Genomic DNA, 133693 nt, shown 5'->3' with positions numbered 1-133693 from the left:
GAACAAGTGGGACACAATCATGAAGTGGAACGAAATTTATTGGATATTTCAAACTTCGTTAACAAATAAAAAACTGAAAATTGGGCGTGCAAAATTATTCAGCCCCTTTACTTTCAGTGCAGCAAACTCTCTCCAGAAGTTCAGTGAGGATCTCTGAATGATCCAATAATGACCTAAACGACTAATAATGATAAATAGAATCCACCTGTGTGTAATCAAGTCTCCATATAAATGCACCTGCACTGTGATAGTCTCAGAAGTCCGTTTAAAGCGCAGAGAGCATCATGAAGAACAAGGAACACACCAGGCAGGTCCGAGATACTGTTGTGGAGAAGTTTAAAGACGGATTTGGATACAAAAAGATTTCCCAAGCTTTAAACATCCCAAAGAGCACTGTGCAAGCAATAATATTGAAATGGAAGGAGTATCAGACCACTGCAAATCTACGAAGACCTGGCCGTCCCTCTAAACTTTCAGCTCCTACAAGGAGAAGACTGATCAGAGATGTAGTCAAGAGGCCCATGATCACTCTGGATGAACTGCAGAGATCTACAGCTGAGGTGGGAGACTCTGTCCATAGGACAACAATCAGTCGTATACTGCACAAATCTAGCCTTTATGGAAGAGTGGCAAGAAGAAAGCCATTTCTTAAAGATATCCATGAAAAGTGTCGTTTAAAGTTTGCCACAAGCCACCTGGGAGACCCATTTTTGGCAACAGTGCAAAACGTTATGTTTGGCATAAAAGCAACACAGCTCATCACCCTGAACACACCATCCCCACTGTCAAACATGGTGGTGGCAGCATCATGGTTTTGGGCCTGCTTTTCTTCAGCAGGGACAGGGAAGATGGTTAAAATTGATGGGAAGATGGATGGAGCCAAATACAGGACCATTCTACAGGACCATTCTGGAAGAAAACCTGATGGAGTCTGCAAAAGACCTGAGACTGGGACGGAGATTTGTCTTCCAACAAGACAATGATCCAAAACGTAAAGCAAAATCTACAATGGAATGGTTCACAAATAAACATATCCAGGTGTTAGAATGGCCAAGTCAAAGTCCAGACCTGAATCCAATCGAGAATCTGTGGAAAGAACTGAAAACTGCTGTTCACAAACGCTCTCCATCCAACCTCACTGAGCTTGAGCTGTTTTGCAAGGAGGAATGGCCAAAAATATCAGTGTCTCGATGTGCAAAACTGATAGAGACATACCCCAAGCGACTTACAGCTGTAATCGCAGCAAAAGGTGGCGCTACAAAGTATTAACTTAAGGTGGCTAAATAATTTTGCACTGCCAATTTTTCAGTTATTTATTTGTTAAAAAATTTGAAATATCCAATAAATTTCGTTCCACGTCATGATTGTGTCCCACTTGTTGATTCTTCACAAAAAATTACAGTTTTATATCTTTATGTTTGAAGCCTGAAATGTGGCAAAGGGTCTAAAAGTTCAAGGGGGCCGAATACTTTCGCAAGGCACTGTAAGTCAAAATGTCCAAAGTGGGCCCAATTAGCTATTTCCCCTCCTCTGTGTCATGTGACTTTAGTGTTACAAGGTCCCAGGTATGAATGGGGAGCAGGGGTGTTACATTTGGTGTTATTGCTCTCATTCTCTCATACTGGTCACTGGAATTTTCTACTTTTTCTTATAAAAAATATCCAATAAACAAAATTTTTGTCATACATTTAGGCCATAATGTATTTAGCTACATGTCTTTGATAAAAAAAAAAATCTCAATAAGCGTTTTTTTATTGGTTTTCGCAAAAGTTATAGCGTCTACAAACTATGGTGTATATAATGGGTTTTATGCAGCTTTTACTTTGACTACCTATCTCATTTGTTGAAGTGCTTAAACGGCAAGGCAATACAAAACCCTCCCAAAGTGACCCCTTTTTGGAATGTAAACACCCCAAGGAAATTTCTGAGAGGCATGTTGAGCCCATTGAATATTTAATTTTTTTGTCAAAAGTGTTTAAAAAATGAAAAAAATAAAATGTTTTTGTCATTGAAATGATATATTGCTCACACATACCATGGGTATATGTGGAATTACACCCCAAAGTACATTCTGCTGCTTCTCCTGAGTATGGGGATACCCCATGTGTGAGACTTTTTGGCAGCCCAGCTGCATACAGGACCCTGAAAAGCAATCACTGCCTTCAGGCTTTCTAAGGGCATAAATTGTTGATGTCACTCCTCACTACCTATCAGTTTCGGAGGCCATGAAATGTCAAGATAGCACAACCCCCCCAATGACCCCTTTTTGGAAAGTAGACACCCTAAGCTATTTGCTGAGAGGCTTTTTAAAGTATTTTGCACACAAAGTTTTGAAATTTGAAAAAAGAAAAACATTTTTCCTTTTTTATTTCTTCATTTTCCAAAACAAATGAGAGCTGCAAAATACCATGGCTCTTTTCAAATACCTTGGGGTGTCTACTTTCCGAAAAGGAGTCATTTGGGGGGTTTTGTGCTATCTTGGCATTTCATGGCCTCCGAAACTGTGTTGGTGAGAGGTAGTGAGGAGTGAAATCAACAATTTACGCCCTTAGAAAGCCTGTATACTTTGCAAAATGGGTTATTTGGGGGTTTTGTGCTGTCTTGACATTTCAGGGCCTCTGAAAAAAATGTATGCCCCCGAAAAACTGTACAGGACCCCGAAATCAATCACTGCCTTCAGGCTTTCTAAGGGCATACATTTTTTGGGAGGTCCTGAAATGTCAAGATAGCACAAAACCCCCCAAATAATCCCATTTTGAAAAGTAGACACTCATAGAATATTTTATATTTTGCTACAAGTTTCGGGGAAAATGCCAAAAATGTGTTTTTGTTTTTTTACACAAAGAAGAAAAAAATTGTAATTTTCCCGAACCTTGTGGCAAATTATAAAATATTCCATGGACACAACATGCCTCTCAGCAAAAGGCTTGGGGTGTCTAATTTCTAAAAAGGGGTCATTTGGGGGATATTTGAACTGTCCTGGCATTTTATGCCCAATATTAGAAGCTTATGCCACAAATTACCCACTCTTTTTTTTTTTATTATTCTTTATTGAGGTATAGAGGCATACAATACAGTCAGGGACAATTATGTAGAACAAAACCACATGTTGAGATGAACAGAGACATTAAAGTACACATGTGAAATACATAAATAGCCATGCAAACATTTATGCTGATGACACCCAAATCTACCTCTCTACCCCTCAGCTCACCCCATCAGTCTCCTCCCGCATCACTGATCTACTAACAGACATATCAACCTGGATGTCTCACCACTTCCTCAAACTGAATCTATCTAAAACCGAGCTCATAATATTTCCTCCTCTACGTGCCCCTTCCCCGGAATTCTCTGTCAAGATCAATGGAATAACTATTAGTCCTTCCACACATGCCAGGGTGCTAGGGGTAACCCTGGACTCTGCACTGTCCTTTCAGACTCACATCCAATCCCTGTCCAAATCATGCCGCCTTAACCTCCGCAACATCGCTAGAATACAGCCCTTTTTATCCAATGACACCACCAAGCTTTTAATTCACGCCCTGGTTATCTCTCGCCTCGACTATTGCAACTCCCTCCTCATTGGATTACCCTTACATAGGTTATCCCCCCTTCAATCCATAATGAATGCTGCTGCAAGACTTATCCACCTTACCAACCGTTCAGTGTCCTCCAACCCTCTCTGCCAATCCCTTCATTGGCTTCCACTCACCCAACGAATAAAATTCAAAGTGCTAACAATAGTTTACACAACTCTGCCCCCAGCTACATCACTAACCTGATCTCAAAATATCAACTTAGCCGCTCTCTTCGGTCCTCCCAAGACCTGCTCTCTAGCTCCCCTGTCACCTCTTCCCATGCTCGCCTCCAGGATTTCTCCAGAGCTTCTCCCATTCTTTGGAACTCTCTACCCCAATCTGTCCGACTGTCCCCTAATCTATCCATCTTTAGACGATCCCTGAAAACCCTTCTCTTTAAAGAAGCCTACCCGGCTACTAACTAATAACGCTGTTTCACTTGCTCCATCAGCTCATCCCCCACAACTATTGCCTTTTGTATCAATTGACCCTCCCTTTTAGATTGTAAGCTCTAACGAGCAGGGCCCTCTGATTCCTTTTGTTCCAAATTGTAGTGTAACTGTAATGTCTGCCCTCATTTTGTTAAGCGCTGCGCAAACTGTTGGCGCTATATAAATCCTGTATAATAATAATAATAATCTGATCATGTGAATAATCCGCAATCTAGATTAACAGACACCGCGGATATGAGTTGATCATGCTACCGTTTCTAGAGCCAACTGTGTCATGGAACATAAGAAATGCTGACAGAGTGGTACATCTCTGGGGCAATTCACATCCCCACTGGCATCTGTCATATGGCTGGTATACGGGAACGAAGAAGTGCAACCCAGGTGGCTGGTAACCACAGCAGCTTCCAGATGGTATCGCAACTGCAAGCATGCCCAGAGGGGAAAGGGGGTAATGTTCATGCCTGGGAGATGCCCTTAACTGAGAGAAAAAGTAAGAAAGAAAAGTGTAGCTTAGAAAGAAAAGGTAGGATTAAGAGGGGGGGGGCGAAGGGGAAAGGGCAGGGAAGGGGTAGAGATGGCTGACCAGCCGGACCAAGTCCTTTAGGCCACTAGGTCTTTATATTCAACGGAAAACGTGGACTCGTGCCAATAATGCCATTGCTCGAGGAACCCATCTCTCGTGCCCCGCTCGGCGGCCACAAGGTCTTTCATCTCATTATTGTATGCTACTTTACATAGCCACTGTGGGGGGGCTTGGACTGCTTCCAGAGCAGAGGAATGCAGCTTCTGGCCGCTGTAAGCAGAAGCGGCAAGATCGATTTCCAATAGGACGCCCTCGGGAACTCATGATGATGCAGAAGGAAAAGGACCGGGTCTAGGGTAAGGATGTGATCCGTAAATTTTTGAGTAATGCGTAATATTGTTAATCAAAAAGACTGTAAATGGCTGCAGAACCAAAAGATATGGAGAAGGGAGCCCACCTCCTCCCCACATCTCTAGCAAAGGGCAGAGCAGGAGGGGAATATTTTACGAAGTTTGGCTGGGGTATAGTGCCATCTAGACGGGAATTTCTGGTACTTAGAGCAGTTAGAGGTTTTGTATTCGAAAAATAAGAGATGATCCACCTGGTGATCTGAAAAAGATACGCCGAAATCGCGTAAAGGAAATGAGCAAGTTGTATCTTTTATAAGTATAAAAGGTAAATTATTCAGTGCTATAATCATATGCGGTGAAAAACAGCTGGACACTGGGATAGGTCAAACCTAACAACACCTATCCAGAAATCCAGTAGGACTCCCTGAGTCTTAACTTACGCACAAAATTGCCACCCCGCCAGTGATGTGCTGTTTTTTTCCAAACCCCAGAATTTTAATCCTGTAGGGTCACGCTGATGACATTTCTTAAAATGTCTAGGGAACCAAACTAATAAGAAGCAATGGCGGCCGGCCGATAGGGGGCGCAGGGGCTCCACCCCCCACAAAAAAAAAGAAAAAAAAAGATTTAAAAAAAAATTGTCTAATTTCTGTCCACTAGGGGCGGCGGACCTAGTGGTGGGTATTGGAGGTGGGTTTTTTTACCCCATCTGCTTCGGGCAGAGGCGCCGATTGGCGGCCTTCTGGGGGTCATCAGGGCGCAGAGCAATGCGCCCGACACCCCCACTTTGCTGATGTCCGGGCTGTGATTGGTCCAGACTCCAGCCTGGACCAATCACAGGAGGAGATGGACCTGGTGACGTGACGCGTGGGGGCGGTGCACCGTCCTGGCATCACATTCACCTTCAGTTCCCGCGCGCTGGAGAGGAGACAGGAGAGCCGCTGCCGCGCGTGAGGAAGAAGAAGAGAGTGTGACTGTCCAGTTCGTCTCCACACCGTCACCACCGCACCACCAGTCGAGTCTCCGGTCTCTCCACAGTCCGCATCTCCACTTCCACAATCTGCAGACAGTGTAGTCCTGCCGCCGCCCCAGGCCGACTCAGAGCTGCACGCCGTCCGTGACTAGTGAGGTAAGTGTTCTGACACTGTCTGCTTTGAAGGGGGCACGCACGCTTATCTCTGCATTGGGGACATGTACACTGGTCACTGCATTGGAGGCATGCACGCTGATCTCTGCATTGGGGACATGTACACTGGTCACTGCATTGGGGACATGTACACTGGTCAGTGCATAGGGTACATGTACACTGGTTACTGCATTGGGGACATGTACACTGGTCACTGCATTGGAGGCACGCACGCTGATCTCTGCATTGGGGACATGTACGCTGGTCACTGCATTGGGGACATGTACACTGGTCACTGCATTGGGGACATGTACACTGGTCAGTGCATTGGGGACATGTACACTGGTCACTGCATTGGGGACATGTACACTGGTCACTGCATTGGAGGCACACACGCTGATCTCTGCATTGGGGACATGTACACTGGTCACTGCATTGGAGACATGTACACTGGTCAGTGCATTGGGGACATGTACACTGGTCACTGCATTGGGGACATGTACACTGGTCAGTGGAAAAGAGAAATGAACAGAGGGTGCACCAGCCTAGCGCATTATCTTTAAAACAATTTATTGTAATAGACATGTATACACATTATACTCACAAAACGATTATGAAACACGGGCAATAAGCAATGAGGGACCATCAGGGGTCTCCACTGGGCATCCTCAGCTGCCTCAGGCCGTGGAAGGATGTAGACCTCCAAAAAACCGCTTACGCGTTTCGGGGTGTTCCCCCTTCATCGGAGCTCTGAGACAGCTGAGGATGCCCAGTGGAGACCCCTGGTGGTCCCTCATTGCTTATTGCCCGTGTTTCATAATCGTTTTGTGAGTATAATGTGTATACATGTCTATTACAATAAATTGTTTTAAAGATAATGCGCTAGGCTGGTGCGCCCTCTGTCCATTTCTCTTTTCCAGTATCTTCTTTGGGTTACCACGACCCGTTGAGAGTGGCAGCACAGCCTGAATTTACTACAATTTGACCTGAATCGCATTTTCCGGATACCAGCCGCAAGGCCACCTCTTAAGCGCAGGAGTCATTTGCTCTTTGTACACTGGTCAGTGCATTGGGGACATGTACACTGGCCACTGCATTGGGGACATGTACGCCGGTCACTGCATTGGGGACATGTACGCTGGTCACTGCATTGGAGACATGTACACTGGTCACTGCATTGGGGACATGTACGCTGGTCACTGCATTGGGGACATGTACGCTGGTCACTGCATTGGGGACATGTACGCTGGTCACTGCATTGGGGGCATGTATGCTGGTCATTGCATTGGGGGCATGTATGCTGGTCATTGCATTGGGGGCATGTATGCTGGTCACTGCATTGAAGGGGGCACGCACGCTGATCTCTGCATTGGGGGCATGTATGCTGATCACTGCATTGGGGGCATGTAAGCTGGTCACTACATTGAAAGGGGCATGTATACTGGTCGCTACATTGAAAGGGGGTATGTATACTGGTCACCACATTGAAAAGGGGCATGTATACTGGTCATTACATTGAAAGGAGGCATGTATACTGGTCACTACATTGAAAGAGGCATGTATACTGGTCACTACATTGAAAGGGGGCATGTATACTGGTCACTGCATTGAAAGGGGGCATGTATACTGGTCACTACATTGAAAGGGGGCATATATACTGGTCACTACATTGAAAGGGGCATGTACTCTGGACACTGCATTGAAAGGGGGCCTGTACTGTGGGATTAGTGCTAGGGGGTCTGTACTGTGGGGTTTGTGCTAGGGGGCCTGTACTGTGGGGTTTGTGCTAGGGGGCCTGTACTGTGGGGTTTGTGCTAGGGGGCCTGTACTGTGGGGTTTGTGCTAGGGGGCCTGTACTGTGGGATTAGTGCTAGGGGGTCTGTACTATGGGATTAGTGCTAGAGGGTCTGTACTGTGGGGTTTGTGCTAGGGGGTCTGTATTGTGGGGTTTGTGCTAGGGGGCCTGTACTGTGGGGTTTGTGCTAGGGGGTCTGTACTGTGGGATTAGTGCTAGGGGGCCTGTACTGTGGGATTAGTGCTAGGGGGTCTGTGCTGTGGGGTGTGTACTAGGGGGCCTGTACTGTGGGATTAGTGCTAGGGGGTCTGTACTTTGGGGTTTGTGCTAGGGGGCCTGTACTGTGGGATTAGTGCTAGGGGGCCTGTACTGTGAGATTAGTGCTAGGGGGTCTGTACTGTGGGGTTTGTGCTAGGGGGCCTGTACTGTGGGATTAGTGCTAGGGGGCCTGTACTGTGGGGTTTGTGCTAGGGGGCCTGTACTGTGGGATTAGTGCTAGGGGGTCTGTACTGTGGGATTAGTGCTAGGGGGTCTGTACTGTGGGATTACTGCTAAGGGGCCTGTACTGTGGGGTTTGTGCTAGGGGGCCTGTACTGTGGGATTAGTGCTAGGGGGCCTGTACTGTGAGATTAGTGCTAGGGGGTCTGTACTGTGGGGTTTGTGCTAGGGGGCCTGTACTGTGGGGTTTGTGCTAGGGGGCCTGTACTGTGGGATTAGTGCTAGGGGGTCTGTACTGTGGGATTAGTGCTAGGGGGTCTGTACTGTGGGATTAGTGCTAGGGGGTCTGTACTGTGGGATTACTGCTAAGGGGCCTGTACTGTGGGGTTTGTGCTAGGGGGCCTGTACTGTGGGGTTTGTGCTAGGGGGCCTGTACTGTAGGGTTTGTGCTAGGGGGTTTGTGCGGGGTTTGTGCTTGAGGGTTTTGTGCTAGGGGGTCTGTATTGTGGGGTTTGTGCCACTCTCTGTCAGTGTATCCCATAATAGGGTGTCTCTCACAGTATATCCCATAATAGGGCCACTGCTCCCTATTATGGGATATACTAGTACTGATGGACCCCTTAATATGTGATATATTGGGAGAATTTGTTCACGCAAGCAAAATACAGGGGGCAAAATGGGTGGAGTATATAAGGGGTGGGGCTTGGGTCAAAATGGAAGGGCGGGGTCTTGCGCCCCACCATCTTAAAACTTCACCAGCCGCCACTGATAAGAAGTGATGTGCCAGATACAAATAAATGCACAATAGTGATGTGAAAAGAAAAAAGCAAAGTAGGTGTATAATTAGTGACAAGTGCTATACAACCCGTGAGAAATAATGATAATTGTCCATAAAGTGTCCATAAATGGTGCGAGAAAATCCAAAGGGAAATCCAATAAAACACCACAGTGTGTGAATCCCTTCACCAAGTGAAATGGTCTCTCACCTCAACTTTAGACCCACAACAGGTCAGTAATCGCATTAGTCAGCAGTAGAGACACGGACCAGGGGGACTCTCTCCAGCCTCTCACCTCTCAGCTTAAGACCCACAGCGGGTCAATACAGCATTAGCCAGCAGTAGAGACACAAACCAGGGGGGCTCTCTCCAGCCCCTCACCTCAGGATTGAAAATGGGCATATGCAGGGGGACAAAAAAAGGACAAATATAGTGCTCTCAGTATGTTTTCCCACAATTTTATTAACGTATAGTGGTTGTACTCACATTAAAAGGCACTCAGCGGTGCTCGCTTGTATGGCAGACAAACAGTCAATCGGAACAGGAAGAAGCACGGCGTCGGGTACGCAGGCTCCGCCCCCTAGGAAGAAGTGCGGCGTCGGGTACGCAGGCCCCGTCCCCTACTCCAGAATTTGAATCCTGTAGGGTCACACTGATGACATTTCTTAAAATGTCTAGGGACACTATGGTTAACCTTGCCCTGCCTAATCTTGCTAATATGCTCTACCACGCGCACATGAAGTGCTCTGGTAGTTCTCCCGACGTATTGTAACCCGCACCCACACACGAGCATATAAACTACGCCCCGTGTGGTGCAGGTTATGAAATCTTTAATCGGGTGAACCTCTCGTGTGGCAGTGGCGGTAAATTCCCTTCTCTTTTTTAGATTAAACTTGGAGTTCTTGCATGCATGACCCTACAGGATTAAAATTCTGGGGTTAGGAAAAAACAGCACATCGCTGGAGGGGTGGCAATTTTGTGCGTAAGTTAAGTCGCAGGGAGTCCTACTGGATTTACCGCACAAATGTATTGGCACCTGGGGGACTGAATGTAGATTTTGATTTAAATTGTTTTATTTCCAATAGGTAATTTCAATTCTCCCTTCTTTTTTGTTAATTTTTGTTAATTTATGTGAGCCTTCGGTGTTTGTGTCATTTATCTCTATTTTGCTTATTTTATTGTTTTATTTCATTGTCTAATTCGGAATGCCGCAGTGTACATCATACTCTGTTTTTATATGTGCCTTACATTAATTATTTCCTGAATAATATGAGGGTATTTTGCTAATTAATTGAGGATGTCCTGCTTCTGGTAAGCGATAGTATATACAAATTATGTAGCAATCCTCTCATTAAGGCATAGATTTTAATATATATATTTTTATATATTTTTATTCCTTTTTATATGTTCCTCTGGTGGTAATCCGTGCATATATCCCCTTTTATATATAATAGCAGGCCTGTTTGTTTTCTTCCGGTGTCCGCAGGAAGCTGGGCGGTTTCCCGGCAGTGAGGAGGGGCAATGTTATTGTTCCTTCTCTTCCTGGTATGCGAACACAGCGTCCGGTTGCTAGGAGACGGTCTATATAGAGAGCGGGTGCGATGTGTCTCCTTACCCCGCTGATGAAGTCACGCCCACTGACGTAACGCTTACGGGGGGAGGAGTCTGACGTCACCCGCGGCATCCCGATGTCCGGACTATTCCCTTCATGCCTGCATTTGAGCACTGTGTCAGTGCCTTTTATGTGAGTGATATTTTATGTCCTTTACAATAAATATGTTTTGACAGAGAGCATTAGACCCTGTTCTTTATATTTTTTTCGGATGATATATCTGCCTGGGTCTGAGATTCTAAAGTCCTGAGAAGATTGCTGTTCCCATTGGCTGTCCACAGTGATTGTATAAGGCGTAGTGACCCCTAGTGGTCGAATGTTGGAGGTGAGAGGCTGTAATACTCTTTGGTGAAGGAATCACAGTTGCAGTGGTGTCTTATACCTACCTTTCTTGCACAGGAGACTTGCCAATTGTTGTGGACTTTATGGACTCTTAATATATATCATACCTATTTGCACTTAATATATATCGCACTTATATGCACTTTATCTATTTTATTGCTGCACCTTTTGTATTTCTTTGCTTAAGTTGTATCTTTTGCCAGAACGACAGTGCATCAAAGGAGCAATCGGAACAGTCAGCCTTGAAACCCACTGCCCTTGACGTATAAAATGCCTAAAAAGTCTGGGTTTTCGATCACCGGGAGCAGGGGGAATGGCCGGGTAGTGAGCTGGCTGTCTTGGCAAGTCCTCCGACCAATGGACAGAGTGGCGCCAATCGTCAGATGAGTCGACAGCAGTTTCGGCAGGGGGGATGAGCTCCACAGAAGAGATTCCAGGAGAGATTCCCCAAACAATCATTAGATTTGTACCCATTAGGGTACATTTTAGGGGCCCGTATCTGTACCAGTCCAGGATCCTAGACAGATGACAAGCCGCATAATAAAGCGCCGCATCTGGGAAGGCCATGCTTTCACTCAGTTTGGGCATTCCTAAGATCTTCAGCGCCAGACGGGGGGGCCTCTAATCCAAAGGAATTCCCAAAAAGTTCCATTCACCCTTCTGAGAAGCAGGGGGGACGACGACAGGGAGAGCCTGGAGCACATAAAGAAGACGGGGCATTACGTTCATCTTGATAATATTATAACGTCCAAACCACGAGAACATACCTCTCCGCCACCCCTCCAAGTCCTTTTGGATTTTTTAGCGAGAAGAGGAGGAAAGTTACAATCAAAGATCCGATTGGGGCAGCTCGGGAGAGAGATTCCAAGATATTTGATATGAGAGGAGTTCCACAGTGATGTGTGCTCGAAGCGAGTCCACCGGGAACTCGCCCCCCAGTCTCGCCGTATTGTACGCGAAGAGGAAGTATGGAGAGAGGGTGTCTTCAACACATTTGGAGTACAAAAGAGAATAGCCGTCAGGGCCTGGGGCCTTACCCCTTTTCGTCTCAGCCAACGCCCTGGATAGTTCGGCGGGTTGAAGCGGCTCGTCCAGTTGCTCGAGGGCATCCATGGGAAGACCTGGAAGGCCCAAGGCACAAATAAAGTCCCGAATAGCAGAACAGGAATCACTGCGGGTAGCAGATGAGGTGTCAGAGGCTAGATTGTACAAAGAGGTATAGTATCGGCGGAAAACCTCTGCTATCTCCTCTGTTGTCTGAACCTTCTGCAGTATTTCAGGGAAAAACAACTGCGCTCTCTGTTGACGAAGTGCCTTTGCCAGAATCTTGCCGCATTTATCCCCATGCTCATGGAAGGCACACCTACATTTAGCCAGCGTGGCTTTCGCCTTGAATAGGGTCATGGAGCGAAGTTGTTTGTGGAGGACAGTAAGCTCCTGGAGGACGGTCTGTGCCTGGGAGCGTTTATGGGTAGTCTCCAATGACCTAATATGTAAGAGAAGTTCATGCCACTGATGCATACTTTCCTTTTTACGCCTGGAACGGATTTTGATCAGAATCCCCCAAATATAGCTTTTATGTGCCTCCCAGGGGGGGGGCTCTCCGGAAGAGCATTGGAGGCAAAGAACTGCCTTAACTCCGATTGTATCTCCTCCAGGACTTTCGGGTCCTGAAGGAGGCTGTCATTAAGTCGCCACTGCCTCAGCTCTGGGGTCCTCAGGTCCAGCTCGAGCACCACCGGAGAGTGGTCTGAGACCGTGATGGAGCCTATAGACCCTGAGACAACCCAACTCAGCAGGGTTTGCAGAACCATGAAAAATTCTGTACGTGTATAGGAGCCATGCGGCGGGGAATAAAAAGTATAGTCCCTGGTCGTCGGATGAAGGACACGCCAGGTGTCTACAAGCCGGAAGGCCTGAAAGTTCTTCTTGATTCGCTTCAAAGCTGCATAAGAAATGTGGGAGGCGTACATGGCAGTGTCCAGGACCAGATTAAAATCGCCTCCAAGGAGGATCGAGCCCTCCGCCAGTTTTGAGAATAGCGACTCAAGGAACGTCACTTGGTTCGAGTTAGGGAAGTAGAGATTCCCAATGGTGACCTGCACCGAGCCCAACCGTCCCTTCACAAACAGAGCATGGCCAAAATCATCACTCCACGAGTCTGAGAATGACCACGGAGAATGGTTACTAATCATTATGCTCACTCCCCTGGACCTGGAATCAGAAGAACAGCCCTGATAAACCATAGGGAATCGTCTATTTACCAACTTAGGGAGCTTATCTCGCTTGAAATTAGTCTCTTGCAGAAAGCCAACATGGGCACAGAGGCAGTGCAGGTCAGTCAGTACGATGGAGCATTTTTCTGGAGTGTTGAGCCCCTTGACATTGAGCGGAACCAAGCGGATCAAATACACTCGGGAGGCGACCATCTCTACCCAGGGGGCCAGGGAGGGGAAAAGAAGAAAGGGAAGAAGGAAGGAAGGGGGAAAGAGAAAAGAGGGGAGAGGGAGAAGGGAGTGGAGGGACTGGAGAAAAAAAAAGAAAAAAAAGGGGGGGAGGGAAGGATTAAGAAAGAGACAAGAAGTAGAAAGATAGATAGAGTTAGAACTGAAAGAGGTAATGAGAGTGGGAGATGAGGGAGGAAAGGTGAGACAAGAAAAGACAAGAGGATCACACCGAACATGTGAAAGAGGGAGTTTTACACTATTGCGCCAGGTGCACAAGTGAGACCAAGTCTCCAATAACCCAGAGGTCCAATCCCCACCACCCAAAAATCAGGGTAGAACGGAGGGGACCCCAAGGAAAAAACCTATGGGGGGGGGGGGAACGAGGAAGGTCACCACAGGAGAAGGAGGGTGACCGCTCCCTGCCAACCCTGAAACAGCATGATATATAGAAATCAGAAAGCGTCAACACCAAATATAAACAGTAGTAATATTGTGTGGAAGAGAACACATGTGGAAACATGAAACATTAGCATTGGAGAAAACAGCATCAATGTGCAACCATTTCACAACCCAAAATGAGCAAATTTAGGTCATTAGTGGAGTCAAGAGGGCACCCAACAATTGGAAACCCATATGGAGGTATCCATGTAGTGAAAAAGAGGGGTCTGGTCGAGAGGGAGCCCCAAAAAAGGGGGGGAGAAGGAAAGGGAGGGGGGTAAGGGAGGGGGAGGGAAAAGGGGGAAGGGAAAGCGAAGTGGAGGAGAGGGGAAAGGGGGGAGGAGAGAAGAGAAGGAGGGGGGTGAGAGTGGGAGAGAGGAGGGGAGGGAGGACCCCAACAGTGTTCCCCGCATCAATTCATCAAAAACAATGAGAAGTAATATGATAAACAACGCAGCACAATACATTGCAAAATAGAGCAGGTTCCTAAAATTGAAGAGATACCGTGCTGCCACCCGAGGTAGAGATTAAGAAGAAGTAACAACCTCGGGAGGAGAGGGAGAGGAAACAATGCTCCTCCCAGTATCACCCATATCATCGGACATCTCGCGGAGGCCATCACCAGGTACACAGTAGGGAGGGAGGGGGAAGCGAGGAGTGGCAGGAGCGAAACAGGAGAAGAGGGAAAAAGGGACAAAGGGAGGAAGGGCGAGAGAGAGGCGGGACAAAAAAAGGGGAGAGGGGAAAAAAGGAACAGGGAAAAGCCGTGAAAAGAAGAGGTGGGAGGAGAGAAGTCCAGGGGGAGGCGTGTGAAAAGTAACAGATACAGGGAGGAGGGAAGGGGAACAAAAAAGAGGGAGGAGGGACCATATACCTGGCGGGACACCGAACCCAGGAGAGCACATGGAAAAGCAATTGCTGTATGGGACCGGGTGGCGTGGCGCGGCCATAACAGCAGGCACCAGGCCCCCCACTGTTCACAGATATCCAAAACATTCCCCAGTCAATGAGACACAATGTAAAATGCAGTGCCCGTCCCCACCCGAGACCCCCAACCATGCCCAGAGTACATCAGGCCCCCCTACTGCAAACGATTATAGTTAGGAGATAATAAAGAGATGGCATCACAGATGAGGTATCACAGATGGTAGGGGCCTCGGGGGGTCACGTCCAACTATGCGACCCGCAGCAAAGGGCCTGCAAGGGACGGCATGATGCGGGCAGACCAAAGTCCCGGTCTCAGTTTCCGTATAGTAGGTACAGTATCTGAACAGAATGGCAGAGTCACCGGGGTCAGGGAATGAGGTACAGTCCGGGGCGAACTAATGTAGGCTTGTTAGGGACATTAGGCACTCGAGGAGAGTAGTTGTCAAATCTGAGGTCGCGAAGTGAGCATACGGACGGGAGGAACACAACAGGGGACCAGGTAGGTATAGTCAAGGACAGGAAGGTAACAAAAATCCAGGAGGGGGCTATACTCACGGACCAGAACCAGAAGTCAAGTTTCAGGGGCCGCAACCGCCAGGCCTCGAGACCGAGACTCTGAGCTCCACCTCATCCAACGTTGTAGCCTTGGCAATGGCCGAGTGGATCTGCGATTGTTTTGGTGGGGGTCTCGATCCGGAAGCCTAGCTAGCCAGTCCGGGAGTGGCACCGGATTGATGCCCAAGAAACCAAATAAGGCAGGTAGATCAGCATGCCTGCGTAGGAGTAGGACATATGGGGATCCGTTTCTCCGGACGGTCAGCTGCAGGGGGAATCCCCATCTATATGTCTCTGGTGACCGAAGTTTCTCCAGCAGGGGTTTCAACATGGCTGTACATTGTAGGGTCCCCCGGGCCACGTCGGGGAAGATCTGCACAGTGGCACCATCAAAGTCAATTGGACCTTTTGCCCATGCCTCTCGGAGAACTCTCTCTTTCACTGTGTATCTATGGAGGCGACAGATAACGTCTCTTGGCCTGGTGGGATCAGTCGGCCGGGCACCCAGGGATCTATGGACCCTGTCAAAATCAAAAGTGACCGAGGGATCAGGTGGCATCACACGAGATAGTATAGCCCAGACAGTCACCGTCAGGTCCTCTGGTCCAGTAGTTTCAGGGATACCCCGGAGCCTCAGGTTGTTCAATGTCCTCCATTCAGAGTTGGTGGTCTGCGAGAGACTCTCCATGGGCGGTCTGGGTCTGCTCAAGAAAGGTACATATACACAACGTTCGACCTGCGCCAGTGAAAGAATCAAGTACATTCGATCTTATGAAAACAGTTTCAACTGTGGCTGTAGGTAGTCTGTTTAGGAGGTATGCAGGATAGTTCAATCCCTGGGGTTAGTGGAGATGGATGGTGGAGGTGGCTGCAGGCTTCATACAGAGCTAGAGGGACTCTGCAACAGACCAAAAGGGGTAGGGGAAAAAAGCAGCGCCACCTCAGTGTAGATTAAAAGGTTATTTATTACATAAAAACAACGTAGTAACTCACACAGAGGAAATAGTTGATCATCAAATGGTTATGGTTCATCTGCAACACTGCAGGGATGTTAGGGAAGTACACTGTGGCGGCTGTGGTCCTGGCTGTGCCGGTGGAGTCCGACACTTCCTGTGTTTCTGGCAGCGTTCAGTATCCAGGCTTACATCCAATAGTGGCAGGGGGGTGCTCGCGTTCGGAGCATGCATGCTCTTTCCTCAGGCAATCTCCTACTTTAGATTTACAGAGGAGGTCTACTGCAAGAATTATTGCCCTCGATCTGACGTTTGCAGCGATACCTCACATGTATGGCGCAATTGCTGTTTACATATGACACCAGGCCGATGCTTGCATTTGCCTTTGCGCGCAAACGTTGGGGGAAGGGTGCTTTTTTATTATAACACCTTATAGTGACTGTTACTCGTTTTTTTTTTTAAATTGCAGGTCTATTGGACTCTAGATCTCTTCTCTGCCCTTAAAGCATCTGACCACACCAAGAATGGTGTGATAAGATGCTTTCCCAATGGCGCTGTTTATACCTGGCGAAACCAAAGTCATGAAATGCTCGTAGCTTCCGGTATCTTAGGCCATAGAGATTATTAGAGCCATTCTGTTCTCCAATCAGCTCTATGGTTAGCTGACAGAACCACCAGCTGCAGTCTCGGGTTACCCAGTAGGACAGGAGAGCCCGAGAAACCGTGGAAGATTGCATGAGGGGGGGAGGCGAGTCCCCTCCCACTGCTTGTAAAAGCAGTCTAGCGGCTAATTACCTGCTAGGATTGCTTTTACATGAAATCTGACTTCTGGCTGTAATTGTTATGTCAACTTTGTATTTTCATGACAACCCCACTTTTTCTGTATACATTTCATGTATCTGTTCTTGTGTATCGTACATATTATGTATGTTTTCTATTTAAACTTTAATAAACATTTCTTATGGATAAAAAAAAAAAAAAAAACGATACCACAAAGTGTGTGGTATGCCCACCATTAGACCTCCCAGCATCCACCCACTTCTAATGATGGGCATACATGCAATGTTCTTTTATTTCGTTCAGCCTATGAAGAAATTTCTGCCAAGAAAAGTGTTAAAAAAATATAAGACAAAGCACAGGGGAGATCTGCCCTCTGTATCCACCCCATACACCATGCTTTGCCATATATGCTCTTTTTTTAATTACGGTGGTGAAATCACCTCCTGCAGCGCTACAATTGTTGATTACGTATATGGTGAGAGCAAACACTGTTTCTGTCAGAATGAACAAATCAGTGCTGCAACACATTGGCGTACCTGCAAAGCAAACAATGGTTAACAATAAAACACAGTAACAATAAAACATTACAGTATATTAATATAGAACAGAAAATTAACTCAATAAAACGACAACTGTTTTTGGCTTTTTTATTTTTAAAATTTCTTTTTTTGTAACTTTATCTTTACACTTTTTTTTGTAACTGTAAAAAAACGGTTCCAGGCTAGGGTCTCTCAAAATGCGATAGCCAACATCTTTCGAGACCCTATGTGAAAAAGTGTGCCCTAGACTGTGCTGTGCTGTACCCTATACTAATACTCTACTAGTGTGTGGTAGCGACGGAAACAGTCCCAGATGCAGAAACCAGGTTGTCCAGGATAGGAGGGACAAAAATAACGGGTATCACACCTAAATCAGTGTTTCCTACAGACAAAACATCTTCTTTTGGGGGTGCTCTTTGGGTAGGGGCAGGCCCGGATTGGCTAATCGGGAGCACCGGGACTTTTCCCGGTGGGCCGGTTGGTGCGAGGGCCATACTGATTCCTGTTAGTAATTCACAGCATAGTCTTTTAAGGCTGGAGGGGCGGAATTCATATGTCCTAGGAAGGCGGAGCTGGAGCGCAGAAGGCTGGAGGAAGCTGGAGGGGCGGAATCCATATTTGCTGGGGAGCCGGGAGACGGAGTTCCGATCAGTTGCCTTAGATTTAAAAATGGCGCCGCCCGGCGCCAACATGTCAACGTGCATGCGCCACCGCCGCCGCTCGGGAAAGGCCATATATGTTCGGCTATTCCCGGGAATAGCCGAACGCATACAAGCTTTCCTGAGTGGCGGCGGCGCATGCGCAATGACGTGTTGGCGCCGGGCGGCGCTATTTTTTAAATCTATGACACCTCTGGAACAGATAAGTGAGACTCCTCCACAGCCGGACTACCTGCCATTATGCGGAACTGCAGGTATACTACAAGAGATGCAGTGCTGCGGGCATGGTACACCTGTTGGTTAGGCTGCAGTGCCACACGTATTAGCATTGGCGGCCGTCGGGCCAGTTGTATTAAGTGTGATCGGCGGCCTGCGGTCTGTCCGCATGTCCTCACCGGCTGTTATCATCATACCGGAAGGTAGCAGTGTGACTGCTTTATGGGGGTGCCAGACTGACTTGCCTCCTGGACCCTGCCCTCCGGCCCAATTCTCCCCATAGGACTGGCACTATACTAAAAGTGTAACGCAGGCCCTTTTCATGCGGGAGCCAGGAGGAAGTTGTTTTTCCTGCTGGGTGCAGCTTTTTTGCTGCCCCCCCTGCAAAGTGCTGCCCTAGGCCTGGGCCTTGTTGGCCTAGGCCAAGATACAGCACTGGCAGTGGCGTATTTAGGTTTTGTGCTGCCCTAAGCCGGACTAAACTCGTGCACCCCCTAATTTACCTACGACCCACCCCTTCCTGTCAAGGCCACACCCCTTCCTGTTTCAGACCCGCCCTATCATCTGTAAACCACACCCCTTCCTCTTAAAGCTCCACCTCTTCCTCTATGTACATTAAAAGTGGGTACAAAGTGCCTACTTGTATATTTTGTTGTTTTGTATGGGTACGTTGGCTCGTGGGAGCTCTCCTGGGGGCCCCCACTAGGCAGCGGGGATGCCAATCCCTGGGGCCAGCGGCCGCAATTTCCGCCGGGCACCCGCAATCGCTCCCCGCTGAGAGAGAACGACGACCTGCTGTTGTAAATACAGCTGACCATTGTTCTCCCTGAAATGATCACAGAGCGCCTGTGATCCTTCTATATAGGAACACAGGTCTCTATGGTCATTTCACAAGCCCCTCCCCTATACAGTTAGAAAGCACCACCCAGGCTCACACTTAACCCTTTGATCACCCCCGGGTTAACCCCCTTCCCTCCCAGTGTAATTATTACAGTAACAGGGCATATTTGTAGCACTGATTACCGTAGTAATGTCACTGGTCCCCCCAAAAGTGTCAAAAATGTCAGTTAGGGGTCCAATCTGTCTGCCGCAATGTCGCAGTCCCGCTAAAAATCGCAGATTGACTTTATTACTAGTAAAAAAAAATAAATAAAAAAATTACATAAATCTTTCCCCTAGTTTGTAGACACAATAACTTTTGCACAAACCAATCAATATACACTTATTGGGATTTTTTTTTTACCAAAAATATGTAGCAGAATACAAGTTGGCCTAAAAGGATGACAAAATTTGATTTTTAATTTTTTATGGGGGAATGTTATATAGCAGAATGTGAAAAACAAAATTTTTTTTTCCGAATTGTTGCTCTTTTTTTGTTTATAACGCAATTAATAAAAATCACACAGGTTATCAAATACCAACAAAAGAAAGTTCTATTTGTGGGAAATAAAGGACATTCATTTTTTAGGGTACAGTTTTGCACAACCGTGCAATTGTCCTTTAAAGTAATGCAGTCCTGAATCGCAAAAAATGGCCTGGTCATTAAGGGGGAAAATCTTCCAGAGCTGCGGGCATAGTGCAGGGGCTGCAGACATGGTACAGGAGATGCAGGGGTTGCTGGCATGGTGCAGGGGCTGCGGACATGGTACAGGAGATGCAGGGGTTGCGGGCATAGTGCAGGGGCTGCAGACATGGTACAGGAGATGCAGGCATGGTGCAGGGGCTGCGGACATGGTACAGGAGATGCAGTAGTTGCGCGCATAGTGCAGGGGCTGCAGACATGGAGATGTGGTGCTGCGGCCAGGGTACAGGCATGGTACAGGAGATGCAGGGCTGTGGGCAGCATGGTACAGGAGAGGTAGGGTTGTGGGCACTGGGCAGCATGGTACAGGAGATGCAGGGCTGTGGGCACTGAGCAGCATGGTACAGGAGATGCAGGGCTGTGGGCACTGGGCAGCATGCTCCAGGAGATGCAGGGCTGTGGGCACTGGGCAGCATGGTACAGGAGATGCAGGGCTGTGGGCACTGGGCAGCATAATACAGGAGATGCAGGGCTGTGGGCACTAAGCAGCATAATACAGAAGATGCAGGGCTGTGAGCAGCATAGTACAGCCGATGCAAGTGCTGCGGGCATGGAACAGGGAAATCTCCTGTACCATGCCCGCAGCACCGGCATCTGCTGCAGAGGAGTCTGAGTCTCACTGCCCAGCGCCATTATGTCACAGCGCAAACGCGCCGCCAGCCCGGGAATAGCCGGGCAAGTTCGATTTTCCCGAGCGGGGGCGGCACATGCGCAATGCGCATGTCGGGCCGGCCGCGGCCATTTTTTTTCCTTTCAGGTTTTAGCAGTGGATCGGGGGGTTTTTCATACAGGGGGGCTGCTTTTTCTGTTCAAACGGTTTTTATTAAGGCAGAAGGAATGTAGTACAAAACAATACCAATAGGTAACAGTGGTGCATAACAGATGAATACACGTCAAAATGACATCATGAACAGCAAGTAGTAGCATAACAATCAGGTTAAGGAATAGGAAAGGGGCAAGCTGGGCGCCCGGAATACAGGTACAAGGGATAAACACAGTGCACAGGGGCGGCTGGGGGTAGGGCAAAAAAGGGAGGCCGTAGTGCAGCAAAAGTTTGTGGTCCAGCCACAATAGGGAAACAAATTAGGTAGCGGCCAACTCGAGGCAACAAGGGGGGGGGGAGAAAAAGAAGGGAGTAAGAGGGGCAAGAAGGACGGGGGGGAGAGGAAGGGCAAAACAGTGGGGGGGGGGGGTTATGCGGGAGAGGAAGGGTGCCCGGAGGGAGTCCCGGGCCACTGATGTGGTTCAGATCGACAAAGCCATCAGGGAGTCGGTAACCACAGGTCAAGCTAGTACAAGAGATTCATCAAAGCCTATCGGAAGACAGTTGTCAATCCATGGTTTCCAGAGCTTTTCGTAAGGTAAGGGGGGCTGCTTTTTTGCCACCCCCCCCCACAAAGTGTCAGCCTAGGCCTAAATACAGCAGTGTGTACCATGCCCACAGCCCCTGCATCTCCTTACCATGCCCACAGCCTCTGACATGTCCTCCTGTACCATGCCCGCAGCCTCTGACATCTCCTGTACCATGCCCACACAGCCTATGACCACTTCCTGTACCACATCCATTATCACTTTTAACCAGAATTTGCTCTTATATATACAGTATCTCACAAAACTGAGTACACCCCTCACATTTTTGTAAATATTTTATTACATCTTTTCATGGGACAACACTGAAGAAATTACACTTTGCTACAATGTAAAGTAGTGAGTGTGCAGCTTGTATAACAGTGTAAATTAGCTGTCCCCTCAAAATAACTCAACACACAGCCATTAATGTTTAAACCACTGGCATCAAAAGTTAGTATACCCCTAAGTAAAAATTTCAAATTGGGCCCAAAGTGTCAATATTTTGTGTGGCCACCATTATTTTCCAGCACTGCCTTATCCCTCTTGGGCATGGAGTTCACCAGAGCTTCAAAGGTTGCCACTGGAGTCCTCTTCCACTCCTCCATGACGACATCACGGAGCTGATGGATGTTAGAGACCTTGTGCTCCTCCACCTTCCATTTGAGGATGCCCCACAGATGCTCAATAGGGTTTAGGTCTAGAGACATGCTTGGCCAGTCCATCACCTTTACCCTCAGCTTCTTTAGTAAGGCAGTGGTCATCTTGGAGGTGTGTTTGGGGTTTTTATCATAGAATACTGCCCTACGGCCCAGTGAGGGGGATCATGCTCTGCTTCAGTATGTCACAGTACAAGTTGGCAATAATGGTTCCCTCAATGAACTGTAGCTCCCCAGTGCCGGCAGCACTCATGCAGCCCCAGACCATGACACTCCCACCACCATGCTTGACTGTAGGCAAGACACACTTGTCTTTGTACTCCTCATCTGGTTGCCGCCACACACGCTTGACACCATCTGAACCAAGTAAGTTAATCTTGGTCTCATCAGAACACAGGAAATTGTTCCATTAATCCATATCCTTAGTCCGCTTGTCTTCAGCAAACTGCGGACTTTCTTGTGCATCACCTTTAGAAGAGGCTTTCTTTTGGGATGACAGCCATGCAGACCAATTTAAGGCCGTGTGCGGCGTATGGTCTGAGCACTAACAGGTATTTGTAAATCGCTATCATATCCCCTCTCACGCATCTCTTCTTCAGCCAGAATAAATGTAGTGCTTGTAGACATTCTTTGTAATTGAGGTCCTCCAATCCCGTATAAATTTAATTGCCCTTATCTGGACTCTCTCTAGCCCCAGCACATCCCTTCTGAGGACCGGTGACTAGAACTGGATGGAATACTCCAGATGTGGCCGTAACAGAGTTTTATAAAGTAGCAGGATTATAGTTTTATCCCTGGAGTACATCCCCTTTTTTTTGCATGCTAATATTCTGCCGGCTTTATTAGCTGCAGCTTGACATTGCATGCTATTGCTCAGTCTTTCTTCTACTAGGACCCCTAAATCTTTCTCCATCCTTGATTCCCCCAGAGATTCTCCCCCTAGTGAGTAGTTTACGTTTATGTTTTTAGCCCCAAAGTGCATTACTTTACATTTCTCCACATTAAACCAAATTTGCCATGTAATTGCCCACTGCGTTATTTTGCTGAGGTCTTTCTGTAAAATTTCAATATCCTGCTGTGAAGTTATTGCTCTTCTTATTTTTGTGTTGTCATATATTGTAAGGCCTTTAGCTAAGTCTGGTCTGAGATGTTGTGACATAGTGCCATATCCCATTTATTCAAGGATGGTGTTCTGAGAGGGTGAATTTCAGGTACCAGGATTTTATTTTAGGAATGTTTACCTTCACTGCATTGCATTATTGTAGCCAATAGAAAACAATACCACCTAAAAAATCTTATTTGGAACAATGTTATTTTATAATTTACATGATGCTTCCTGTCCTATATGAGAGCATTTGGAATTGTTCTTAAAAAAAAAAATGAATGTACAATATACACCAAATATAGTTTACATGTCATGTATGAATAGAGGTGTATATATTTGCAGACATATCAAGTTTATTACAAAAAAAATTCATAACATTACACAGCACCAACTTTACAGCTTTTGTACATCATTACTATTCATAATTCATTGCACACACTAATATAGCTGAACAACAGGCAAAAACTATATACACTAGTAAAAATACATCTAAGGTCTGTTTTACCTGCCAAAAGCGTTTCCTTATTTTAAAATTTAGTCATGAGATTGGCACATCACCTCTATGGGTTTGGCTCTGGCTGATGTGGTATAGAGATGTATATGGTGGTTAGGAGTTCTGCCTAATAGAAAGCCTACTGGACCATGAGAAGGGGGGGGGGGGAGGGTGCCTTAACCACAATGCCCATCTTGCATCAGCTTGCTTGATGTTGGGCATCGACAGGTGTTGCTGTGATAAAATGTTTTTAATGTATAGTTGTCAAAAGCAGGGGACTCTGCTGCTACAATCAGGTCATACAGCTATACAATCTCTTTTAGATTTACCCATACTTTATAATCTGACAAAAAAACCTAAACAATCTATACAAAAATAGTATCACATCAGGCAGGCAAATGCATTACATAGTTGATGTTAGATCTAAAGGAGATTGTACATCCAGACTGTATAGTGCCTAAAGCTTGAGGGACTCACTGTACTATAGGGAAAAAAGTTTAGGGGACTTACTTTACTAGATGAGAATCATACTGTATAATTATACTGTCTTTATAAAATACTATGGAGCGTCTAAAAGGAAAAAAAAGGTTTAGTTTTGGTTGTAATAATTGTTTTACACTTTCCATCTCTTTATGATTTTATGCTCCATGCCGCCCCTCCCCCTTCCTTTTTTTTTTTTTTTCAAAATGAAGCAACCAACTCATCCTTCCTCCACCCAGCTGAAAAAATGTAAAAGAGAACAATGCATTGCATGCAATGTACTTGATTGGTTACTTCTACTGACCCCCCTTCACCTAGTCTGAGTGTTAATGTTCAAAAGTCAGTAAAATGGACGGGTCATCCAGTGACATGGTGGTGTGTAAACCCTAACAATGAATGCCTCTTATGTGCTCCCTTTTGGTATATAATATACCAAACATAAATTCTATATACCATTGAAAGTGTTGTGTTATATCTGTTTGATAAATGCAAAAAAAATACCTTTTGAATTTGCTTGTGAGTTAATAACTTTCTGTGCTATCTGCCTGTGCACAAAGAAGGGTTATGGAGAAGAATAAGTGGAGAGGCATTGAGGGGATGTCTGTTTTCTTTGTAATTCATCAGAAATTAAATAGGCAGGGCTGACAACATGTGCTTTGGAAGAGCTGTGTTGTCAGGAAAGTACTATATTTCTGGGTTTTTTTCTGTCCTTGCAGTTTATTTAAAGGTATAAAACATGAGGAAACAAGCATGTATTCTAGGGATGTACTAAATATATTTTTTATTTTGCTATGACATGCACTTTATATTAACATTTTCCAAATGATATAACCATTGTAACTCTAAAAGGTAAAAGCATTAGTCACAAGGACTAATGGCATAAGGTCCATATTTGGCTATATTGCCACAAGATAAATACCTACAGCCTGGATGAAAGAAGGGAAAGGGGAGACATGATTGAAACCTTTAAATACATCAGAGGGGTGAATAAAGTTCAGGTGGGCAGTACTTTCAATGTGAAGCCAAGATCAAGAACATGGAGGACGTAACCATAGACTAGCAGGAGGAAAGTTCAAAACTAATCTTATATTATTATTATTTTACCAAAAGAGTACTTGATTACTTGGAATAGACTTCCAGCAAAGGTAGTGACTCAGTCAACAGCTAGTGGGTTCAAACATGCCTGGGACAAACAAACATGGATTTACACTCAATAACAAAATAGTAAAAAAAATATATATATATACAAATTATAATTTATAAAAAAAAAAAAGAAGCAGACTCGATGGACCACTTAGCCTTTTTTCTGCCTTCATTCTTCTATTATTCTATGTTTCTAAGATGCAAATGTACAAAAAGTACATACAGTCTCAAAAGCAAAAGACCTAATTTGCACTATCTTGGTCATGGCCCCTTCTTGCCATTAAAATAATTTGTAATGTGTAAAACAAAACAGTCTTGCAATTGGGTCATTTCCTTTTTGGTTAGGTCATTCTGTTTCCAAAGGGCGAATTTTGATGACAGTTGATTTCAGTGGGTAATGCCTTCCTTTCCAAGTCTTCCAAAAGATTCCCTGCTTTTTGTCACGTCGCTGACGTGGTATTGAGTGGAAATATTTACCATTTAGGTTAGACTTGCCACATGTGCTAAACCACCAGCCTCCTGGAACAAAGAACAAAGAATAATTTACATAGTTTTACATAATTTCTCTTCAACAAATTAAATAAAAGTCACCCACACCCTACAGTTAAGATTAAAATAGTTTCTCAGACTCTTGGGCGAAATTTAAAATTTAAATTTATAGCATTTCCTATGATACATTTACTCTCAAATGTAAGTTTAAGCTTTTAGTTATAACCTAAATATTTTAATATTTTTAGAAAACCATGCCACAAGCAAATGTTTTGTGTAAATTATCTTATTAGTCATGCTTCAGTATATCTGCGGGGAGAAACTTCTAACTTGCATCGCTAGTTGCTGTCAAAGTAAAGGATTGACATAATTAATTACCCATACAAACACACTAATGGCCAGTTCAGTTTCAAAGATGATATCTGATATGTTTAAGACAATGACTTTACTTCTATTCCAGTTTTCATAAATCAGCCTCTGTGTATCTTTTTATCAAACCAGTATAGTCACAATACATGACTGGGTTAAGATATGTAATGATATGATTCAGCATTTTCCAAAGTTTATTGTATACCAAAATTCTGTCCATTTTTCAAATACATGAAAGGTTTCTGGGAAAATATATCTAAAGTGTAGCACAACCAAATGCATATATACTACCCCATAAATACATAAAACACATTTAATTTCCTTATTTACATAAATAAATATAAATAACCAATACAGTGACCACAAAAACTTAAAGACAGTGTCCCAATTCTTATTTATTAAGATTAAATATAAAAGTCCACAAATACTGTGTGATTTCCCTAATAAATAGTGATGCTTTTAGCATGTGTGCTTCAACAGAAAGAACGTGCAATAAAGTGCTCCACCGCTGTGTCCCACCACCTGTCACTGCTGCCTCACCTCAAAAAAAACCCCACACAATAGTAAGGTCAAACACAGCTCAGAACATTGCAGCAATCCTCCCAGAACATAAAAGACAGGTCTTGTCACATATATCTTATATATGTGATAAACTGTATATGGGGGATTCTTTTCTTATCATATGTATTTGCTCATGAATTCTAAGAATGCATTGAAATAATTTTTTTGAAAAACAGCAGAAAGAGGGTGCCTGGTAAAAACAAGTAACACTTTATTTAGATACACTTACATCAAAGTATCTTGCAAGCTGCACACAGGGTGGATGTGGATCACCAATCAAGCAGTCAGCAGTCAGCCATCATAAGGGATGAGAAGACCGATGTGGGGATAAGCTCAGACCTGCCATATGGAGGTGTATAACTGGCATCATCTCCAGCTCTCACACCTGCTCTCACAGAGCTAGCAACAGACCAAATCAGGACGGAGGTGGGCCTCAACGTGTTTCTGAGGTGCCACCTCCTTCTGCAAGCAAACCCGCTTGAAGAAACATTATATTGTTTGGACAGAATTAAAAAAAGAGGATTTTCAAAATGATAGAGTATTCAACCGGGGCGATGCAGAGATGTAGGATGAGACAGGTGCTTATGGCAGGTTACCAGAATTCATTACCCAGCCATGTGCATCCCCCATGTTGGGTGGTTTGTTAGTCCGCACCCCACCTCTCTTCCCAGTGGAGAAGACCGCAAAAAGAAAAGAAAGAGAAGAGGCAGACGAGGTGGGAAGCGTAAACAAAAAGCACCACAGGAGACGACCTCAGATACCATAAAAATATTTCATTTATCATCCCACATTTTATCCATAGAGGAAACCTCTATCCTTAAAAAGGTTTGAATTTTGCTCCATCTAGTTCTCCCAATCCCTTTGTGCTCTTTGGAGATTTAAGTAGTTTTATTCATAAATTAACCCTAAAATGATTCTTTTACATAAAAGATTCTTCTTCCTCCTCTTCAGATACCCCTGCACCTCCTTCTCCCACCACTGGTTCTGGAGTGTGGAATGAGAAGGATATCAAAATCCTCCAGACTCTCGAAGAACTTCAGGCGGAACAAATATGTGAGGAATGTTCCCCCTACATACCCATGTCATATGCCCCGATTGCACATACGACTTCCAAACCACCTTCTACTTTTTATCCTTCACTTGTGAAAGGTTCTTTTATAGATGCATTTTATCATTTAACTTTTGCTGAGCTAAATCAGTTGTGTGATTCTACCAAGACAAATAGGTTTACACACCATAACCTCAATCCCATAGAGAGATTGGTCCTAGAAGCTTTAGCCAACAATCATGATCTTATTGTAAAACAGGCAGATAAGGGGGGAGGATTAGTTATTCAAAATAGATCTGACTACATCAAAGAGGCCCGAAAGATTGTTGTCAGATACTAAAACTTATATTAGGCTTCCTAAGGACCCTCTGCATACTTTTTAATCAAATTAAAATCCCTAGTAGACCAGGCATATAGAGATAAGGTCATCAATTCAGGAGAATATCAATTATTGTATAAGGAACTATATAAACATCTGTATTTCTATCATATGACAAAGGTTCACAAGGATCCCATCTGTCCACCTGGGAGGCCAATTATTGCAGCTATGGACAGAATTTTGAGTAGTCTGTCCAAATATGTAGATTGCCTTTTGCAACCTATAGTTCAGTCCCTACCATCTTATGTCCATGATTCCACCCATCTGTTGGATTCCCTGTCGCACTACACATAGGGAGAGTTCCTATACTTGGCTCTCTCTCGATGGGACTTCCTTGTACACAAATCCCAGATGAAGCTGGACTCACAGCATTAGGGCATTTTTTTTAGCACAGTAACCTAACCTACATCACCTACAGGCCCAGTTTACCTTGGATTGCAAGCAATTCTGCTTGGAGCACAACAATTTTAAGTATCTTGGGGTTACTATCTCCAGGTGCATGGCACTGCCATGGGTGCTTCCTTTGCACCTTGTTATGCCAATCTCACTATGGGTTGGGGGAAAGAGTCATGCATCTGGAGAAGTAACCCCCTTGCATTTCAGATTGTCTTCTACGGAAAATACATTCATGACGTGATTGTCATATGGGATAGTCCTCCCTCTTCCATTTCCCCTTTTGTCCAGTACTGTAACAACAATAACATGGGCATCTTGTTCACTCATGTACATGATCCTCAATCCCTAACATTTTTGGACCTCAAATTATCCCCATGCAGAGGGCCGGATTGTGTCTAAGAACCATTTCAAGCCCTCTGCGGGAAATTCATATCTCCATTTTGGGGAGCTGCCACCACCCCAAATGGAAGCAGAATATCCCAAAGGACAATTTTGTAGAATGAGAAAGAACTGCACACTAGATAGTGACTACAAGGCACAAGGGCAACTCTTAATAAATACATTTATGAACAAAGGATATGATTCTGACATAGTTCAAAAAACGCTTTTGGAGTGCCAAGCCCCCATCACCAATCAGGACAAGCTGACAAATTCTGTAACTAGGTCCGAAGTCAAGTTTATTACCAAGTATCATAATCAACAAAAAGATGGAACACATCATTAGACGCCACTGGGGTATTCTTTTACAGGACCCGAATTTAGGTCTGGTTTTGCCTGAGAGACCAAGGGTCATCTATCGCAAAGCTAGAAGTGTGAAAAATATGGTAGCCCCAGGTATTATTCCTCACTGTACTACTTCAGTAAGGACAATAACCACCTTTTGCAATCTGACAGGTATGTTTCAGTGTAAACAAATGTGATGTAAAATGTGCCGATTCATCCAGCATCGCCAGAAGAGTTTAAAAGATAATTCGGGTGGGAGTGGCCGGGATGTGAAGCTGAGCGGTCGCACTGTGCTCGAGCTTCAATCCCACGCTGATTTCATCCTTTCTTCCAGCTCTTTTTCTCCACCTCCGCACCCCTTTACCTCAACCCTGGGTTCCAGAAGACAGGGCACCACCCTGCGGGCCCCTCCACTCTCTCCAGGGAAGCTGCGATCCGCCAAGAAGTCCGGTGTCCCGGGCCCTTCCCCGAGTCCGGCTGCGGCCATCTTGCCCACGAGGCCTACTACCTCCACGATTTCCGAGGGCACTCAGACAGCGCACTGCTCTGGGAACTTCAAGGATCCGTCCCCATCCGACATCCTGGAGGCCATCAAAGCCTGCAAGGATACACTTACCGTGAAAATGGATTACTTGGCGACAGATATCAGCCTCATTCGTTCCGGTCCAGGATGTCGGAGGCGGAGGGTCGAATCTCTCAGCTGGAAGACTCGACGCAGGTGGATTCCAGAGATCTTCGTGCACTTCAATTGCAGGTCCGGGCTCTTCAGGATCGGGCGATCCACACCGAGAACCGGCTTCGGCGGAACAACATCCGCATCCTGGGCCTCCCGGAGTGGGCGGAGGGCTCCCGGCCTGCGGAATTCGCAGTGTCGTTCCTAACCTCCTTGCTGGACTTGCAGGATGTGCCCCCCACATTTGTGGTAGAAAGAGCGCACAGGGTCCCCCCGGCACCTCCGATCCCAGGAGCTCCACACCGCCCATCCTGCGCTGGCTCCTCAACTACCGGGACTGCGACCGCATCCGTTCTGCCGCAAAAACAAAGCAAGACTTCTATTTTGAAAATGCCAGGATCATGCTGTTCCCTGACTATTCCCCGGAGGTCCATCAGAAGCGACGCCTCTTCACCGAAATCCGCAAGTGGCTGCGAGAGAAAGGCATTAAATTCAGCCTTCTTTACCCCAGCAGGCTGCGGCTGATAGACGGAGACTGTACCCGCTTCTTTGAGGACCCTGAGGCGGCGGCGGCCTGGCTTGACATCCACTAGGCCCTCCAAGGTTGCCCGATGATACCGGATCCACTTCCCGATCTCCGTGCAACGTTCCAGTGACGAGCCGTTCCGGATCCTTTAGATTCATATTCTCCTGCTCCTCTGCCCAGAAGGTATGGCTTTTCCCCCCCTGGCCGTTGGCATCCTGACTTGGGACTGTGCCTCCGGTCTCCCCCTTCCTACTCCCGCTACGGGCCGTTGGTTCCCCGTTGGCCTAGATTTTTATAGCTGATCCACTTCCCCTGGAACTGCTCTGGCCCCCTGTTGTCCCCTTCTCCAACTCCCCTTGGGTCGGTGCCGACCATACCTCCATCCATGCTGGCTTTTCATCCGGATCGGAGCTGAGCCCCAGATTGCCAGAACTGTCGCCCCTGGACCCCACACTGTGTACTGGACCTAGACTCTTGTGTGCAGATTATTCTTTTTGTTTTTTTTTTTGTGTACTGAACTGTTGCAGTGACGGTCCTTACGTAGTTCTGGCCAAGGCTCCCGCCACGGACCTAGCTCCCAAGATAGGCCCCCATACGTTTTTGGGGGTGTGATGGGGTATGGTAGGGTAGGCACTATGTGTCTGGGGTGTTGCGCTCTCTCACGCGGAGAGCTCATGTTGTCTGTATGTGTTAATGTTAGGTGCATGGGTTTGCTCTGCCTTGCTGCTCCCCAGGTGACTGGGACTACATATGGTTCTACTGGGTTGACTATTCTCCTAACCTTCCATGATGGCATCACGTAAACCACCTACATTTTCCGTGTTATCATGGAACGTGCGGTGCCTGAATTCTAAATTTAAACGGGCACTTCTCTTGCAATATGTGCAGCGTTACAGCCCATCCATACTGATTCTGCAAGAAACCCACCTGGTGGGCAGCAAGCTCCTGTCTTTGTGAAAACCGTGGGTGCAGAGGTCCTTCCATGCCTCTTACTCCACTTATGCCAGAGGTGTCTCTATACTGATCCAAAAGTCACTGCCCTGCGTGATGGAGGCGGTTCATACTGACCCCTCTGGCAGATATGTCGTGCTGGTGCTCTCCATGTGGCAGCAGAGGTATGTGGTGGCGGGCATCTATGTTCCCCCGCCGTTTAAGGCTGAGGTCCTATATACCATCCTAGAGAGGATCTCCGCTTACTGTCCTGCCAAATTAATTCTCCTGGGGGATTTCAACGCCATCCTCTCCCCGGACCTAGATAGGCCCACACCTCCCAAGGCCTTTTCCGGGGACCTTCTCCACTGGTCCACGGCTGCCGGGCTCCAGGAGGTGTGGCGTTGGAAACACACCGAGGAGAAGGTTTACTCCTGTTTCTCCGCTACCCACAAGACGTCCTCCAGGCTAGACTATGGTTTTGCTAATCCGTCCATGCTAACTGATGTGGAGGAGGTCTCGTACCTGCCCAGCGGCTTGTCGGACCATAGTCCCCTGCAGGTCGTAGTGCGCTTGGGTTGCGACCGCAGCGGTTCCATGTGGCGTCTTGGTGCCCAATGGATTGACCATCCTGAGATAGTGGCACAGACTCCATCCGTGATACAAGACTATTGGGACTTTGTCGTGCTTCTGGGGGCATCCCCTATGAAAGTACGTGTCCCTGTACAGCGGTATCACCGAGTCCACCAGTACCCTCCACCGCTGAAGCGAGGGGGGGGGACCGCTGTCTCCAGTGAAGCACAATATTCTTCCTGGCGAAGAAAAGAAGGAGACCCATAAGAGTGCGGTCTGCCACCCTGGGCAGCAGGTCATCTAATAGGCCCAATAGGGCAACTTTGTGCGAGGGGTCAATTGAAACCTGCAGGACGCCATTCACAGCTGTGAATACCCACGACCAATAATCAGACAGATCCGGGCAGGTCCAGAAGATGTGGACGAAGTCCTCCGGAGTGTGGCCGCACCGCCAACACTCCGGGGAGTAGGAGCTATGTATCTTGTGCAGGCGATGAGGGGTGAGGTAGGCCCGGTGAGCAATTTTGTATTGGACCATACGATCTCTGAGAGAGACCAGGATCTTAAAGGGGGAGTCCCACACCTGCTGCCAGTCCTCCGCGTCCATGTCCGGGAAATCCCGAGTCCACCGATCACGGAGACCCGAGGGCTCCGCAGAGAACACCTGAAGGAGATGGGCATGCAGAACGGAGGCGGCACGTTCGGAGCAGTCATAATGGAGGACACGCTCCAGATCCAACTGCACCGCCTGCGCCTCCCCTTGTGGGAACTGGGCCCTGAAGGCATGGGACAACTGTAAATAACTAAATAGGTGGGATGGTGGCACCCCATGCAAGTCAAGGAGTTGATTGAATGTGGGAAGAGAGAGGTCCGTGGAGGCCTAGATTGTGGACCTTCAAATTAATCCACTTTCATAAGATGATAAGCAGGTAAAATGAACCAAATCATAGTCAAGTACAGACCAAAGGTTAGGGCAATTATGGGGACAGAGGTGGAAAACAGATAACAGTAAGCAGGGTCCAAGCTGAGTCATAATCAAATATAAGATTAGAAATCAAAGATTGAACAAAGGTCAAGTAAAACCCAGAGTAGCGGTAATTATATGCACAGGAGACTTTCCAAACTGTTTGCTCACGCACTGTGTCAGTGCACTGAGGTAAATTTAATCTAGCTCTAGACTCTGAAGTATCTTACTTCTGTGAGCAGGTGGTAATGGTGCGAGTTGAAAAGCCTCCACACATGAACCAGAAAATGCAAGAGACATATTGTGAGTGGGCTATGGCAGGCAATTTGCCATCATGGCGTTACACACCATAACCTGTTGGCAGGCAAAAATAAAAAAAAGGAGCAAATCTCCAAAAGTTTGGTTTCACCTGAATCCAATGACAAAAAATGAAAATAAATAAATAGAAAGACGTGAGTTTCAAACTCAAATTGCATTACAGTAATAGGGATAACATTTTTCATATTCCCCTCTGTAGAGCTGCTAAGCAAGCTGTAGTCACCTATATGGCATGTAATCCCCCAAAATGCCCCCTAAATGTTCTTTTTTCTCTTTAAGTTTTTAAAGCTGCTATTTGGAGTCTTATGTCTAAAAAAAACCCTCAAAAGTTACTCAAATAACAACAGTATTCATGTGAAAAATGTTTTGGATGTATTTCACTTGTTTTGGATGTATTTTGTTTATTCTTTTATTTGAGTTTTTAACGATAGCAAAATAAAGGTGTGAAAGGAATACTTTTGCACTTTTAACTTGGGCACGTACAGTATGTACTTAAGCCTTTGATTGTGGACAAGGACATTAGCGTTCATTGCGATGCTGGATACTTTTGATATCTAAAGGCCCGTACACACGTACCGATCGTCGTCATACAAACGTCGGCGGACGAAAGATCTGCCGATTGTACGCGTGTTAGTATGGTGCCTCCGACAGCTGTCTGCGCACAATCCGCGGACAAAAGTCTTTCTTGCAAACATGAAAATTTTTGTCTGCGGACACCAGAACGGACGATTGTTCGCCTGTCAGTACAGAATTCGGCCGACAGACCGCAGATTTGCAAGACTGGGCATGCTCAGAAAATAAAAAACACAGGGAAAGTTAACCATTACATGACATCACTTCTGCAGTCAGCTGAAGTCTGCGGACAAAATTCTTGTGCTGTCCTTGTGCTGTCTTTGCACTTTTCAACAGACACCGACATCCCGGGGAGAAAAGAGGAACATTTGTATGACGACGATCTGCGTGTGTGTACGGGGCTTAAGTGTAGTGGAATGCATTTGCATGTACACAAATGATTCCTAAAATGAGGTTGAAAACTTTTGTCACCTAACATCGAGTCACTATACACAATGCCTTGTTTTAAAGCAAGAGGGGATGCCTTCTCCCATGAACATTTTAGGGCCATTGCCCAGAGCACTTTTTTTTCTTTACTTGTTTGTGGCGGCTTTAAGTGTGCAGGGTATACTGAATTTTTACGAATATGGGTTAAATGTTTTATGAATATGGGTTTGTTTTACACAAATCTAAATCTTAAAACTACATACTTGCTGCCCTGCTGTACCATGTATGGAAGCAGCTATTATGGTAGAGGAGCAGTAAATGTACGTGTCACCTTTGACTGGTAATCTACAGAACTGAAGACTAGGGATAGGAATGAACAAGAAGCAGCAGGAGATCCACCTAGACTACATAGAGTGTCCCAACAGGAATTCGCATTTGCATAGGCTTCTTAAAGCAGACCTTCCATGAAAATGGATGGCCTGCTTACATAACAACCCCACACCACCTGCATACCTGCCAACTGTCCCGTTTTTCCCGGGACAATCCCGGCAAATAGGAGCCTGTCCTGGGTAATTTACATTGTCCCTGTTAATCAGGGACAATGTAAATCATTAAAAAAGAAAAAAAAAAAAATTTTTTTTTTTTTTTTTTTTTTATTTTGTTCCACACAGTGTCACTCTCACCCCAGCTATGTGTTGTAGTTCTGGCAGCAGGTTGTCTCTCTCTCGGTGCCCGCTCACTCTTCCCACCTGTCGCAAATTTAACGTGTCACCAGAGGCAGGGTGTCAGCATGGTGCACTTTCTGAAATCCGCCAGCAGGGGGAGGCAGAGCACCTTCCGACAAGCTGACACTTTAGAATTGCAGGGAATTGTGATGAGAATTTTAAACTTTAGGCAGAAGTAGTGCAGTAGAATGAGAGAATATTTCCAACTCTGCTACTTTGGCCTCAAGTTTTCAATTCCCTTTTCAAATTCCTGTAATCCTCTCTTTATGAAGTAGACCCTATAATCTGATAAGTAGGCGGCGATTAATTATGTAAAGTGGGCGGAGCTTCGGGGAAGTGGGTGTGGTAAGTAATTGATGGCTGTGCTGCAAAGTGTCCCTGCAACTATGCACCTGTATTAAACAAGGTTCCTAAGCAATGATAAAAAACAGCATTTTAGGAAATACATTTTTTAAAAATTCTTACATCAGAACCCAGCTTTTCATGCATGCTGGGAGAGCTGGGTGCTCAAGATCCCCTGAGAATTACATTTTCATGGGATTTTGAGCTTCAAGCTCTCTCATCATTTAGGAATGAGTAACAAGGACATCATCCACACCTACTGGAATCTTCAGAAGCTGGGTTTCAAAGTTCGTTTTTCTTTTTCCTAAAAATGCTTTGTTTTTCACCACTGTTTATAAAAAGTTTAAGTACAGGTAGAGCAGAGCTATCATCTAAGCAGAACTTCAATTTTCATGGAACATTCCCGTCACGATGATATAACATAAACATGGAAAAATACACATTCTTTTGTACTTCTTTCCAAGCATCCCTAGTCCTCCAAACTCATGTCTTAAACCTGCAACTATATACTTTCATAGTTAGTCTGGTTGAAAAAGGACACAAGTCCATCTATTTCAATAAAAGGGGAAAAAAATAATAAAATCCCATATACACAATCCTATACCCACAGTTGATCCAGAGGAAGGCAAAGAATCCCAGCAAAGCATGATCCAATTTGCTACAGCAGGGGAAAAATTCCTTCTTGATCCCCCAAGAGGCAATCGGATATTCCCTGGATCAACTTTACTTATAAATGTTAGTATCTATTTATACTATGTACATTATGTACAGAATCCAGACCTTTTTTAAAGCAATCTACTGAGCTGGCCAGAACCACCTCTTGTGGGAGTTTATTCCACATTTTCACAGCTCTTACTGTGAAGAAACCTTTCTGTATTTTCAGATTAAATCTCTTTTCCTCTAGACCTAAACAGTGCCCCCTTATCCTCTGTGATGACCTTAAAGCGAATAATTCAACACCATGTTCACTATATGGACCACTGATGTGCAATGCTCAAAAAAATTAAAGGAACACTTTGAAAACACATCAGATCTCAATGGGGAAAAATATCATACTGGATATCAATACTGATATGGACTGGGTAATGTGTTAGGAACAAAAGGATGCCACATCATTTGATGGAAATTTAACACCCTCCTAGTCAGGTGCTAGATAGGCAGAATAGTTGTTGGCTCTGTCTGCTTAACAGCAGAGCAGCAGGCTAAATGTATGTGCTCCCTGCTTCACAGGGAGCATGATCTGTTAGTTAGGCCTGTTCCATGTGTCCATGTGTGATTAATCTGGGCTGAGGGAGTGTCCCCACTGTGTCCAATAGGGAGGCCTGTTGGACAGTGGAGGAAAAACAGCCAGCGACACACAGGCTTTTGTAGCTGTCTCAGTGGGTTGGCACAGACAAGTGGTGCATCCTGGGATATGCTATAAAAACCAATGGCACATGTGGTAGGGGGTCTTTGGGCAGGAAGCCAAGTCCCAGAAGGAGTGTGATGGCTGTCTCCTCTTCTGAAGCTGTGGAAGGTGGTCACAGGCAGTCAGTATAGCAGCGGCCTTTCCGCAATCTACAGTTAGCTGTCCTCAAGACTGTGAATAGTTAATAGTTGGAGTATCCCACTCATCCCTTCTCCTATCCAAGTTCTCAATAAAAACACAAAAACAACATCCCCTGGATTGATTATTGACTGAGCCAAGAACTTTCATTACTGTTTATCTGCTGTCAGTTGCTAAGGGTAACCCAGGGGAATCCAGAAAGTGTAATTCTCAGCAGTCCTCTATGGGGCAGTGCTACAGAAATGAAAATTATCAACCTACAGAGGGCTTAATTCAAGGACACCCTGAAAATCAAAAGTGAAAAAATGATGCAGCAGGCTAGTCCATTTTGCTGAAATTTCATTGCAGCAATTCCATATGGTACTCAGTAGTTTGTATGGCCCCCACATGCTTGTATGCATGCCTGACAACGTCAGGGCATGCTCCTAATGAGACAACGGATGGTATCATGGGGAATTTCCTCCCAGATCTGGACCAGGTCATCACTGAGCTCCTGAACAGACTGAGGTGCAACCTGGCGGAGTCGAATGGACCAAAACCTAATGTCCCAGAGGTGTTCTATTGGACTTATGTGAGGCAAACATTGGGGCAATTCAATGGTATCAATTCCTTCATTAACCAGGAACTGGCTGCATGCTGTTGCTACATGCGGCGGGGCATTGTCACGCACCAGGAGGAACCCAGGACCCACTGCACCAGTGTAGGGTCTGAAAATGGGTCCAAGGACTTCATCCTGATACCTAATGACAGTCAGGGTGCCATTGTTTTGCCTGTAGAGGTCTGTGCCTCCCTCCATTGATATCCCTCCCCAGACCATCACTGACCCACCAGCAAGCCGGTCATTCTGAACAAAGTTACAGGCAGCTTAACATTCTCCATGGTTTCTCGAGACCTATTCACGTCTGTCACATGTGCTCAATGTAAACCTGCTCTCATCTGTGAAACGCACAGGGCGCCAGTGGCGGACCTGCCAATTCTGGTGTTCAATGGCAAATGACAATAGAGCTCCATGGTGCTGGGGAGTGAGCACAGAGACCACTAGAGGATGTCAGGCCCTTAGGCTACCCTCATGAAGTTTCTGCTTGTTCAGGGACATTCACACCAGTGGCCTGCTGGAGGTTATTTAGTATGGCTCAGGCAGTGCTCATTCTGTTCCTTCTTGCACAAAGGGGAAAATACCAGTCCTGCTGATAGGTTAAGGACCTTCTACAGCCCTGTTCAGTTTTCCTAGAGTAACTGCCTGTCTTCTGGAATCTCCTCCATGCTCTTGAGACTGTCTTGGGAGACACAGCAAACCTTCTGGCAATGTATAGTCTCTATAGGGTCCAGATATCGCCTCATACTACCAGTAGTGACACTGACTCTGGCCAAATGCAAAACTAGTGCAAAACATTCAAAAAAGATGAGTAGAGAAAAAAAATGTCAGTGGCCTCCACCTGTAAAACCATTCCTATTTTGGAGGTTGTGTCATTGTTGTCCATCTAGTGAACCTGTTGTTAATTTCATTAACACCAATGCAGCTGAAACTGATTAACAACCCCCTCTGCTACTTAACTGACCAGATCAATATCCCAGGAGTTTACTTGACTTGATACTATACTCTGATTAAAAAGTGTTCCTTTAATTTTTTTAAGCAGCGTATTTATACATTGATCATATCCCCCCTTAATCTCCTCTTCTCAAGAGAGAATAAATTAATTTCCTCTAATCTTTCCTCATAGCTGAGCTCCTCCATGCCTCTTATCAGTTTAGTTATTCTTCTCTGCGCTTTCTCCAGTTTCCCGATATCCTTTTTGTGAAGTAATGATCTGGGTACATTTTGTGTACATAGGTTTTTTTTTTTTATTCAGTAAGGAACAATCAAACATCAGACAGTTATGATTCTACTAATATTTTTTTTATCTAAATGGTCCTGCTCACCTGAAAGAAGTTTTGCACAGTTAACATCAGATTGCAAGTCCTGATCTCGGTCCTGGGTAGAAAATGCTTGTTGTTGAAATTCACTCAGAGCATTTTTCAGATCTCCAGTCACCGGTCCAAGTAGTTGCAGGGCATAGGCTTTGTTGGGGCCTCCTAAGTGGAAATTGACCTCCATGTACTGGATGTTCCCCTCCCAGTCTTGCAGTTCTATGTGCATAACGTACAGCCCCTGCTCAGCAATCTGATGCATCTTTGTTAGACCTAGCCAGAACTCACCTAATGTAAAGCAAAAAAACAAAACAGATAACAAAATTGAGTTCCAGTTCCAGTACTTAATGTATAAACTTTACTGTAAGACTTTACATGCTTGTTATATTGGCTGTGTAAAATTTCCACATTGTCTGTCTATTAACCACTTTACCACCGGAGGATTTTCCTGCTGTACGTCCAGGCCACTTTTTGCGATTCGGCACTGTGTGACTTTAACTGACAATTGCGCATGCAACGCCGTACCCAAACAAAATTTACGTCCTTTTTTTTCCCACAAACAGAGCTTTCTTTTGGTGGTATTTGATCACCTCTGCGCTTTTCATTTTTTGCGATATTAATAAAAAAATGCGACAATTTTGAAAAAATAACAATATTTTTCTACTTTGACAGTTAAAAAATATCCAATATATTTAATTTTTGTCTTTGACAAAAAAATTCTCAATGACGTATTTTTAACCACTTTAAGACTGGAAGATTTTACCCCATTCCTGACCAGGCAATATTTTCCGATTCTGCACTTCGTTATTTTTAACGGAAAATTTCGCGGTCGTGCAATGCTCTACCCAAATTAAATTGCTGTCCCTTTTTCCCCCACAAATAGAGCTTTCTTTTGGTGGTATTTGATCACCTGTGCGATTTTTACTTTTTGCGCTATATACAAAAAAAGAGCGACAATTTTGAAAAAATAACAATATTTTTCACATTTTTTTTATATGAAATTCCCCCCAAAAAAATGTAAAAATCAAAATTTTTAACATTTTAGGCCAATTTGTTTTCTGCTACATATTTTTGGTAAAAAAAATCGCAATAAGCTAATTTTGATTGGTTTGTGCAAAAGTTATCACATCTATTAACTATGGGAAATTTATGTCATTTTTATTGTTTTTTCTTTTTAAACTAGTAATGGCGGCGATCTGCGATTTTTTTTTGCAGGACTGCGACATTGCGGCGGACAGATTGGACCCTTGACTGACATTTTTGACACTTTTGGGGGTACCAGTGACATTACTACAGTAATCAGTGCTATAAATATGCACTGCTACTGTAAAAATAAAAATGGCAGGGAAGGGGTTAACTTTTATTGGTGATCAAGGGGTTAATGTATGCCTGGTGCTTACTAACGTGTGTGGGGGGAGGGGACTGTGTGACACAGGCACAGATCACAGGTTCAGCTATGCTGAATCCTGCAATCTGTCACTGTTTGTCACTTAGGAGATCCGCCCGCTTTGTTTACACAAGCGGGCGGATCTCCACACTCGATCCCCGACGATCGGGGAAGAGCGGCGGTGATCACTGCCGCTCCTCCCTTGGCCCGACTCCTGCTGTGACTGAATACAGCGGAAGCGAGCCTCCGGCGGCGCGCGCGCCACCCACAAGGGGAGGTGTCCAGCGACGTAGGTATACGTCGCTGGACGATATCGAGCCACTTTGCCGCAGTACCAGCTCAGTGAGCGGTCGGCAAGTGGTTAATAATGGCACTGATTTGGATAACAATAACCAGGACAAGAGACAATATAGTAGGACTTATAGCAGACATAAACAACAACGTTTGGTCTACTTTACCAGAAATAATTGTTGCTTTCATTTTATTTCCTCTTTTCTGAAAGCTGAAGTGTTCCTCTGCTATTCAAAGGGTCTCTGAGATTTAGAGGAGGCTGGGGAGGTAATGTTTACCATAATTAAACCTGTCTGTACTGTGCTGTAAGATCTCATTATCAGTTGTAAACGTTATATCCTAACATTTTTACAGATTTAGAAGCTGTGCTTCTTCATTGTTTGTTAACAAGGGGGAATTTAGATTGTCTCTCTTTTTGTCAAGGGGGTCAGATCAGGTTTCGTCTCACTTCAAACTGATCAGAGTAGCATGCAGTATTCTCAAAGTCTGTTCCAAACAAACACCTAGCAAGATTTAAAAAAGAAACAAAACACTTTTTTAAATTATTTTTAGGAATGCAGTGTGAATGGGAACACATAACAAACATATAGTGAGTTTTCTCAAACTTGACTGCAAAAGTGGTAATATACTTTTAGTCCTTGAACAAAGAAGTGAGAAGGTCTTATGCACTTCGTTTCTTTAGTGGTTATGAGTTTCAATCGGAGGTAGACTTTCTCTGAACAAATACTTATGCCTCGTACACACGCATCGATTATTGGCAGGGAATTTTTGGCCAACGTCCGATCGGCCGATTTTCGGCTTGTTAGTATGATGCTTCCGACAACCGACTCTGACTTTTCAGCCGAAAAAAATCTGGTGTGCAGGCTATAAAATTTTTGTTGGCCGTCAACACAACGGCCGATTTTCCGTCAGTCAGTACAGATTTCGGCAGACAAAAATCTGATGAGCAAGACTGGGCATGCTCAGAGAAGAAAAAACACACGGAAAGTAAACCAGCACATGACATCACTTCTGAAGTAGATTTTTGTTGGCCGAGAAAATTCGTGTGCAGTCTAGGCACATTCCAACCAACAAAACACCACTCTGGACAAAAGTCGGACGATCGGTCGGCCGATAATCGTTGCGTGTGTACGAGGCATTAGTCAGACTTGATTTTGTTCTGGGAACTGGATAGGAAGTCCCTGTACCACTACTGGAACTACATACAGTTTACACAGCCCTCACAGCGGGCACATCTCTTAGTGAATATAATGGTTAGTTTAGACTGAACTATTTTAAAGTGACAGTAAGCTGGAGCTAGGTTTTTAAAAAGGCCTTACAGTAAGTAACTTAAAAAAGTTTAAAAAAAATAATAATTAATGTATATTAAATATATGTGTGTCAATAAATAAATAAGAAATATGCTACTAACCACTTAGATTACCAAATCCATTCTTGTATGACTCCCAGAGCTGGTCAAAATCAACAGACCCATCTTTACGTCTTTGAACAACAGTCCATCCTACTTCTATTAGGGAAAAAACAGTTTAATTTAGTAATCATTTCAGAGGAGTAATCAGTAAGATGTTCAACTATTTTCTTTAACCCTTTCATTGTCAATGGTCAATTGATGCATTACCCACTTCAATACAGGGATCTTCCCAACCCCTTCTGCCCAGGCCACTATTTAGCTTTCAGTGCTGTCACACTTTGACTGACACAGTACCCAAACTAAATTTTTATCCTTTTGTTCACAGAAATATAGCTTTCTTTTGGTGGTATTTAATCACTACTGGGTTTCCTATTTTTTGCTAAATAACTGAAAAAAGCCTGAAAATTCTAAAAAAAACAACGCATTTTTCTTAGTTTCTGATCAAAAATTTTGCAAATATAGAATCTTTCTTCATAGATTTAGCCCAAAATATATTCTACTACATTTCTTCAGTGAAAAAAACCCAAATCAGTGTATATTATTTAGTGTATAGGAAATTTGTAGAGTCCACAAACTATGGTATATATCTGAAAATTGATCAATCCTGATGTACTGACGGACTATCTCATTCCTTGAGGCCCTAAAATGCCAGGACAGTGGAAATACCCCCCAACTGAGCTCTTTTTGGAAAGTAGACAGTCCAAGGTATTTAGTAAGAGGCATGGCGGGTCTTTTAAAGTTGTAATTTTTTTGGCATAATGTTTTGGAAAATAAGTAATTAAAAAAAAATTATTCACAGCTTTTTTTTTTTTTTTTTTACATACTGTCATCAATGCAGTACAGCAACATCATATAACTGGTGTGGCAGTGATCAGGGACACTGACTTGTGACAGTACAGAAAAAAAAAAGTTATACATTTTTTTTATTACTTTTTTAACCATTTTTTTTCTGTTTTTTAACACGCTGTGACCAGACCAATATAATGTTGCTATAGTAGTATTGCACTACCCAGGGGAAGTGATCAGGATTTTTTTTTTTACATTATGTTTGCTAATTGCAATGTATTACATTGCTATAAGAAAGCATTTTACTGAATGAAACTGATTAATTCAGTCTGCTTTGTTGTAATTAGCTGTGATTGGTCATAGCTAATCATATGGTACAGATGCGCTGTGATTGGTCTTGTCTGTACTATGTAATCAAAATTGACCAGTCACAGCTAGCCACACATTTTTACATATTGGATGGCTTGAAAGGAAGCCATCTATTGTGTACAACTGTGATGTGACCTGCCGTGATATGTCATGGCGGTCACATGGTACCGGCAGCGAGACGGTACTTGGATTGGTCATCAGTTGCGGCCGGTGAAAGATTGCACCGATGATCGATCAGCGCATCCTGACAGGATGGAAGAGCCACCATCCGGCCGTCATTTTGTAAAAGGCTGGGCAGCTAGTGGTTAAAAACCTGACCAAACTTCAGAGTGCGTTTATTTATCTGACAATAACTTTATGTCTCGATAACCTGAATAATTTTACATTATTTTTGAACATATGTATTGTATACTTTGTTTTAATAAATGCGGTGAATAGGTATTTTTATTTATGGCTGCCAGGTGGATAAAAATGTGAAAAACCTTTTTTTTTTAATTTTTAACATTTTAAAAACACTTTTTTAAAAAAAAAAAAACACAATACCAAATAAACTGTATTTCATTTTATGTTTCTTTCACAGAAATAGTTTAACCACTAATGCAAAGAGCAGTTGTTAATGAACTGTAGGGATGGGCCAAACGACCCCCTGTTCGGTTCGCACCAGAACTTTCAAACATCGCAAAAGCTTGGAACCAAATAACAAACCCCATTAAAGTCTATGAGACCCGAACTGTAAAAATCAAAAGTGCCCATTTTGAAGGCTTTTATGCAAGTAATTGGGCATACAATGGTTATGGGGGTCTGGTTACTGCCCTGGGGGACATGTATAATGAAAAAAAGTTTGTAAAAAACTTCATTTTTAAATAAACAGTAATTTACTGATGCCTAATGTATAAGCATTAAAATGAGATATAACAAACAAAATGAAAAATTCCTTTAGTACCTGGGGGTTCCCCTTAGTCTACCGGTAAAGTGATACATCTGAACTGTGTATAGAAGCTGCTGCAGCAATAATTGCATTTATAAAGCCAAAAAAATTTTCCCTGCAAGCTTGCTTCATTTGGTAAACAACGGCTTGGGAAGACAGTCTGTATGATGAGGCCACAATGTAGTGCACTGGGAACAAGATTAGAGATTTTTTGGATAAATTCTGGTGTCTCTTCCACAGACTTTGCATAGAAGTAACAGGTGCAGAAAAATTAATCTTTGGGTGTCGGAGGTGCCTTCATACCGTAACCCTATAGAGGTACTTGTGATGAAAGGAAGAATTACCTTGCTGTCAAAAGTTGAAATGATATGCACCTGTCAAACAGGTGTGGAAAAATTGGTCTTTGGGTGTCAGAGGTGCCTTCACACTGTAACCATAGTTACTCTTGGTGAAAGCAAGAATTGCCTTGTAAAAATTTTTTATTATATGCACCTGTCAAACAGTTGCAGAAAAATTGTTTTTTGGGTATCTGTGGCACCTTCACACTGTAACCCTATAAAGGTACTCTTGATGAAAGCAAAAATTGTCCTTGCTGTCACAAATACAGATGATATGTACCTGTCACACAGGTGCGAAAAAATTAGTATTTGGGTGTCAATTGTGCCTATGAAACCTACACCGAAAAAATGCTTCCAGGTGAAATCAACACACAGCCTAGAAGTCTTGCAGAGATTCCACATTCCAAAAACACTTAATCAGTGAAATCGGCATCAGGAGCTTCATAGCTGCTGGTAATTCAGGACTGAATCATTTTGGTAAGACAGTCCACGGAGTCCTTGGACAGACATGTTCTATTATCAGTAACAAAACCTCCAGCAGCACTGAATGCCCGTTTGGAAAACACACTGTATGCAGGGCAGCCCAGCAGCTCAATTGCATACTGGGAAAGTTCTGGCCATTGGTCTATTCTCATGACCCAGTAATCCAGTAGATTGTCAACTGGGAAGCTCTGCATCTCTGTTATCGCCCCTAGATAATCATCCACCATGTGATGCAGATGGTGCCAATGGGATGTGGAAGCTGAATGCCCTGGGCGGCGAGGACTAAAAAAATTGTGAAATGCATCACTTAGGTGGCCCTCTTCTCCACTGCTCCTCTCTTGACCAACAGAAGCCTCAAAACTAGATTTTCCACAACACTGTAACCTACCAGAGTCGGGAAAAGCGTTAGATAAACTCCTCTTTAAAGTGTCCTCAAGAGATTTTATCTTATGTACCTCTGTGGGGATGGAATGAGTTCTGAGACTTTCCTCTTGTAATGGTGGTCAAGGAGATCCTTCTCCTTGATGCCCCATATTCCTGGGTCTTTTTTCAGGCTTTGAAGCATGAGGGAGCCCATGCATCGCAAGTTTGTGGAGGCATGAGAAGCAGACTCCTCGGGTTTACTGAGGACTACAGTATCTGGAACTGCCTCCTCCCAGCCATGTGCTACTCCCCAGGGTTCTGGGGATTGAAAAACATCTCTTAAGATTTGACATATGTCTTTCCTTTTCTTCAATGCCTCCAAAACTGCCAGAATCCTCCTCCTGCCTCCCCTCTTGTGTATGTGTGCTTGGTGCAGTACTCACAGTTAGATGTGCTCTCTCCTCTCGATGAATCCAAAAAGGATCATGGGAGGGGAGAGCGGGTCTTTTCTGAGCCTGTGTTTACATTTCACAGGCACAAAAAAGAATCTGATTGGGCAGGACCAATCAACAGGTCCAGGCCAAAAATCATTGGCCTGGACCTGATGACTGATCGGTTCTGAACCCAACCGTGTCATCAGCGGGACCGTGCCCCAGAGCGGTGGGAGCGAGCGACGTACGGGTACGTCGCTTTGCCTGCACGGGGCTGACCACCGCAGTATATGTACTTGTGGCGGTCAGCAAGTGGTTAATGTAAAAATGAATGGTCACTACACTCACCCTGACTGAACTATCACTAGATTCACACTAAGCTAATATTCTACACTGACAATAGAATCAGAATAGCACACTACATCACACTAACTCTCTAGTAGCACTGAACAGAGCCCTCTTTTATCTCTCCACGCCGATATTACACTACAAATGGCCGCTATTGAAAGAATTATTTTATAGTGTGGGGTGGGACTAAGAGCAATGAGCCATGATTGGATAGAGTCATCATTACTTTCTCCAATTATGGCTCTGACAGTGCTCTGTATCCTGATTGGGCAAAGCTTTCATCGCTTCGGCCGGTCAGGGCTTCCAATGCACTGTGTGGCCGTGCAGTGCATTGTGGTCATTCGGCGGGCCAAACAAACGGTCAAACGCCCTGATAATTTGGGTATTCGTCAAACAGGCGAACAGCCAAACTTATGCTCGGGCCGAACGGTTCGCCAATCTCTAACGGACAGTTTGATTCCTGATCATTATCTGAGCATTAGTGTTATAGTCTGCCTGCTGTATACTCCTTGATGTAACAGGGACCCTGATTGGCAATTCTGTTCTATGGATTGTGTGTAAGGATGGGTTAAGTAGTTAAAAAAAAATGTAATACAATATATGATAACATTTTCTAACTTCATTTGAAAAATGTGAACTTTCTACTGCAGTTTTTGCCACCTATTCTATGTTTTAAAGAATATATAACCTGTAGATGTCACTCTAACCATGCTGCACAACAAGTGTCTACATACTACAGAGTTCTTAGATATAGACACACTGTTAAGCTGGCCATGCATGGATCAAATTCGATCTATGTGTGGAAATTCCAGTTGAACAGAAGTCGATCTACAGATGCATCCATCAATCGACTTGGGTACAACCAGCCTGTTGGATTTTTTACACGTGATTACTGCTGGTGGCTGTAGGTAGCTGCAGAATACAATAGGTCTGTGGGAGGCATTTTCTCATCATCACTGACTGTGTTGATAGGGGCATTAAACAATTTTCTTTCCTTCCACCCGCTATATGGTGAAACTAGGTAAAACTCCCTTGCTTTTTAATGAGAACACTAACTAAACTTTCTATTGCTCCTAAGATTTTTTCTTTTGTTCCTTTTATTAATTAGCTGTGCCCTAACTTCCAGTGAAATCCATTAAAATCATCAGTAGATCCAGTGGTATAGACAATTGCAATTATATGCAAATATCAGGCTTTCAATTCACGCAAATGTACATCCTGAATACTGTTTTTTTTTTTTTTATTTGCAGGATCAACAAAAAAAATGTAAACAGTTATCCAGCCAACTACTATTTCCGGTGTTCCGTGAACAAAACCATACCTGTAAAAAATCCATACCCCCATCACTTCCGGTGCACCTACGTCAGCACCTACGTCTTAGAACAGCTGAGGAGCTGACTAGTGCGCATGCTCGGATGGTATGGATTTTTCACGGCAGTGTGAGTAACGTTACACTTGCAGCGTTTACAGTAAAACAGCTCGGCAGCAATATGAGTCATCTCCGCTCCTATCCCTGTCACTTCTCTGATCTCGACTACTAAATATAACAGCGGCGGGGTTGTATGAAAACATAAATCACGGAGCCGAGATCTCCGTGATTTAGATTTCATACACCTGCCGCCGCTTTTATATTTACTAGCCAAGATCAGGGAAATGACAGGGATAGGAGCGGAGATGACTCATATTGCTGCCGAGCTGTTTTAATGTAACCGACGCAACAGCTGAGGCGGTGTAACATTACACACACTGCCGTGAAAAATCCATACCTTCCGTACATGCACACTAGACAGCTCCTCAGCTGTTCAATGACGTCTCCAGAGCTTTGGGCATGCGCACTGCTACGCTGCTCAGCTGTTCCTGACAGGAAGTGACGTGGGTATGCATTTCTCACGGGGTAGGTTTTTTTTCACGGAACACCGGTGCAGTCAGCATGCTTTCTCTAGGCAGTCGGATAATCCTCTGTGTGAAGCATACCTTTTTGCCCACATAAAAGGCAGAGAATTGTTAACCTTGTGAGAATCGGACAGAGGATTCAACCAGTGCAATATGTTTCCAAGCAAATACCATATAACCCCAGCTGATCAAGATCCCTGAATTTTTGATCACTTCTTGGTTTTCACATAGTTTTATCATATTATTGTTTTCTTGTTGGAAGATGCCACAATTTTGCTTTAATACCATTAAACTTGCAGACTTACCGGCTGTAATTTCACAGTATACTTCAAAGGGCTGAGCATTGGCTGGTTGGATCTTAAATATGCCACTCTTCTCTCCATTCAAAAAAACCGCATGGCAATCAGGAGGTAGCTCTAGAAAGACAAGGAGATTTTAGGTTGTTTCAGGGAACTATTATGCATGCACATCAGCAGTAATGCTATTTAAAGTGATATGCTGGTCATTTTAAATTTTGTCAGAATCCTGATGAATCATGGCCTTGTTGGCACCACACGGCTTAAAAACTTTGATCTGACAAAACAGCTGGGAAGAAAATTCTCAGTTAAACAGTGACTGCAGGCACCCAGTTGCAGTCATGGTTGGGGTATTCTGGCAGCCACGGAAGCATTGGCTGTCAGGGTATAAAAGCCATTAGAGAAGATCCCTCCATCCATGCTGTTTAGTGTGAATGGGGGAATTCATTAATATCTCTTGTTCAACCTACGGTGATGACCTAGAGAAATCATAAAATGTATGGCTAGTCTTTCTGTACAATAAACTGTGAAAAATTCTCCCTGCTCCAGAAGTAAATACGTCAGAGTATTATGCGAACCAGTGAGTGCTTTGCTAAAGAATGGATTATAAAAAGGCCATGATATTGCATGTGAATTATCAAATCATTGGTGTAAAGATGTAAAACCACCTGCCCTGAAATAGAAAGTTGACAGTGTTAAATAGAATTTGGCACCAAAGCTACCTCATGAAATCTTCAAAAGAGTTAATCCAATAAACCAAGAAGCAAGAAGAGACAAGTGAACAAGTTCAACATTTTGCTACTACAGATCAGCAACAGAACAGAGTTATCCTGGAGGAATAAGGGATAATAAGAAACACCCCAAAACAGTGATAACAATGGGTAAAGAACCCTTTTAGATGGAAGGCTTACCCAGTTTGGAAGAGAAATCTTATCCAATGGACTGAATTTCATTGTGACACCACTATCCTGCACCTGTGGTGGATTTCATCACAACTACAGAACCTTACACTCATAACATACACATTTCAGGAGACAAAGCTAAATGATTACATGTGAGCCTGGGCTGCCCTAGAAAGTGCCAAAGCACCTTCTTCCAACCTGAACCCACAGAGCTTTTAGTAAGGATCCGAGCAAAATCATCTGGCAAGCAAACAAGGGGAGATGCAGTTTTGCACTAAATACAGCAACAAGGGGTAGTAAACACTGCTTGGTGATTTGTACCTTCAGGTAAGCTTTTAAATAAAGCTTACCTGTAAGTACAAGGAAAATCTCCTAAATGTGCACTGTTTAGGAGATATTCACGGTTTCTAAGTATGCTGTCCATTCAGAGCGATGTGCCACAATCGTGGCTTTCATGTACATGTGCGAGACTTAAGTTGTCTTGGCTCTATCATTCAATCAGCCGGAGACTGCAATCCTGGAACGAAGACTGGAAGCCCTGTCAACAGTAACAGCTCGCAATTAGAGGGCTTCATTTTAAGGTAATTCTTTCATAATGTGCTAGAATGAGGTGCAAACAACATTATGCCATTGACTTGCAAGGGTACTTTTTTTTTTTTATAAACAAAAAAATTATTGTACAGGTATACCGACTTACTATAAATGTGCAAGCTACTGGCAACAACACAACAGCACCAATCGTGATTAACGTGAAATAATAAAAAATTTTGTCGCACTTAAATCGGAGTTCCGGGCACAAAATCGATCTTTTTTTTTTGTGCCCGTCCGCTTGTTCTCCTTCACCTGAAACAGAATTGGATAGTTAGGTTTTTTTTTTTTTTGTACTCACCTTGTAATTGTAGATCGAATATACTCACCTATTCTTCACTTCCTCCCTCTGCGCCGCGGCTCCGCCGTCACTTCCTGGCTTGCAATGATTCCTGGGAGCTGAACGTCATCGCTCCCAGGAATCAATGCAACGGCACCGGCCCCGCTCGTCACTTCCGGGGCGACGCCGCATTCCCTGCTAAACAGCTTCTGGGCATGCCCAGAAGCTGTGGAGGAATGCGGCGTCGCACCGGAAGTGACGAGAGGGGCCAGTGCAGGCGCATTCTGGAAGAAGAGGACGCGGAAGAAGAGGACGCGGAAGAAGACGCGGAAGAGGGTCGCGCCGAGTTCAGCTGTCCACAAGAGAGATGGCAACGCTGTGGAAGAAATTTTATAAGTGAGTATTTCTTCTTGCAGGTAAGTGCGAACCGGGACAGATCAGAGGCTAGCCATTGTGGAATGTACTAGCCCTGACTGTCCCGGGGGTATGTTCACTGAAAAATGTTTTCTGTGCCCGGAACTCCGCTTTAACTTGGATAATGAATAAACAAGCTTCCATAAGGTGGGGAACAACTGGTGCTGTTCTGAACAATGCAGGTGAATTCCTTGATGAACATCCAGTAAGTTACTATACTTGATATGCGTTTTGATCACCCAAGACCACCGATATTGATTGAGTCTAGACAGGAATGATATAGAAGTATAGAAGATCCAATGAGCTTCCTCTATTATATTGCAGATGGAGGTATTGTCATGGCTGATGGTAAAGTGTACTCCAGAGATTCCCAAACTACGGCCCTCCAGTTGTTCAGGAACTACAATTCCCATCATGCCTAGTCATGTTTGTGAATGTCAGAGTTTTACAATGCCTCATGGGATGTGTAGTTCTGCAACAGCTGCAGGGCCGTAGTTTGGGAATCCCTGGTGTACTCCATAGTAGGGTCCATGAAGGAAAGATCCAAGACATCCTAGAAGTCAATCAACCAGTATACAGGGTTGGCATACGTGGGTACCATACCATATGCTATATCACGCCTGTCTAGACTCTTATAATTTGGAGTTTAGACCTCTGGTAAGGAGGCATTTTATATCAATATCTGTGGAGGTGCACTTGGGTGATCAAAACACACATCAACTATACTCACTGTTACTGGATGTTCATCAAGTTTTTTTGTTTTGTTTTTTATTTACAACCTTTACTACTATTTTAATTTAGGGTTGCTTCAATGCCACTATCCTGGGAAAGCTAATGCCTAAACCACAAGGTAAGAGGTCCTCTCAGACTGATTGTCGGCCTCACCAACTTGATAACTAATAGCATAATTAAAATTTGACTAAAATCCCTGCAAGTTCAGGGAATTCCTAGGGTACATCCAGGTCACCAGAACTAGCGTCCCCATTGGAAGATTTCTCCTCTATTACATTTCTGAGGACAACCCAACATTTAGGATTTTCTTTTACTTTCAATGATAATGGTAAACAAAACAAATAAGGGGAATCTCTGTAAAGGGGGCACCAACAGCAATAAAAATTGCCAGGGGGGGCGTGGGCAGCATGATCACAAGATGATGTCTGTGTACGGTCTCCCGGCAAAATAAGCCCGTGCTGTAGCCATCCTTCAGCTATAGCGCAGGCAGGAGAGGTTAAAGTTGTCTTTCATTATAAATGAGACAAACCAATTAATAATCTGTGCACTTTGAGAGCGCATATTCTCACCACTGCATTTCGTTAACACGTGTTATGCCATACGATATTGTGTGTTGCCCATAGCATATCTGTTGGTAAAGTGCACCAAGGTACAATTTAGAATTCATAAAACTGCACTATGCCAATACACAGAACATTACCACAGATCACTAGTGTGAATAGTTAAACTATATTGACACCAGTGTTTTAAAATTAGCACTGGTTACACTAGAAAGGTTTAAAAACTGTCCATCTTTAACCATTTCAATACAGGGCACTTTGACCCCCTTCCTGCCCAGGCCAATTTTCAGCTTTTAGCGCTGTTGCATTTTGAATGACAATTGCGCGGTCATGCAACACTGTACCTAAACCAAATTTATGTCATTTTTTTCCCACAAATAGAGCTTTCTTTTGGTGGTATTTGGTAAACAAATAAAAAAAAAGACTGAAAAGTTTGAAAAAAAAAGTTTTTTTGTTTATGTTATACAGTTTTGTAAATAGATACATTTTTTCCTGCACTGATGAGCACTGATGAGGCCGCACAGACAGGCACTGATGAGGAGGCACTGATGGGGTGGCACTGATGGGGGGGCGCTGATGGGGTGGCACTAATATGCTGCACTGATAGGCAGCACTGATATGTGGCACTGATAGGTAGCACTGATATGCAGCATTGGTGGGCACTGATAGGTGGCACTGCTGGGCACTGATAGGCAGGATTTATGGGCACTGATGGACTCTGATAGGTGGCACTGATGGGCACTGATAGGCGGCACTGATGGACGGCACTGATGGGCACTAATGGGCACTGATGGGCGGCACTGGTGGGCAATAATGGGCACTGGTGGGTGGCACTGGTAGATGGCAATGATGGGCACTGGTGGGCAGCACTGATGGGGAAGGAACTGGCAGGCTCCCTGAGCCCTGATTGTCATCCCTGGGGGCCATGGTGGGCATCTCTGGGGTCATGGGTGGGCATCCCTGGTGGTTCTAGTGGCACCCCCCCCCCCCCCGAGGGTCTGCACTGGTAATCAATGATCTGATTATCCAACTACTATACAACAAGGAAATTGGATATATTTCTCCTTTCTTTCCCCTGGACATTGCATCTCTGCCGCTGGGTGTGGTCCGGTCCAGTGCTCACCCATTGGAAGGTTCCCGGCTATGTGCCAGAATCCTTTCTGACCATTGCCGTATCATCGCTATGCCTTACCTCATACCATGGAGTGTTGTCACTTTTAACAGATGTCATTTTTTACCTAAAATGAAATGAATCAGTAAAGGGGTCACATACTTATAGTCCCTGAAGAAGCCAAACACTTAGGCGAAACATGTAGGACCTATGTGATCCACATTGCTATCTATTATTCATTTGTTTCATTTTGGAAATGTATATGTCTGTTTTTTGTTTTTTATACTATTTTCTATGTTTTTAAGCTAATTGCATTTGTAATAAAATTTACCTTTTATATATTGTGGTCCTCTGTGTAGAAATTTGTTGCCACCTTATAATCTATGCCTCTAAAGTCCCATGCTTCTGGTGAGGTGCGGCCCGGATATTTTTCTAGCCTTTTGACTTGACTATATGTCGGATTGGCTCCTCACCAAAAACTCTCATTTCTCAGCTAGAGAAAATGGTGTATTATTTGCATTTTGATGCTTTGAAGTTCTGTAATTTTTTAATCTGCGTTATTTATTCTATGTTGTATTTTAATTGTATGGATGAATTGTATAGAGTGTAGTTTTAATTTGTTTTATATGTTGCTAATGGCTGTTATTGGGAATTTTATTATATCTTTGCGTCTTGCTCTGTTCATTCTTGTGTTGTCTTTGTTGAGTGTGTTATGCGTTGCAATAATTTTCCTTTAGGATTAATGAAGTATTCTAGATCTGAATCTGAAAAATCTATAATGCCGAGCAGGGCTTTTTTCTCAGAGAATAGGTGCAGGAACTCCTCCCTTCTGAGTATCCCCTTGTCTCCACCCCCAACCTACCTTTGAGCATCGTTCCTTATTTCCAACCCTCACCCACCTCCCAGTACTGCCCCTTTCAGAGAATATAGAACTAAGTAACATTTGTGGTATAAAGTAATTTGTATGGAATTTGTTAACAATAACAAGAAAAGCTGTAAAATAGATCCCCTGCAGCCAGGAACAATGGATACCCCCGGCAACAATGGACCACCTGCAATAAAATATCCCCCCAGCAACAATAGACCCCCGGCAGCAAAAACAGATCCCCCTGCAGCCAGCATCAATAGACTCTCCAGATCCCTCCCAGCAACAACTGACCCCCCCAGCAACAGAAGAACCACCTCCAGCAACAACAGATCCCCCACAGCAACAACAGACCTCCCCCTCAGGAAAAAATAAATCCCCAGCAGCCAGCATCAGTAGATCCTGTAGCACACCCCAGCGCCCCTTGCCATCACATACATCCATGGCTGGAGGTGCCGGAACTGCGTTCCGCCACGTTCCCACTGAAAAAAAGCCCTGATGCCGAAAAATATCTTCATCAAGATTACCAGGTATCACTTCTTCAAAAGTTACTGTGGCCTTAAAAAGATTAATCAGATTACCTGCAATCCTTTGTTCTACAAAATGGTATAATGGTCAATTCTAAATTGGTATATTAGAGGGCGCCGGGCGGTGTGCATCATGTCAGTAAATATGCATCCGATTAAACTAGGCAAGATGTTGCTTGCATAGCTAATTTATTTAATCAAGAAATACTTCCACTTTCAAGCCATATACAGTGTAATAATTATGTGTAATTGTTCACACGTGACACTGCCATAGATGTGGAATCTAGGGGAAAGGTTACACACAGAATACCGCGGGGCTTCTAGCAACAACAAAATATTTAAAGAACATTCCAATTGTCAGACAGCTATGAACTTTCACCCACTTTTGGTTTCAACATTTATACCAGACAGGAGCTAAAACTATATGGTTGGAAATTTTGAATCATCAAGAGAGAAATATAATATTCCCTTAGCAGCAATAGAGAAAAATGTAGTTTGTACTTACTTTTTCTAGAAACTATGTATACACAAATTCAATATATATTTTAACTATAGCCAAATAAATCTGCTACTGCCTATTTTCTCTGCCCCCACTAAATATATGCTAATACAGTTATAGTGGTCTACTTTAATATATATTTTATGCTTCTTTAACTTAAAGCTAAACTCTAAACAAGCAACGAAATATTCAGATGAAAGGATTTGCATTTCTGTCCATCCATATGTGAGATTTACACATTGACACCACACAGCCCTGTCTGGCAGAGGAAAAGACCAGATTTTAATTTGTTTCTGTAAAGCCCCGTACACACGTACCAATCGTCGGCTGAACGATCGACCGTCTTTTGTCCAGGGCTGTCGTGTCTGTTGAAAACTGCAAAAGACTGCACACAAATTTTGTCAGCCAACAACAGCCGACTGCAGAAGTGATGTCATGTGATGGTCAACTTTCCGTGTGTTTTTTCTTTTCTGAGCATGCCCAGTCTTGCTAATCTGCTGTCTGTCGGCCGAATTCTGTACTGACTGGCGAACAATCAGCCGTTCTGGTGTTGGCCAACAAAAATTTTAATGCTTGCACGACAGATTCTGTTCGGCCGAAAATGCGCTGTCGGCTGTCGGAAGCATCATACTAACAAGCCTACAATCGGCCGATCGGTCGTCGGCCGAATATTTACGGCCGACAATCGGTACGTGTGTACGGGGCATAGCATTTACAGGGCTTGTTTCTCCCCTACTCAGTGACTAGGGGTATCACTTGATTTCTTGCATTAACAACGCACTGCAAGTATGTTGGGTAATGGCACTGCAGCGCAGCAACGCATGTAATGAGTGTTTCTGCACATCGTGTTAACATGCATTACTGCAGCGCAAGGATGTAAATGGACCCCTCTGGTGTTATTAATGTCTAGAATTTTTCTTTTGTGATTGACATCCTAAGGCAGCCCACGGCACATCTGTTGACAAAGTGCATTAGGCCCCTTTCACACGGCGTCGGGCGGTTGTTGTGTTGACGCTATCAGCTTTATTTTTCTTAAATGCACAAAACTGTATGTTATGAAAACTTTGCTACATGCAGTGTGTGAATGGGGCCTTAGGGATGCATTGTCTACGGTAAATAAGTTCCTCTTTCCGCAGCTAAAAGCTGAATTCTTTTTCAATATTTTTATTAGGAGAGGTTTTTTTAAACGTACAATAAGTAAGCACATACATATAGCGAAATAGCCCAGGTGTTATATACATTACAAATAGTACATTGGTTAGGCATTATTATATTCAATGAGATAAGAAGTGAGAACCAAACAAACAGGAAGATAAACATAGTAATACATATACAGTTTACATGGATTATAATAATAATATGACAGGTAGCAAGGTTAGACTTATGGCGGAACTCCATATTTCCCAGGGTTTCTAGACTTTTGCAAAAGCCAGTTATGAATTAGTACTAAAGGCAAGTGCTTTTTTATAAGATAAATAGATTTTGACCAAGGATAGCACTCCTGAGGGGTTTGGAGTTGATTGAGACTTCCAGTATTTTATGATCAAGGTTCTAGCAGCTAATAGGATATGAAGAATGATGGTGCGGAATTCTTTTGGCCATTGTTCTATTCCCAAATTGAGCAGAGCTAGAGCAGGGTTTAAAGGTGTCAATATTCCCGTGATGTTATATAGATGTACTAGATATTTTGTGTCAGAAGCTGGTTAGACTTTTACAGTCCCAGAGGATGTGTAATAATGATCCTATGTGTTCACATTCTCGCCAGGACAAAGGGGAGTAGTTGGAGGGGAATTTAGACAGACGCAGTGGGGTGTAATACCACCTGTGTGTTATTTTATAAGCTTGTTCCCAGTGGTTGGTGTTGTGTGTTGATGTGTACATGGAATTGCAGGCTTTCAGCCATTGTTCCTCTGAGAATTGTTGTTGTTTCTTCATCGTATGATGTGTGAGTGTCCACTAACGTATTAAAGGATTCCGCATGATCGCACATCTTATCTTCCATCTGATCTACCCTGACTCCCAGATCTTGTATGGCGGCTTGCATGCGATTAAGGCATGAGGTCGTATCTTGTTGTAGCGATTCTCTAAGCAACATTAACATGGTTTTCAATAATGTGTCTCATACAGGGAGATCAGATGTGGTGAATGCAGCAAATGGCTCGTTGGGAGATGCGGGTGCAGATAAGCAGGCATTCTGTGCACTCACCTCCATGCCTTGGGAGCCTGGATCGCCATCCAGGGCTTCTCTCCTGGGTTTGGACTTGACTGGACTCCTGGAAGAAGGTGATGAGGCCCCTGAAGAAGTAGGGCTGGCATGGGGGCTGATTATGTGCTCCCCTGGGTGAATGCGGGCTCCCTCAGCATGGCCAGGATTTGCCAAAGGCTTCACTTGTGCGCCGCTGCCGGCGCCATTTTGGTGGAGGTCTGTTGGGGCTTTGTATAAGAATCCGTCAAGCTTGTAAAGCTTTGGCGGTTCCTTTCACCTGCGGGTCATCTGTGGTGGGTCCCCGAGGTGGGATAGAGGAGAATTGCCGCTGTCAGAAGTGCCAGGGCTCCGGAAAGCGTTGTTTTATCCATCGGCCGAGCGGAGCACTGTCAGCAAGCGCCCATTCTTCAGAGCGGTCGCCACGCCCCCCCCCCCTAAAAGCTGAATTTGAATCGTTCGTGTGAAAGGGACCTTAGGGTACAATTTAGAATGAATGGCACTCTATCACACCAATGCATAGAAAATTTCCAGAAAACACTAGGCATTTAATTTTCAGTAACACTAGTGTTCTAACCACTTGCTGACCGCCGCACGACTATTTACTGCGGCAGTCAGTCCCCTACAGGCAAAACGATGTAGGGCTACGTTGCTCGCCTACGAGCCTCTAGGGGGCGAGCGCATGCCCCTCCGGAGGCGCACTTCTGCCCCCCCCCCTCGTTTACTAACATAAATGCGCGAGTGACCGGCGGCTCCGATGTCCACCGGTCACTCGCGATCTCCCACTGGAGAGGGAGAAAGGCAGGCAGCTAATGTAAACAAAGCCGCCTGTCATTCTCCCTGGTGTAACTGCAGAGATCATACGATCCTGCCATGTAGGATTGTATGTCTCTGTGGTTACATCACAAGCCATGCCCCCTCCACAGTTAGAAACACGCTCCTAGGGATAAATTTAACCCACTGATCACCAATAAAGTTAACCCCTTCCCTGCCAGTGTCATTTTTACAGTAACAGTGCATATTTATAGCACTGATTACTGTAGTAATGTCATTGGTACCCCCAAAAGTGTCAAAAATGTCAGTCAAGGGTCCGATCTTTCCACTGCAATGTCGCAGTCCCGCAAAAAAATCGCAGATCATCGCCATTACTAGTAAAAAAAAAAAAAACAATAAAAATTACATAAATCTTTCGTGTAGTTAGTAGACGCAATAACTTTTGCGCAAACCAATCAAAATATTGCGATATTTTTTACCAAACATATGTAGCAGAAAACAAATTGGCCTAAAATGTTAAAAATTTTTGATTTTTACATTTTTTTGGGGAATTTCATATAAAAAATGTGAAAAATATTGTTATTTTTTCAAAATTGTCGCTCTTTTTTTGTTTATAGCTCAAAAAGTAAAAATCGCACAGGTGATCAAATACCACCAAAAGAAAGCTCTGTTTGTGGGAAAAAAAGGACGTCAATTTCATTTGGGTACAGCACTGCACGACCGCGCAATTGTCTGTTAAAATCATGCAGTGCCAAATCGCAAAATAGGCCCTGGTCTTTGAGCAGCCAAATCCTCCGGGGCTTAAGTGGTTAAAATTAGCACTGGTTAAACTAGAAAGAAAAGACGTTCTCTTTCCTAGCCATGTACAGTGTAAAAATTGTAGTGTAATTGCTCATACGTCACGCTACCATTGATGTGAAATCTAGGGGAAAGGTTACACACAGAATCCTGCAGGGCTTCCAGTAACAAAAGAATATTTAAAGAACATTCAGATTCTCAGACAGCTATGAACTTTCACCCACTTCTGGTTTCCGCATTTATACTGAGATGGACCTAATCTACAGAAAATGTTGAATTCCCAATAGACAAACATAATATCCCCATAGCAGCAACAGAGAAAAATATAGTTTGCACTTATCTTTTCTAGACACACACTAAGAAATATATATTTAACTACAGCAGAGTAGATATACTACTACACATTTTCCCCGTCTCCACTAAATATATGCTATATATATGCTATATTAGTTATAGTTTTCTAATTGAATATATATTCTATTTTTTAAATCTTTCTTTATACTCAGAGCCTAAACTAGTATGCATCAAGTTGAATTTCTATCTTGTAGCAGTTGAAAAAGAATAAATAATTATTACAACCCCAAATACAAAACAGATATAAAAGATAAAGGTAGTGAAGAGGAGAAATGTGAGCATTCCGATGGTATTGTATACAACAGCCTGTTACACTTGGTGAACCTAAGCCCAGTTGACAAAAAGCCAAGTTTCGTAACTGCCTTCTGGAACTGCTTAGTCATATAACATATAAACAGAAAACAAGTTTCAACTTTAACACACTTGGGTTCTGGCAATGTTATCATCTGTACAGTGAAAACACTTTGACCTATGGTTTCTGTACAGTGCTATAGTAGAAGAGATCACATTGTGATACTAAGTGCAGTGATTTTGGCCTTAGAAGATTAGCAATGTTAAAGTAAACTAACACCTGATCAAATCTGCCTGCTTTTGACATTTGTAGGCAATGTGAAACCATTTAAAATAGTACATAGATGTAACAGTATTTGTTTAGTTGCTTTAATTGCTTTACTAAATCACGTATGATAAGAAACAGAACAACAGCAGCCTTTATTCATTGTAATATTTACTGGGATAAAAAAAAAAACACAAGTTAGGTCTGCTTCTTAAAACCTGTGCTGTAAAACTTCCTTTGCATAGTTACATAGTAGGTGAGGTTGAATAAAGACAATAGTCCATCCAGTTCAACCTGTGTAGGTGTGTGTGGCTGTAATCATCTCTCATACCCCTGAATGTTCTGATCCTTGAGATGTACATCTAAGAGTCTTTTGTAAGCCACCATACTTCCCACAGAAACCACCTCTTGTGGTAGAGAATTCCACAATATTGTAGCCCTAACAGTAAAGAACCCCCCACGTTGCCTGAGGTTAAAACGCTTCTCCTCTAATCGCATTTTATGCCCTCGAGTCCTCATGCAATCCCTTCGACTGAACAGCTTATTTTCTAAGCTGAGATCCCCATTGTGATATTTAAAAATTGCTATCATGTCCCCCCTCAGGCGTCTCTTCTCCAGGGAGAATAAATCAAGCGTCAGCCTGACGTACACTAAGCAGATCCAAACTTCCAAAACAAGTTAAAATCTATGTAACAGCTGTGAAAAACATCTTTATTCAGATATTGTTTAATATCCATAAGGCCCAGTGTATGTGAGAGACAGCAATGAACCTCTAACACAGGCATATCCAACCTGCGGCCCGGGGGCCGCATGCAGCCCAAAACTGCAGGCAATGCGGCCCACGGCCCCATTACAATTTTTTTTTGCTGGGGAGGAAGGAAGTCAAGTCAGGGGCACGGCCACAGAGGCTGCCTTGGAGGGGATCATACACTAGTTGTGTTAAATTAGTGCTGGGAGGGGGGGGGCTTTATCACAGGAAGGGCGTAGCAGCGTTTTATTACTTATATACCTTAACTATAGTTTATATTTTATATGCGGCCCGAGAAAATTTCTCTACACTCAATGTGGCCCAGAGAAGCCAAAAGGTTGGACACCCATGCTCTAATACATGTGTTTGAGAATACCACTCTTGCATTACAAACAGGCAAGAATATTATTATTAATATTATACGTGATTTATATAGCGCCAACAGTTTACAAAGCGCTTTATTTACTTAACCACTTAAGCCCCGGAAGATTTTACCCCCTTCCTGACCAGGGGGGTATCTTGCGATTCGGCACTGCGTGAATTTAACGGACAATTGCGCGGTCGTGCGATGCTGTACCTAAACGAATTTGACTTCCTTTTTTTCCCACAAACAGAGCTTTCTTTTGGTGGTATTTGATCACCTGTGTGATTTTTACTTTTTGAGCTATAAACAAAAAAAATAGCGTAAATTTTGCAAAAACAACAATATTTTTCACATTTTTTTAATATGAAATTCCCCCAAAAAAAAATGTAAAAATCAAAATTTTTTAACATTTTTGGCCTTTTTTGTTTTCTGCTACATATGTTTGGTAAAAAAAATTGCAAAAAGCGTATTTTGATTGGTTTGCGCAAAAGTTATAGCGTTTACTAACAATGGGAAAGATTTTTGTCATTTTTGTTGTTTTTTTTTTTAACGCGTAATGGCGGCGATCTGCGATTTTTTTTTGCGGGACTGCGACATTGGGGCGGACAGATCGGACCCTTGACTGACATTTTTGACACTTTTGGGGTTACCAGTGACATTACTACAGTAATCAGTGCTATACATATGCACTGTTACTGTAAAATGACACTGGTAGTGAAGGGGTTAACTTTTTTTGAGAGGGAGGGGTGGTGTGTGTCCCTAGGGGCGTGATTCTAACTGTGATTGGCTGTGGCTTGAGCTGTAGGAACAGTGATCAACGGTCCTACATAGTAGAACCGTATGATCACTGTTCTTACACAGGGGAGAATGACAGGTGGCTTGTTTACATCAGCTGCCTGCCTTTCTCCCGCTGTCACGGACGATCGTGAGTGCCCGGGCGGACATCGGGTCCACCGGGCACACACGCGGGGGGGTCTGTGACCGAGAGGGAGTGGGAGCGCGCCTCCGGCGGCGCGCTCGCTCCCCAGAGCCTCGCAGGCTAGTGACGTACCCATACGTCACTTTGCCTGTGAGGGGCTGACCGCTGCAGTATATGTACTTGCGGCGGTCGGCAAGTGGTTAATTGCTTTACTAAATCACGTATGATAAGAAACAGAACAACAGCAGCCTTTATTCATTGTAATATTTACTGGGATAAAAAAAAAAACACAAGTTAGGTCTGCTTCTTAAAACCTGTGCTGTAAAACTTCCTTTGCGTCAGCCTGACGTACACTAAGCAGATCCAAACTTCCAAAACAAGTTAAAATCTATGTAACAGCTGTGAAAAACATATTTATTCAGATATTGTTTAATATCCATAAGGCCCAGTGTATGTGAGAGACAGCAATGAACCTCTAATACAGGCATGTCCAACCTGCGGCCCAGGGGCCACATGCGGCCCAAAACTGCAGGCAATGTGGCCCACTGCCCCATTACAATTTTTCTTTGCTGGTGAGGAAGGAAGTCAAGTCAGGGGCACGGCCACAGAGGCTGCTTTGAGGGGATCATCCACTAGTTGTGTTAAATTAGTGCTGGGAGGGGGGGGGGGGGGCTTTATCACAGGAAGGGCGTAGCAGCGTTTTATTACTTATATACCTTAACTATAGTTTATATTTTATATGCGGCCCGAGAAAATTTCTCTACACTCAATGTGGCCCAGAGAAGCCAAAAGGTTGGACACCCATGCTCTAATACATGTGTTTGAGAATACCACTCTTGCATTACAAACAGGCAAGAACATTATTATTAATATTATACGTGATTTATATAGCGCCAACAGTTTACAAAGCGCTTTATTTACTTAAATATTATTACCTATTAAATAAAAAGGGTATCCCAGAACACCAGATTATCGATGTAAGTAAGGAGGATGTATTTGTGCAACAGTGCAAGAAAGAATAAATCCCTGATAGGAACAGATATAGTTAGGCTTAGTTTCCACTAGTGGGACTTGTCGTGCGACTTTGGACACAAAGTCGCATGACAAGTCACAGCCCATTGATTTCAATGGCACCCGTTCCCATCTATGCGACTTAAAGTTGCAGCGACTTTGAAAAGGTGCCTGCACTACTTTGATGCGACTTTGAGTCAGAGTGTGTCAAGTCAGATCAAAAAAGTTTCATCAAAGTCGCACTGTAAATCGCACAACTTTGGCATCGCACTAGTGGAAACGTAGCCTAAATCTAAGCACTTTAAAGCTTTATCATTTTTGGATTGTACCCCTTTCTTTATCTTATGTTGCAACACAGCACTCTTAATCTTTTACAGCCTCTTTGTAGACACTCCCTGTCTTTATACTTACACCCCAGTGATGGCTGCATGGCATTTTTCAGGGTGTGTTCAATAATATTTTCAATGGTGGACCATGTTTGCGTAATATGTGTTACAATAGCCACTTGTAGTTCCCATAGAAACCAATGTGACAGGGTGGGTATACAGGAACCCAACTAAGATATAGGGACACACTACTGTCAGCCTATAATTAGTAGAACAATAATCCATACCTTTTTGGCAGGAACACCAGGTAATATTTAAATGAATGCTGCATTGTTATTGGTATGCATTGTTAAAATTAAAATGGCTTTAACCACTTGCCGAGCGCCGCCCGACTATATACCGCGGCAGTCAGCCCCTCCCAGGCAAAGTGACGTACGGGTACGTCACTAGCCTGGGAGCCAATAGGGGGCGAGCATGCGCCGCCGGAGGCGCGCTCCCGCCCCCGCTCGTTCCCTAAGCAGCCTGCTCGTCGGGTGGAGAGGGAGAAAGGCAGACGGCTAATGTAAACAAAGCCGCCTGTCATTCTCCCCTGTGTAAAAGCACAGATCATACGGTCCTACATAGCAGTTGATCTCTGCTGTTACACACACAGCCACATCCAATCACAGTTAGAAGCACGCCCCTAGGGACACACTTAACCCCTCCCTCTCCAATAAAGTTAACCCCTTTCCTCCCAGTGTCATTTTTATAGTAACAGTGCATATGTATAGCACTGATTACTGTAGTAATGTCACTGGTAACCCCAAAAGTGTCAAAAATATCAGTCAAGGGTCCGATCTGTCCGCCGCAATGTCGCAGTCCCGCAAAACAAATCGCAGATCGCCACAATTACTAGTTAAAAAAAAAACAATAAAAATGACAAAAATCTTTCCCTTAGTTAGTACATGCAATAACTTTTGCGCAAACCAATCAAAATACGCTATATTTTTTTTACCAAACATATGTAGCAGAAAACAAATTGGCCTAAAATGTTAAAAAATTTAGATTTTTATATTTGGGGGGGGGGGGGGGATTTCATATTAAAAAATGTGAAAAATATTGTTGTTTTTGCAAAATTGTCGCTCTTTTTTTGTTTATAGCGCATGATCAAAAAATCGCACAGGTGATCAAATACCACCAAAAGAAAGCTCTGTTTGTTTCATGAATCCATGCTGTCTGTTGCTTAAAATCTTTTTTTACAGCAAGAACTTATCTATGTGGCCTTTTAAACTCCGGTATCACCCTGACTATAGAAGGTAAACTAACAGGTCTATAGTTACTTGGAGAAGACTTTGATCCCTTTTTAAATGTAAGCACCACATTGGCCCTATGCCAATCCAGTGGTACTATTCATGTAATTTCTTTAGGTTTAGTTTAAATCCTGATATCAGTTTGAGATTTCATTTAGAAAAATGTGGTAGGTCTGTGGACTGGTCAGCATGAGCAGCATATCTTAAGAGATCTAAACCTTTCTCTGTCTTAGGCCCCTTTCACACAGGCGGACCGTTCAGATCTGCCTGTCCGTTTTTTTGGCGGATCTGAACGGTCCCCCCATGCATTCCTATGGGGCATCGGATGTCAGGGGAGACATGTCCGCTGACATCCGACCCGATCCGATCCGTCAAATCTGGACGGATGGAAACCCTATTTTCCATCCGTCCAGCGGATCGGATGGAATCGGGTGAGAACGGACTGACGGTCCGTTGACATCCGATTTCCCCCATAGAGATGCATGGGGAACTGTCAGCTGTGTCTCCGCACACAGCGCGGAGACACAGCTGTCCTCCTCCTGCTCAGCAGGGGATCGGCGGCTCGATCCCCCGCTGAGAAAAACAGACTCCGTCCAACGGACGGAGTGTGTGAAAGGAGTCTAAAGCAGACTCTCACGATGTACAAAGTGGACCACATGGTATCTACCAAAGGCTCAATACTTAGAGAATATATGAGTAAAAAAAAAATATATATCCCTACCTTGTGCTGCTGGCTGTTTAAAATAATGTAGTAGACACAAGGAGAAGTTTGTCAGCCATCACAGGGTTTTCAGTATTAAAAATGTAGCACTCTAAGGCTGGCCATACACTATACAATTTTCTTGTTCAACTTTCCTTTAGATTTACCAAAACCATGTAATATAGGGTCAAACCTAAACACTTTCAATGTGTATGCAATCAGGCAGGCCCTTGCACTACATAGTTAAAGGTAAATCTAAAGGAAATTGAATAAGAAAATTGTATAGTGTATGGCCAGCCTAAGAAAGGTCCTTGGAAATCTACACTGCTCAAGAAAATTAAAGGAACACTTTGAAAACACATCAGATCTCAATGGGGAAAAATATCATACTGGATATCTATACTGATATGAACTGGATAATGTGTTAGGAATGAAAGGATGCCATGATGTTTGATAGAAAATAAAATTATCAACCTACAGAGGGCTGAACTCAAAGACACCCTGAAAATCAAAGTAAAAAAATGAGGCAGCAGACTAGTCCATTTTGCTGATATGTCATTGTAGCAAAATGGTACTCAGTAGTTTGTATGGCCCCCACGTGCTTGTATGCATGCCTGACAACGTCAAGGCATGCTCCTAATGAGACGACGGATGGTGTCCAGGGATATTTCCCCCCAGATCCAGGATAGGGCATCACTGAGCTCCTGAACAGCCTGAGGTGCAACCTGGCAGCTTTGAATGGACCGAAAACATAATCCCCCAGAGGTGTTCTATTGGATTTAGGTCAGGGAGCGTGCGGGGCGTTCAAAATTATCAATTCCTTTTTCCTCCAGGAACTGGCTGCATACTCTTGCCAAATGAGGCTGGGTATTGTTGTGCACCAGGAGGAACCCAGGACCCACTGCACCAGCGTAGGATCTAACAATGGGTTCAAGGATTTCATCCCGATACCTAAGGTACCTAGGGTGCCATTGTCTAGCCTGTAGAGGTCTGTGCTTCCCTCCATGGATATGCCTTCCCAGACCATCACTGACCCACCACCAAACCGGTCATGCTAAATGATGTTAAAGGCAGCATGACATTCTCTATGTCTTCTCTAGACCCAGTCACGTCTGTCACATGTACTGTATTGTACAGGCCAATCAAGCTCCACGCTGCAGTGAGCACAGGGCCCACTAGAGGTTGTCAGGCCCTCAGACCACTATCATGAAGTCTGTTTCTGATTGTTTGGTCAGAGACATTCACACCAGTGGCCTGCTGGAGGTCATTTGATACCGGTCCTGCTGATGGGTTAAGGACCTTTTACAGCCCTGTCCAGTTCTCCTAGAGTAACTGCCTCTCTCCTTCCTGTAATCTCCTCCATGCTCTTGCGACTATCCTGGGAGACACATGAAATCTTCTGGCAATGGTACGTATTGATGTGCCATCCTGGAGAAGTTGGACTGCCTGTGCAACCTCTATTGGGTCCAGGTATCGCCTCATGCTACCAGTAGTGACACTGACCCTAGCCAAATGCAAAACTAGTGAAAAGCAGTCAGAAAATATGAGCAGGGTAAAAAAAATGTCAGTTTTGGAAGTTGTCTCATTGTTGCCCATCAAGTGTACCTGTTGTTACCCAAAAGAACTGAAACTGATTAACACCCCCCTCTGCTACTTAACTGGCCAGATAAATATCTGTAATGAAGCTGAAATGCTGAGCTTTGCGGCTGAGTGCTCGGTGTGCTTTGCGGCTGAGTGCTCGGTGTCCCTGAAGGTGGTAACAGGAAGCACAAAGCCCAAAGTAGCAGGGATTGCCAGCTGTGCCCCAGATGAGGGTTGGTGGTAGGGAGATCTCTCTGCATCTGGACACCAGAGAAGGTGAGCACTAGGGCCCAGGAGCACTGAGGATGGTGCAGACTGCACACGGCTGAAAGCAGGTTGTAATGGGAAATGCAGCAGGCATAATCAACAGGTAAGTACTGAAGGTAGGTACTGCAGGCTGGGCACCAAGGGGGATCACAGCAGACAAGGCACAGCAGAAGGCATAGTCGGGGACGAAAGCAGAGGTCAGTAAGCCAGTGGTCAGCAGATCAGATAGCAGAGTAGTGGTTAGGCAAGCCGGGGGTCATACACAGGGCAGAAGGCAAGAGAAGATCCGTGAACAATCCAAGGTCAGAGCTGGGAGCGAGACAAGAGGAATCCAAGAGCAAGCCAGGTTGACAACAGGTGATCAGAAGCAGCAGCAAACACAAGAACAGGATGCAGGAAGCTGAAGACCAGTCAGCAATGTCCATGGGCCACAGTCACCCTTTTAAAAGCCTTAGGGTTCCGGGATCTTACGTCCGTTGCGTGCGCCAGCCATGGCGTTCGCAATACGCGTAAGCGTATTTGTGTGGGCGTGGTCATATTGAGAATTGGCTAATGTGCCAGGTCTGTGAGCGACTATTACCTGGCTAGTTCCCTGACAGTATGCCAGGAATTTACTTGACTTGATGCTATACTCTGATTAAAAAGTGTTCCTTTAAATTTTTTTGAGCAAAGTATTTAAGGACTAGGCATAGAAGGCAGTTGAAAATCTTTTTAGTGCCCACACTTAGGACAAGAGTAGACCTTTAGAGGTCTTTAACATTGTCACTAGATATTTGTGCTTCTCTATGCTACATAAGAAGTTGTCTGGTCCACTTCCAAAATTGGAATATCATTTTGAGTGAAGTTAGTCCTTAAATGAAGAGTAAGATTTTTCAAAATTAAATAAATCAAATATAACCAACTTACTTTTCTTTGCAGAATTGTGGCTGTTGTTTTTCTCAAACCAATCATCATTTCCCTGAAGAATGGGCCTCCAGTAATGGCTTTCCAATTTACTTCTTTGTATCTGCAATGCATGTTATCTGTTAGATATCAATTGCATACCAGCTTAATATTTCTAAGGTAGCAAGAATAAAGAGCTGCTCATGTTTCTAAGGGACAGAAATCCCTCCTCATTTACAGACATCACGCATAATATTTTCCCTTTTGACCTACTTTGCCATTCAGCTTTTCCCTTAGCATTACCACCTCTTTGTTCAAGCTGATCATCACTATAGTTATCCTGTCTCCTTAAGTCTGTCAATGATTTGAGCTTTCTGACATGGTGCATTATTCTGCTAGAAGTAGCCATCAGAAGATGGGTACACTGTAGTCAGGGATGGACATGGTCAGCAACAATACTCAGGTAGGCCGTGGCATTTAAACGATGCTCAATTGGTACTATGGGGCTCAAAATGTACCAAGAAAATATCCCCCACACCAATTCACCATCAGCTTGAACCATTGATACAAGGCAGGATGGATCCATGCTTTCATGTTGTTTACACCAAATTCTGACCCTACCATCTGAATGTTGCAGCTGAAATCGGGACCTATCAGACCAGGCAACATTTCTCCAATCTTCTATTGTTCAATTTTTGTGAGCCTGTGTGAATTGTAGCCTCAGTTTTCTGTCCTTAGCTGACAGGAGTGGCACCTGGAGTGGGCTTCTTCTGCTGTAGCCCATCCACTTTAGGGTTCAATGTGCTTTGCAATCAGAGATGGTATAAGCATACCTTGTTTGTAACTAGTGGCTATTTGAGTTACTGTTGCCTTTCTATCATTTCAAACTAGTCTGCCCATTCACCTCTAATATCAACAAGGCATTTTTGTCCACATAATTGCAGCTCACTGGATATTTTCTCTTTTTCAGGCTATTCTCTGTAAACCCTAGAGATGGTTGTGCATGAAAATCCCAGTAGTAGGCACCCAACAACCATGCCACGTTCAAAGTCACTTAAATCCCCTTTGCTGGTGCATCATGGCAGCATACAATGGGGTTGTGGCTCTGCCCAAACAACCTGATAGGATGGGTTAACTATAAATGAAAGACAGACCCGACTCGCAGCATTCTCCTTTTTGTCCTCACCTGATCAGGACTGGAGTCGCATCACAAGTCCTTCCTGTTTCAGAGGACTTAATAGCACATTCAACCAGGGCAGTGCCAGCTCTGTAGACAGAGCAGTGCTGAGTGTCTCCTGAGTCTATTTGCAAGTCAGCAAAATGGTCCTCCTAGGACACCTTCATTACGCTTTTATTAAGTGATCCTGGCTTAGATCATGACAGTAAAATTTGGAAAATGCCACGCGCATACTTATGCTACTGACCATCACAACATTTTTCTTGCACCCTCCCGTATGGTGAGTTAGTTACCCTTGTATGATGACATGATGAGCCAGGAAAACAGAAAATTGTATACTCACCTTTCCATAAATTTCCTTTCCTGGTGCATCTCCATCGCAGCATACAGATTCCTACCCAAATGGTAAGAGTTACAGAGAATGCTGCAAGCCGGGTCTGTCTTCGATTCATAGTTAACCTGTCAGAGCCAGAATCCCATTGTATGCTGCCATGAAGATGCACCAGGAAAGGAAAATCATGGAAAGGTAAATATACAATTTTCTGTTTTCTTCCCCATTCTGATGCTCGGTTTGAACTTCAGCAAGTCATCTTCACCACATCTAGATACCTAAATGCATTGGGTTGCAATTGAACAGGTGTATCCAAAAAAGTGGCCGGTGAGTGTACAGTTCCAATATTACAGCAAAAAATGATATAGAAATCTATTTATAAATGGCAGAAGTGTGGTAAGAAGAAAAAGGAGAAACAGCCCAAAATAATAAAGCACTTAGACCATATGGCTTAAGCACACTAATTTCTACGCTAGTGTTTCTGATTTTTGGAGACTCTTTAATGCCAATGGTTATGGATACTCTTTAATACCAATGGTACTATTGAATTGGTGCAAGGCAAATGTGGTGCCTATATTAAAAAAAAAAACACAGCTTCTCTTCGTTCATAAACATTCACTTTGCAAAGTAAACCTTCACTTTCCTTATCAAACAGCCTCCATTCGAAGGATATTCAAGATGAGGTCCTAAGTATGCTTTGAGTAAGACTATAGGGATAGTTTACTGAAGAGTAAACTATCCCCATAGTCTTACCCAAAGCATGCTTAAGACCCCATCTTGAATATATAGTTTAGTTTTGGGTCCCGGTTTGGCTTTCCCATAGGCCAACACCTGGTATTCCAATTTCCAGGCATGAATAAAAATACTCTTCTGCAATCCCAACCACTGGCCAAAAGAATACATTCTTTTTAAAACAGTAAGGTTTACTTTATCAGTACAAATACAAATACAAATAAAATAACAAAAGGTCTACAAAATAGCAATGTCCTACAAAAAGAAAAAATACACGTTAATGAACATTACCTTACTGTTGGATCAAGACCCAAATGCTAGTGCAGGGCTACCCCCGCAGGAGCATCTTTATATTTTGCATTTGCCCGGGTCTCCCACTCTTTAATCTGCAGCCAGTCACAGGGTATTTTCTCACACAGCCAGGTGCACACACACTTCTGCTTGTTGTCTCCAATAACCAGTCTAGGGGATGTGTTTTTTGTTTTATTTGGAGACCGATAGGAGAAGGGATTTAGTGGGATGCTCCAAATAACTATTCACATGCGAGGACAACTTTCTTAGTAGAACTGTGTAGCAGACTGTCAGTAGAACTGTGTAGCGAACTGTACAAAATAGAGCAAAGTCCCTTTGTATTAGGCACAATTTAGTGTACCTTGCTTCTTAAAGACACCAGCTGGTGTCCCCTTTAGCTTACACACAGCAGCTGACTTCTAGCACCCAGAGGAGGATTTAGCAACACCAGTCTCTAGGATCCCTTTTGGGGTCTGTGCTCACAAGGGCCTGGTCGCAGGTCACCTTCCTCTGTGATACCAGACAGGATTCATGGACATCCTCCGTCAGTCAGCTCTCAGGAGAACCCTGGGATTCAGCTTCAATGTTTCACTCCCTCAGGTTGCCCACCTGAGGCAACATGGCAGCCTATGCTGAGGAGGCACAGCAGGCCCCTCCCCGGCTTGACCTCTCTCTGTGGAGGAAGACCCAGAGCCCATGTGCTCATCAAATATAAATACAGACACCCAGCATGCATTAGGGCTCCTCCCCAACTGATTGGTCAGGGCTCTTTGGATATTCATGCTCTAATTCCATACCTGCTAGACCAGTGTGAATTTTCAAGACAGCATGAGCAGCACCAGAGCACACTGAGCAGACTCTGCGAACCAATCACAGTCTCTGTTAAGCAGACAGCACATAAATTGACCTACTGTCTCCCTGTTAGGCAGAGAAAGCAAAAACTATAATACACTCACTCTAGCACCTACCGAGGAGGGCGCTACACTAGTTGGGAAGGAGTTGAGCATGTCACTTGCAGTTTTTGGCTGATCCCGGAAGTTCATGGTTTCTGATGCTTTTGAATCGATTTTAAATGTAAGTTACTATGTTTTTCGATCATAAATAATAATTTGAATACTACACAATGAGGATTTGCTTTCTTGTATAACCATATCACCTACTGGGGGAGAGTAGATAGTGGGAAAGAATGTGGACAGACCTATAAACCATCGCATTGCTGATTGGGTGAAAGGATATGATTAATGATGGGCTCAGGTGTGTTCAGATTGTACCTGCTAGGAAACCGTCACTGCACTCATATGCAATCATAGGCAGCATGTGTATGTGCAGCTGTGAGGTGGGGAATGCCTCACTGCCTATGATTGGCGGTGTGCATTGATGGTTTCCTGGTGGGTATGATATAAACACGCCTAAGCCCATCCCTAGATATGATATAGCCACCCATGGAGAGGAATTGCTTATACCCTAAATGCTTTTAGAATGAGGTGAGCTGCTAGCACACGCAGTGTGGATTGAGGTACAAGAGAAAGTGATCCCATCACTGAGGAATTTGATGACATTACGTTATTCAATATCTACCTTGAGAGATCAGACACATATAATATTACTGTTTTCAATTCTTTATGAAGTTTTATTATACTTTTAATTTTGAACCACAGCGCTACTGTAAATTTGTAAACAATTGAATTTTAGATGTGGGGACACATTGTTAAGTTGTGAGCAGCTGCTTCCCACTTCTTATTTTAAGTGGTAGCTCAACGGATTCTATAACCACATACACTAGTGTTAATGCTTGTTGCCCCACTGCTATCAACATTTCCTCCCATTATATACCTGGGAGCCCAGTAAGGCCGAGGAATCTTATAAACATCTGCACTACCAAGGGGGAATGGGCTCATAAAACAGGGTCTTTAGGTGTTTAAAAAGGGGAGCTTTGCAATTCAACAGGGTGCACATTAAGCTTACCCTATAAATTTCAACATAATGCCCAAAGGAATGGAATGTGCCTTCTTATTCCCTAACCACCTGAGATTGCAAGATGACTGAGATCATTATAGGATACATAGAAAATGCCATAGTGTATGGGTTGAAGCATATGGAAATATGATGACTGTACAAATATCAAATGATTTCTTTTTTTTTTTCTCGGAAGAATTATATCAAGAAAAACAAAAATGTATAACTTTTAGCATAGCATGCTTAAAAAAATAATTTGATCAGTTCACACAAACCTCAAGATATATTTTCATGTGAATAAGCCCTATTTATTTTTTCTATGCTATGTTGGGATGTGGTGCTACTAATAACATATAAAGGGATACAGCAATTGTATTCTTTAAAAAGTATTCTATCAAAAGTATTCTAACACTTGTATTACACCAATGGTCAAAAGCACACTATCATCTGAATTACAGCCATCTCCCACCTAGAATTTTACTTGAGAAAGGGTTCTTCACCCTGAAACATTGTTGGATACTTCCACCTCCACCTTCTTCCAGGTGTCCATGTTCCTTTGTGTTGCTTTCCTGGTATTATACTACGTACTATTATGTATATGTTTACAAGATCTCCTTATCGTGCCACTTTATGTTCTATTTATTTTTTCCATAACGTTTATTGATAAACAAACGATTCAGTATAGAGACCATTAGGCAGATATGGTTACATACAACAAAGGTGGCAAGGAATAATGAATGAGAGAATATGCAGAACAGTATCAACATTTGTTGTCAACCAGAGGGTACATGGTATCAAATGTTAGCAGTAAGTGCCGGTTCACACTAACGCGGCACGACTTCGGGGGCGACCTGTGAAGTCACGTGTACCATGACTTCGGCGCGACTTGCATGGACTTCATATAATGAATGTCAATGCAAGTCGCTCTGATGTCGCCCCGAAGTAGTACAGGAACTACTTTCTAAGTCGGAGCGACTTGAGTCGCTCCTATTAGAACGGTTCCTGTAGCAGTGCATGGACCGCGACTTGTCAGGCTCACCAGTCGCCTGACAAGTCGCGGTAGTGTGAATGGGCTGTAAGAGGGGCATTTGCAGAACAGTATGTAGCAAAACAGAAGCTAGAACACGGTCAAGTGAATTCAATAAGTGTTGTGTTAACAGAAAGGTTGCGCCCCCGTAATGGAGTAGGTAGGGGTCAGGGAGTATCTTACGGGTAAAAATGTCCAGTGGTGGTCCAAAAGGGGAGTATGAGGGATCTGGGAGAGGTGGGAAGGGGGTGGAAGGGGTAGGGGACCCAGGAAGAGAGGGGGAAGAGGAGAGGAAGGAGATAAAGGCTAAGGGTAGGGAGTGATAAGTATGGCAAGGGGTGTGTGTAGAGGAGGGGGTGTAAAGGGAGGATAAGAGGGGTAAGGGGCCCCCCGGAGAGTACAAGACAACCTTGCTGTTTGGTAAAAGGTGCAAATATTGGAGGTTAAACCACTTTGTAATTGACCCTTGCTTGATTCAGGTGATACCGAGCTTTTGTCTAGATTAGGTTGTATGGTGGGATTTTTTGTCTATACTATATGAATTATAATGTATACTTTTTTTTCTTACAAGTCGATAATGTATGCTTTTTATGCTATGAAGCTGATAATATATGCAAATATTTAAACACTAGCTGTTTGGTGTGTTAACTTTTTTTACTTTCAGAGGGAGTGGTGATCCCTTATATTGGTTATTAGTTGAAGAAGGACCCCCTTACAATGGTACCCAGTTGAAGGAAGGCCCCCTTAAGCTGGTTGACGTTGGGAGAAAAAATCTGTTGTTCCGTTGGTGGCAAATGGAAAGAACGTCCTGTTACACTGAAGGTCGGTGACCAGAATGTGCCTAATATTGGTGATCAATGGAAAGAATGTCACCCTTAAAGGCAGGTAGAAAGATCAATGGAGTCAGTGACAAGAGGATAGAGGAAGGGATTCACTTATCCCTCACAAATATCTGTGGAATAATACTGATGCCAGAACTATGCAAGCCCCATCAGGTGGGAGATCAATCCATCCGCTGTTTAGGAAACCCCTAACAACCTTTGGAATCCTAGTTGAAAATGTTGGTACACACTATCTTGGGCTAAATTTCTGTTCAAAACAGTTTGTCTCTTATCTTCCCTTCAGCTCTCTCTAGCGAATACACGGCTTCTAGGATGGATGTTCCTTTGTATGGATATCCTGTTTATCAGTAAAACATGTAGCACCTTACTTTTTTGTAAGCAGGCTGCAGACAAGTATAAATACTGTAAATAATTATTTAAATGTAGCAGGTTTTCCAGGCATTGGGCCTGATGTGGGTCTGCCATTGTTACCGGAAACGCCAGCAGCCCCTTTAAGCTGAATACCCAAGTGTGAGATTGGAGACAATGACCATTCCGGCATCTTTAGTTTGTTTTGTTTATTTGATAATGGGGATGGGAGGAGGGAATGAGTGGGATACTCCTCTGGCTCAACTAGGTACAAATGGGATATCTTTATCAAAATGCCTTTTAGCGCTGTCTTGACGCCGGCTGGATGCCGACCAACGCTTGCTGGCACTTGAAAAACACTGACTTGCGGTACTGTACTTAAACTTTACTTCTCAAAAGTCTTGGACTGCACCGAGACTTGATTCCTGACGCTCTGATTAGCTCAAAAGTCCTGGAAACAGCTCCCTCCAGTCCTTCCTGACTGAGGTAGCCTTTTATAATTGCTTGTGCTGCTGCAATTCTTCTCAACACTGTACACTGCACGCTGCACACTTTAACACTTCAGGGCCCAACCGCTGGTGCCCCCTTTTGCACTTCAGGGCCCTCTCACTAGTCACCCCCTCTACACTTCAGCGTCCTCTCACTAGGCACCCCCTTTACACTTCAGGGTCCTCTCACTAGGCACCCCCTTTACACTTGCTCCTGCACCGGCTAGCTAGCTCCTGGATACCTCTGACCTTCACTGGAGTGGTCCCCTCTCTCTAGGCAGACCCCTAGGGGCAGTTTGCAGTACTCACAAACTGGGAATGCTTTCCTGAAACTGGACCCCTCTCAGCTCTGCTGGTCCTTGGCACACCGGATCCTCTCTGCAGCTCAGCTCAGCCCTCTGTCACCTCAGACAAGCCGCCTGGGACACCTGATCCTGCTGACAGGAGGAGAGACAGCCGTGCTCTCCCTCCTGGGACTCTGGTTCCCACCAAAGATGCTGCGTCATGCGTTCCCCTCAAACTTATACCCCCTCCCAGAATGCTGTGTGGCAGAATCTGCCTTTCTGGGGTAGATACAGGCCTGAGTGCACCATTGGCTGGGTTTCCTCCACTGCCCAATGAGAACCCTCTCATGGAGCACAGTGGGGAGACTCCCCAGTCTCAACAGCTACACCTGGGAGACATGACAGCCCAGCTGAAAATCATGGCCCTGCTGTTAGGCAGCCAGGGCCCACGATACTTACCTAGCACCTACTTTGTAGGGTGATACATAAACATACTTATACTTTATCTTGGCTGTAGACATAAAATGATTGCTTTCCAATCCAGCCGAATACAGTTACATCAAGAAAGAAAAACATATCTATGAGGGTTCCTTAAAGTATAACTAAAAGCAAAACTTTTTTTTAAGTTTTTGATAGTGTGGAGAGGAATTAGAACCCATCAGTTTTTATTGCTGTCTTTCCCCCTGTTAAAGGATTTGTTAAGGCAGAAGGTTTTTATTTATCTTAATGCATTCTATGCATTAGGATAAAAAAAAAAAAAAAACCTTCTGTGTGCCGCAGCCCCCCTAATACTTACCTGGGCCTATCTTTATTCAGTGATGTTGCAGGAGTTTCTCAGCTGCCCTGGGACTCCCTTACTTATTGATTGAGACAGTCAGCCAATCAGGAGAGAGAGGGGGCATGGTCGGGTCACAGCTCCATGTATGAATGAACACAGATAGCTGTGACTCTGCTCAAGTGCCCCCACAGCAAGCTGCCTGCTGTGGGGGCACTCAACAGGAGGGAGGGGCCAGGAGCACAGAAAAGGGACCCGAGAAGAGGAGGATCCGGGCCACTCTGTGCAAAACCACTTCACAGAGCAGGTAAGTATAACATGTTTGTTATTAAAAAAAAAAAAACGAGACTTTACAATCCCTTTAAGGAGATTCACTGAATTTGTCCTGTTTACCATTATCTTTGAAAGTGACAGTAAAGAAAATCCCACATTTTGGGTTGTCCCTAGAAAAGTAATAGAGAAGAAATCTTCCAATGGGGACACTAGTTCTGGTGACCTAGGGGTCCCCAAGGGATTCCCTTTGTTTGTATGGATTTCCTCCCACTTTATGTTTGGCTATGAGACAGGAAATTAAGGGAAATCTCTGAAAGGGGACACAGGTAGCGGAAAAAGAAATCTGACAGGCGTTATAACCCTCCCTTGCTCTATCCAAAATGAAAAAAAAAAAACAGTTTTCCCTATAGTTTTACTTTTGCAGTTAGTTTAACCATTGCAGAAACATTCAGGCTAACCATTTGGGGTGTTTTTTTTTTTCAGATTATAACAATTGTTCTCCAGAGATATGGTTAAAACCAAGTTTGTCTTCACCCTGAATACATGAGTTTGCAAAAATAAAGAGTAGACATGTCGACTTACTTTGCTTTGTATATTTTTAATCTGCAAATTTTGCTTGTCCAGTTTATATTGCTGGAATTTAATCTTTTCCAAAAGTTCACTGATTCTTTTGTTCTGGATTTCCATTTGTGACTGAAATAAAGCAAATAGTGTAACAGTTAAACATTATTTCTGCTTTTTGAAATTAACTTTTTTACCTTCTTCTGAAAATGTGAGGTTTGGCAAAAAAGAATGTCAATGATATAAAATGCCTTAAAACATTAATGGAAAGATGCATTGTTAATACAGTACTTTAATATTAACATCTACATGTGTCTCCGATGTGCAGAGATTTTTCTTTGGACAAGACAGTTTTAGAAAAAGTTATCATTTGATTAATTATTAATGTTTATTTTCAGGAAATAGGAACCAACTTCACATATAATAATCTTCCTTTAAAGAAAACTGGAATTGAAACAATTACGTAAGTTTCATTGCTGACCTTCTTCCGAAAATCCCACTTACTTTGCTGTTTTTAGCTTCAATACTTTCTGAGTCACTTAACTGTAACAAGCATTTAGAAAGCTAAGTCAAATGGAAGCCAGAAATCCCCATCTGCTTGTAAATAGAGTTGTGCCCAACAAGCCCCCCTGGTTTGGTTCGCACCAGAATTCTCAAACATCGCAAAAGTTCAGACCTGAACCCTGAACCTTGTTAAAGTCTATGGAATCCAAACTTGAAAAATAAAAAGACCCCATTTTGAAAGCATATATGCAAGTTATTTGCCTTAAATAGGGTATGGGGGCCAGGGTACTGTCCTGGGGGACATGTATCAATGCAAGAATTTCTTTTGAAAAATGATTTTTTTTTTACAGGAGATGTAATTTTAATGATGCTTAAAGTGAAGCAATAAAAATGAAAAATTCCTTTAAATATAGTGCCTGGGGGGACCTTAGTCTGCCTGTAAAGTGGCACATCTGTACTGTGTATAGAACCTGCTGCAGCAAAACTGACATTTATAAAAAAAAAAAATGACATTTAAATTGCCGGCAATACAAAAATAGAAAAAAATAAAAACAGCAAAGGGGGTCCAGAGGTTTTTTCTCTTTTTTCGGGTGCGGCGTTGTGGCGGGCAGTGTAATTGACGATGGATCTACACTGTGGGACATTGTTTTTTATTTTTTAAAGAAGGAATTGTCAAAAACTTGTGTAGTGTCGTTTTTCACTTTTTACACATTTTTGGTGAATGGGTATTCTTACTCATTCACATAGGGGAGGAATGGTTCAGGAGGAGGGCGCTCACTCTTCCTGCCCCTTTCCTGGCCTGCTGGGCTGCATGTTCAGATAAGGGTCTGGTATGGAGTTGAGGGGGACCCCACGACATTTTTAAAAAATAATTTGACATGAGAAGGGCCTGGTATGGATCGGGTGAGACCACGCTGTTTTTTTCTGAATTTTCTATTGTCAGCAGTCTTTTGTTTCCACTTCAGCTCTCAGTGGGGAAGCCTGCTGAGAGTTTGAGTCATCGGCCCGTCCCTTAACAACCAGTTATTCTTCACACAGAATTTGAATCGGTCGTTCGTCTTTCGACCGATCCAAATTAGGATCATTACGAAAATTTGGACTTCATTAGAAAATTAATAAACAAAAAGAATTTCAAAGAAATTCATTGCTATTTCTTTCGGGGATTGGGATACATTCAAATCTCAGAATAACCAAAAATGTGTCAGAATTTACATTCAAACCTAAACGAATTACATATGTCTAATAGGATAGATATATGAAACAATGCAGTCCGTGGATCACATTTTACAAGACTTTTTTGTAGCTTTTTTTAGAACAGGTAATATTTAGCAATAAATCACAATATTCTTAGCTTTGGGTAGGCAGACAAAAGCTGGTATTACTTAAGCCTGATACGATTTTCGTGATACATGAACTGTAGCAACTATTATATTAATATGCGCTAGAAAATAGTAAGAAACGTATTGATTCATCCTTCCAAATAGGTTGATGCGGTTTACTTTAGTCATCCACTGACTTCTCAAAATATTGCAGGGGAGATCTCACTTGAGGATCCTCACACTCTCTCCATTATAAAAAAAAAACGAGTTTGGCTTTGTGCTGATCACCTATACCACCCAGTGTGTGCTGTTTTTAAGGGTGAAAGAACATCTAATCTTGGTGGAGACAACTTGCCCAGTGCTACTCCAAGGGCTGCCATTAGAAATCATTTGGTCCTGTACAGCCTGCCTGACAGGGCCCCTCTTCCCCAGTGTCTTTCGACATGCTTCCCATGCATCTCCTACTACCCTGCATTCTGCACCCTATGCATTCCCTATTATACCCCACTCTGTATCCCCTACATGCTCCACCACCCCAACACTTTGCACCCCCTGTACACAACTCCTACTACCCTGCGCTCTGCACCCTATGCATTCCCTATTATACCCCACTCTGTATCCCCTACATGCTCCACCACCCCAACACTTTGCACTTTGCTTTACTCTGTATCCCCATATCACATTATACCGTGTCCCTTGCTTTTCCCACTACTACCTTAGGTTGTACGCTCCTTGAGGGCAGGGACTGATGTGAATGTACAATGTATATGTAAAGCGCTGCGTAAATTGACAGCGCTATATAAGTACCTGAAATAAATAAATACTCTATATTCTGCATATCCTGCACCCCCCCATTCCGCTTCACTCTATACCCTCAGCATCCCGCACTACCAAGCATTCTGCACCCCCAGCATCTCCCACCCCTCCAATAAACAGCCTCTTTTGCATACCTTCTCCAATGTTTCTTCAAAGAAAATTTCATACACATCTGCTACATATACTGCACTCCATACTGACACAGAGTCCACCTCTAGAGATTCCCCCACAATCAAGAATAGTTGGTGCAAACCTACACAGAGGGTTTCCTAAAGAACTATTTTTAGATAGAGTAAGTCAGTTTCTTTTTTGCCACCTGTGACCCATTGGGGAGATTAACTTTGCTTTCTGTCCCGTAACCAAAACCGTAAGTGAAAGGAAACCCCTCCGAAGTGAGGAAATCCTTGGCTGTAACCAGAACAAGTCTCTATATTGGAAGGTTTCTTCTCTATCCCTGTTCTGGTGACAACCCAAAATTTCGAATTTCCTTTCACTTTTACTCTCAGTGATAAGGGTAAACAGGACAAATCAAGGGGATAAATCTCCCTAACTGGGGCACAGGCAGCAATAAAAACAGACGGGTGTTCTAATCCCTCTCCGCTCTATAAAAAGAAAACGTTTTCCCCTTAGTAATACTTTAACTGTTACACCAACATTTACTACTACTACTCATACTACCTATGAAACCAGTAATTCATAGCAGGAGGTTTGTAGTATATTCTGTATGTAATAATGGAATATTTTTTATGTAATGTTGCATGTCCACTTAATAGATTCCTATTCCTATTAACCACTTGCCGGCCGCCGCCCGACTATATACGGCGGCGGTCAGCCCCTCCCAGGCAAAGTGATGTACCGGTACGTCACTAGCCTGGGAGCCAATAGGGGGCGAGCTCCCACCCCCGCTCGTACCCTAAGAAGCCCGCGCATGTGACCGGCGGACCCGATGTCCGCCTGTCACTCGCGATCGTCGGGTGGAGAGGGAGAAAGGCAGGCGGCTGATGTAAACAAAGCCGCCTGTCATTCTCCCCTGTGTAAAAGCACTGATCACTCGGTCCTGCTATGTAGGACCGTTGATCTGTGCTATTACACCACTAGCCACATCCAATCACAGTTAGAAACACGCCCCTAGGGACACACTTAACCCCTCCCTCTCGAATAAAGTTAACCCCTTCCCTCCCAGTGTAATTTTTACAGTAACAGTGCATATGTATAGCACTGATTACTGTAGTAATGTCACTGGTACCCCCAAAAGTGTCAAAAATGTCAGTCAAGGGTCCGATCTGTCCTACGCAATGTCGCAGTCCCGCAAAAAAAAAACGCAGATTGCCGCCATTAGTCGTTAAAAAAAAAAACAATAAAAATGACAAAAATTTTTCCCTTACTTAATCAAAATACGCTTTTTGAGATTTTTTTTACCAAACATATGTAGCAGAAAACAAATTGGCCTAAAATGTTAAAAAAATTTGATTTTTACATTTTTTGGGGGGGGGGAATTTCATATAAAAAAATGTGAAAAATATTGTTATTTTTGCAAAATTGTCGCTCTTTTTTTGTTTATAGCGCATGATCAAAAAATCGCACAGGTGATCAAATACCACCAAAAGAAATCTCTGTTTGTGGGAAAAAAAGAACGTCAATTTCATTTAGGTACAGTGTCGCACGACCGCGCAATTGTCTGTTAAAGTCACGCAGTGCCGAATCGCAGAATAGGACCTGGTCAGGAAGGGGGTAAAATCTTCCGGGGCTTAAGTGGTTAAGAAGAACATAAAATAAATGAATTTAAAGCTTACCTGAAGGTTCTGAACATCTTCCTTTGCACTAATATTGTCATTGTTTGGTTCCAAAAGCCGGAGCTTTTCTTCTATGTTGTGCAGCCTACTGTCCAGGACTTCTCTGTCCTTACTGACCTCTTGCAGCTTCTCTGGAAGGAGTAGAGTTAGGTCCTGCAATTGTTTATCTCTTTGCTCCAGCTTCTGCATCCTGTCCTTCAGCACATCTGCACTATCTCTGACTTCTTTGGCATTATTAAGGAGTGCTGCTATAGAAACATTGTGATGATTTAACTTGCCTGTGATCTCCCTCAAATTGATTTTAGTTTTATCCACATGCTCTTTCAAGCCATGCCCTAGCTGGAGTAACCCATGAGCTATCACGTTCATTTCATCCCAGGAGGCGTACTGATTTTTGTTTTCAGAGTAGAGACCCCAGCTCTTAACTCCATTTAACAAAACAAGCAACAATAAACTTGAAAAAAGCTTCATTGCGGTGCTGCTTTTGGATCCTGTCTCAATGAAACAAATAATTCTGCAATTAAGTCGCTTTCCTATTTTGTATGCAGAACTTCTTTCTTCAGCCCTAAGTGGTTACAAGGAGGATGGGATCACTGACAAGCACATCTGATCTCTTCTCTCCTCTCAGCTCTGTCTGCTTACCAAACCAAATAACTCTATGTAGATTTCAGGAGGAGGAACTCTCCTCACTGTGTAGGCTGGAAATGGCATTTGGGGCTGGTCTTAACCCTTTTGCTACAAAGATGCTGTGCAATCCTTGGACCTCTGGTGGCCAGGCTTATTTTTACAATTTTCTATTTATTCTACATAGTCCATGAGTTCCCTGAACTCCGCCAATCGTACACTTGTTTTAAAGAAGGTATCAAGTAGAATCCAGTTACTGAATCTATGTTGTTGTATAACCCACTGCATATCTGTAAATTAACCACTTCTAGACCGGAAGATTTTCCCCCTTAACCACTTAAGCCCCAGCCCTATTTCGGACATTTTTTGTTTACAAGTTAAAACCAGTATTTTTTCCTAGAAAACTATTTTGAACCCCCAAACATTATATAAATATATATATATATATATATATATATATATATATATATATATATTTTTTAGCAAAGACTCTGGAGAATAAAATGTCAGTCATTGCAATATTTTTTGTCACGCGGTATTTGCGCAGCGGTCTTTAAAACGCCATTTTTTTGGACAAATTTAGAAAAATCACATTTCACTGCATTTAAAAAATACTAAACAGTAAAGTTAGCCCATTTTTTTTGTATATTCTGAAAGATGATGTCACGCAGAGTAAATAGATACCCAACAAGTTACGGTTTAAAATTGTGCCCCCCCGTGGGATGGCGACAAACTACGGTCAATAGAGATCTCAATAGGCGACGCTTTAAATTTATTTAACGGTTACCAGTTTAGAGTTGGAGTGTAGCTCTTTTTTTGTAATTATTGCCCATGCTCTGGCGATCGCGGCGATACCTCACATGTGTGGTTTGAACAGCGATTTCATTCGCGGCTCGACTTCCGTATACGTTTTTTTTGTGCGCAAGCTAACGGTAAGGGGGCGCCTAAAATTTTTTTTTCCTATTTATTTTATTTTTTTTAACTTTATTACAGGTTTTTTAAAAAAAAAAAAAATCTGATCACTTTTATTGCTGTCACAAGCAATGTAAACATCCCTTGTGAATGTAGTGACAGGTACTCTTTATGGAGGGATCGAGGGTCTAAAAGACCCTAGACCCCTCCACTACACTTCCATGTATGCAAAATGCCAAAAAAATGGAAAATTTATATCAAATACTTACCGTAATTTTCCTTTCCTGATGGACTCCATGGCAGCATACGTATCGGGTTTGGCCCCGCCTCCAAACCTACCCATAGGACCTCACTCCCATAAATCTTTGCTCCTGTTCAGCACACGTGTTCTGTAACTATCCTCCACAGAAATCCGGGAGGGAACTCCTGCTGCCATGGAGTCCATCAGGAAAGGAAAATTACGGTAAGTATTTGATATAAATTTTCCGTTTTCCTGACAGACTCCATGGCAGCATACGTATCGGGAAATAACTCGCCGTACACACAGGGTGGGCAGGTGCTGAACAGAAAAGTTTAATGCATTTTGTCAAACAGACAGGACTTGCAAACCAAAATTCACAGAAGAAAGAGCCGCTGGCTCAACACAGTAATGGGATAAAAAAGTGTTAATAGAGGACCACGACGCTGCTCTGCAGATGACTTCAGGAGCCACATGTCTGGATACTGCCCAGGAGGTAGAGATGCTCCGCGTCGAATGAGCTGTAACTACTGCTGGAGGGGTCAAGCCCTTAGCCCTATAAGCCCACTGGATGGTCTGGATGATCCAAGAGGAAATGGATCTCGTCGAGGCTCTTGAACCTTTGTTTTTTCCATAGAAGGTAACAAAAAGATGTTCTGATTTTCTGAAAGAGGAAGTGGCATCTAAATATTTCTTAATACACTCTCCAACATCCAGCGGATGAACCGAAGATTCTTCCTCTTCCTGTCTAAAGGTTGGTAATACTGTTTCTATGTTTTCATGGAAGACAGAGGTCCTTTTTGGTCTCGCATCCAGCATGGGAATGAGCACCACTCTGTCAGGAAAAAAAGTTAAGAAAGGCTCTTGTGTCCCAAAGGACCCAATTTCCGACACTCTTTTTGCTGAGGTTATAGCTACCAGAAACACTGTTATCAGTGTAAGCTCTCTTATGGTCAAAGAATCAGACATGTCTTGAATCTGACCCGCCAGGAAATCCAGAACTAGTGGCAGATCCCACTTGGGAAACCTGGGTTTTCTCTGATTCTCACTGCCCCTTGGAAGAACTGACGAATTAGGGCATGAGTGGCCCAGGAGATCCCTGTAAAAGCGGAAATAGCCGAGACCTGGACTCTGGGCGAACTCACTGATAGAGGCAAGTCCAGTCCTGATTGGAGAAAGCTCAATACATCCTGGATCTTAATTGAAGATTGAGGATCAGGCCTTGTAGTCAGCTGTGCAGAAAATTTTTCCCAGATTCTCTGATAAACCCTGTTCGTTGAGCTTCTTCTAGCACTAAGCAATGTCGAGATTGCCGTTTCTGGACAGCCTAAAGCCTGTAACCTCCTCCTCTCAACATCCAGACCCTGAGATGTAGACGGTCTGGGCACGGATGGAGTACAGACCCCTGGGACAACAGATCCGGTCTGAAGGGTAGCGGGATTGGGTCTCGGACACTGAGTAGCGTCAGAAGGGGAAACCATGGCCTGTTCGGCCAGAAGGGAATCACCGCCACTACCTCCACTGGCTCCGACCTGAGTCTCCGAAGAAACTGTAACACAATCGGAATTGGTGGGAAGGCGTATGCCCTGTGGAATCTCCACTGATCCGAGAGTGCATCTATCCCTGATGCTTGTGGATCTCTGAATCTTGAATAGTACCTCGGCAGTTTGTGATTGCAGGGGGAGGCGAAGAGGTCTACCTCTGGAGAGAGCCCCAATGTTAGGATCCAGTCGAACGTTTCCTTGTGAAGGGACCACTCGTTGTTGTCCAGATCCACTCTGGACAAGAAGTCTGCTTTGACATTCTGGACTCCTGGAACATAAACCGCTGAAAGATTCGAGAGATTTCTCTGTGCCCAGGACATAATCGGCTCCACTTCCCTCAATAGGGACCAGCTGCGTGTTCCACCTTGTTTCCTGATGTATGCCACTGCTGAGGTGTTGTCCAGACGCAGCATGACAGGTTGGTCTTTTGTCAGGTGAGAAAATGCCTGAAGAGCTTGGAATGCTGCTCGGAGTTCTAGTATGTTGGATACTAATCCTCGATTGGAAAACTCCCACCTGCCCTGTGCCACCTCCGACAGACAGTGGGCACCCCAGCCTATGTTGCTGGCGTCCGAGGTAACCACTACCCACGGAGCTGGCTTCAGAGAGTGGCAGTTCAGCAGGTGGTCTCTGCATAACCACCAGGGGAGACTCGCTCTCATTGAAGGGGTTAAGAAGATGCGTTGATCCAGATGCCACGTATCCCATTGCTGAAGGAATCCCTTCTGAAAGGGTCTCATCCTCCACAGGGCCCACTTCACCATGGGGACTACTGCGACCATAGTCCCGATCACCTTCAGGCATTGACGTGCCTGAAGATGAGAGGATGAGAGGGCAAAGCGAATCCTGTCTCGAAGTGTCCCTATCTTTTCCTCTGGAAGAGAGATAGTCGCCTTCTCTGTGTCGAACAGAGCGCCCAAGTAGATCAGGGACTGAGTTGGAATCAGGTGACTCTTCTCCTTGTTGAGTAACCAACCAAACTTCTGGAGAGTGGACACGACCTGCTCCAGATGAACTAATAGTTGGTCTCTGTCTTGGGACAACAGGAGGAGATCGTCCAAATAGTGGTGAAGACGGATACCTTTCAATCTCAGTAGGGCTACCACGGCCAATAAGATTTTTGAAAAGGTCCGTGGAGATGTTGAGAGCCCGAATGGGAGACAGATAAACTGAAGATGTAATCCTCCCACTTCGAACCGGAGAAACCTTTGAAAATCTTCGTCCACAGGGACATGAAAGTAGGCGTCTTTCAAGTCGATGGACACCATCCAATCTGCCGGCTGGACTGACTGCTGTATGGACAACAGGGTCTCCATTTTGAACCTTTCTTTTTTTATGAATTTGTTCAAGAAGGTCAAATCTATTACTGGTCTCCATGATCCGTTCTTCTTTTGGACCAGAAAGAGCGGAGAATATATTCCTTGGCCTCGCTCGGACTCTGGAACGGAGATGACAGCCCCTTGAGCAATGAGAGCTTCGACGTAAGAAAACAAAATCTGACGCCTTTCTTCTAGGAATGGAATGGCAGTAGGCAGGAACCTTGAGCCTGGCCTCTCCTTGAAGACCCACTTGTGGCCTGAGGACACCGTCCTGACGGCCCAGGGGTCCTGAATCGAAGCCGCCCAGACATGTCGGAAGGAGCGTAGACGCGCACCCACCCGACATGTCTGAGCGGGCCCACCTTCAAAAGGACTTAGTGGGCTCACGGTCCCCCGAGGAGACATTCTTTGTCGTCTTCCTGGAAGACTGTCTGGATCTCCAGTTCCGGTTGAACTCCCGACCAGGTCTATAAGAACGAGCTTCCCTGGCCCGGTCAGGCACAAATTTTCTGGTAGGCTGTCCTTTCTTGACGTTGAACTGGCGCCGATCCTGGGGAAGAAACCCAGACTTACCGCCTGTAGCCCGGGTTATGGCCTCGTCAAGTTTATTCCCGAAAAGGGAGGACCCCTCAAAGGGAATACGGCACCAAACTTGCTTTGATGCCGGATCCGCAACCCAAGGGCGGAGCCAAAGAGCTCTCTTAGCTGTGACCGAGGACAGCATAACTCTTGCCAATAGACGGATCAGGTCTATGGAAGCCTCCCCAAGGAACGACGCGCCCAGCCTAAGCTCCTGGATTGGAGCGCTTCTGGCCACCTCCTCCGAAACCGATCTGACCGATTTGTCTACCACATCAGCCCAAGACTCCATGGCTTTGGATAGAGCAGCTAAAGCCAGGACTGGCTTACAGGCCATACCTGCTGTAAGGTAGATTCTTTTCAAATCAGAGTCCATCCTTCGGTCCAACGGGGGTCTTTAAATGAGACCGTATCCTCTAAGGGAAGGGTCACGTGCTTGACCAGTCTCATGACTGCTGCGTCAACTAGGGGAGGAGACTCAAGATGTTTCACATCATCCTCTTTGAAGGGGTAAAGTTTAGCCATCTTGGATACTAAGGAATTCTTTCGTTCCACCTTTCTCCACTCCTCCAAGATGATTTCACCCAACTCTCCCAGGAAGGGAAAATGAACACGCTCCTTATTGAGCTGTTTAAAGTACTTCTTCTGCTTGGGAGGGGGAACAGCTGACTCTTCCCAATTTAAGGTCTCTCTGACCGCTTTAACCAGGGAAGGCACCAAGGTATATTCAAAACCCAAGCAGGGATCCTCATCTTCAGAGTCGCTACCTGACAAGAGCATCGACTGATGGCTTGTGTGGGCCGACTCGAAATCTTCCTGTACCTGTAGTGCTACAGGGGAAGGGCTTGGGGAAGCCGTTGCAGTGTCTTGAGAACGACTGACACCCAACTCTGCCAAAGAGTCCTTTACCACTTTCTTGACCAAAGCCTCAATGCGTTGATCGGAAGTATCCCTTTCTCCCGCAGCCTGGGAGAAACATCTGTCACAGAAAAGCTTCCTCTCCGGGACACTAGCGCCACAGCCTCTGCAACCTGCTTTGTCAGGTCTCCGTGCGTGGCTGGCTGAAGTAGACGATTTTCGATGATGTGAGCCCGAACGGGACTTTCCTGTAGAGTGCCGGTGGCGAGAGCTCGAGCGCCTTTCACTTCTTTGAGAAGAGTGCCTAGTCTCTGAACGAGGAGGGCTGTGAACAAGAGAAAAAAACAGAAAAAACAGACAGGAAGCTAGGAACACTTGAGTTCCTACCCCCACCCCCTATAACCCACAACCCCACCAAGAAGCCCCAAATACCTGTTAGGGGCAGGCTGACCACCGGAGGGCAAAGTAGCTTCCATTCTGATGCTGACCTACAAGAATGAGCCAGTACTCACCAAGAACTGGGGCCAGTACTCACCAAGAACCAGAGGTTAGCAGGCAGAGCGGCAGCGAACAGCAGGCGTCCAAAAACCGATCGGATGCGGAGTATAGAACACCCAGTATCAGCAGTGTGTATAAACACAACACTGCTGACAGTTCTGGGGTTTAAATATGGCGCCTGGTGACGTCATCAGCGATCGCCACCGACGCCGACTCACTGCGCATGCGCCGAGCTCCTACTGCGCACGCGCGAGAGCCAAGCCTCGTTCTCGAGGCGCCGCACATGCGCAGTAGCGTACCGCACCGGCGGCCGGTCAGGAAGTGAACCGCTGACCGGCCCCGGACCACTAGCCACCAGGGAAGGCAGGAAGACCAGGTAAGAGACAAATACAAAAAAACAGGCAATACAAGCATATAAAATAGCTGCCATGGAGTGTACTCACGAACCGCAGACCACCAGGGATGGATGCACACCGGACTTATCTCTTCAAGGGTACCGGCCACCCGCAGCAGCTGGGCTTTTTGGCCAAGGCTGCTACATCTTCGCCCCTACTCCATACCCCGCAGCAGCTGGGGCTTATTGGAGAGCTCCATACCCGACTGGTAGAGCCATCCATCACCCGGAATCCATCTTCAGGTAGGATATCAGGTAATCCTTTGGAGGACAAAAAAAGAACACGTGTGCTGAACAGGAGCAAAGATTTATGGGAGTGAGGTCCTATGGGTAGGTTTGGAGGCGGGGCCAAACCCGATACGTATGCTGCCATGGAGTCTGTCAGGAACGTCGTTTTTGCATACAGCCGTTTTTTTTAAATTTGCCGCCTTTTGCAGCACAGTAACCCAGAAGTGACGTCATGGACGCCGCCTCCGGGTTACGTCATCGGAGACCCGATCGAAGCCGTTTCCGGCATTCATCGGGACTCCATCCAGCCGGCGGACGTGCCAGCTGGGTGCTCGGGGCTCCCGTCCCAAAGTCACAGAAGGCAGCGGGAGGGGGGGCGTCCCCTCCCGCTCACCCGGGTAACGATCGAGCGGCTCCCGAGCCGCATCGGTAGTTACCGACGGAAAGCCGACCGTTGCCACTAAACCACGGTACCGGGATGGTGTCTCTACCTAGAGGCATCATCCCGGTATACTACCGTAAAGTCTGCCGACATAAATATACGTTAGTATGCGGTAAGTGGTTAATGACCAGGCCATATTTTGCTATTCAGCACTGCGTTACTTTAATGGACAATTGCGCGGTCGTGCGACGCTGTACCCAAATAAAATTGATGTCCTTTTTTTCCCACAAATATAGAGATTTCTTTTGGCGGTATTTGATCACCTCTGCGATTTTTAATTTTTGCGCTATAAACAAAAAAAGCGACAATTCTGAAAAAAAAAAAACAATATTTTTAACTTACTGCTATATAACATTCCCCCCAAAAAAATTTAAAAATCAAAATGTTTTAACATTTTAGGCCAATTTGTTTTCTGCTACATTTTTATTGTTTTTTTTTTTACTAGTAATGGTGGAGATCTGCGATTTTTAGCGGGATTGCGACATTGCAGTGGACAGATCGGACCCCTAACTGACATTTTTTACACTTTTGGAGGTACCAGTGACATTACTACAATATTCAGTGCTAAAAATATGCACTGTTACTGTAATAATGACACTGGCAGGGAAGGGTTTAACACTGTTGGTGATCGAGGGGTTAAATGTGTACCTAGGGGCGTGCTTCTAACTGTATGGGGGTTGGGCTTGTGAAATGATCACAGAGACCTGTGATCCTATATAGAAGGATCACATGGGCTCTGTGATCATTCCAGGGAGAATGACAACAGCTGACCGTTCTTCTCTCTCAACGGGAAAGGATCGCGGGTGCCCAGTGGCAATCGGAGCCGCCTGCCCTATGCATCCGTGTCCCCGCTGCCAAGGCGCGCCACCGACATATACCTACGTCGGTTTGTGCAAGAGGGCCGCCCTGCCGCAGTATAACTGCGGCGGGCGGTCCTTAAGTGGTTAAGAAAAAATCAAAATGTCAAGGGAGAAAACTTCTATCTTATAGCCAACAAATTTTAACTACAGTATGTAAATCAGAGATAAAATGATGTTTATAGTGTTTTGCAGATTTGAATACAATGAGCATTGTTACATGTTACTGTCATGATAAATATATCAATTTGTATTAAAAAAATCCAATCAAACGTGTGTTTTAATCTTAAAAAGTACCTTCTATTGCTCTCAGCCTCCAAATCTCTGATCTGACTTGCTGTTAGGGGGTGACTACGTTAATTTGCCATAGTCCCACTGTATGTAGGAATGTAGCCACCCCCACTTGCTCACTCCCAAGATGGACTAGGAACTATGGACTGTGGGTTATGGGATTTGTATTGTGCATAGAGCAATGCACATGACTGCAACTAACATGTACGGCTCATTTTAGACAAACGGACGTGAGGGGGAAAAGGAGAGGTTTTGTAACTCATGAAGGATGTTGCACAGAGAGTGAAAATCACAGTAAGAAACTATTTCAGAAAAATCAGTTACAGGACAATTAAAGTGATACTAAACACACACTGTTTATTTTATATTGTCCCTTCTATATCTGTATGTGGATGATGGCACTGTAATTATTTTAATAAAACAACTCTTTTCCTAATCAATATACAGCTGTCACATGTCCCAGATCTTTCCCAGCCTGTCTGTAGGGAAACATATGCAGGAGGAGCTTCTAGTTCTCTGCTGCTGGTCACATGTCACTTCAAACATGAAAATGACTACCAAAAGAATGAAACCCCCCTTAAACACACAGACTTCCTACATAGTGTATGTATATATATATATATATATATATATATATATATATATATATATCTGTAGCACTGCCCCCTTGGGATCCCCTGGGGTTACCGATAGCAACTTCAGCATGCACAATTTAACTCTTTACTCTTTGGCTCAGTCAATGAAAAGTCTAGGGAATGTAGTTGTTTTTGTGGTTTTTATTTAAATTAGGAATGGGAGAAGGGAAGAGTGGGATACACCAACTTGAACTATTCACAGTAGATGAGGACTCCTGTCTGAAGATGCAGCCAGGCTGCTGATTCCCCTTGCCACTTAGATGAATCTAGGATTAAGTTTCTATGTAGATGACTTGTTAGGAAGAATTATATTCGGGGTACACACCTAGTACCCCCTTTCTCTCCACCTGCTGACACCCGTCCCCTGACTATCTTATACTGGGGTGGCCCCCCTTAGGTCAGGCCCCTAGACGCGATCCCCTGTACTCACGATACTGTTTTTCGAGGGTCTCTACCCCTCCAGTCAGCTATCATGGACCTCTGGGTTCAGCTCCTTCCTTCTGGTCCCCAGGCCAAATGCCTGTGGCCATTTGCTACTGCTACAGAGGAGGAGGTAGCCGCCACCCTCCCTCCGTGATTCTGCTCACCAGCCAAAGACCCCCACCACACATGTGCTCCTGGATTTTATACCCTCACCCCACAATGCACCGAGACAATCAGTCTGTGCCAATCACTGGGGTTGTATCAAAGCCAGTGTACCCATTGGTCAGATTTCCTCCACTGTTCAATATGCCTCCCTATTGGACCAGTGTGGAACACTCCCTAGACCAGATAAATCACACTCTGAGAACCATGAGCAGACCTAACTCACAGATCCTGCTCTCTGGTAGGCAGAAAGCAATATAAATAGATTTGCCTGCTGCTCCTCTAAAAGGCAGACAGAGCCAAAAACTATACTCTCTCACTAGCACCTACCTAGGAGGGTGCCCTTTCACACCCCGCCAAACCGAGCCATGTCCTCCCTGGCTCTGGGCAGCCGCCCCTACAAAAAATCTTTCACAAAAAATTTCTACGGAGTATCCCACAAACCTGGAAAGGGGGAAAAGGGAAATAACAAATGTACAAGGCCATGGAGCATACCCCATATGTGTTCAATAGATATAATAAATTAAGTGAAAATATATATATATCTCTGCTGTACAAATATTAACAAGTTTATTTTTATTTTTTTAAACTCTTTTTATTGAAGAAGTATTCATGGTTACAGTAAACATTACGCTCAAAGTGAGCGCATAAAACAGTAATGTACAATACAGTACAAAAAGCTTTTTAGTCACATGTCAAATATATAGCATTCCACATTTTCGCAGTGTTGATGTACATACAAGCTATTAGATGGAACCAGCATCCTGAAGTCCATAAAGTGTTAGGACCATTAGATTTTATTTGTCAGAAACAGTGAGGGGTGAGGAGCACCATGCATCCCAAACTTTATTGTATTTATGGGGACAACCCCTATGTTCATATATAAGCTTCTCATAAGGTAACATTTGGTTCACCAATTGCAACTACATGTGTGTAGAGGGAGGACTTGGTTAGATCCACTTAAGTGCCACCGCCTTTATGTGCTAGAAATAAAGTTTCTCTAAGCAATGTCCTAGAATGCCATGGCCATTGCTCCTCATCCAGCACTCCAGGACCGGCGCAGACAGGACTGTTGATAACACTTCAATCACTCCCTGCATGCACCTTGCTATAACCGGTTATGACCACACCACATGGGCGAAATCCACATGGGGGTAAGTACAACGAGTGCATGTGGGGGCAGGCAAGCGATGCATCGCATGTAGTCTAACTGGAGTCAAATAAGATTGATGCAACATATATAAGTGGATCAGCTTGTTGTTAACCGCTGGAGATACTGAGAGGTTAGAGGAGCATGCTTCCTCCCAATCCTCATCTGACAGATCCGGAACCGGCTGCTGCCACCTATTGCGGACCTGCAATGGGGTCCTGTTGGTGGTGGCAAACAACAAATTTAAATATAGGGTTGAAATAAGTCCTCATGGCCCCTGTGACTTCAGAATACCTATCAAAGGATAATCGGAAAAATTGGTATCATGAGTCCCAAATTGGGTCTGGACCACATGACAAAGTTTAAGATATCTATAAAAAGCCTTTTGGGGAAGATCATATCTCCTCTGTAGCATTTGAAAGAAGGGTAAAACATTATCATGATAAATCTCTCCAATGTGAGCATGCCCACCCCCTCCCAAAAGTGAGTATCAATACCCCACCTCCCTCCATACCGTACGGGCCAAAATTAACTGCGGCATAAGGCAACCCCTTAATACAATCACAGGTGCTTCCAATGCCACCAACAAATGCTAGAGTTTAAATACATGTGCAAGGTATGACTCGACCACTGCTGAGTGTATAGGTGCCAGCCAGTCAGTCAAATGGATTAATTGTCCAACAAGGTAATGGTAATATAAATTAGGTAGTGCCATACCTGCCTCAGCTTTCGGGCGTTGTAGTTTGGAGAGTCTAAGTTTACACCTGTTGTTAGCCAAAATAAAGGAGACAAATAGTGTATCCAGAGTTTTAAAGAACAATCTAGACACTGTAACAGGCATGTGGGAAGTCACATAGAGACATTTGGGTAATAGAATCACTTTTATAAGATTGATTCTGCCTGCAACTGACAAAGGGAGTTTTTCCCATATATTAAGTTTAAGTTTAATCGTCTGCAGAAGTGGCTCTAAATTTGCTTTAATGGCACCCAGGGGGGATAATGTGATAATAACCCCTAAGTATTTAAATGAGGATATTATTCGGAGTGGACTTGGTGAATCATCAATGGGTTGAGGCTGCACTTTGAAAGGCATCAGTGCCGACTTTTGCCAACTCATTTTAAGTCCTGAGAAAGTGCCAAAACCATCTATTATGTGCATTGCTGCCCCCAACGAAGCACCATTCACAAGGTTGTTTACACACAGTAGGTGCATTTAAACCAATGCACCCCCCCCCCCCCCGCCAAAAAAAAAATCTGTTTGGAGTTGGACAGGGAAAGAACATCATCCTGTCTATCTAACTAGATTCAATATATACATAGCATAAAGGGTGGAGGGCCTAGCCAGACCCAGAAATCCAAAGCAAGCCTGCAAAGGAAATTTAGGTTGAGCATTAGTGCATGACTATTTACACCAGTGAGACCGTCCTCTCTTCAGAGGCGACTTTCTCACCTCATCATTTTTAACTACACATTCACGTAGAGATCTTCTGCCCCTCCTGGAACAGGTAACAATTAAACCCTGCCAAGCTAACTATCTATCTAATCTCTGTGAACCATTTTTGGTGACTAAATGATAGGCACAGTGCCTTCTCAGCACTAGGCACTGACTCTCCTCTTATTACAGTCAGACCCACAGGTTCAGAAAGAAGACATGCGGAGTCCACCCGACAGCTGTTCACAGTGTCCTTCCCTCCTGTAACACCGAGGCAACATGTCTTCGTCTATGACAAGCTGTTTTGCTGGAGCCTGAGCAAGCTTGTCCAACCTGTGAGCATTGCAAATCTCTTTAAGGAGCCCTTTACTCTGGCATCCCCTTCTCTGAAGAGACATCAAGCCACTACCCACTCTTCCTGAGGTAGCAACTTGCACAAAGTTCCATCAACTGGCCCTCTGGCCTAACAGGATCTTCGCAAAATGTCCTTTGAACAAAGTATCTTTGTGAAGAGGTCCTCTTCTTCTGTACTCTTTCCTTTGGCCCGATGGCCCAAATTTATTCGTAAAGTGTTTTTTGACTATGAAATAGTAAATGATCCTGGCCCGTTGGCCCAAGGGATCTCCATAGAACATTTCAGTAAGAACAACTTCTGGTAGCCACTGAAGCATAGTACTGAGTAACTAGTGAAGTCCCTTTGAACAAAAAGTCTGTTGTGTGTTAGAGGGTCGGCACTCTTTTGGAGGTACTATCCAGTGGTAGCAATTCTTCTGATTTCCCGATCCCTTTTGCAAGGATAGAAGAGAAAGGGGTATTTGGGAATAGGGCTTTGGCCATAGCAACAGGCAACAACAACTTGAACTTTGTACTTGAACTGTTGGCTCTCCTCTCTAGCCCCTCTTCTTCTTCTAAGAACTCCCAGCCTTGCAACGATATCTCTGCAGGAGTGGGACCCTACATCCCTAGCAATAATATTCAGGATTAGGGACCCGGACTGACTTCCCTTCAGAGTCTTTAACTTGGACAGACCAAGCCTGGCCAGATCCGTTTGGGGGGCGGACCTCCATGCATACATACCTCCTACATACTGTCTATGTAGATAGCCTGCCCTAGGTTCCAGTTCATCTTTGTAGAGCAGAAGGTGTGCCATATCTCAGGACTTATTTTGTTTTCCAGTATGGTTTGGGAATGTAAAGAAACTCCCAAATCGCATCACAGCACCACTCCTTTCTTCTGGCCTCAACCTCCAACATGATCTCAGGGGGGATCATACCCATACTCCAGGGCCACCTTCCTCTGAATCAGACGCTGGCATCTTGAGAACCTGGGGAGAGTTTGTCTGTTTCCTCTCCTAGGTGGGGAGGACAGGGTCTCTTGTCTCCTGATGAGTTTTTCATAGACCTTGTTTTGATCCCGAGCCCGGTTGTAGGTATGAGGTGGGGACAGATCTGGAACCCATGTAGCATAGGCCTCACAGAACCCCAAATTCCTTGCACACTGCATGCGTACCACCAAATCCCTTGTCTCCTCATCAGGCAAACTGGGACTTGTACAGCTGCTCCTCTCATCTGCTCCTCAGTCCCAATCTGTCTCTTCCTGACATCTATTCCCTCCTCCAAGGATCCAAACCGATGCTGAAAGCTGGGGGACCCTATGTCAATGGCTCCGGCCTCCCCTTCACTAGACACACTGGAAGCCTCTCTCTCTAGAGCCCATAGATTCCCCTCTGCCTTGATAGAAGCTGTGGACTCTGCTCGTACAGATGTGACTGGCCCTCTTCCTGGCTGCGACTCGGCCTGTACCACCTGGGTGCACTTCACCTCGGAGGTGTGAGTCTCCCTGATCTGACACATTGGCAGTGTAAGTCTGCACTACTGGCCCCGACTCCAGCAGAGCCCTCAGCACTCCCCTAACTCTGCCTACAGGGATCTTAAACTAGGGAATGGGGGGGAGGGTACAGATGTAGAATTAGCCAGTGGAAAGCAAGTTTCAGAGGGCAGAAATGGGGGCATTAGCGGTAGACTGTTCGGAGCTCCTATACCCAGGGTGGGTATGGGGAAAAATCAAGAGAGCAGCCTAAAAACATCAAACGAGGATATATGTAACCGATCAAAATTAAGAGGTTTGTATACCAATGCCAGAAGCCTGGCCAACAGGATGGGAGAGCTGGAGCTGCTGATGTTTGAGGAGGACTTAGATTTTGTGGGGATAACTGAGACTTGGTTTGACAGCTCTCATGACTGGATGGCGACCATTCAGGGGTATTCCCTTTATCGCAGAGATAGAGAAGGTAAAAAAGGGGGAGGGGTATGTCTGTATATTAAGAACAGTATACAGATAAATATGAGGGATGATATTAATAATGGAGCTATGGACGAGGCAGAATTCCTATGGGTAGAGCTTCAAAAGGGAAGGCACGGTGGAGAAGGTAATATTGGGCGTATGCTATAGGCCCCCCAACCTGAGGGAGGAGGGGGAGGCGGACCTCATTTTACAGATAGGATTGGCAGCAAGGATGGGAAATGTCATTATAATGGGGGACTTTAATTATCCAGATATAGACTGGGCAGAAGGAACTGCACACTCAGCCAAGGCTAGGCAGTTCCTAAATGTTTTGCAGGACAATTTCATGGGTCAGATGGTGAATGCACCGACGAGAAAAAATGCGGTACTTGACCTACTGATTACCAACAATACAGACCTGCTCACGGATATAGAAATACGGGACAACTTAGGAAACAGTGACCATAGGTCAATAAATTTCAGTATTAATTACAGTTATAGGAAGCAGAGGGGTAATATAAGGACACTGAATTTCAAAAGAGCCAATTTCCCAAAACTGCGCTCGCTGCTAGAAAATATCAATTGGGATAAAACCCTGGGAACAAAGAACACGGAGGAAAAATGGGAGTGCTTCAAGAGCATACTTAACAAGGGGATTGACCAGTGCATTCCAAAGGGAAATAAATTTAAAAGAGTAAAATTAAACCCTGGGTGGCTAAACTCCAACATAAAAATGCATATTAGTGCTAAAGAAAAGGCCTTCAAAAAATACAAGTCTGAGGGGTCATTGGCAGCATTTAAGCATTACAAAGAGTGTAATAAGAAATGTAAAGACGAAATCAGGGCGGCTAAAATAGAACACGAGAGACATATAGCGGAGGAGAGTAAAAAGAACCCCAAGAAGTTCTTTAAGTATATAAACAGTAAGAAAGCGAGGCCAGAACACATTGGCCCCATAAAAGATGACAAAGGAAATATGGCCACTGAGGACAGAGAAAAGGCGGAAGTGTTAAATAATTTCTTCTCTTCAGTCTTCACAAAAGATTCGGGGGGCTACACGAACCTTGCTTGTAAGGCCGAACTAAACAATACACCTCAGGAAATGCCGCCATGGCTAACAGAAGATAGACTTAGAACTAAACTAGAGAAACTTAACATAAATAAATCACCAGGACCGGATGGCTTGCACCCGAGGGTTCTTAAAGAGCTCAGCCAGGTGATTGCCAGACCATTATTCTTGATCTTTAAGGATAGTTTACAGACGGGTATGGTGCCAGCTGATTGGAAAAAAGCCAACGTGGTACCAATATTTAAAAAGGGGCCGAGGTGTATCCCCGGGAACTATAGGCCGGTCAGCCTAACATCTGTAGTCTGCAAGATTTTGGAGGGGATGTTAAGGGACCACATACAAGACTTTAGTAATGAAAACGGTATTATAAGTAGTAATCAGCATGGATTTATGAAAAATAGTTCTTGCCAAACCAATCTATTAACCTTCTACGATGAAGTGAGCTGCCACCTAGATAAAGGAAAGCCTGTGGATGTGGTGTATCTGGACTTTGCAAAGGCCTTTGACACTGTTCCCCACAAACGCTTATTGTACAAACTAAGGAAGGTAGGTATGGACCATAAGGTGAGTACCTGGATAGAGAACTGGCTCCAGGGGAGAGTTCAGAGGGTGGTGATTAATGGGGAGTACTGGGATTGGGCGGGTGTGGAAAGTGGGGTCCCCCAGGGTTCTGTCCTGGGACCAATCCTGTTTAATTTATTTATAAATGATCTAGAGGAGGGGATATCTAGTACAATCTCAGTATTTGCAGATGATACTAAACTAAGCATGCCATTATCTTCTATGCAGGATGTGGAAACCTTACAAGCGGACCTGAACAAAATAACGGGGTGGGCAACTACATGGCAGATGAGGTTTAATGTTGAAAAATGTAAAGTAATGCACTTGGGGGCCAAAAACCAGAAAGCAAGCTACTCACTAGGGGGGGAGCCTCTGGGTGAGTCTAGGATGGAAAAAGACTTGAGGGTACTGGTAGACAACAGGCTTGGCAGTGGCATGCAATGCCAAGCCGCTGCAAGCAAAGCCAACAGAATACTGGGATGTATAAAAAAGGGGATTCACTCCAGAAATAAAGAGATTATTCTCCCACTCTACAAGACTCTGGTCCGGCCACATCTGGAGTATTCCGTCCAGTTCTGGGCACCGGTCCTCAGGAAGGATGTGCTGGAACTGGAAAGAGTCCAGAGAAGGGCAACAAAAATAATTAGGGGAATGGAGGACATCAGCTATGAGGAAAGACTACAAGCACTGAACCTTTTCTCTCTGGAGAAGAGACGACTGAGGGGGGATATGATATCAATGTTCAAATACTGTACTGGCGACCCTAGCATAAGGAACAAACTATTCAGAGAAAGGAGATGCAATAAGACACGTGGCCACTCACTAAAATAGAGGAAAGGCGGTTTAACCTTAAAATGCGTAAGGGGTTCTTCACTGTAAGAGCAGTAAGGATTTGGAATTCTCTTCCACAAGCAGTCGTATCAGCAGGGAGCATTGATAGTTTCAAAAAACTGTTAGATGGGCACCTTAGAGACCACAACATACAGGGGTATACAATGTACGGTTAAAAGCAAACACACACACACATCATAGGTTGAACTGGATGGACTGGTGTCTTTTTTCAACCTCACTAACTATGTAACTATGTAACTATGTAACGGGCACCAGCAACTCCTGAGTAACTCTGCTCTCCGAACTCACATAAAGCTTCCTGGACCAACACTCGTTCCACGCTGCCTGTATGAGCATATCACCACAGTATCCACACTGACTCCAGGCCTGCAGCTGCATGAACACATTCAAGCACCTTGTCCTTCCCGCTGAACAGCACCAGTCTTCCATTGGGCACAAACCGGTGATTCCATCAGTTTCACAGGTTCCCTGCCAACACTTGGGATACCCCCTGCACTCCGGCTCACTCCGGCATCTACCATCTTGCTCCTCCACACACGTGTCTGCTCCTCAGCTACACCCGAAGGTGGAAGTGATGTCTCAGCTTTCTTCCTCCGTTCGGATTGGCAGTCTGTGGGCACCAACCCCGCCCACAACTCCAGACTAGCTGACTCTCTGGCATTGGCTCCTCCTGTTAGGCAGATCTCTTCAGCGCGCACGTTCCTGCGCGTTGCAGTAACCTCTTCCCTGCTGCTCCACCACACAGCCAGCATAAGGATCACTGCCTGGCAGACTGGGCTCCCCAATCCACACACATCTGCCATCTCTGTCTGTACAAGGGCCTCAGCTGCATTTCCATCTCGCCAAGCCAACTGACCTCCCACACTGTTTATGAAAATTGTCCCGCTGTCAAGCATTGCACGTCCGAAACTTTACTCCACAGCGCATGTACAGACATGACTTCCCATACTGTTTTGGAAAATTGTCCCGCTGTCAAAAATTGCACGGTCAACACTTTTCTTCATAGTGCATGCACAGACATGACCCCCGACACACCGATCCCTGTGTCCCGGGTTACTACTTTCTTAATCCACACTTGCACTGATTACTGTAAAACAGACACAGTCCTTTTGTACAATACAGCACATTTCCTCTTCATCAACTCTCCTGCATTTTATTTGTAGAGACAGGCTGTTTCTCTGACAAAAGTCAATCCGTTGCCGTTGGCAACCATCATTGCAAACTTTACTTATAATCCCACTCTCCCTAGTCCCTGTAGAGCATACATCACTCTTTCCGCTAACATTCCAATAGATTTCTTGAAAAAGCATGATGTTACTTTGCAAGATTTTCCGGCCGTTGCCGTTAGCAACCTTTGCGGCAACCCAGGGGCGAATCCCGGATGACGCCCACAGATGTAGCACTGCCCCTTGAGAACTGCTGGATTGTTCACCTTGGGATCCCCCTGGGTTATCGATAGCAACTGCAGCATGCACAATTTAACTCTTTACTCTTTGGCTCAGTCAGTGAACAGTCTAGGGAATGTAGTTGTTTTTGTGGTTTTATTTAACCACTTGCCTACAGTGCACTTTCACCCCCTTCCTGTCCAGACCGATTTTCAGCTTTCAGCGCTCTCACACTTTGAATGACAATTACTCAGTCATGAGTCCTTTTCTTCACACAAATAGAGCTTTCTTTTGATGGTATTTAACCACTACTGGGTTTTTTTCTTTGTGCTATAAATAAAAAAAGACTGAAAATATTGTGAAAAAACGCATTTTTCTTTGTTTCTGTCATAAAATTTCGCAAATTAGTCATTTGTCTTCACAAATTTTGGCCAAAATTTACACTGCTACTTATCTTTGGTAAAAATAACCCAAATAAGTGTATATTATTTGGTCTTTGTGAAAGTTATAGAGTCCACAAGTTATCATTGAAAATTGATCACACTTGACCACACCCGATGTACTGAAGGCCTATCTCATTTCTTGAGACACTAAAAAGTCAGGAAAGTACAATTACCCCCAAATGACCCCTTTTTGGAAAGTAGACATTCCAATGTATTTAATAGGGGGCATGGTGAGTTTTTTGAAGTTGTAATTTTTTTCCCACAATTCTTTGCAAAATGAAGATTTTTTTTTTTTTTTTTACAAATTGACGTATTAACAGGTTATTTCTCTCACACAGCATATGCATACTTGGAACTACACCCCAAAATACATTTTACTACTCCTCCTGAGTATGGCGATACCACATGTGTGAGACTTTTTCACAGCTTGGCCACATACAGAGGCCCAACATCCAAGTAGCACCGTCCGGCATTCTAGGAGCACAAACATATAATTTCCTGACAACCTATCGCACTTTTGAAGGCCCTGGAGCACCAGGACAATGGAAACCCCCATAAAATGACCCCATTTTGGAAAGCAAACACCCCAACGTATAATTTGTAAAGGCATAATGAGTCTTTTGAACGTGTCATTTTTTTCCACAAGTTTTTGGAAACTGTGGAAAGAAAATGAAAATGCATTTTTTTTTTACACAAAGTTGTCCATTTATGAAATATTTCCAACACATAGCATGTACATAGCAAAAATTGCACCCCAAAATACATTCTGCTACTCCTCTTGATTATGTCAATACCACATGTGTGAGACTGTTTCACAGCCTGGCCACATACAGAGGCCTAACATCCAAGTAGCACCGTCCGGCATTCTAGGAGCATAAATTACACATATAATTTCCTGACAACCTATCGCACTTTTGAAGGTCCTGGAGCACCAGGACAATGGAAACCCCCATAAAATGACCCCATTTTGCAAAGAAAACAGCCCAACGTATAATTTTTGAGGCATAATGAGTCTTTTGAATATGTCATTTTTTTTCCACAAGTTTTTGGAAAATGTGGAAAGAAAATGAAAACGCATTTTTTTTTTTACACAAAGCTGTCCATTTATGCAATATTTTTAACACATAGCATGTACATAGCAAAATTGTATGTGAGATCCTGCAAGCTACCCCCCTATCCTAGATTTTCAAAGATTGCTGCAAACACCTCACTCCTCAAAAAGTGCACTGTGTTAAAAATCAAAATAAATAGTGTTGCGCAAAATTTAAAAATCACTGTACATATATAAAAATTGGTGGCAATCCCAATTGGTGCCGTGTGTGGTGGATCTAATGTCCAATTTATATTTGTGCTATTGATATGGTATACACCCTACTCTATAGGATCCAAATTGATTAATAATAAGTGCTTTGTGCTAAATGATTGTTTGACATAAATAATAAAACAGTTCATTAAACCATAAAAGTGCTGTGTGCTCAATACAATGCTGATATTCTGATTTTCCTTAAATCATGCAATCTATGCTTGCTAAATCCACTCATGCAATAGATACATATTTGTGATCGATATAAATGTAAACCTTAAAGTGATTGTTGATAATAAATTAAACAGTCCTTAGTGCATAAAAAGTGGTATTAATAATATTAATAAATAGTCCTTGGTGCATAAAAAAGTGCTAAGTGCTTAAAGATTGTCCACTGTATGTGCTCAATCCACTAGGAGTGTGGATGTGTTCCCACCGGTGTTTGTGACCGATATGTCACAAAAACCTTCTCACTCTTTGCACCCCCTTGTGATTGGGCGCTCACCTTAGCTATGAAATAAACAAGCCCCAAAATGTGGTCATCGTGACGATGACTGATGGGGTGACAGGTGACGATGACTAATGGGGTGACAGGTGACGGTGATTGATGGGGTGACAGGTGACGGGCGATGGTCACCGATGGGTGACAGGTGACGGGCGATGGTGCACGGCGGTACTGATGGCAGTCTCTGGTGACAGGTGCACTTTAGTTCACATGTGAGCGTAGCGATCGCAGGGCAGAATCACCACGATTCTGCCCGCGACCCGGAAATCATTGCAAAACGCGAGACGCCTGTGCGTTGCCCGTGATTTGCAATAGCACCCCAAATGCTGTGCGATGTTGCCGCGATTCCTACCTGCCGAATCGCGGTAACATCGTGCAAACAACGCATGATGCCCCAAAGAAACTCTTGTACCTTTTTTGGGCGTCATGCGATGTTTGTGCAATGTTACCGCGATTCGGCAGGCGGAAATCACGGCAACATCGCACAGCGTTTGGGGTGCTATTGCAAATCACGGGCAACGCACAGGCGTCCTGCGATTTGCAATGATTTCCGGATTGCGGGGAAAATTGCGGTGATTCTGCCCGCAATCGCTACGCTCACATGTGAACGTAGTCTTATGGGTGTCAATTTCTGGGTACTGATGAGGTGACTGTTGGGTGACAGGTGTAATTGGGGGGGGGGGCTAAGGACTGTGTGGGGACATTTATTGGGGTGCTTTTACATTGTGACAGGTGTACAGAGCAGTAACTCACTGTTTCCAGCTCTGCCTCCTCACACTGGAAACTGTGTGAGGGGAGACGAGCTAGTAACAGTGAGTTACTGCTCTGTGTTTACATTTTATGATCGGCTGTGAATGGATTCAGCCGATCACATAGTAAACAGCCACTGTCAGTGACTGTTTACTACTGCCGGTGACTAGCTGTGTTCCTAGGGAACACAGAGCCACCGAAATGACCGCGCTGCGCGCTCCCGATCGCTCATACGCGGTCATCTTCTGGGCTTTACTATTGTGATCGGCTGTGTGATTAGATCACAGCCGATCACGTGGGAAACAGCTGTGCCCATTGGCTGTTTCCCCCCTGCCGGTGACGCGCTGTGTCCCGGGGACACGCCGCAACCGACAGTGCACGGCGGCGCGCACACGATCGCGCGCCTGCCCTGCCTGAATGGGCTGCCGTCATATGACGGCGGCCCAGAACAATGGTCGCACCGTCCCGCCGTCATTGACGGCGGGCAGGCGGCAAGTGGTTAAATTAGGGATGGGAGAATGGAAGAGTGGGATACTCCAACTTGAACTTTTCACAGTAGTTGAAGACTCCTGTCTGAAGATGCAGCCAGGCTGCTGATTCACCTTGCCACTTAGATGAATTGTGGATTAAGCCTCTATGTAGATGACTTGTTAGGAAGAATTATCTTTGGGATACACACCTGGTACCCCCTTTCACTCCACTTGCTGACACCCATCCTCTGACTATCCTATACAGGGGTGGCCCCCCTCAGGTCAGGCCCCTAGACACGACCCCCTGTACACGCAATACTATTTTTTGAGGGTCTCCAGTGTCTCTACCCCTCCAGTCAGCTCTCATGGACCTCTGGCTTCAGCTCCTTCCTTTTGGTCCCCAGGCCGACCACCTGTGACCACGTGCTACTGCTACAGAGGAGGAGGCAACCGCCACCCTCCCTCCAGGACTCTGCTCACCAGCCAAAGACCCCCACCGCACGTGTTCCTGGCTTTTATACCACACCCCACAATGCACTGAGACAAAAAGTCTGTGACAATCACTGGGGTTGTATCAAAGCCTGTGTACCCATTGGTTAGATTTCCTCCACTGTCCAATATGCCTACCTATTGGATCAGTGTCAAACACTCCCTAGACCAGATGAATCACACACTGAGCACTATGAGCAGACCTAACTCACAGATCCTGCTCTCTGGTAGGCAGAAAGCAATATAGATTTGCCTGCTGCTCCTCTGATAGGCAGACAGAGCCAAAAACTATACTCTCTCCATAGCACCTACCTTGGAGGGTGCTACATATATATGCATGTTTCTGACATTATACACAAAAGTAGGCAGTACAAGCAACATATCCATAATAGGATCTTGACCTAAAGTAGTCAATGTGTAGTTAGCGTGTTTTAAAGGTATATGTAATGCCCTTATTATAGCTAGAAGCACATACACAGAGAAATTCAGGGTTTGTTGAGTTGCGACATAGAACTTTTCAGGAGGTCAGAAATGTAAGCATTGTCACTATCTGCATCCATGTAAAAAAATGTTTAATCTGTAAATGAAAAAAAAAAGCATAGCAGATTTAACATGTCCTGCAACACAATACCCCAAGCCAACATCCTATACAGGGTTGGCCAGGCCCACTGGAGGAACAGAGGCTCATCTGGTCAGTCCCACAGCTTTGCAGCATTTATGTCCAACAGCACATCTAAATACCAGTGTACCCCCTGCCCTGATCAGACTATATAGTTCAGATAACCCATAGGCCCCTCGGCTCCTCCTTCCAGGCTTAAAAAAATTACAAAATCATGTAAACTGCCATGGTGTTTTTACTCACTGGCAGTTGCTTAGGCTGCAATGTCTGAGGTAGGTCTGAGCAGAGCAGTAAGCACAGTAATATATGTAAATAAACAATGTTACCATCACTTCCTCCACAAAATGTAATGTATATAATATATAATTTTTATAGAAATAGTTGAATGTGCCAGAGAATGATTTGTGGGGTGTCAAATCCATTCAGAAAACTGCAAACTTTAATTTGCAGCCCATTAAAGTAAATTTTTCAAAATAATTTCTGGCTATTTTTAAGACTATTAGGCAAAGGAATGTCAAACAATGGGTATAGGAAGCTAGACACTGCCCTAGCGGACATACAGTCAGGTCCATAAATACTGGGACATCGACACAATTTTAATCTTTTTGGCTCTATACATCACCACAATGGATTTGAAATGAAACAAACAAGATGTTCTTTAACTGCAGACTTTCATCTTTAATTTGAGGGTATTAACATCCAAATCAGGTGAAAGGTGTAGGAATTACAACAGTTTGTATATGTGCCTCCCACTTTTTAAGGGACCATAAGTAATGGGACAATTGTCTTCTCAGCTGTTCCATGGCCAGGTGTGTTTTATTCCCTCATTATCCCATTGACATTTGCATTTGGAATCTGTTGGTGTGAACTCTCAATATGAGATCCAAAGAGCTGTGACTATCAGTGAAGCAAGCCATCATTATGCTGAAAAAACAAAATAAAACCATCAGAGAGATAGCAAAAACATTAGGTGTGGCCAAATCAACTGTTTGGAACATCCTTAAAAAGAAAGAACGCACCGGTGAGCTCAGCAACACTGAAAGATCCCAACCCCTCCTCTACACTTAAAAGCATTCAAAACACCAAGTTTGGCTGTTTTGAATGCTGTAAGTTTTTTGAATTTGGCGCCGTCAGTACCTGGAAGAGATGTCATGTCATGACATCACTTTCGGGTACTGGGCGGCGCTGAATTCAAAGAAATGGAGACCCGGTCAGACGGCAGCAGTGCAGATGGAGACCCGGTCAGACGGTGACGGTGAAAGTAGGCGAGCTGCGGAAGTCGGCGGGAGGGGGGGGACGTCCCCTCCTGCTCCTTGGAATGACAGCCGAGCGGCTTCTCAGCCCGTCGGCTATGGACAACGGTACCGGGGTGATGCCTCTAGCTGTAGGCATCACCCCGGTACAAGCACTTTCCGGAAATATCAGCAATATCGGTAAATCAAAAGGTTGATTTCCGATATATCGGGCAAAGTGCATATCGGCCCTCGATATATCGGCTTCGCTGATAATCGGTCGTTCACTAGTTGTTTCACCACCGCCGCATCTGGGCCTTGACCCTTTGCAAGTTAGAACTCACGCCTTTTCACACCCACACTTCTTTATGGCAGAACTCGCACCTCGGTGAATTGTCCACCCTGCCGAGAGCTAGGCTAATGGCGAGCCGCTGTGTTTTGTACCTGTCCCACGTTATGTGCACCACTGGGGTTCGCTCGTTTCAATCACTGATGGATGACTTTGACCTCCCATCCTCCTTGTTCTTTAGATATATTCAGCTGCGGCATGCACTACAGGCTCAGTTCCCAGCTCCTGCCCCCGCCTTGACTAGACCTCCCGTCCTGGATATCATCCTTGGGGATAACCCACCCAAGGTGATATCTGCCCTTTATCTGGAGCTACGCCTTAAAGCCACCAATGCTGTGACTGACGGGGCTAGGGCTCGCTGGGAAGGGGATCTGGGCCCACTGAATGAGACGGACTGGGACTCTATCCTTGAATGCCCACGCCTCTCTTCCCCAAAGCTACCCGATAGATTGACCCAACTCTACATAATTCATAGAGCCTATTTAACACTGGCACGCATCACACGTTACCGCCCCCAACTTTAGTCTACACTGCCCCAGATGCCTCGCACACACTGGCACATTCTTTCACCTGATTTGGTCATGCTCACTAATCTAATCCGTTTGGCTGCAGGTTGTCAAGTTTTTGCACAACCATATGGGCTCCCCACTAAAGCTGGACAGAAAGATATGTCTTCTTTTTGTTTTAAAAGTAAAAAGCCCCAAAAGATTATATGCCTACATTCACAATATTAAATATTTGGACTGGCCCCAATTTGAACAGGTCCCATTTTTAAATCTAGAAATCAACATTTTAATGTTATTTATTCCCACAAAAAAAGCCAACAAAGATTGTTTTGCCTACATTCAAGGAATTTAATTATTTTGACCAGGCCCTAATTTGAACAAGTTCGATTTTTAAAATTAGAGGTCAACATTTTAATATTAGGAAAACTGAACTACCCAACTAGTGCCATCATCCAAAGTAATATAGAAAATGGGAGTTTGTGGGGAATCTTGGGCTGGACAACCAGAGCCCAAATTGGTTCATCACAAAAACAGAAAACTGGACTTTCTAAGGCACATCATGAAATGAATTATAGCGACTCACAAATTCTCTTAAAACATAATTTTATTACAAAATAGAGTCACAGTAAAATTATTTGAAAGGACAAATTACTGTCTGCAGTAATTAGGGGTAATTACTGCAGACACCACATCTATGGACTGGAGAGGAGAGGAACCATTAAAGGAGCCATCATAAAAGGTTTTATTTAATCCATCCATCCGGCTAAGGGATATCCTATATGCCAAGAGGTTGCATGTAATCCGTCTATCCAGCCAAGGGATATCATATCTGCTTGAGGCTCATTTATATCCTGAATTTGGTGAGTGCATCCCCATAGGGGGATTTTTCTTCCTGAAGAGCACTTGGGCACTAAAATGGATCTGAGCACCTTTCCAGCACTTTAGTGTCTTTGGAGGAAACCTTTTTTGGACTGCACCTTATTACATGATATGCACTTTATATATGGTTACACCATGGACACATGATGTGATACTTTTTGCACTTTAATATCTATTGATTTCTGATGATCACGAATGCACTTTATTTTATATGAGTTTCAGTACTTTAATATCTTGATCACAGTCACTTGGATATATTTATTTTTATATTTTTTTATATACTCGTTTAGCACTATTTATATATATTTTACCTGTTAGCGCTGCCTTATATGAATTTTTAGTTTTTCCCAGTATTTCACCTGGTGAGCAGCAGCTTCAGGTTTTAATATTTAATTTTTTATCTTCACGATTTATACATCACAGCGCGGGTATTAATTCATTGATTTTACATGGTTCTGTATATGAACCAACCCCAGAGATTATGGGCCTTCCCGGGGGATTTTTAAGACTTTTATGGGTTTTTGGTAAAGCGTAAAATGTAGGTATATGTGGGTTTTTAACTATTAAAGTCTCATATAAAGTTTTACCAACAACTCCTTTTTGATATGCGTCTAATATGAAGCATGTAAAGTTTTTTTGGAGTTTGATTGTATCCTCTTTAGAGATTAATTTATACCATTCTTGGTTTTCTAGAATGGAAAGACACATTGTTTTATAGTCATCAGAATTTAGAATAGCCACGTTTCCACCTTTATCCGAAGGTTTTATCACTATCTTATTGTTGTTACTTAAGTCTGTAAGTGCCTTCTTTTGTTCTAAAGTAAGGTTATGGGAGGCCCATTTATGTATTTGAACATCTTGGATTTGTTTGGTAACCTGTGTTATGAACGCCGCCACATTTGGGTTTGTTTGAAGCGAGGGAAATTTATTTGACTTCTTTTTTATACTCGGGATAGGTATAGGAGTATTCGTATCCATAGTATTTGTCTCTGCTACATTGGCTCCTAATTTTGGCTGGGTATCTGTGGTTGAATCGGATCCTTCATTTTCTTCCAATAGGTCCATCAAGTCTTTAAGAGCGCGAAAATTTCGCACCTTGAAGTCTTTCCATTGTTCTCTCTCTATCTGTTCTTGTTTCTTTCTCTTTCTGTCAGTATCATAGAGATATTTATATGTGAGTTTTCTACCAAAAAGATTTAAATCTTTAATGAATTCAAAATGGTCACGTTCTTGGGTAGGGCAAAAGGATAGTCCTAATGATAGGGCCACTATTTCTACTGGGGGGAGTTTGTGTGATGAAAGATTAATTATGTTGAGTTTTGTGGTAGTGTGCTCGTTTTGGGGAAGTAGGTGTCCAGAGGACCCTTTATTTGTTTGTGATCTAGTGTTTGTGTTACTTCTAAAGCTGTTAGGCATAAAAAACCATCATCATCATTAGAATTGCCTTCCATTTCTATTTGTGATTGTGTCTGTGATTGTGGTATATGTTTGGGGCGTACTGACCCATCACCGTTTTCACCATGAGTGCGATTAGGATTAGTTTGTGTCTTATTTTGGGGATATGAGGGTGTAGATATCCCCTTATTAGGTTGTGCCTCGTGTTCAAGTATTCTTTTCTTACCCACACCCCCCGGTGCGCCATTACCATCACCATTTTTTCCTCTCTTTCGATGCTGTCGGTATCTCCAATGGTTAGTTGGATATGTATGTGAATTCTGGGAAAGAGAAGATATATTAGAAGAATCCGATTCACCACTTTCATAATCCCGTATATTGTTCATTTTTGGAGGTCTATTGAATCCACGGCCCCTTTGTGGGCCACCTGTGGGCCACCTATAAGCTGTACTATTACTAAAGGCTACTCTATCTCTCATTTTGCTCCTTTTTTGGACGATGTCCATGTTATATTTTTCCAAATATACCTGAAGGTTGGTATTTTTTACTTTATATTCTGGGAGTGAGGCTAGTGCCTCATGTTTAGTGTACAATGTTGTAATCTCCTCATTTAGATCAGTCATTTCTTTTTTTGTACTGGTCTAATAAAATTGTAATCATTTGTTTTGTACATAGATTTAAATAGCTTTTCCAAGTTTCCTTCAGTGCTGATGTAATATTTCTAATATTTGGAAAAATTTGTATACGTAGGCCCATTGGGTTCAGACCTTCCTCATTGTATTTCTCAAAGTATTTTGTATGCCAATGTATGTTAGATTTCTTTTCTAATAGTCTTTTAAGTTTGTGAAAGAAAACCTCAATATCTACTGAACCTCCTTTATCTTCCTGTACATTGTTATGTATTTTCCGCATGAAACCATCCCATGATGTGCCCATATAGTCCGTCATCATAATCAAATAATAGTTTACTATTTATAGACAAAAATAAGAACAGGGTAACATATATATAATAGATGCAAAAAAACTTTGTGCCCTATCTATGGACAGGTATTTTTGCAGTATGTGGGTGTTCAACAGAAAAGACGGATAACACCCAAATATCGTATATTAGGAAAACTGAACTACCCAACTAGTGCCATCATCCAAAGTAATATAGAAAATGGGAGTTTGTGGGGAATCTTGGGCTGGACAACCAGAACCCAAGTTCTCGTCACTTCCGGTTTTAGTGACGAGTTCCTTGAGGTGCGCGCACCGTCGATACAGGAGCACGGACGTAACGGCGCCTGTCATGACATCGCCCAGGGAGGAGTCTCCTCCCCTCGACGCCCGGCTCCGGATTGGCGGTGTGGAGGGCGCTCTATTTAAGGGTCAGTCTCGCCAACCATCAATATGGCGGCGGGACATGCGGCAAACACCAAACATTTCAGGTAACTTTCTGGCAGATTCCCTCGAGATTTTACTTTACTTTTTAACATTATTAATGGATAAATATTGTGCTTACAGCCTGAAACCTTCAGCTTTGATTTTCCAAAAAATATTTGGGGGACCTCTACTGTGTTTTTTGAGTGGAATCAATCAGTTTCCATGAATATGATTCAAACAAATACCGTTAACCCATAACCGGGGCGATTTACTAGGATGATGTAAGTTGCTTCTTATACTTACAAACATATATACAACATGTTTTTAGATAAAGGAGAACACAATATAAATATATATATTTATAATAAAAAAACATATATTCCTTTTAGGCTGGTTGGCTTTACCTTAAGAGTTAAATTACCTAAATATACCTCTATTCGGCCATCAACTATCTTGAAAAGGTAATGTTCTCCCCTTTTTTGTCTATCCATTGTTGCATAAGATCTGGTGAAACATCTATAAAATATATGATTTATTTCCTATCCAGACATATTATTCCGCTCCTCCCCCGTTCTGGATGATATATAATATACAACTTGTCCCGTTTTCCATCATATTAAAATCTCAGAAATTTCGAGGTAATCTTATATAAATATACAGCTTTTGCTCTATATGATGGTAAATAATGAATATGTTTTGGTGGCTACCATTCTTTTCTTCTTCCACTACATAGGGCTTGATTTGACCCCAGGATTTACCAATCTGGAGTCTACCCCACCTGTATATCTTTACATGGTTAAGGGCTTAGTCTAAAAGGGTTCATACTATATACGTACAAGCCAAGGTAATTTTTCACTTCTCATATCTAAATAAACCACCTTTATCAGTAGGAGGCTAATTATAATGTTGATCCATGCCCACTGATATTTATTCATTGATTCATTTTTTTTTTCATTTATTTTTCCATAGACCCTTATTTTTTCGGCGTCCTCTATGCTCGCCTGGGAGACGCTGGCTACACCCTAGTACAGGTGTGTTCCCTACACAGCCTATAGACCTCAGCATAAATGTTATTTTGCTATATTTGCTACCTCGACACTAATGAATGTTCTGTTTACTTTAAGAAACTTCTGATGTATAAATACGGTCCTGAAGAGCACGCTGCGAAACGCGTAGACCCAAATATCAGATGTGACTATGTATCTTATGATGTTATTTCAAATAACTTTGTGAATTTATAATAACCCACACTATTTTCCCATTCTCAATAGGAGATCATATGGGTTAAAATAGTCTTGGGTTATTCGTTTTTAATACACTGTCTTCACACATGTTATATATGTTTTGTTTGGACACTTGTCCTTTCAAATAATTTTACTGTGACTCTATTTTGTAATAAAATTATGTTTTAAGAGAATTTGTGAGTCGCTATGATTCATTTCATGATGTGCCTTAGAAAGTCCAGTTTTCTGTTTTTGTGATGAACCAATTTGGGTTCTGGTTGTCCAGCCCAAGATTCCCCACAAACTCCCATTTTCTCTCGTCAACATTTTAATGTTTTTTAATCCTACAAAAAAAGACCACAAAAAATGTTTTGCCTACGTTCAAAGTATTTGATTATTTGAAAAATAGTTATGCTGTCTATTTAAATGTCAACCAAAAAGATTGTGAATGATTGCATCACCATAAAGACATTAACCACTTGCCGTCTGAGTACCGTAGTACTACTGCGGCAAAGTGGCTCGTTATCGTCTGACGACGTAGGACTACGTCGTCAGACACTCCCCTTTCTATTCAGTCACAGCGGGAGTCGGGCCAGGGGAGGAGCAGCGGTGATCGCCGCTGCTCTTCACCGATCGTCGGGGATCTAGTGTGGAGATCCGCCTGCTTGTGTAAACACAAGCGGGCGGATCTCCCAAGTGACAGGCAGGGTCAGATTGCAGGATTCAGCACAGCTGAACCCTGGATCTGTCCTTGTGTCACACAGTCACCTCCCCCCACACACGTCAGTAAGCACCAGGCATACATTAAACCCTCCCTCTCCAATAAAATTAACCCCTTCCCTGCCAGTGTCATTTTTACAGTAACAGTGCATATATATAGCACTGATTACTGCAGTAATGTCACTGGTACCCCCAAAAGTGTCAAAAATGTCAGTCAAGGGTCCGATCTGTCCGCCGCAATGTCGCAGTCCCGCAAAAAAAAATCGCAGATCGCCGCCATTACGCGTTAAAAAAAAACACCAAAAATGACAGAAATCTTTCCCTTTGTTAGTAAACGCAATAACTTTTGCGCAAACCAATCAAAATACGCTTATTGTGAATTTTTTTACCAAACATAGGTAGCAGAAAACAAATTGGTCAAAAATTTAAAAAAAATTTGATTTTTACATTTTTTTGGGGGGAATTTCATATAAAAAAATGTGAAAAATATTGTTGTTTTTTCAAAATTTACGCTCTTTTTTTGTTTATATCGCAAAAAGTAAAAATCGCACAGGTGATCAAATACCAGCAAAAGAAAGCTCTGATTGTGGGAAAAAAAAAGGACGTAAATTTAATTTGGGTATGGCGTCGCACGACCGCGCAATTGTCAGTTAAAGTCGCACAGCGCTGAATCGCAAAAAGTGGCCCAGACGTAAGACAGCAAAATCCTCTAGTGGTAAAGTGGTTAAATAAAGTGCAAAAATATGTGAAAATGTAATGTTGTCCAATATTTGCTCTACTTTATATAAATTACACACGGTATTAAATAAACAATATAAGTACTGTATATAAAAAGCAAAAACAGAAGACCAATAGAAAGAAAGTGTAGCCACTAAAAAGTCCACATATCACGTGGCCAAAAAAACAATTGCACAATTGTCCTAAGGGGCAAAGTGAAGCGCCGGGTCCCGACTGCCAAGATGGCCATGCCGAGGGGGACATCACACGGCATGGAGAAGGAGAAAGATGCCAGCCTGAAACTACAAAAGTCCCTGTGGAGTCACGGTAAGGAACCTCCCAGGGATATGCTGTATTATACCCAGAAGCAGTCAGGGGCCCTGGGGACAGAGCAGATGGATGCTTCAGGGCGCCCTCCAGAACCAGGGTTGAGTGAACAGGATCAGACTGCCTTATACTCCACTAGCTTTGAACTCCTGTCTACAACATCACAATCAAAATCCATGCAGGATATAGAAGTGGCAGAACAGGAACAACCCACTCTGGCAGACATACTTAGGGCACTAAATAATTGCATTGCATCTGTAAACACACTGAAAGATCAATTTGGGGGTCTGTCTCCCTACTACGCCAGGATCTACAGAAGATTGGGGAGAGTACCAAAGCAGTGGAAAGCCGTGTTAGCAACATTGAAGATCAGATGCCCTCCCTTTACCCGGGACACTAAATCTGCTTATTAAATGGCAAAAGATACAAATGACAGAGCCAAGGATATGGTAAACCGCCTTCGCAGAAACAACGTACGCATAGTGGGCATCCCTGAGTGTGCTGATGGGAGAGACCCCACGGCGTTTGTGAAGAAATGGCTCGTGGAGCTATTTAGCAAATAGGGCTTTTCGCCATTCTTTGCGGTGGAAAGGGCTCATAGAGTACCACCTCGCCCACCCCCGCCTGGTGGCCCCCCTAGATCTATGCTGGCAAGAATACTGCACTACCAGGACGGTAAAGCGGTGTTGAGACAAGCGAGAGATAGGGCCAATGTTAAATTCAACGGTACCAGGGTGTCATTTTATCCGGATTTTTCAGTAGAAGTCCAACGGCGCAGAGCTAAATTTGCAAGTGTCAAGAGACGTTTAAGAATTCTGCAACTACCATATGCTATGCTATACCCAGCAAAGCTCCGTGTTACAGCACAAGGTCAGGTACACTTTTTCAATTCAGCAAAGGTGGCGGTGGCTTGGCTGGACCAGAGTGAGCAAGCCATTCGACATCAGGGCGCAGAGGCGGAGGGCGACTGAATTGGGACTTTCTGATCAGCAGCCCAGTGACAAGGTATATCACACCTTTAGGGTTTACTGCTCTCATCCTATCCAAAGTCTAAGGTTATCTGGCTGGGGGACAATATATTGCCGAAAATTATGTGAGCTGCTATAGGAACATGATACTTCCTACTGTTGGTGAATTAAGCCTTATCCAATGTTGGCTCATACGAGTACGGACACTATTCTAGACTTTAGAACTGCCCGGTTGGCAGTTTCTTCCATGCTAAGTGGGGTTGTTCTTCTGTTGATGGTTCTAGTTATTAAATGCACCTTGCAGTGGTCTACTTTTCACTTTTCTTAGAAACTGCGCAGTTGTGCCACCTTGTTGCCCTTTACTATTGCCAGACAGATATACCTATACTTGCCTTTATTCTCCTGCAGACAAGACACTACCTTTCTGAGATCACTTGACGCCACAAAGGCATTTGATAGCGTTGATTGGGAGTACCTCTGGGCAGTATTGGAGAAAATTAGGTTTGGATCAACATACATATCCTGGGTGCATCTTCTCTATGCTAAACCGCAGGCTGCTATTAGAGCATTTGGTAAACTGTCACATACCTTTGAGATGGGGAGGGGTACGAGTCAGGGATGCCCCTTATCGCCCCTTCTTTTCGCATTGGCAATTGAGCGCTTGGCGATTAAAATAAGCTCTCATCCCAGCATAGTGAGTTTTTGTTATGGAAATATACAGGAAAAGGTGATGTTATATGCTGATGACACACTGCTAATGCTGGGTGATACAGATACCTGTACAGATACAGATATGCTGGGTGATACAGAAGCCATGGACACGATGACAGAATTCTGAAAATTTTCCGGTCTCCATATTAGTTGGGCAAAGTCAGTTTTAATGTTGCTGGATGGGGATGACACGCAACCTATAACATTTTCTTGCCCCATTCCTATTTCTAACAACAAATTTAAGTACCAGGGGATCCAGGTGTCCCCCCCACCTTTGAGATTTTTCTAGACTGCATATTATCCCTCTCCTTCAGAGGTTCAGGGATAGGATTAAAATATGGAACTCTCTCTACTTATCAGTAGCAGGTAAGGTGAATTTAATAAAAAAAAGTGCTCATGCCACAGGTACTCTACTTGCTCCACAACACCCCTACAGTGATCCCCTTTTCAGGATAATTAATTCACTTTTTCGTACCTTGATCTGGAAAAACTGTACTGCTAAAAAAACTAGAACATTTACAGAGGCCCAAAGATGAGGGCCGACTAGCTATGCCCAACCCATGGCTGTATTATTTGGCAGCTCAACTACAGCATTTGATAGGAACTATAAACACAGGAGGCGAAGTAGACAGTGCAGAGTTTAGCTCCTCTTTAGCGGTGATGAGCATACTATCCGCAGGGGTCCTGTTCCTCAGGCATTAGAGACCCAAGCTTTTGAAAAGCCGCATAAACTTTACCTGACATACAACCTCATCCAAAGAATCTGGAACAAGACTAAATACTTTCAGGGAGTGAGAGGTTACACTGAATTCCGTCCTATTTGGCTAAATGATATCTATCTGGAGATAGCCAAGCTGCAGTCTGGGATTGTGGGAGGGATCACGGGGACCTAAGCCACCTATTGTGGAGATGTCCAAAGCTGCATCCCTACTGGGTGGGAGTGGTATAGACAATTAACACAGTGTTCCATGTGTCTCTTCTTCTGGCCCCAAAGGCATGCCTGCTGGGTGTATTGGGAGAATATGACTGGGATGTGTACACAAGAGAGCCCATACATAGAGTCTTGTTTCAGGCAAGGAAACTGATTATGGTACACTGGAAGTCGTAAGACTCTCCTACAGTAGGAGAATGGATCAAAACAGTGGGTAGTGTGATAAGAATGGAGAAGGTCATATACCAGCACAGGGTTAATACGTCTAAATATCATAAAATTTGGGCACCATGGCTGGATGCCCCGGTGGATCCACCGGTGGATAGGCTACTTAGCCTTAATGCCTAAATACAATAGATGGTTCCAATATGTATAGTGGCAATAAATCTTAAAATTTGTGCATGTTAATTTTGAAGACGACTATTGAATGTTTTCAGTGATGTGGGACTGATTGTTGTATAGTATAGTATATTTCTGACATAATTTGTCTTGGCCTGTACTGATTGCAATGTAATGATGCTGAATCTTTAATAAACATCTTTGTTTGGATAAAAAAAAAATATAAAACATTGCCCTGTATTTGGCTCCATCCATCTTCCCATCAACTCTGACCAGCTTCCCTGTCCCTGCTGAAAAAAAGCATTCCCACATCATCAGGTTGTCACCACCATGTTTCACGGTGGGGATGGTGTGTTACAGGGTGATGTGCAGTGTTAGTTTTCCGCCACACATAGCGTTTTGCTTTTAGGTCAAAAAGTTCCATTTTGGTCTCATCTGACCAGAGCACCTTCTTCCACATGTTTGCTGTGTCCTCCACATGGCTTCTCGCAAACTGCAAACATGACTTCTTATGGCTTTCTTTCAACAATCACTTTCTTCTTGCTACTCCTCCATTATATCCAGATTTGTGGAATGTACGACTAATAGTTGTCCTGTGGACAGATTCTCCCACCTGAGCTGTGGATCTCTGCAGCTCCTCCAGAGTTACCATGGGCCTCTTTGCTGCTTTTCTGATTAATGCTCTTCTTGCCGGGCCTCTCAGTTTAGGTGGACGGCCATGTCTTGGTAGGTTTGTAGTTGTGCCATATTCTTTCCATTTTGGTTTGATGGATTGAACAGTGCTCTATGAGATGTTCAAAGCTTGGGATATTTTTTTATAACCTAACCCTGCTTTATACTTCTCCACAACTTTATCCCTGACCTGTCTGGTGTGTTCCTCTGAGGGCCTCACAAAACAGCTGTATTTATACTGAGATTAAATTACACACAGGTGGATCTTTCCTTGCACTTCACAATTATGTGCCCCTTTGTATTATATAAAATGCCCAAAAAATACATTTATGTTTTTGGTTGTAATACTATGTATTATTACTTTTTTTTGAAGGCACTGTATAACCTGCTCCCTGAGAAGTGCAGCAGATGTATCAGAAGAGTATAGCACCATTTTCCACTTACAGTTAACATATATATATATATATATATATATACAAACCCGGTTCCAAAAAAGTTGGGACACTGCATAAATTGTAGATAAAAACAGAATGCAATTATGTGGAAGTTTCAAATTTCAATATTTTATTCAGAATAAAACATAGATGACATATCAAATGTTTAAACTGAGAAAATGTATCATTTTAAGCTAAAAATAAGTTGATTTTAAATTTCATGGCATCAACACATCTCTAAAAAGTTGGGACAAGGCCATGTTTACCACTGTGTGGCATCTCCTCTTCTTTTTATAACAGTCTGCAAACGTCTGGGGACTGAGGAGACAAGTTGCCCAAGTTTAGGAATAGGAATGTTGTCCCATTCTTGTCTAATGCAGACTTCTAGTTGCTCAACTGTCTTAGGTCTTCTTTGTCGCATCTTCCTCTTTATGATGCGCCAAATCTTTTCTATGGGTGAAAGATCTGGACTGCAGGCTGGCCATTTCAGTACCCAGATCCTTCTTCTACGCAGCCACGATGTTGTAATTGATGCAGTATGTGGTCTGGCATTGTCATGTTGGAAAATGCAAGGTCTTCCCTGAAAGAGACGACATCTGGATGGTAGCATATGTTGTTCTAGAACCTGGATATACCTTTCAGCATTGATGGTGCCTTTCCAGCTGTGTAAGCTGCCCATGCCACACGCACTCATGCAACCCCATACTATCAGAGATGCAGGCTTCTGAATTGAGCGCTGATAGCAACTTGGGTTGTCCTTGTCCTCTTTAGTCCGGATGACATGGCGTCCCAATTTTCCAAAAACAACTTCAAATTTTGATTCGTCTGACCACAGAACAGTTTTCCACAGTCAATTTTAAATGAGCCTTGGCCCAGAGAAAACGCCTGCACTTCTGGATCATTTTTAGATATGGCTTCTTTTTTGGCCTATAGAGTTTTAGCCGGCAACAGCGAATGGCACGGTGGATTGTATTCACAGACAATGTTTTCTGGAAGTATTCCTGAGCCCATGTTGTGATTTCTATTACAGTAGCATTCCTGTATGTGATGCAGTGCCGTCTAAGGGCCCGAAGATCATGGGCATCCAGTATGGTTTTCCAGCCTTGACCCTTACGCACAGAGATTGTTCCAGATTCTCTGAATCTTTGGATGTTATTATGCACTGTAGATGATGATAACTTCAAACTCTTTGCAATTTTTCTCTGAGAAACTCCTTTCTGATATTGCTCCACTATTTTTCACCGTAGCATTGGGGGAATTGGTGATCCTCTGTCCATCTTGACTTCTGAGAGACACTGCCACTCTGAGAGGCTCTTTTTATACCCAATCATGTTGCCAAGTTGCAAATTGGTCCTCCAGCTGTTCCATATATGTACATTTAACTTTTCCGGCCTCTTATTGCTACCCGTCACAACTTTTTTGGAATGTGTAGCTCTCATGAAATCCAAAATGAGCCAGTATTTGGCATGACACTTCAAAATGTCTCACTTTCAACATTTGAAAACTTATCTATATTATATTGTGAATAACATATAAGTTTATGAGATTTGTAAATTAGTCCATTCCTTTTTTACTCACAATTTGTACAGTGTCCCAACTTTTTTGGAATTGGGTTTGTGTATATATATATATATATATATATATATATATATATATATATATATATATATTTATATACAGTATCTCACAAAAGTGAGTACACTCTTCACATTTTTGTAAATATTTTATTATATCTTTTCATGTTGTTACATCACTGAAGAAATGACACTTTGCTACAATGTAAGGTAGTGAGTGTAAAGCTTGTATAACAGTGTAAATTTGCTGTCCTCTTGAAATAACTCAACAAAAGTGAGTACACATATATGTTTGTGAAAGTGCGCTGATAGTGATTGGTCAAAGCCGCTACCTGTATTCAGTGCTTGAATAAATATATATAATGGTGAAATAAATAGGTGCGCTAAAACAATATAGGTATCCAAAAATATGCAAAACAGCAGTGTGGATAACAGGTGTATGAGGTGTTCAAAAAAAGTCCAACACATAAATCTTTAAATGTCCATAGATGATAAATCAAATAAGCGCTCAACAGCAAAGAAATATCTTCAACTTCAGTGTGATTAACACCCACCACCAGGTGAAATTCCTCCTTACCAGACGGAAAAATAAGGTGTGCACAAATTAACATGTATGTTGATCACTGCAAACGTGAATACTGCCAAACACCACGCGAACCACCCAAAATGGTCCCTTACCGGATAATAAATGAAAGGCGCATATAAATGGACTTAGAATCCCCTTCCACTTCCTCCGTATGTTATCTACACCGGGGTGCCTTTTCAGTCAGCAGATGGAAAGCGCTGTGTTTCCACTAATATCCACTATTGGCTCCTTCACTCTTGACCTATAGCTGGATAGGTTTGTGACCAATGGGCCAGTAACCTCCAAGCTCCATACAGCAATGAGGAAGGAGGGGAGGTGTCATTGCTGTATGGAGCTTGGAGGTTACTGGCCCATTGGTCACAAACCTATCCAGCTATAGATGACGATGACAAAATCCTAGATGTAATCCTGGACCAGGCTCCCTTAAGGGTATAAGCTTACCAGATTCAGGTAAGAGAGAAGCAGATGCTCTATAAATCTTGTCACCTTGATAGAAGATCCAGGCCCACGTGAGCGATAAACTCAATGGTCATTGGATCATGAAAAAAATGTAAAAATACGCAATGGCGTAAAACCCAACAACTGAGCAAAATATCACCACAATGTAACTTGAAGGATGAAATGTGTGTAAATTAAACCACCACCAAGGATCACTAATGACAGTGAACGAGTGTGTAGATAAGGAAATTAATTATGTGTTAAATATCCCTTACCAAATAAAGATAAGGGTTAATGCAGACAAAACAATTAATGTATTCCAGCTGAAGTTGCCTCTTACCAGACGACAATGATAAAAAAGCCAAAGTGAAAAAAACAATGATGAGGAATAAGGTGTTGAACCATCACCAGCTAGATGAGCCTCTTACCATTTGAGAATAAAGACAAGTGTGTGCAAATCAGATTCCAATAAGACACCAAGAGTCAGTACCGGGAAGAAACCAGTAGGGGTCGCCTCTTACCAGATCTATTGATCAACCAAGCCTGTATGATATTCAATGGTTGGGGGCCCGACCATGGACTTGAGCAACTGATCCTCAGATGTTCCCAAAGTTCACCATTCAAAAAGAGAGAAAGAAGCTCCCATAGCATAAAACAGTAAAATTTATTCAAATAAAAAAAGCAAGAACACTCACAGAAACCAGGATGGAATGAGCAGTTATGTGCAGCCGCCGGCCGGACGGCTTCGCTCGCCCGCACTCTCTGGTCGCGATCGGATGACGTCAGTACGCCGTGCCCTGACGACGTTTCGTCACAGATGACGTTTTCAAAGGTGACGTTTCCACCTTTGAAAACGTCATCTGTGACGAAACGTCGGCAGGGCACGGCGTACTGACGTCGCCCGGAAATGACGAGCGGGGCCGGTGCCGTCGCATTGATTCCTGGGAGCTGTGACGTTCAGCTCCCAGGAATCATAGCGAGGCAGGAAGTGACGGGTTGAGCCGCGGCTCCGAGGGAGGAAGTACTCTGAGGTGAGTATCTTCGATCTTCAATTGCAAGGTAAGTAAACAAAAAAAAAAAAATAACTATCCAATTCCTTTTCAGGTGAGGCATACCTAGCGGAGGGGCACAAAAAAAATATTGTTTTTGTGCCCGGAACTCCGCTTTAAGTTAGCTTCAAAAATTTAGTTTCTGTAGGGAAAGTGTTAAGTGTAAGGGGACCGTAGTGTAGTGTAGGGTTAACTGACAGTGACTGCTATGGAAGGGTGACAAAACCCTTCCATAGCAGGGTGACCGCTATAGAGAAATGATCATTTCTCTGAGTTGCTTTGGGACAGGAATATGGCTTCTCACCAGCAAGCATTTTTCATGCTGCAGGGGTTGCCACTGCCAGTGCTTTTTTAAGGACATGTTTGATGTCAGACATGACATCTGAACATGTGTATAGGGGGTATATATACACATATATGTCTGTATATATACCCCTAGACATATATAGGTGTGATAGTAGCAGAAATATATGCTTGCGCTAATGAAATCATTTACAGTAATATATTTCTGCTACTATCACACCTATATATGGCTAGGTGTCTATATACATATAATTATGTGTGTATATATACCACTATACACAAGTTCAGATGTTTTGCCTGCCTCAAAAGAACCCCAAAAAATGCCAAAAAAAAGCTAGCGTCAAAAAAAAAAAATGCCCAGGTGTGTTTTTGCTGGCATTTTTTGGGGGTTTTTGGAGGCAGGCAAAACATCTGAACTTGTGCACAGTACCACTATACACAAGTTCAGATGTTTTTCCTGACTGCAAAGAACCCTAAAAAATGCCTCCTATTAAACCGGCAAGGTGTGAAAACCGAGAAGAGAAGCCAACCCCCTGTGCTGAAAGTGTTCTAATACAAACAATCCTTTTTTTTTATGGTTATGGACATGCTACAGAGCTGAAACTTCACAGGTACACCTTTTAGACCCCCCAGATACGAAATCACACAAAAAAAGTTCTTAAAAATTGTCATTTTTGATAAAAAAGCCAATTATTGAAAAAATTCAAAAAAAAAAAGTGATTTTTTGATTTTTACTTTGGATTTCAGATCTGGAGGGTCTAAAACGTGTACATGTGAAGTTTCAGCTCTGTAGCATGTCCAGAACCATAAAAAAAAGATCGTTTGTATTAGAACACTTTCAGCACAGGGGGTTGGCTTCTCGGTTTTCACACCTTGCCGGTTTAATAGTGTAAGATTCTGGTACCTTTGGTACCCTTATTTACCATTTTCCTTTCAAACCATTGCGTCCCACCTTTCTAGTTAGGTGGAACGCATACACCTTTAAGACGGATGACGTCATCGCTGAGCGCCGCTGAGCGGCTATTTCAATCGCCAGCGTTCTCTCTCACGTTGTTCGTTCAATGTGTGTCTACATGCTCACAAGCCTTGTCTTGCTGTCGGAACCTCCAGCTATTTGCCTTTACCTGGAACAGACCGGAACCTCGCAACTGATCCCGTATCTCGCTACCGGATCACTCCCTCACTACTGGACCCCTCTACTTACTAAACCTTACTAGTGATAAGTACCCCACAGGGGAATCCTCCATAACTAACTTACACTATCATCTTCTGCACATTAAGGACTGTTACTATCTATGCATACTAATTCTACCATCTGCACTGTTACATAGATTGCTAGCTCTTGAGTCTACTACCATGTATCCTTGCACTGGGTTAGTCTATCCTGTCTATGTCATCTGCTGTCCTTACCACCTGTTACCATACATGATTACTAACCTATCTGCATTCTACCTATTACCATCTACTACTCTCCTAAACATTACTATCAAGTGCTTACCATTACTGTCACTACTCACACCTGTCCCTTCAGCACATCACCTCCATACTATCATATACATCCTATCATTCCAGGAACATCTTATTGAGTGTGTGTATATCTGTATGCTGAAGCAGACAGGCCCACAGTGATGAGTCTGGAGAGTTGGATCTGGTATTCCAACACATCTCTACATGACTACTGAGTGGAGATTCTGCAGCTGCAAATCCAACTTACAATAAAAACGCAGGAGCGTTACAGATTGAACGAACCATAAAAAAAAAATGGATTCAGCAGAATTACCCACTCAAGTGACACAATTAACACAACAAGTAAATGCATTAATACTTGCTCTTACTGAAGTAAAAGAAGACAATCAGACTCTGAGACAGCAGGTAACCCGTCTTTCCCAGCTTACTGCTGCTCAGCCCCCTGAACCCAAAATAAACCCTCCTCTAGTGTTTACAGGTGATCGGAAAAAATTTCGTGAATTCAAAAACGCATGTCAATTGCTTTTTTTGCTAAAACCTCGTACTTACCCTACTGATCAAATTAAAGTCTGTACCGTCATTTCATACTTAACGGGTGATCTACGGGCCTGGGCAGACTCTCTCTTTGAGAAAGATGATCAGCTTCTCAACTCCTATCCTTTATTCCTAGCGGAACTCGCTAGTTTATATGATGACCCCAATAGGCAGAGTACTGTTGATATCCAATTGAGGGCTTTAAAACAAGGAAGGAGACCTGTAGAAGACTTTGTAGCAGAGTTCAAAAGATGGACCCTTGATTCAGGGTGGAATGATACATCTCTGCGAACTCAGTTCAGACTCGGGTTGTCGGAGGCCGTTAAAGACGAGCTCGCCCGAGCGGATTTACCTGGCACTTTGGATGCCTTAATACAACTCAGTATCAACATTGACAGACGACTGCGAGAAAGAAAGGCTGAGAAAATGGGAATGCCATTGTCTAGTCCTTCTCGGATTTCGGCCGTTGACCCTACTCCTATGGAGGTAGGAACCATACGCCCACCTTTATCAACTACTGAACGAGCCAGGAGAAGATCCAGTAATCTCTGCATGTACTGCGCATCCCCGGATCATTCGATAAGCGTCTGTCCCCTTGTCCGCAAAAAAGAGGGTGAGTGTTCACATGTCTTGCTAGGGGGATTAACGACTTCCTTTTCTAAACCTTATCTCTTTGTTCATTTAACATTACAGTGGGACCAGACTAGGATTACTACCAAGGCTATGATCGACACAGGATCTTGTGGGAACTATATCGATACATGTTTTGTTACCTTAAATAAAATACCTATTATTTCAAAACCTAAACCTGTTTCTGTTAGTTTCATTAACGGTATCCCGCTATCTTCTGGTCCAATCACCAATCAGACACAAGCACTCCTTGTCACTGCTAACGAGTCTCATATGGAGACCACCTCCTTTGATATACTATCTTCACCCCATTTTCCCATTATTTTGGGACTCCCCTGGTTACACACACATCAACCAATCATAGATTGGAAAAGACGGACTTTAACTTTCCCTTCTCACTATTGTGAGATTAGGTGTAACCTCCCATCTTATGGAAAGATCCTGTCTATGGTGTCAGACGAGATTGCACCACTATGCTATCAGGATCTGTCCGAAGTATTCCTTGAGAAAAATGCTCAAGTGTTGCCTCCCCATAGGGATTATGATTGCACTATCGATCTACTCCCTAACAGCAAATTGCCTTTCGGTCATGTTTATCCTCTTTCACAGGATTAACTCTCTCATCTCAAGGAATACTTGGATGAGAATTTGACAAAAGGGTTCATCAGACCCTCTACTTCTTCCACAGCTGCAGGACTTTTCTTTGTCCGCAATAAGGATTTAAGTCTTAGGCCTATTATCGATTATAGGCAATTAAATACCATTACAATAAAGGATCGCTATCCTTTACCGCTCATCCCTGAACTCATTGAACAAGTGCGTGGGGCTACTTACTTCTCTAAATTGGACCTAAAAGGGGCATACAACCTAATCCGAATCCGTGACGGAGATGAGTGGAAAACAGCATTCAGAACCAGATACGGATTATTTGAATATCTTGTGATGCCATTCGGGTTGTGTAATGCTCCCGCAGCTTTTCAAAGGTTCATAAACGACATCTTTAGAGACTTACTTGATGTCTGTGTTGTGGTATATCTGGACGATATACTTATCTATTCTCGATCTCTGTCTGAACATATAAAACATGTAAGACTTGTGTTATCCAGATTACTCGCACACAATCTATACGTGAAATTAAAAAAATGCCTATTCCATAAAGAAGAAATATTATTCTTAGGATACATCATATCCAAAACCGGAATCAAGATGGATATGAGCAAGATATCCTGTATTCTGGATTGGCCTATACCAACAACTCGTAAGGCATTACAGCGATTCCTTGGATTTTCAAACTTCTATAGGAAGTTCATCAAGAACTTCTCTGCTATTGTGAGACCTCTCACACAACTTACAAGTATAAAGAAACCATTCAAATGGTCAGAAGAAGCAAATGGAGCTTTCCGCTTGTTAAAATCAAGCTTTACTTCTGCTCCCATACTACGCCATCCAGACCCATCCCTCCAATATATTCTGGAGGTAGATGCGTCAAATATGGCAGTAGGAGCAGTTCTCTCCCAACGACCAACAAATACTTCACCACTCCACCCAGTTGCTTTCTTCTCAAAATCACTAAGCAGCCCAGAGGTGAATTACCCAGTGGGTGAAAAGGAGTTGCTTGCCATAAAACTGGCACTGGAGAATTGGCGACATCTACTTGAAGGTACCCAATTACCAATACTCATATATACAGATCATAAAAACCTTCAATACCTCCAGACTAACAAAACTCTTTCCCACTGGCAGGTATGATGGTCATTATTCTTCCTAAGATTCAACTTCCTAGTGACCTACACGCCTGCAGACAAAAATAAAAAAGCGGATGCGCTATCACGATTAACCGAAGATAACTGCGCCGAAAATCCCTTCTATTCCTATAATACCCTATGAACGTATTATTGGTGTTGTTCGTTCCCTGAAGGAAGAGATTTTGCACAGTATAAGATTGGATTCACCTCCACCACAACTAAGTACTGATGCAGAAGGCTTCCTCTATTACCACGACAAACTCTACATACCCCCTACTATGCGCACCAAGATCTTGGAATTATCACATGATGTGCCCATGGCAGGACATATGGGTATGACGAAAACCCTTAATTTGCTTACCAGGCAGTTTTGGTGGCCTGATATGAAGACGTCTGTACAAAAATTTGTTTCTTCATGTGACATCTGTGCAAGGTCCAAAATTGACACTACCAAACCATCTGGTCTACTTTGCAGTCTACCAATACCCCAGGTCCCATGGGAAGTTGTGTCCTTAGACTTTATAGTAGAACTACCACCTTCCAAAGGATTTAATACCATTCTAGTGTCAGTGGACCATCTGACAAAGATGGCACATTTCATTGCTATTCGCAGACTACCTTCATCTAAACAAACAGCGGAACTACTAATGAAACATGTGTTCAAGTTACATGGAATTCCAAAGACTCTTTTATCCGACCGTGGTTCACAGTTCATCTCCAAATTTTGGCAAGCTCTATGTCAAATACTACGGATTGAGCGAAAGCTCACTTCTCCCTACCACCCTCAGACCAACGGACAGACTGAAAGAGTCAACCAGTGTATAGAACAATATCTGCGTTGCTACACATCATACCTACAGGATGATTGGGTGGACCTCCTCCCTCTGGCGGAATTTGCTTATAACAACGCAACCCACAGTACTACTAAGCAAAGTCCGTTCTACTTGAACTATGGGTTTCATCCCACACTTCTTCCACCACGCATTCTACCATCAAGTAACCCAGTAGCCTCGGATTATCTTACCCAAATAAAAGACTCTCTGGGTTTACTTAATACCACCATCACACACGCTCATAGTCAACAAAAAAGGTACTACGACCTTCGTAGAAGACCTTCTCCGCAATATGCTATTGGGGACCTAGTTTGGCTATCGACAAAAAATTTAAGATTAAAGATCCCTAGCATAAAGCTTGGACCTTTATTTCTGTGACCCTTCCCAATTAAGAAACTCATTGGAAAAGCTGCAGTGCAACTCACCTTACCGGCAGATCTCAAGATACATCCCATCTTTCATGTGTCGCTACTGAAGACACATGTTCCTAACCAAGGAATAAGGCCTACCATCTTGCCTCCACCTCCAGTACAAGTTGAAGGCGGAGAAGAATATGAGATTAAGGAGATTTTGGATTCTCGTATCCACAGAGGAAGACTCCAATATCTCATAAGATGGAAGAACTATGGACCCCAAGACGACACCTGGTTGGATACCTCTGATGTTCACGCACCTAGGCTTATACGAAGGTTTCACTCGAAATACCCGGAGAAACCAGTGCTATAGGCCTTCCGGAGCCGGCCTTAAGGGGGGGGGTACTGTAAGATTCTGGTACCTTTGGTACCCTTATTTACCATTTTCCTTCCAAACCATTGCGTCCCACCTTTCTAGTTAGGTGGAACGCATACACCTTTAAGATGGATGACGTCATCGCTGAGCGCCGCTGAGCGGCTATTTCAATCGCCAGCGTTCTCTCTCACGTTGTTCGTTCAATGTGTGTCTACATGCTCACAAGCCTTGTCTTGCTGTTCGGAACCTCCAGCTATTTGCCTTTACCTGGAACAGACCGGAACCTCGCAACTGATCCCGTATCTCGCTACCGGATCACTCCCTCACTACTGGACCCCTCTACTTAATAAACCTTACTAGTGATAAGTACCCCACAGGGGAATCCTCCATAACTAACTTACACTATCATCTTCTGCACATTAAGGACTGTTACTATCTATGCATACTAATTCTACCATCTGCACTGTTACATAGATTGCTAGCTCTTGAGTCTACTACCATCTATCCTTGCACTGGGTTAGTCTATCCTGTCTATGTCATCTGCTGTCCTTACCACCTGTTACCATACATGATTACTAACCTATCTGCATTCTACCTATTACCATCTACTACTCTCCTGAACATTACTATCAAGTGCTTACCATTACTGTCACTGCTCACACCTGTCCCTTCAGCACATCACCTCCATACTATCATATACATCCTATCACTCCAGGAACATCTTATTGAGTGTGTGTATATCTGTATGCTGAAGCAGACAGGCCCACAGTGATGAGTCTGGAGAGTTGGATCTGGTATTCCAACACATCTCTACATGACTACTGAGTGGAGATTCTGCAGCTGCAAATCCAGCTTACAATAAAAACGCAGGAGCGTTACAAATAGCAGGCATTTTTTTGGGTTCTTTGCAGTTATGTATATAGACACCTAACCATATATAGGTGTGATAGTAGCAGAAATATATTACTGTAAATGATTTCATTAGCGCAAGCATATATTTCTGCTACTATCACACCTATATATGTCTAGGTGTGTATATAAATATATGTATGTGTGTATATACACCACTATACACAAGTTCAGATGTTTTGCCTGCCTCAAAAGAACCCAAAAAAATGCAAAAAAAAAACGCTAGCGTCAAAAAAAAAAAATGCCCAGGTGTGTTTTTGCTGGCATTTTTTGGGGGTTTTTGGAGGCAGGAAAAACATCAGAACTTGTGCACAGTACCACTATACACAAGTTCAGATGTTTTTCCTGACTGCAAAGAACCCAAACAAATGCCTGCTATTAAACCAGCAAGGTGTGAAAACTCCTGTGCTGAAAGTGTTCTAATACAAACAATCTTTTTTTATGGTTCTGGACATGCTACAGAGCTGAAACTTCACATGTACACTTTTTAGACCCCCCAGATACGAAATCCAAAGTAAAAATCAAAAAATCTCTCTTTTTTTTTTTACATTTTTCAATAATTGGCTTTTTTTTAACAAAAATGACAATTTTTAAGAACTTTTTTTTTGTGTCTGGGGGGTCTAAAAGGTGTACCTGTGAAGTTTCAGCTCTGTAGCATGTCCAGAACCAGAAAAAAAAGATCATATAGGTGTAAAAGGAGGGTCCCACATCCCTGTTCTACTGAAAAATTATCTTTTTTTTTTTCATGGTTCTGGACATGCTACAGAGCTGAAACTTCACATGTACACTTTTTAGACCCCCCGGATACTAAATCCAAAGTCAAAATCAAAAAATCTCTCTTTTTTTTTTTCAATAATTGGCTTTTTTATCAAAAATGACAATTTTCAAGAACTTTTTTTTGTGTGATTAATAGCTAATGGGGCATGACCCAGAACCCTAGGGACTTTTTAGGGGCATTTATTGGGTTTTAGGGCTTAAGAATTGTGTTTTTTGATTACCGAAGTTCGGGTCCCATTGATTTCAATGGGGTTCTGAAATCCGGGCCGAACTTTCGGGAAGTTCGGATGTTCTGGCCGAACCGAACTTTTCAAAAGTTCGATCATCCCTAATTGCTAACACCCTGAAACTGAGCTTCAGCCCTGTGGCTAAGATCATACAGCGGTTTAACAGGACAGGTTCCACCCAGAACAGGCCTCGCCATGGTCGACCAAAGAAGTTGAGTGCACGTGTTCAGCTTCAAAATCCAGAGGTTATCTTTGGGAAATAGACGTATGAGTGCTTCCAGCATTGCTGCAGAGGTTGAAGGGGTGGGAGATCAGCCTGTCGGTGCTCAGACCATATGCCACACACTGCATCAAATTGGTCAGCATGGCTGTTGTCCCAGAAGGAAGCCTCTTCTAAAGATGATGCATAAGAAAGCCCGCAAACAGTTTGCTGAAGACAGGCAGACTAAGGACATAGATTACTGGAATCATGTCCTGTGGTCTGATGAGACCAGGATAAACTTATTTGGTTCATATGGTGTCAAGCGTGTGTGATGGCAACCAGGTGAGGAGTATAAACACAAGTGTGTCTTGCCTACAGTCAAGTATGGTGGTGGGAGTGTCATGGTCTGGGGCTGCATGAGTGCTGCCGGCACTGGGGAGCTACAGTTCATTGAGGGAACCATGAATGGCAACATGTACTGTGACATACTGAAGCAGAGCATGATCCCCTCCCTTCGGAGACTGGGAGGCAGGGCAGTATTCCAACATAAGGACCCAAAACGCACCTCCAAGATGACCGCTGCCTTGCTAAAGAAGCTGAGGGTAAAGGTGATTGACTGGCCAAGCATGTCTCCAGACCTAAACCCTATTGAGCATCTGTGGGGCATCGTCAAACAGAAGGTAGAGGAGCGCAAGGTCTTTAACATCCACCAGCTCCATGATGTCGTCATGGAGGAGTGGAAGAGGACTCCAGTGGCAACCTGTGAAGCTCTGGTGATTTCCATGCCCAAGTGGGTAAAGGCAGTGCTGGAAAGTAATGATGGCCACACAAAATATTGACACTTTGGGCCCAATTTGGACATTTCACTTTAGGGGTATATTCAATTATATTCACATAGGTTGACAAAATAAACACATCCTTCTAGTTTAACCAAAAGATAAAACAAATAAATAGAAAACATCCATATACACAATCCTATATCCATAGTTGATCCAGATGAAGGCATAAAAAATCCCAAAAAAGCACCATGCAATTTACTGCAGCAGGGGGAAAAATCCTTTCTGATCCCCCTGGATGCAATCAGATATTCCCTAGTTCAACTGGTTTTATTACCTATAAATGTTAGTATCCAATTAAATTTTGTTAACCACTTAGCGACCGCCTACCACAGTTTTACTGCGGCAGGCAGCCGCTCCTGGGCAAATCGATGTAGTACTACGTTGCTCGCTCAGGAGACTCTAGGTGGCAAGCGGGCGCCGCACTCCCGCCCCTGCTCATCAGTCGGGGAGCCAGTGCGTGTGACCAGCGGCTCCGATGGCCGCCGGCCACTCGCAATCTCCCACAGCTAAGAGAGAAAGACAGACTGCTGATGTAAACACAGCCATCTGTCATTCTCCCCGAAGTGATCACAGAGGCTATGTGATCCTGCTATATAGGATCGCATGTCTCTGTGATTACTTCACAAGCCACACCCCCTGACAGTTAGAATCACGCCCCTAGGGACACATTTAACCCCTTGATCACCCATACTGTTAACCCCTTCCCTGCCAGTGTCATTTTTACAGTAACAGTGCATATTTGTAGCACTGATTACTGTAGTAATGTCACTGGTACCCCCAAAAGTGTAAAAAATGTCAGTTAGGGGTCCAATCTGTCTGCCGCAATGTTGCAGTCCCGCAAGAAATCGCAGATCGCAGCCATTACTAGTAAAAAAATAAAATAAAACAATAAAAATGACATAAATCTTTCCCGTAGTTAGTAAACGCAATAACTTTTGCGCAAACCAATCAAAATACATTTATTGCAATTTTTTTACCAAAAATATGTAGCAGAAAAAAAATTGGCCTAAAGTGTGAAAAAATGTTGATTTTTACATTTTTATTTAAATTTCATATAAAAGAATGTGAAAAATATTGTTATTTTTTCAAAATTGTCGCTGTTTTTTTGTTTATTGCGCAAAAAAATAAAAATTGCACAGGTGATCAAATACCACCAAAAGAAAGCTCTATTTGTGGGAAAATAAGGACATCAATTTTGTTTGGGTACAGCATCGCACGACAGCGCAATTGTCTGTTAGGCTACATGTACACGGGACGTTTGAAAAAGTCCTTTGAACGCTGGAACTTGACAGCTACAGAACGACGTTTAAAAACGCCCGCTCTGTCGTGTTTGCATGCCGCGTTTGGACATGTTTAGCGGCGTTTGCACTCAGAGGCGTTTTTTTTTTCAAAACACATCAGGAGACCCTCCCAAACACCCACAATGCAACAGAAATATATGTTTTTCAGGCATTTTCATTTGAATGAATATATATATACACACAATATATATAATAATAATATGCAAGTGTCTCTGCGTCCAGTCCCTGTGTCTGTGGGATTGCGCTACTGCGCATGTGCCCCATGGACAGCTGTTGGGACATGGAGCACAGAGACTTTGCCCTGCGTCAGTGTAATGTTCCGGTACCTTTGGTACCCTAAATTACTCTTTTCACAAGTGTATGCGCCCCACCATTCTCTTTTGGAAAGGTGCGCATACACCTTTAAGACTGAAGCTGTCATCACTCAGCGCCGGACTAGATGGCTATTTAAATTGCCGGTTCTCACTCACATGTGTTCGTTCAAACACCCTTACCTGGATGCTAACTTGGCTTGAAGCTTTCGTGCTTGCAAGCATACCTCGCTGATGGAACCTCGCTGCGCTGATCCCTGTATCCCGCTTCCGGATCATCCGCTCCTCCTGAACCAACCTTCGGCTGTATTGCTATTAGTGCTAAGTACCCCGCAGGGGAACCCTCTATAAACTTATACTAAGCTTACACTATCTAGCTCTGCATAGTAAAGACTATTTATCACATCTGCATATCTAGATTGCTAGCTCTTAAGACTACTGCTACTTATTCCTGCACTGGGTTGATCTCTCTTGTATGTCCACCTGCTACTCTGTCATCTGCTACCATACATGATTGCTAAACCTACCTGCATCCATCTGCTACTGTCTTACCTTCAAGTGTCTGTCACCTACCACCTCCACTCAACCTGTCTCTTAAATCTTCATAACTGTGTTACTACATACATAAAGTCACTCTAGGAACCAGCTTGTTGAGTGTGTGTATTTACTAGCTGAATTAAGACCTTCCACACATGATGAGTCATTGAGGTTGGGAATGGTATCTCAGCATCTCTCTTACATGACTACTGAAGTGGAATATTTCTGCAGCTGAAAATCCACACCATACATGAAATGCAGGAGCGTTACAGATTTAACGAACCCACAAATGGATTCAGCAGAAATAACCACTCAGGTGACACAATTAAAACAGCAAGTAACTGCGTTAATACACGCACTTGCTGAATTAAAAGAAGACAATCAGGCTCTGTCGCAGCAGGTAATTAGACTGACACAACTTACCTCTGCTCAGTCCCCTGAACCCAAGATAAATCCCCCTTTGGTATTTACAGGCGATCGCAAAAAATTTTGCGAATTTAAAAACGCATGTGAGTTACTTTTTTTGCTAAAACCTCGTACCTACCTTACTGATCACATTAAGGTTTGTACTATTATTTCTTACCTAACAGGCGATCCTCGAGCCTGGGCAGACTCTCTTTTTGAGAAAAACGACCAGCTTCTCAACTCCTATGCCTTGTTCCTAGCAGAACTCACTAGCCTATATGATGACCCCAATAGGCAGAGTACTGCCGATCTTCAATTAAGATCCTTGAAACAAGGAAGGAGGCCTGTAGAAGACTTTGTCGCGGAATTCAAGAGATGGACCCTTGATTCAGAATGGAATGATGCATCTCTGAAAACCCAATTTAGGCTTGGCCTATCAGAAGCCGTTAAGGACGAGCTCGCCCGAGCGGATCTACCAAAAACCCTGGATGCATTAATACAACTCAGTATTACCATAGATAGAAGACTACGAGAAAGAAAGGCTGAGAAAATGGGAATGCCATTATCCGTTTCCTCTCGGATTCCGGCCGTTAACCCCGTTCCTATGGAGGTAGGAACCATACGCCCACCGCTATCAACTATGGAAAAAGCCAAAAGACGATATGAAAATCTCTGCTTGTACTGTGCATCCCCGGATCACAAGATAAATGTCTGTCCCCTAGTCAACAAAAAGAAGGGTGAGTGTTCACATGTCCTCCTAGGGGGATTGACAACTTCATTCACTAACCCTTACATTTTTGTTTGTTTGACATTACAGTGGGACCAGAACAGGATTACTACTAAGGCCATGATTGACACAGGATCTTGTGGAAATTATATTGATATATGTTTTGCTGCTTCAAATAAAATTCCTATTATTTCTAAACTTAAACCTGTCTCAGTAAGTCTTATTACCGGTGTTCCGTTATCCTCTGGTCCGATCACCGATCAGACACAAGCACTTCTAGTCACTATTAACGAGTCTCATAGGGAGACTACTACCTTCGATTTAATACCTTCACCCCACTTTCCCATTGTGTTGGGACTTCCCTGGTTACACACACACCAACCAACCATAGATTGGAAGGAACGGTCCTTGGCCTTCCTCTCTTGCTATTGCGAGGATACGTGTAACCTCCCGTCTTCTGGGAAGATTCTGTCTATGGTGACAGATGAGATTGCACCACTATGTTATCAGGATCTTTCTGAGGTTTTTCTTGAGAAAAATGCTCAAGCATTACCTCCTCATCGAGACTATGATTGTAGCATTGATCTACTCCCAAATAGCAAATTGTCGTTCGGT

At 43.7% G+C, this 133693-nt stretch overlaps 1 protein-coding gene across 1 annotated transcript; it reads right to left on the bottom strand.

Moving 5' to 3' along the window:
* Nucleotides 1-25273: 25273 nt before the first annotated feature.
* ANGPTL4 (angiopoietin like 4) lies at nt 25274-81434 on the bottom strand. Its single transcript, XM_082254957.1, has 7 exons — nt 80890-81434; nt 76465-76580; nt 67383-67482; nt 48118-48228; nt 41874-41969; nt 38797-39072; nt 25274-25834 (listed from the first exon to the last, which is right to left on the bottom strand). Exons 1-7 carry the CDS (start codon nt 81344-81346, stop codon nt 25662-25664), a joined length of 1329 nt encoding a protein of 442 aa, XP_082111083.1. The 5' UTR covers nt 81347-81434; the 3' UTR covers nt 25274-25661.
* Between the last annotated feature and the right edge of the window lie 52259 nt (nt 81435-133693).

The sequence above is a fragment of the Pelophylax lessonae genome, assembly GCF_965119305.1.
Source record: "Pelophylax lessonae genome assembly, chromosome: 1".
Classification (NCBI taxonomy): domain Eukaryota; kingdom Metazoa; phylum Chordata; class Amphibia; order Anura; family Ranidae; genus Pelophylax; species Pelophylax lessonae.
This window is presented reverse-complemented; position numbering and strand designations above follow the sequence as displayed.

Bases quoted from the DNA above. Each gene is read 5' to 3' on its own strand.
- ANGPTL4 (XM_082254957.1), bottom strand. From the start codon at position 81,346: ATGAAGCTTTTTTCAAGTTTATTGTTGCTTGTTTTGTTAAATGGAGTT. The intron at 48,229-67,382 runs GTAAGTTGGTTA...TTGTCTTTCTAG, and splicing joins CCACAATTCTGCAAAGAAAA to AGCTACCTCCTGATTGCCAT. The intron at 41,970-48,117 runs GTAAGTCTGCAA...TTTCCCTAATAG, and splicing joins ATACTGTGAAATTACAGCCG to AAGTAGGATGGACTGTTGTT.